At 40.5% G+C, this 114119-nt stretch overlaps 2 protein-coding genes, 1 long non-coding RNA gene and 1 other non-coding gene across 6 annotated transcripts; 1 reads left to right on the top strand and 3 right to left on the bottom strand.

Annotated features, from left to right (window-relative positions):
- Positions 1-18998: 18998 nt before the first annotated feature.
- LOC110955489 (SPRY domain-containing SOCS box protein 4) lies at positions 18999-71107 on the bottom strand. 3 transcript variants are annotated; one of them, XM_051958077.1, is made up of 5 exons: positions 70809-71107; positions 55634-55722; positions 48765-49047; positions 36179-37065; positions 18999-20461 (listed from the first exon to the last, which is right to left on the bottom strand). In XM_051958077.1, exons 4-5 carry the CDS (start codon positions 36885-36887, stop codon positions 20334-20336), a joined length of 837 nt encoding a protein of 278 aa, XP_051814037.1. In that variant the 5' UTR covers positions 36888-37065; positions 48765-49047; positions 55634-55722; positions 70809-71107; the 3' UTR covers positions 18999-20333. The 3 variants fall into 3 exon arrangements, with proteins under 3 accessions (XP_051814037.1, XP_022056196.1, XP_022056197.1); XM_022200504.2 differs by having other exon boundaries at positions 48765-49044; XM_022200505.2 differs by lacking the exon at positions 48765-49047.
- On the top strand, positions 71066-74676 carry LOC127536806 (uncharacterized). Its single transcript, XR_007945998.1, has 2 exons — positions 71066-71166; positions 73409-74676. It is a non-coding gene; the product is annotated as an uncharacterized LOC127536806 (long non-coding RNA).
- Positions 74677-81282: 6606 nt separating this feature from the next.
- On the bottom strand, positions 81283-97830 carry LOC110955487 (solute carrier family 25 member 36-A). The gene is made up of 7 exons (XM_022200503.2): positions 97375-97830; positions 94728-94892; positions 93221-93298; positions 90748-90848; positions 87810-87876; positions 86451-86740; positions 81283-84473 (listed from the first exon to the last, which is right to left on the bottom strand). Exons 1-7 carry the CDS (start codon positions 97413-97415, stop codon positions 84280-84282), a joined length of 936 nt encoding a protein of 311 aa, XP_022056195.2. The 5' UTR covers positions 97416-97830; the 3' UTR covers positions 81283-84279.
- A 340-nt stretch (positions 97831-98170) lies between these two features.
- Positions 98171-98243, bottom strand: trnak-uuu (transfer RNA lysine (anticodon UUU)). Its single transcript has one exon. It is a non-coding gene; the product is annotated as a tRNA-Lys (tRNA).
- Between the last annotated feature and the right edge of the window lie 15876 nt (positions 98244-114119).

Here is a 114119-nt window from a genome sequence, read left to right as displayed (position 1 = left end):
CTCACAAACAGAAACAGATTTTGCCAAAACTTTTCACTCTGTCAGACTCCTTCTGACACACATTCTGAAGCATGATATGAGTAATTATCACCTCTGTCATTTAAACTCTGTATTTAACTGAGGAACCTACAGACAGACAGCCAGAAGGGAGGTGGACAGATGTCACGCCTTTTCTTTTTGCTGCCGTCTGGATGATGACAGCCAGCGTCAAGGCCGCAATGTCATGACTTCTGTCAGTCACAGGAGCCTCCTGAAGTAGAAGTTGAGCTAGCAGTATATAAATAATGAAGTAAACTTGCCTCAAACAGAAATAGACTGCCGTTATCCCTGCATGTATTATTCATTATGTTTCTTTTCGCTCTAAGGCAGTGAGAAAGCACCAATGTTAAGGCTTTAATTGTGATCTCAAAACGCTACGAAGGAACAGTGATTAAACCATAACAAAGGCATCTAAAGGAGTGTGAGGAGCCACATTTTGGCACACAAAGAGCCAAACCTCTCTATAATTCATACGGAAAGGTGAGTACGAGATGGGAGCACGGGAGTGAAAACAAAGGCGGTGAACCAGAGATGGAAGCCGAGCTGCTTTCCCACAACAAGGCACTCGTGTGATATTTTAAAGTAATAGCAGGTGGTGGATGGTGTGCAAAGGATTTGAAAAGTTCAGCCACAGAGCCCGTTCGCTCTGGAGAATGTGAGGCCAATGCAGCATGGCTTTGTGTATGAGAACTGACAGAAATTGGTTTTCACTGCAAGCAGTGGCCTTTAAGCCTGCCAGCGTCCCGGAGCACAACACCAACACCGAGCAGAGACGGCTGCATTGGTTTAGAGCTGGTTATTAACATTTAACTAGAGAATAAAAACTTTGCAGTCTAGTAAAACAATGATCCATGTGTGCTTCACGCAGAACTATGAATAGGTTTTTATATTGCATTTTCCACGCAAAGACAGTTGACACCATCAGGCAAGAGATGGGCTGCGCCAGTATGGACTCAACAAAGAAGGAACGCTTCAGGCTTTTTAACAACTTAGAGCTCTCTGTACAAATACTGAAATGGATTTGTGGCATAAAAGGGCATTTTGTAGAGAAATTATTTGCATGCAGGGAATAATTTAGTTCATGCACAGACACAGTTTGTGCACAATAATACGTTCTCTGTCTTATTATTACTGATTTCCTAATCTGACAGTGTTCCAATTCAGCAGCAACCTTCGGGGCTGAAAAAATGAAGCCACACGTGGCCACACATGGATGCAGTTTATTGGCACAGAAATGTCAATAAACTGCAGTTCCTCAAATGGCCACTTGAGGCTTCATTTTAACCTCCATGTTAAAAAGCCCAACTTTACAGCCAGAGTAAACGTGCTTACAGCCTGGTAAAAGAAAACAGTTCTAGCCTCTGCAACCAATTTATTTGTTTGTGACAACTGTATGGGGAGGATTTTTATACAACTCAACCGTCTGACTGTTTTAAGACTTAAAGAAATACATAATCCCTGCCTTCCCGGGATCTTTCTGCATGGAGTCTTTCTTCGGGTTCTCCAGCTTCCTCCCACAGTCCGAAAACATGGTGAGGTTAAAAGGTTGTCTAACATCTTTGTGGTTTGAAAAGAGCTGAGAAAAATAATAGGTGTGAAATAGTAGTGGGAAACACAGTGGGGCGGTGGTTAGCACCGTTGCCTTGCAGTTAGAAGAACCCCGGGTCACATCCTGGCCTGGGATTTTCTGTGTGGAGTTTGCATGTTCTCCCTGTGGATGTGTGGGTTTTCTCCTGGTACTCCGGCTTCCTCCCACAGTCCAAAAACATGCTGAAGTTAACTGATGCCTCTAAATTGTCTGTAGGTGTGAATGTGAGTGTGATAGTTTGTCTGTATATGTAGCCCTGTGATAGACTGGTGGCCTAACCAGGGTGTCCTCTGCCTTCACCATAAGTCAGCTGGAATAGACTCCAACCCCCCTGCAACCCTGATGAGGATTAAGCAGTGTGGAGATGATGGATGGATGGATGGATGGATGTAGCTGCTTTGAATGACAGATGGGTGCGATCATATGACAGTCAATGCAAGCTAATCCAAACCTTTATTGTCCTCAGTCAGTTTCTAGATTGGTTATTGTCAATATAAAATGAAAATCAAAGCATTTTTTAAATTTTATTAGCAAGTTATGTTATACTGTGAATAACAAACTTGCAGACAATCATTATTCTTTATTCAGGAGGATTAGTGAACACTAATTTGCTTGATATTTCATATTGCAAAAAAGGACATTGTGATGCTGTGAAGAATAGTGCTGGAGATTAGCCCTTTAACTGATGTTCTCATATTTGTGAAATTTAAGTTGTGATGGAACTGTTTCCTTGTCGAGGAAAAAGAGATGATAGTGTTATTAGAAAGTGCAACACCTTTAATTTTATTTTTTTATTGTTTAAATTTAATATTTTTATTTCTTCTTTTATTTCATTTTTAAGGTTTGGATATCTTTGAATACTTATTTGAACAAAATGTAGATTCTGATATTGTTGTAAAGAATAATGTTGGAGATGTGCACTCATGTTGGAATAAATCCTCATTGTGAAGCAACCCTTACTTCCACTGAATTGGAAATGTTTTAGAAAAACACACTGAATTACAAGACATGGCTAGAATTACATGATTTTAATAGTAATAGGTGGTGATCTAAAGTGGGCCGGTCTGAGGCATGAAGGTCCAGGGCTGAAAAGGAGTCCCACTCCGGCCCTGAGTGGGAATGCAGGTAAACTAAAACTGATTAAGAGAGCCGTATACTTCATGAATAATTTCAAACAAGCAAATATATTTCCATTCAAAGACACGTTAAAAACTTCTCAAAAACTATAATTTATGTGCCAATAAAATAAAATCTTGTCCAGTTGGATGCTCAGAATAACAGCACAAGTACAATCCCGTACACATCCATCTCTGCAAGAGCAACGGATCAATGATCTGTGCCCTACTGCTCAGCTCCACAGCTGGACTTCATGTAGTCTTCAACGAGTCCCATCTGGACCTGAAGCCCGAGCAGAAACACCAGCTCGTCGGCACAACTCTTCTGCTTATACAGAAATCTGTGGGAGGCAGAACACTGGAAGGGAGCTTTGTGAAGCGGTGAACAGTCAACAATCAATACCTCACTCAGCAAATATGCTTCAAGTCCTGTCAGCTGTCCAGGAAAACGGGAGGGAAAAGAAAAGCGCTTTGGAAAAACAACATCAGATTTGGCCCGACGCAGATTCAAAACAGCACTTCACACAAAGAAACAGTTGAGGGCGGAAAAGATTTTTTCCGTGTAAATACCCCGCAGCTTAGTGTGATCCTCCCAAATATTACTGTTTACTGACAAAACCTTCCCAGCTCACCTACAGGGCATGTACTGCTGTCCTGCCTGTGAAGTATTTATAGCAAGAAAACCACTTCACCCTGATTTATCCTCATACTTCTTAATCTCAATAACAGGTCATTGGAGCTACATACATTGCATTCACACTGACTTGACTTTGCTACAAACCCCACAGCATTCATGTTACAGCGCATTTACACACTAAGTGGTTCAGAATGGAGCGAGGGCAGCTATTGGTTTGAAAGCAGGGTCTGGTATGATGGAGGTTAAAAGTGTGAACTATTGGCAGCTTGAAGGCTGACGCACAGCAACAATGGAAACAGTTTGCAGAGCTCAAAGGCTCGGCTCCGTTTCTTTGGATCATATAATGTTATGCTTTACTTGCACAGCTGCAGTCTGCCCCTTGATCTCCACTACTGCTATCTTTTAAGATCATCATTGCGTAGACATGGCACTTCTCTACAGAAGGGGAGCGAGAAGCTGTGGCAGGTTGAGCAGTTGACATATTAGATTCATTTTTCTCTAATTTGGCAGATAGAATGAATATAGCAGAAGTAGTCTGAGCTCACAGTTCACTGCTGTCCTCTAGGTCCTAAAAAGACATTTAGAATAAAGCCCATTTGAAGCTTTCTGTGTCCACAAGTCCACAAGGCCCCAGATGACGTGAATTTTGTCATCCACCCAAATCAGCAAGGGTCTGGACAGACATCTGCGTCACCCACACCTTTATAATTTGCCATTAGGTAGAACTGAAGGAGTGGCTGCTGCTGTTGTCACTCAGACTGCCTGCTAAAGGCCAGTGATGATCACGCAGCTTTGTCAAACATATAACCAAAAATCAATTCTGGATCAAAAGCTGGAATCCTCAAAAAGTTTTCAAGAAAGAGTCTTTAAACAGTCCTCAGAGTCTGATGTGAATGATGTTATTTAATACAGAGGCTGTAAGAACAAACATGAGCAAAATCTTGAGATTTTAACTGACTACACAAAGCGTTGCATCGTCTGATATACCTTCTTCTGAACACTTCTCTTCTGTTCTGGAAGCCACAAGCCATCGTCTTAAGATCCAATCAGGACGTACGTGATGAAATCATATCAAGAGTTTAATCCCCTTCTCTTTTTTATGTCTGCTAGGTTAGCATTATTTCTACTTGGTCACCTCACAAGTGTAGACGAAGAGGGCATGCACTTCCAGTCTTAATATCTTAAATGGGCTCCATGGGCTTCTGTTGGGTTGCGTCTTTCCACAGGATTATTTAGTGTATACATAAATTCAGTTACACCTTCAGTTTTCCAATTTTATCATTGCTTGTTCTAAAATCTGGTTTACTCATCCTATTCGTCTCGTTTGAACTTTTGTTTAGTCTTACAATTCCAAAACACTGGCTTTGGAGGTGCTCTGATTTGTATCAACACTGCCTACACCAGTGGAAAGTTCTACATTCTCCACAAACCCTGTGCTACAGTATATCCATCCACTGCTCTCTGCACACCTCAGGAACAATCACACTGACATGGTCCTACTAACTGCCATACCTTTTATATAGAGCAAAGCCACTGTCATTCTGCATCAGTCATGTAGAAACTATGAATTAGGCTGAATACCTGCCATTGACTACTTACTTACCATCCAGCAGATGACACTAACAATCATTTAGAGTTGCAGTTGTGTATCAGATGAACTTAAAGACCCTTTCCAGTCACTTGACTTATGCACTAAAATCTTAGTTCTGTTCAATAAAGTTGCATATTTTGACTTTTTACCTTAGAAAAAAATCCCCCATGCCTTAAATGGCTCAGATGTAACCCTATAATGTTGTTTCCTCTAGAACGTGCACATCTATGAACACCCTTCCTCTCTCCCCACTTACGCAGCTCACCTGTGACTCTGCTGAAACTCTAGTAAGTTGTAATATTGGAGTAATTCAGGCAAACATGTTAGAAATTGCCCACTTTTCTAAAGAAGGAAAATGATGTATAAAAGCCCCCATCCTAACAATTGACAGGATTGGCTCTTTAGAGTTGTTACCTATGAAACCTGGAAGTTTGAATCTGTGTTTTTGATGCATTTTGCTCATTCTGGCATATTAAAAATACCAGACAGACTTGTTAACAATGTGGAAAGACAGCATTTTCACTGAATGAGGTCTTTAAGTACAATATTCACTCATTTTACTTCTGTTTTGGTCTCCACCGCCTGTATTTACAGCATACTGAGGCTCTTTAGCTGCTAATTATGGACCAGCTTGTCGCTTTATTGTGTCTGCTGGGCATCAGAGAGGAATTGCAAGATTTTAAAGCAGAGGGGGGTGAACCAAAACAGTAGAGCTCTAATCATTTCAACCAAAACAGTGAGATGAAAGAGGCTAAAATGTAAAACGCTCTACTGGACTGAATGTGATCATTTTCTGTGGATTCATCACTAAGAGCGACTCCTTTCACTACACGCCCGTTCAGTGGATAAAGTAAATAGTCAGCATAAAAATAGAGTTCTATTAGCACAACCTGCAAGTTAACACTGAGGTGAGGCACTAAAGGTATTCACAATAAGGGAAAGAGAAAACATCCACATTTCCATGGCTACTAAGCAAACTCCATCTGCTGATGTTGACAGTGGTTTCTGCCTCCTCTGCATTAGGAAGCGGGGTACATTCACGTTTTATGAGCACACTAAACTCCTTCCCTAATCACCTTTTAAACAAACCCTCTTACAAACAATGGATTACTCGTCTGGTTTGTGCTGTGCAGTAATTACAGCTCCTCACACTCCAGCAGCCAGCAGCTCCACACCATTTCACAGTCAAGCACACGCTAATCCACTTTGCTCTAATTATGAGGCCACCATAAGAGCAGAGCCTGGAAAATGAGTTATGCCTCTCAGAAATGAAGCTAATCAACAGTCGAAAGTTTGTGCTGGCCAGTTCAGACAGAAATGAAAATAATGTTCTTTTTGTTGTTTGCTTGTTTTTTTACAGTGTACTTTCAGTTGACTCTCCCGTGGATTACTGCTCATCCTGTGAAATGGTTGTCTAACATCTTTGTGGTTTGAAAAGAGCTGAAAATAATACATGTGAAATAGCAGCAGGCTGCACAGTGGGGCTGTGGTTTGCACTGTTGCCTTGCAGTTAGAAGAACCCTGGTTTGTGTCCCAGCCTGGGATCTTTCTGCATTTAGTTTCCATGTTCTCCCTGTTGATGTATGGATTTTCTCCAGGTTTTCCGGCTTCGTTCCACAGTCCAAAAACATGCTGAGGTTAATTGGTGAATCTAAATTGCCCATAGCTGTGAATGTGAGTGTGATTGTTTGTCTCTATATGTAGTCCTGTGATAGACTGGTGACCTGTCCAGGGTGTCCCCTCCCTTCACTCTAAGTCAGCTGGGATAAACTCCAGCCTTCCAGCAGTTTTGTGTCATTGTAAACTGAATATCCTTCAGTCTGGGATTGGTCACTGAATATAAAAGCCATTAAAAATTTGGCTTCTGGGAACATCCATTATCTATACACCACTAAACTGTGATACTGGGAGGGAGTCGGGGTACACCCGAGACATAAAGAGGCAGACCAACTTCACACTCTTACCTACAGTGAATCTATTAACACCAATGAACCGTCCATGCATGTCTAAAACTGGAGAGAAGCCAGAGCACCCAGAGAAAACCCACAGAGGCACTGAGAAACATCCAAACTCCCCCCTGACATCAGCAGGTTCAAACCAGAATCTCAGTGCTGCTCCTAAAAGTCACCATTTAGCAGCCCTAAATTTTCCTATGAATATAAAAAAAACTATCTGTTGTGATACTACTAATATTATGACTGCTCAGTACTAAATTAGTGGAATACCCCTTTAAACATACCCCTTCTCTTCTTTTGACTCTTCTTATTTCTCTGTTTTGAGCTTCTTTGTCCTCCTGCCTGTGACCCGGAAATCCGTCTTTGCCGTCTTGAAGGATGTTGAAGAGTGAAGTGAAGTGTTCCTGGAAGAGCTGAGTGAGGATGCACAGGTGTATATTTTGCAGATAGCTTGTAGATGCAACTTCCAAAGAGGTGTGACACACAGTTGGAATATACAAAACAATATACAACCATGCAAGAATGACAAATGCCTCTATATCATAATAAATGTCACTCTTTCGATGTGTAGTGCTCTTGTGTGTGTCTCACTCTCATTTCTGTGGTATGTGTGTGTGTGTTAAAGAAATAGGAGTGTAGGACATCCACAATTTATATCACATTATGCAACATTGTGACCTGAAATATATACTTTAGGTTATCATGAACACATCTGGCAGAAATAATAAAGTACAGCAGGAGGATTGTAACATAAAGAATGGACAGATGATGCAGCTCAGGAGTCTTGTTTTGTTAAATGCCTGCTGCTTGTGTCTTTGTGGAGGCACTTGTATCTATAGAAGTTGAGAAAAGGCAGCAAGGACTCAGAAATGAGTTTTACTCTTTACCGACAGATATGTTGTAGTAGTGGCAGACAACCAAAAGGGGGCAGCAATAATGTAGCAAATACTAAACCCAGGTTCTAGTTTCAGTCTAAAGTCAAAACCTCATGATTTTCGCAACAGTTAATTTAGCACTTTATTCATTTTCACTGTTTCAAAAATGAAATCAGTTCTACTCACAGTTTAAAGTAATTTACACAACTTAAACAATCATGAGACCAAAGTGTGATGTGTCACCATCACCATCCATCGGGCCTCGGTGAACAGCAGTCTGTTGTGTGAGAAAGCAAACATCTGGGAGCGCTCAAGCTGAAAAAACGAATACAGACACGTTGTTCTTTTTATTGAAATGAAGCCATCAGAACTATAAGAGCAATAAAGGTCACAAACACAAATCCTCGCCTGTTATTGGCTGGCTGCTTATTTACATGAGTTGTAGTGGTCACAGGGCGACACAGCAGGCCAATGGGCTCAGATGACTTTGCACACTGACGTCACACCATGGTGGATATGGAGGATTTTCAAAACGGTGCTGTGTGCGCTCTGATGAAATGAGGAGGTCATCCTCTGAACAAAGGGGTTTGATGAAACTGCTAATGTGCGCACGCACACACACACACACACACACACACACACACACACACACACACACACACACACACACACACACACACACACAGAGAGAGATACACAAACAAACAATTTAACAAGAAAAGCACTCAGAAAATGTGGTACTCCGCCAAGGCTGTTCATTCCCCCCATATGGCATTGTCAGAAATGCAGCATTTTTTTCAGAAATGCAGCATTTGTTTATTAGTTACTGATGATCTGAAATTAGGGCAGCATAGAATGTGTCCATTTAATACAGATGTACCCACAAACAAAATGACTTTGAGCTGAAATACAGGTGTGTGTTATGCATGTGTGTGTTATGTACGGATACCAAATTCAGTGACCTAAACATGTTGCAGGAGTCGGGAATTGATGGGACTCAGGAACCCCCCCACAATTTAGTTTTATCAATTGTTCCTTGTATCATTTCTGATGGATAAGTCCCGATAAGTCGGCAGCCGTGGATTTGTAGTAGGATCACGATTATGTGATTGTCAGCTGACGTACTGTTCACTTGTTGTCATAGTTACAGCGACACCGTGCTGCTGTCTTGCAATGAATCTTTAAAAAATCCGTGGATCCACACTATAAATCGCATCACTGCCAAAATCTAATCACTTGGTCCTTTTGTCATTTATGACCTTCCTTGAAAAATCCATCCAAATCTGTTCATCTGTTTTTGAGTAATGTTACACACAGACACATGTCACATAACTCCACCGTGTTCCTTAGCAGAGTAAGTCTATAAATTTGACCCCGGGTTGTATGGCCTGTGTGCTGTGGGTGTGTGTAATTAACCCAGGTACATGCGTTCTCCCATGGATGTGTTATCACTAATTTTAGATGCACCCTCACAGTCAGGTGGTTTGTTTTTGCCTAATAGACAGCAGGTGACATTTGAAAAGGTTGCGACAGCAGGCGGGGTCTCGGAAAATATTAACAAGCACACACCATGGGAACTTTATACCGACATCTTTTACTTCTCTTTTACATTCTCCAGACAAAAAAATACATAAAAATGAAACTCCTCCAGTCAATTTCTCTCTTTTGTTCAACAGAAGAAACACACAGAAACAAAAGCCATGTAGAAAGGGAGATGCTGATGGCACAGAGACTATAGACAGGAATAAAGATGGCGGATAGATAAGAAAATGCACCATACCGTTATTATTGGGCCTCACACTGAGTCCTCCTGCTGCGAGTGTGTGCGACACTGAGATAAGAGCATGACTCATGCATACCTGCACATAAAGCTAAGATGCAAAAACTAGTACAGCTGGAGTTAGAATCCAGTGTTCGGACCATTTATATGCTCATTAAGCTGCTGTTTACAAAACATGAAAAGCCCTCAAGTTGAGCTTTTTGCCTCTGTGTGTTTCATTTTTGTACCTCTGAAGCTTTTCTCCATATATTCAGCAGTGAAAAGACTCTGTGCCATCATGTTATCCCCACTCAGATATTTTTGGAGGGAAAAATAGGAGCTAGAAATAGCCTTTCTTTCATTCTTCTTTTTCACCATCTTGCATTCTTCTCTCCACCTTTATTTTCCATTTTCGCTCTCTGCCACCTTACAGTCACCGTCCTCCTTCCAGCCAGCTCGCTCCCCCTCTCGTTCACTAATCCTCTCTCTCTCCTGCCTCCCTACTTTTTGTTCATTTTCTCTTTACTTTCCTCTGGTTATCAGCGCTGTGTTCCAGCTGGAGGAACAGACTGTTCAGGTAGCATTTGAAGAGAGTCTTGGGCTCCGGTCTGATAGCTGACTTTAGAGAAAGCTGTCACTGAGGCTGAGCTGCTTCTGCACATATGGAAGACGAATCAGGCACTGAATGAAATCTATTAAACAAATTAACATTTTAAACATCACTTCAAGCTATTTTTTTTATTGTTTTTCAGTGTTTCACTCATTTGATTGAGTTGCAAACTGTTGGTTTAAGAAAACAGGAATATGAAACCACCATCTTGGCCTCCGAGAAATTGCGAAAATGCAAATAAATTGTCATAATGAGTCCTGCATTATTCATTATATGGACTCCAGGTGCTTTATTTTACCATTGATTTTTTTTCAAGAATTGTCACTTTGTTCTTCAAGACTTAATATCATGGTTTACTGCTTCCGTTTGAGTTAGTGCTTTAAAAAAAGTACCCATCTATGAGGGTTCTGGGGGACCACAGTCAAAAGCAGCAAATTCAGTCTATTTATTGTAGTTTTAATGGATTTACTGGGTTCATGTTTGCTGATTTAAAGCTCTCCATCAGTCATTTTAAAGTAGACAGACACAGGTTTGTTTTGTTTTTATTCTATTTTTATTAATTAATTAATGCATTCATTTACTTGATAGGGACAGTGCACATTAATGAATGTGTATTTAGACAGCGATAGATGTAAATATGCCAGATTATAGCATCGATGCTAGTTCGCATCTGCAGTCCCTTGGCAGATTTAAAAAAAAAAAAAAAAAAAAAAACATAATAGTGAAACATAGGACAATAGGTCACTATAAAAGGACAATAGGTGGTTCAATATATAATTGTGGGACTTTTTAGTTGACAGGTCTCATAGTTTATATTTTTTGCTGTTTTTTAGGCGTAAAATCAACATGGCCGCCTGTAACCAAACACCACATGGCATTTGTACTGAAAGATTCTTCTAAAATATTATATATACATTTGAGTAAAACTGAAATTGAAAGTTATTTATAAAGATATTGTAGTAAGCCTGTTGACATGCCATAAATCCACACTTGACTCACACACTACTTTATATTAAATAACTCAGAAAGCCTTGGAGTCTGGCCAGTCTTTTCTTCAGGAGGAAATGACATCACGTGGAGCAGGTCATGTGATCTGGAATTAACACACTTCCCTGAGGTGTGTTTTTGTAATGGGTAACTTAGTTCTCAGTGATTTTTCAAACACAGATACAATGTGCTATTTTCCATATAAAATGTAATATTGAGCCAAAAAAGCAACATCTGTCATGATTATCTCAACTTGATATAAAGAACACAATCAAAACAACGATTGAAAAAGCTCATTTTATTATTGTTTAGCTAATTAGAAGGTGGTTGTTATGAAATTCAGACAGCTATTTATTTGACATTTTAGCGATATCCACTCAATTTTATTAATAAATGATTGTTTCCATTATAAATAATTATGGAATTTGTAAAGATATGATCATAATGAACAAAAATATCAGGGTGTTTTTTTATTTTTACTAAAAATGTATGCAAGACATATCCCCTGGACTTCACAAGTCCCTCAATTATATATTGACCCAGGTCACAATCGAAGCGCTTTACGAAAGCACACAAAGAAGTTAAGGGTCAATGGTTGCAAGACTGCTTCACTTTCAGCTACAGTTTAAGATGAGTTTTGAAGGTTGGTAACATGGGATACTCCCTTATGAAGAGCGGAAGACTGTTCCAGATCTTACTGGTCTTCATAGAGCAAAGCCTTTGTTTTTTGACAGTTGTGTTGTCTGTTCTTTCACTCAACTTCCAAAAAAGCTCCACACATGAATTCCTATGTGCCTCACTTTTCTGTTCATGTGTACAAATGGCAAATAAAAATCAGGAATCTTGAACAGGTTTCCTCATATACTCTGTCAATGAGCCTAAACACTGCGGTCTCTAAAAGGACGTCTCAAATACATCATTTCATATTAAAAAAAAAACAAAAACAAAATTATAACAGACAAATTAAAAGTTTATGTTCTGTTACACAGGATAAGACATAAGAAACAGGGTATTGTGCAGTCTGAGTAGGATCAGGATGTGATGTGAATGAAGGGAAAAAAATCACTGTGGCTGCTGAAGGAGGGACCGAGAAGGAGGAGTATTTGCTTTTCAGAGCACCACGATGTTTGCCTATAATAAATCAAGAATATATCTCTATCATAAAATTTTGGATGGCATCAGTGTTGGATTTTTAGGCAGCAGCAAGCAAATCAAGACTGGAAATTAAATATTCATAACAAAAGGATGCCAGAATCAACAGATGGTAAATACAGTTTTAGGAATTAATGGGAATGCTACTTTAGATAAAAACTACAATTTGCATTAAGAAATTTTTATTTTTTTACAGTATTTAAATTACCTGTAACTCTCCTAAAGTAGCAGAATTATTTTGGGTAAGACATCAATCACATATTATTAGCTTATTTAAAAACTAAATAAGCTAACATTTTGTTATGGTGGTTGTTTGACATGTGATGAGTTCCACGTAGAGGACAACGCATTACCTGGAAATTATAGTCCATATAATACATCACCATGACCGCCAAAGAACATGGTGGAATTATGTGACGATCGGGATAATTTGTCTGTCTGTCCGTCTGTCTGTCTGTTAGCAGCATTACTCAAAAACGGACCTACGGATTTGGATGAAATTTTCAGGGAAGGTCAGAAATGACACAAGGACCAAATGATTACATTTTGACAGTGATGCAGCTTAAAGTCTGGATCCACTGATCTGTTAAATATTTCTGTATCACAGCGAGATAGCTGCACAGTGTCACTGTAACCATGACAACAAGTGAACACTATGTCAACTGCCTGCTGTTTTGGTCTCCATCACCTAAATTTACAGTATGCTGAGGCTCTTTAGCTGCTAAATACCCACCAGCTTGTTGTTGACAATCACGTAGTTTCAATCCTTCTACAAATCCAGCGCTGCGAACTTATCAGGACTTATCTATCGGAAATCATACAAAGACTGAGCAGCCTTGGGGGAGTACTGCACTGTCTGAGTGCTTTTCTAGTTTAATAAAGCATCTTGGGAGCATTTACTGTATTAATATGCTGCAGACTAAATTGGGATGGTGGGAAAAGGTGATGCAGCAACATATAGGCTGAGAAATGTTTTTTTAAACATGAAATCACATTAACATATTCTCGTACATTCTATATTTCAAACTATAAACTTGCACATGCCCATCAGAGGGTCTCTTTGATTCCAGATGGGGACCCCTGATCACAGTTCCAACAATACATTTTGATGTCAAAAAATGCTGCCAAAGTTAATTTAACATTTCTTCATCAGCTGAAATGTCATAGAGTTCAGGGCTGCTAATAATAGAGAGAAGATGTATTCTGATGATACGGCTGAATAAAACAGTAAGGGGTCAATATGCTCTCAATGGAATGGATTGTATATGAGTACTTTTGAAGAAAATCATTCAACTATGTGCTTTGTTACCACGCAGAACATAATAGCAGTTTTATCTCATCACACAGCTGGACACCACTCCAGGGTCATTCCAGGTGAAATGACCAGATATTCCTTGGGGGTGTTGCCGCACCATTTTCAAATTGTAAGGGCAACCTAGCTCCCAATCTGAGGTAGGTTTTTGATTCCTTCTGCAGTGTCTTGCTGCGTGGTTCCCACTGTGAAGGATGGATACCATAATCAGCAGTCTACACCCAGCTGAGATGTCTGAGATGAGTTGGACTGCAGAGGGATGGAACAGCAGTCAACAAGTGCTCAACATATGAGGGAAATCCTTCAAGGCTGCTGGGAAATCTCCAGGTGACGACTATGTAGCTGGCTGGGAGAATAAGGAGTGTGCAAAGCTGTTATTAAAGTATGTAGCGATTACTCTAAGGATTGCAAAGTATTAAACATACACTACCGTCTGGGGTCACTTAGAAATCTTCTTATTTTTGAAATAAAAACCAGTTTTTTAAATGAAGATAACATCAAATGAATCAGAAATCCAGTCTAGACATTGTTAATGTGGTAAATGACTATCCTAGCTGGAAACGGCTGATTTTTAATGGAATATCTCCATAGGGGTACAGAGGAACATTTCCAGCAACCATCACTCCTGTCTTCTAATGCTAATTTGTGTTAGCTAATGGTGTTGAAAGGCTAACTGATGATGAGAAAACCCTTGCGCAGTTATGTTAGCACATGAATAAAAGTGTGAGCTTTCATGGAAAACATGAAATTGTCTGAGTGAGCCCAAACTTTTGAACAGTAATGTAAGTTTAAAAATAAATACATGTATGTGTACTACATAATTCCATATTGCACGACTTTAATGCTTTCAGGGAGGTTCTGCTGTGTGAAAAACAGTAAAACTAAACATAATGAGAAAATTTTTGCCTGGTACTGTCGATTCATTTTTAGTTAAGCCAGTATTTGGTGCAGTGACTGTCATTGAAGGACCTCAGTAGAAAGATGAAAGAGGAGATCAATCCCATAGCAATCTCTTGTAATGTGTAGACACCATTTGTAGTGTACATTAAAAGTTGACTTCACTGGGGTGTGTGTTGAATTCTGAGCTTCTCTGTTTTATGTTGTGCAGCCAGTCTGACTGAAGCCGCTGGACACAGACTGAAAGTGACCTCCCACAGTGTGTTGGAAAAGCAAAGGTGCAGTCCAGAGCTCCATCGAAACAATTCACTGTGGCACTGTTTCGATAAGCTTCTGCAATGTCACAGCATTTATTTCTATCCAGAGTTGCATTAATTTTCTATCAAGATCTTAATCTGATGATGGGAAAGTCGGACTGCTGCGCAAAGTCTTCTCCAGAACATCCCAAAGATTCTCAATAGGGCTGAGGTCTGGACTCTGTGGAGGTCGATCCATCTCATGCTCCCTGATCCACTCATTCTCAGTGTGAGCCTCATGAATCCTGGCATCGTCATTTTGGAACATGTCATCAGTGAAGGAAAACTCCACTGATGTAAAGACCTGGTCATTCAGTATATTCAGGTAGTCAGCTGACCTCATTCTTTGGGAACATAACATTGATGAACCTGACCAACCCCAGATCATAACCCTAACCCCCACAGGATGGTACTAGATATAAGTTCATCACTTCATCAGCCTCTTTTCTTACCCTGATGCCCCCATCACTTTGGAACAGGGTAAATCTGGACTCATCAGACCACGTGACCTTCTTTCATTGCTCCAGAGTCCAGTCTTTATGCTCCCTAGTAATTTTTCTGATAAGCATTGCTGATCAGTGGTTTTCTTAGAGCTACAGCTGTTTAATCCCAATCCCTTGAGTTTATTTTGCTTTGTTGGTGTGGAAATGTTCTTACTTTCACTATTAAACAAAGCTGTGAGTTCTACTCTCGATTTCCTGCAATCATCCAAGAATTTGTTCCAACCACATTTGTTCCTCGTCGACGATGGTTCTCCACTGTCCTTCAGGTTTTAATAATGTGTTGGACAGTTCTTAACCTGATTTCAGTAGTTTCAGAAATCTCCTAAGTTGTTTTCTTTGCTTGATGCAAGCCAATAGTTTGACCCTTCTGAGACAGACTTTCCATGACCAGAGGATATGTCTTCCAGCATGGTTGTTTTAGAAATGAGAAGCTCCTCGCTGCATCAGCTAGGGTTAAATAAGTTGTTGTAGCTGAAACATATTCATCACTGCAGTGATTATCCTATGGAAGAATCTTAACTATTCGCTTAGACTTTTTTTTTTTTTTTTTTTGGACAGGCAGTGTATTTCACAATGTTAATGTGGGCTGGAGAATGTTTTGTTAGGTTTCATGTGCACAACATCTCAGGTTGTGAATGAATAGAGGGTGTCGGCATGGCCAATGTGCACATTTGTTTAGGTCTGAGATGTTCGTGCTTCAGCAACGTCCAGTATTACTAAATGCTGCATGTTGAGGCTTTAAGAAAAGATGGAGCTAAACATAATAAATGCATTAACTAGTCTGCTGAGGTCCCTACAGAGGATTAAGCGTTTATAGATAATGGATGGAACAAACAATCTAATATCCTGTTAGCTGGACATAAGAGCTATTTAAATGTTTAAACTTGGGCTTTGGCAGCTAGTAGTGTCTATTGCTCTCGGGTATCTGACTATTTATCAGCCAAAAAAGTTACTGATTAACTGAAAAATAAATGAGCTGTCGAGTTTGTTTTTTACAGCATCTTTCTACTGACTGTGTTGTTGCTTGTGAAGACTGCGGCGGCCTACGTGTTGCCTTCACTTCATTAATTCCGTGTCCGTAGGATAGATTTGTGGGGGTGGAGAGGTTGGATAGCTGTCCATCTTTTTAAGACATCATTGTGAGACGTTCTGAAATCCTACTCTCAGTGGTTTAAAGTTCTATTAGATTTTACCCTTTAATAGCAACCATTTCTTGCAACAAGACACAGAAGAGTATAACCTCCATGTTCAGTCATTTTTGTAACTTTCAGATGAGTCGGAAACTACAAACCAGAACTCCAGAAAACTGGGACGGAAAACGCATCTTTGATGTTGGTGCTGAACATTGATTGGACATAAATGTGATACAGTCCAATCCTTCTTATCAGTGGCTGTAAAAACCAAAGTAGGTCAAAGAAACTTCATTTCTGCTTTGAGGAATTATGTCCTCTGAAGATATCTCCATATGTGGTCTAGCGGAGAGGAACAGCAGAAATAAGAAATGTTAGCTTTTACATGACTTACCAAGCAAAGAAGACACAGGATTTTTGCCTCCATAAATTATGGATCTCAGTAGCAGACAGCCGGCCTCCAACCATCCATCTCCTCCTCAGCTCGCTCTGTCACCCTCTAAATATGCATATGTATAACATGAATGCCCAGATATATGCAGCCTTTCCCTTCTGGCAAAAGGAAAGGGATGAGGAAGAGCGCTTTATCACAGACACTTCTCATGGCTAAAAATCATTTTAGTTACATTCAGTCAAAGCAGGTGAGGCAGAAGATAAAGCTCTGTGATGGAAACGGTGCTTTTGAGCAAAGAAAACAGCGATGGGAGGATTTAAATAGCCCGAGCAGCGCAGTGAGACAGAAGAGGAGATGGCAGAATGTGGTGGAGGCAGAGGAAAAGACAGCGAGATGAATTGAAGTGAAACCTCACTGTCAGGAAGCAGCTAAATATGGATCCAGCAAAGCCAAGTCACTTCTAACCAGATCAAACAAGTCATCAGCTTTAACTTTCAGGCTCTTGTTCGATAATCCTTTAAAGGGTCTGCCCCTGCATTATTGAACAGCACTTTATGCTGAGCCAGACACAAGCTACAGTTTGGAATCAATTGCAGACAGGAGCTTATGGCTGATCTCTGCCCCGACGTTCATTTCAACATTTTATCTTTGTGTTTTGATGGGAAAATGAACATGTTCTTGTGCTCTTTGTTCAGCCAGTTATCACTAAAGTCAAACCAGACAGTTCTGTCATTGCTAAACCATTAAATATCCACATCCATCAGTTGTCTTGCATTGGTGCTGGTCATCCCCCTCTCAGACGCAGCTAAAAGCAGAGGGAGTGATGCCTCTCAGTGTGATTATGATGTTATCAACACAGACTGCTCTCCGCTGTACAACATTAATGGATTTTCTGCTGCCAGTGCCAGGAAAAGCCACGCAGAGCTGAACTTTGATCACTCAACTGGCTTTGTTCTGCTGTTCAAAGCCTGTCCTGGGACAGGGAATCCTGTTTAGAGCCAGCTCATCTCAACTCTGCACCAAAACCAGCATCTGGGCCTTTGACAGCAGCAAAGACCTTTGTAGTAACTACACTTGTTCCAAAGCTTGATGGGGTGTAATTTGTATTACTGGCATTCTGAGTGCTGACAAATTACCATCTACTCTCTGAGGATAAATGAATAGAGAAAAAAGTGACCATTTGTTTGACCGTGTCCCCCCGAGTCCTGTCTGTAGAGCCTTCCGATTTAAATATTAACTTGCACACTTTTACCAATGACTGAAAATCACAGTGTTTAATGTCACACAGACGCAAACAAAGCAAGATTATGATTAAAGGGCTGAACATGGAAATTGATTATTAAAATACAACTGTGCAAGCTTGAGCAAAATAATGCTTAAAGTCTGAGAATCCAGTCAAATGATGGTAATACACACTACCATTTTAAACTTAAAGTTTTAGAATGCCTCAGTTTTTCCAGTTTTTTATTGAAATTCAAGTAGTTCAAGTCCAATGAACAGCTTGGAATGCTACAAAGTTAAGTGGTGAACTGCCAGACGTTGAAACAAAAGGTAAGGTTATCCAAAACTGAACAATAATGTACATTTCAGAATTACACAAAAAGGCCTTTTTCAGGGAACAAGAAATGGGTTAATAACTTAAAGCTGTTCTGCAGCAATGGAGGTTGATCAAGCCTTGAAAGTTGGTGCTACCAAATCCTACAGGTGTCCCAACTTTTCTTGATTACTTACAACCCCCTCTGTCAACACAAAAGTAGCGTTAGAACACACTACTACTACAGCATTACTTAAACAGTACTGTACTGCAGAAAGTGGTGTGTTCCTATAAAAATGGGGAGGATTTTTATCTTTCCGTATGTCCATCCTTCACATCCACTGAAAAGTACCAGTTCAACTCTTTCTTCTTTATATTTAACCCGTGGAGGCAAAAGAAATGATAGATAATGAGATTTCCTGTGTCCAGACTCCACAGTGTAGTTGCATCTAAGCCATTTTAAGGCATGAAGGAATACTTTTCAGGGAAAAATGTTCTAAATAAGTAACTTTGATAGAGATGAGTTTTTACAGGTTTAATGTATAGCGACTTAGAGTCAGCACAACTTTGAGTTAAAACAACTGTTCTGAACTTGACAGTCAAAGAGCAGACAGCGAGGCACGGTTAGTTTAGCTGAGTTTATTCTTATTCACATTTAAAAGATTTTCATGGCAGCACATTCTTCCACCTATACATGCGAGACATCCTGTCCCGCAGACAAATCTCAAAATCCATAAAAAAGAAAACATTAAAGGAAATCTCAACATAAGACCATCATTTTCAAAAGTAAATCGGGAATAAAAACCGACGGTAAGACGTTGGAAGAAAAAGACAGAAAAGCAGCATTTAAAACTTTGGGGGAGGAAAGAAGTGTCTTCTGCTATGACAGAAGTGTTGTGTGCTTTTTTCTTTTCCTGTGTGTGCTGTCGCAGAGCAGGCACATTAGCAGTCGAAGACACAGCTTCACCTTCGGATCAATCTCTATCAGCGTTACAGGAGCTGGAGAGCCGACGAACAGCGGCCGTGGTCCTTCCAGTTCACTAAGCCTGATGGGGGCTTAAATCAAACTGGAACGAGCGATCAAGAATCATTGAGATCGAGAGAGAGAGAGATCGAGAGAGAGAGAGAAAAGCCGGATGCAGAGAGGAGGAGGGTTTTAAAACTAGGCTGGAGATGCTGTGTTTCCAAGTCTGTATGTGCTAGCTCCCTGCTTCTCATTGAGTTGTCTTCTTGCTGCAGACAGCGCAGACTTTGTTTCTATACACTCATAACACAGGCATCCGCTGTGTTTATATATATATATATATATATGATCAATGTGTGCTGCAGTTTGTACACAACAACAAAAATAGAACTCCCTCTCTCTCATTGCCTACTCACTCGGTCTCTCTTTCTCCTGTGGCTAGCAGAGATTGTTGTCTCCACAGAGCCTGCTGTGCTGTTGGGAATATAAATATAAATACCAACATGTTTCCGAGAGGCTTCCACAGAGTCTGTGTGGAACAGATGTCTGGGTAAACTGTTGCCCAAAAAAAACAAAAAACAGCATTTAAGGCTTTCCTAACTCAGGACATGTGCTCTGACTCCGTCTATGTGATTAGCAGGAAACCGGATCGAAACATGCTCTTGTAAATCGCTCACTCTCTTCATTTCATTAAATAGCTCCTCGAGTCATCTGTCCAGGAGAAAGGCAGAAGTCAGCAATAAGAACAAAAGGAAAAAAAAAAAAACAGGAAAAAACAGAAAATAAAAACATCCTAAATGGAAAAAAAAACCCCGACTGGTGTAAACAAAACCCTTTGCAGCGTCATCTAAACCACCTGTTCGTAGTCCGTGTCATCGCCTGCATCCTCAGCGGATGTCTGGTGGTGGTGATGAAGTTGGGAGGCTGGTTATCATTACAGCAAATGGGCCTCAATTGAATTCTTTCTTTCTATGCGTGGGTGTGTGTGTGTGTGGTCACTGGTACTGGAGGTAGTTCTTGAGAGTCTGCGGCAGTGGGAGTGTGTCGATGTGATGGATGCGCTCTCTACCCAGAGCCAGTCGAGCTACTCGTCTGCACAGGTCCATGAGGGGGAGGGGCTCCGCTGCGAGGGATTAGAGAGAGGAGAGGCATGGTTAGAGTCCAAACCGAGTCCAAAACAAGTCCAAGCTGACCCTCTCAATCTTACCTCACCCCCTCTCAGACACGGAATACACATCGTTTCTGGCTTCAAGTATTTACACATACTTAATGTTCTTTACAGTTTCATTCAGAAATCACAGCATATTTAGAGGGAGCAATATCGTGCAACATTTGGCACCCACAGCGAGAGAAGGGTTAGTTTACTTTTTTAGCAGCATCACTGATGGATGTTAAAACTCAGTCTGCAGCTGAAGCCTTAATGACTATCATGAGCCTGAGGGAGTGAACCTCCTGATAGGTTTTCACATCAGTTTCATCATAAGCGGTGCTAAAGCAGTCAACAAGTTCATTTTTCAGCAGCGGATTTAATTCACGGCTACTTTAATTGCATTACCACATACACACGTGTGAGCGGAACGAGACGCCACACCTAACAATATTAAAATACTGAATGTGTACACGTGTCATCACTCTTGACAATGCGTGTAAGCAGAACCTGCCAACATTCCCTCCCACCGATTTTGAAAGGCAAGTGATGTCTGTGTATGTCAGACAGACAGACTCTTAACTGCTGCCCCTTTACGGATGTCAAGCTGCTCCACCTGGAAGCACCATCTGCTGGAGCAGAATTCCTGCTGCTCCGAGTCCACTTCCACACTGTGTGAAGGACACGAGGAGAGGCTTTCACACTTGCATACAAACATAATAATACGCACCCCAGATGACAGCATGAAGATTGAAAAGAAAGTTTCTCCTACTTCTGTGAACTAGCCTGACCTGCAGGGTAGTGTTGCACTGTATACCAATTAGGGTGTTGATGTGTAACTTAACTGAAGAAAAATATATCAAGTAATAAGGTAGAAAACGAGGGGAGCACATGAGTAATCACAGCCTACTAGGACAGTGTTCTTGCAGCCGAGTGGCTAATGTAACTGAGTCACTTCTGCAGCACATGCCTCATCACGGTGGTTAACATTAAGTCTACCGGCATGTGGAATAACGCCCACTGAACTTAATTCCTTCATCAATTGATCAATTATTTATTGACAGAGCCTTTGACTTTCTGTAAAGTAAAACGTTTAAAATCTGCGTCCCTAATGCCGATTCTAGAAAGGTATTGCCATATCCTACTGTTTAAAATGATACCATTTCTTATTGCTCCACCAAGGACTGAGGTGGAGTTTTGTGACGATCGGTGTACGTCGGTTCGTCTGTCTTTCTGTTAGCAACGCTGCTGAAAAACAGACTGGTGTATTTGGATGAAATTTTCAGTGAAGGTCAAAAATGACACAAGGACCAAGTGATTAGATTTTGGCAGTGATGTGGCTTATAGTCTGGATCCACAGATTTGTTAAAGATTTCTGTATCACTGCGAGATAGCAGCACAACGTCACTGTAACTATGACAATAAGTGAACACTACATCAGCTGCCTGCTGATTGTGATCCCACTTTAAATTCACCGCTGTGGACTTGTCGGGACTTATCTGTCAGAAATCATACAAGGAACAACTGATTAAATTATGGGGGTGTTTCTGAGTCCCATCAAGTCCCGCTGCCTGCTACATATTTAGGTCACATGATTGGGTATCCGTAGGTAATGTACACATGTATAACACATGTCTGCGCTCAGCACATTGTCATTTTTATGAAAGATTTCATCTATCCCAAATGATACGACTGAGCATCCCTGGTGGAGTACTGTGCCCTCTGAGTGCTTTTCTTTTTTATTAGTACTGATACACATAGAATGAAAGTGTTCTAATAGAACACGTATTTCTTGTGAGTGACCTCTATGTGAAACAGCAGGGCAGTCAGAGCTCTGCTGTCCCTCTCTAGAGGTATATAGCGGAAAATCAAAGTTTTTTCTTCTCAGAGCACTTCGCCCTTCATGGTGATAAAAAAAACCTGTCTTCAAATATATTATTTTGCCTACAGTGAGAGATATTCAGCACAAACCTCAACTGCAAAAGACGTTTTATGTGTACAGACTGAGGGAGCTAATATGTCCAATTTAGAAAAGCATGTTTCCATCAGGTAAGCTGATCTGTTCCGAGGATTCAATGAGCAAAGAAGATAACATTATTTACTTCTTTGATGGAGCACAGGTATACAGATCAACAACAGAAGTTATAAACAAACTGAAGCATTGTTGCGTGAATCTCTGCAAGCACATCTTTAACGAGCAGGAGTTTGGCATGTGAAGGTAGAGAGACGTAAATGTGAAAAATTCTAATCTTAACGATGTGTTCCTTTAGTTATGGGTATGAAAATGCAATATTTGTACAGAAATTCCTCCTTTTTATGGCTTCTATTTATATCTTCCACTGACTTGCAAGTTGTTTTAGTTAATTGACCAAAAATGTGGTAAGTGCTGCCATCTATCACAAATTATTTTGTTTGTTTTAGGTTTTTGCTGTGGTATTGTTTCGGAATATATATATATTTAGGCAGGTATCATGTCAAAGTCTGAATTTGGATATTGTGAAAACACCTTGGGAAGGTCTACATCAATGTTACAGATATTAACAACACAATTATCTCACACACTTATAAAAACGGACATAGCAGACGGTTTGTTACACAAAGGAGGCTGTCATTGGAACCAGTTTGAGGAAGGGCAGGCATTTCCAATAAATACTTTTTGACCATCTGTCTATCACCGTCTATCACAGACTAACTCACACCTAAAACGTGTCTGTAGCTAGTAGATTCTCATAGGATGCTGACTGGTCTACAAATACAACAAAATGACTTCCCTTGTGATCGTGATCTTGGGAATCCCAGAAGACTCCAGCTGCATCGAGTTGTATACACTTAGAGCTTTGGGTCTATAGTTCACTGACAGAGCGAACATGTTCACAATGAAGACGCATACTGGGCCCTGAAACTCTAGTATCAATAAATCATGGTATCATGTCTACAAATGTGTGACTCTGCATCTGTTCAGTTTGCTCTCAGCTGCTCTTCTACAGCGTTGTGTGGCCCCCCGACGTGCCTGAGTCTTCTTTGTAAACTTGTTTCAACACTTCAGTATCAGTGAAAATGCTGTTCCAGCCCATAATTTGAACAAACTATGTTTCTGACTGCAGGGGAAGGAGTTGTTTACAACCCAAGTCTCACACTTCTATATACACACAAATCCAAACAAGTCTCTTCTGTGACTGATAGAGCTGTTTCTATTAAAAGTCCACCGCAATACCACAAACTGTGACCCCCCACCAAACAAGTATGAAGTGAATTCATGTCATCTCATCTGAAGAGTGTTCACAGAACCAGAGGAGACCAACCCCGTCAACACACCTCAGGCATTCCTCCAGGCTTGAACTGCTGCATGACCACTGACTGATGAGCACAGCTAAAAGCAAACTGGAGCTTGTCTAGAGCGAGAATCAGACAAGAATCAGATAAACATTGACCAAGATTCTAATTAAAAGCTGATTGCCGCACTTAAATTGTCTGTAAGAATTAAAGAGGATGAACTTCCCAACAGTAAATCGGTCTTCATGCTTCCCTTTGTTATGTTATTTGCACGAAACTGAACTTTTGAAACAGCACTTAAGGGAAATGATGAAATCCAGCAGTGAACGTGGTGTACAGGAATGGAGCACAGCTATCTGGATCTTTTTGACTGTCACGGGCTTAATGAAAAGTCTTTGAAAGAGCGCCTTGGGGACATGTAGCAGAGTGTGGATTCATTTGCAGCCAAATAAACAAGCTCAAATCACAAAGACAAGTTGAATGAACTCTGAATATAGACAATGTGCAGTGGTGTGTACAATGAGACTGTACAGCTGATAATCCTTCACAGCAGCTAGAGAAATATTTGGCAGGACAATCACATCACATCCCTCCAGCATCTTTTTAACCTCCATCTGCAAACGCAGGCCCGTGCTTTAGCGTGCCAGCTTACGAGATTACAAACTAAGACTCGTATCACATCTCCATTCAGCCTGCACCTTGTGACCGACTGAACTCCGCTCTGGTAAACAAGGAACCGTAGGATCACACAGAGCATGTGGAGCCTCTGTGGTACCAACAATCAGAGGTGGATGCACAATCTATTTGGTCTAACACCACCCATCAATCAGTTTGCCATCACCAGCATAGGCCCAGCATATGGACAGTTTCCATAGTAACTAGCTCTTCACATTACCGATGTGTGGCACTGGGAGTGTATAGTCACAGATGCACATGTGTTACACGCACTGCATTGTGTTTTAGAAGTGCTGCCTGTATTGCTGCCAATTTAAGTGTTTAACAAAATCCCACTGTTTAGTATAAAATGGCACAAACTGCTCCGATGGAGAAAAAAAAACTGAAGATGTTGCATTTGCACTTGTTCTACGAGATAAGTAGCTTTATCACAGGAGATCCATAAAAGGAGGAGATAACGGCACATTTCTCTGTGTTACAGTCAAAATAACACTGCTTTAATTGCACTAGAAAGAATTACGCACAATGATGAGCATGTTTACCATATCTTATTTTAACGTACATCAATATTAGAATTATTTTCTCCAAGCGTGCCGTCACATATGTCTGAATTATTAACAAGAAACACGTAAATTACCACACTTGTGTTATGCCGCCACAGACAGCAGCATTACTGTCTGTCAGCGCTCTCCTCAGGGAGGTGGTGACGTGACGATTCTACAAACTTGCTGAAAACCAGCCAATCGCTGCTGGTACAAGTCGGTCTCCATGGTAAGGGTTGCCTGGGGCGACAAATGGTCCTGTCAGACACTGCTGATGAGCACCAACAGGAGGTACACACTGTCCGTCAAATGGTGCGGTTGACTTCATCACTGATAAATGTTCCGGGTTGTGGTGAAAAGGCAATTCCAGGCGAGTTCTGTTCGTACGTAAACATAGTAAGGAGAAGCAGTTAACTGAGACTTCAGTGCAATTCCACTGCATCCCCAAGCTCACACCTGATGTGCAGACATTGGTTATTAATTTGCCAACAAATTCATAATAAAATGTACACGTGTAAAGTTTATATAATTACAGTAGTAGTAAATTATCTAATTTGTTCATATTCCATAGGAGTATTTTTGTCTTTCCAAGATAACTCTACCAAGCTGACATACAAACAATTTAAACAATTATGGCTGTCCTCTCACCAATGTTTTCAGTCACCCAGTGGGAATTTTTAATATATATATTTAAAAAAACTCACTGCATGTATTGAATTATGATTTCATCAATGACTTCCAGAAGATGCTGTAATTATTCAACCACTATGATGAAATGCACACAAAATCCTCACTGCTGAAGACCTGCTGTGTAGACTTTGTGAACAAACTAACAAGTGGTCCAACAATTATTTACAAAGCTGTTTATCTCTTTCAAAGTGCCATCATTTCTGTTCCCCGTTGCTTGTGTTTCTACTATTTTCTCCCACTCCTTTTGTCTCTCACTTGTTCTCTTTAGTGTTTATGCATGTATGGCTGGGTCTGAGCATGGCCACGTGTTCTATGCAAGCAATCACCCGATACATCTGAGAATCGTACACTAATCACCAGGTGCAGGACTTAAACCCAAGCTCATCACTTCACTCCTTTCCAGATTGTTCTGCCTGCTTCCGTGGCAGTATCACTAGGCAGACTCTGCTTATTGAATGTGCTTCCTACTGTTGAGCTCCCAGTCTAATCTCCCTTGTGCCTCCCAATACCAAGCTCCAGCCTGCAACTCACTGCGTCAGACGCCACATTTACCAGCTCCATCTCTAGATGACCAGTCACCCACACACCATGCCACGCTCAGAGTCACCATCCATCAAGTGCCACACTATCCAACATTCTCACAGTGGCCACTCAACAGCAACAGTCTGCTCATGTCTTTATTCTGTCCTCGGTCTTCTTTCCACAACAAAACCTTTTCAACTGGGCGACCAACTCTGCGTTCCACATTTGGGTCCGGAAAAAAACCATTGGCCTTAACAATTTCATCATATTTAAATTAAATGTTACTTCAAGTCCATATTATGACCAAAGTTGAAAGTGAAGCTCGAGCCTATTTAGAGCAACCTGCATGTCATCCTTCATGTTGGAAACCCTGACTGACTCAGAATTAACAGACAGGTTTAATAATTAATCCATGCCAGTTACTCACAAACATTTCAGTTAGGTGAAGAATGAAGCTTCTTGCACATTCTTCATCTCTCCTCCTTCTTCCAATCTGTCATGTACCTGTCTATATATGCCCTTTTCTTTTTCCTCTCCAGCACTCATGTCTTTCTTGTAATGGCCAGAGACCAGCTCCTGACAGATTTATGGTGTACTAAAGAGGAGATGGAGTGTGGGAAAGTGTGGCTTAGGAAGACCAAGTGGCTGATGCACCGCTGGACTACAGAGGCCCTCCAGGCTGGCAGACGCGCACACCTACCTAACTCTTCACCAAGAACAAAGTGGATGAAGGGGAGGTAAGTTTTAGGATGACGGTGCGTCAGTTTGTCTGCCCTCACCGAGGTGACATGGCTTATAAGCAACTGGTGATAGCTCCTCCAGCCTCTTGCACCTTCATGCCTGCAGTCCAGTGTATCTCTGTGGTTATGAGTGCACTGTACAACCATCAGACCACTTTGCAAGACAACACGGCCCAGTTATGTCCTACTTTGGAATAAGGGGCAGGACTGGTCCATCTTTTTGGCACGTGTTCCAATTTACTGTGTCTTTACCTCCTCCTCGTCCTTCAGTATGAAAGATGTGCTGCAGTAACAGACGTGGGTGTAGACTTCCAGCAATACTTATCTCATAGTTTTGCATAAAACTATTGGGGTTGTCTGCCCTAGATTTGGGATGATGGGTCTATGTGTCTAAATGCATTACCCATAAGGTGTGGACACATCTCCAGACCCAAGATGTTGTTCACCGACAGGTCAAAGGTGAAAACATGGAGGAGAAGAATATATTTAGGAATGGACAGAATCAGATCAGTGGTGCAGGAGATGGGGAAAAAACTGGAGCAGAACAGGGAGGTGGGCAGGAGGGCGGGTACAACGGTGCAAACAGTCGCTCCATACCTAATTGGAAACGCAAGTGTTCAAATTGAATAATCCACTCAGAGCGGAAACCAATTGCTCGCTGAACTAGTCAGATACTGTCAGCCAAAGAATTCCCATCGGCTTCTGACTTCTTATTACCTCAAACAGACAGGCTAGTGAGCTCCAGACAGAAGCATGGACTGCCATCAATTTGATCTCCTCCTGGTGCCTCCTCACTCTGCTCTGGAAATGGCAGCTAAACTGACAAGGTCATTAAGAGGACCACGGAAATACTGGAATGAGTTTACAAACAGCCTACACACAGATTATACACAAAAGCATGCATATTCCATGTGACCATGTTTACATATAAATACTGGCGATGAGGAAATGATCGTTTTTTTGGCTGGAGTTCAACAAGTTTTTAAAAGAAACTAAGCGCTGAATTGACCAATTTCATGAAAAATGAATATTAATGATTTTCCTTTCAGTTTTACTCTTGCTTTCCCAGCTCAACTACTTCTTCGTGATTTATCTGCTCTTAACTGTCTTACTAAGTAAAACACACTCACTGCCGTTTAGTCACACTGGGCATGTTGTTCAAAGAAATTTCATGATTTTTGTTCACTTGTTAATTCTGGAACAAAATCAACCCTGAGTACTTCATTACAGTGTGACAAGCTGTACAAAATAAATCCAACAAGTCTTGAAAAATAAGCAGAAAAATGGTATAATCTTGCCAATGACAAACTAGACCTTCTTTCAATCACCGTTTTTCATGAGCTGCCTGGCACTGGCCTTTTATCACCAGTGTACCAAAACCAAGCCTGTCGATTGAGTACATCAAAACAGATTAAATTCTGACAGGAAATGGATGAATCATCAGCCCTTGTTCAGACAACAAACAGCTCTCATTGAATAGAAGCACAGCCAAATGAGCACAAATGAAGACTGGCTGCCCTGATAAATAACAGGTGGAACATCACATTTTTACCCAACAGTTTTTACTGGAAGTTAAAGGATTACACAAATGAAACTCTGGCTACTGTTCTTTGCAGGTGGATAGCCAAGTTAGCTGCTTTGAATTCGCGATTACATTGAATGTTTCAGTTTTTCCACAGATTACTTTAATTCACCTGGTTAATTTTGCTGTTAGAGCAGCAAATCAAATTCCTAACCATGCAAAAGTGAAGGTTTATTTGCAATTAGCTACATAGGGTGAACTTCTTAAAAGCCACTTAGCTGCACAAAATACCGATGTGTCATTACTGAATGTAGATATAATCAAATAAAGGTTTATAACCGGTTTGACATCAATACAGGCAGAAAAAAAAATCATTTTCACTCTAATACTATGATTAAAGATTTGCCATTCGAGCATTAAACTATATGAAATATACCTGCAGCATAAGACTGTTTAGACTGAGACAGTTACCAGAACAGGAAACACAATCATGTTCACTCCACAAGGGAATTTGGGAGCAATCTGTTAGCCCACTGATTACAGCACATGCCACATACCCACAATGTTCAATCCAGAAAGTGATGAATTTCGCATGTCAATATCATTTTGAATCCATTTTGGTATTATTCTATTTTCTAGCAAGAACATTTGTAAGGTAGGAACAACATGGGTGATGGGTTTACTGCAGATAATACTACAGTGGCTGCATGCATTCATATTGGGCTGAACCCATAGACTGTGCATAAAGATGGATGGCATGAAAGCTCCCCAGAGGTGAAGTCATAATATTGCAGTAATGGGCACTACTATCTTAAGATTTAGCATTCACGTGTGTACAGTGAGAAGCAGTGGTGAAATGTCATCCATCTTTATGTCGAAAGCCGATGAGGGGACCGGAGCAGTTCAGGCATCACATCACTCATGATCTAACTGCAGTCACTCAGTAACTATGCGTCTTTGACAACTGATGTGTGAAAACATTCTGCTGAATGTCGTAGTAAATAACACTCAATCGTAGTAATAAATAAAAAAGGAGAGGCCTAGTCTTTGAGTCTACTGTCAAAGCACAAGTTGAGAGACTTCCCCACAAATCCGTCTCTAGGGTTCATCGTACGATCAGCACTCAGGCTACAGCAGCACTAATACGCAGGGATGTCATCTTTAAAATTTAAAACTGGACTACTACTCAAACCAATGCTGCGTATTTACCCGGTTCTTTAACAGGACTATTAATGTTTATTCTGGGACATTTTTAAAGAGGAAACAAAACAGAATAAACAATGCTTTATATTTTCATTGCTAAATTATTGCTAAATCTTTTCTCTTCCATGCTTTACTTGTACTGCTTCGCTTGTTGAATGCCGGACCTTTAGCTTGACAGTATTTGGACTGTGTGCTATTAATCATTTGACTTTAGAAAAAAGTTTTAAGCACTTTATCTACCACGGCGAACATTCAGTTAGAGAACAGTGAAAATAAGGAAGGACAGGGTTTGCAGCCCCCGCATCATTAAATCTGTCCCTGTACTGAGTGCTCTGAAACTGAAATTCTGGACAACAGTTGAGAAAATGCTCTGACCATCAGAAATATTCTGCATCCACACTAACACACCTAAAAATGAATATCGCATGACCATTCACGTACACTGAAGCAGGCGGCTGATAGAATACTACAGACGAAGAACAGAAACTGATGAAAATAAGACCAGAGATTTCTCTAAATGCACAGCACGTGTTAGCAGAGACAACAAGGTCAGTATTGCCTGTAATTTGTTATGCATGTTGAATTAACCACTGCTAGTCAAGGCCAGTGTCTCTGTAATCATGGTCACATGATAGGAGCGTGATGAATCATGGAGGGACACGGAAAGACAGTTAAGACCAAACAGAAAACTAAAATGCATTATTGTTTCCAAAAGTCTTGCTTGGAATGGTCCTAAAGTGCAGTAGTACTACAGACATTCAACAAACACAGCAGAAGGTGTGCACTTTAAATTGAAAACACATTAGCGTGGACGTAGCCTCAGCTAAACATGAGTGCAGACCAAGGACTCCAGTCATGTTGTTTTTACTTCAAAAACAAGACGACATAGTCATCAATATCCCCCGCCACATGTGATGTCTATGAGTCTATATCCAAAATAGTGATCAAGGGCCATAACTCTGTTAAATATTATCGCACAGGTCTCATTTTCGAACTTGATCAAGGTGTCCATGGTGTGAAGCTACACACTAAATTTCATAATCCTAGCTGTAATAGTTTCCGAGAAAAGCTGTCCCCTTCATCTCGGACGGACGGAGGCCAAACCTATATCCCCCTTTTCCACTTCGTGGAGGCAGGGGATAATAATCCAGTCTCATCCAGCCAAGAGGGTTGGATGAGACTGAACAGGATCATTTTAACCTGTTATTTGATCATAATGGGCCATTTTAGTCACCAATACTGATAATAAAACGATCTACCAAAACATGACGTAATTTCTAACAACCATAACAACACTGACTAAGTGATTTTTCATCCAAACTAGAAATCTGTAAAGCAGTGGATCAGTTCAACCTTAATTAATGCAAGGTCTAAGATTAAGTCACAGCTTGCATCTGTGCTGTGAATATTGCTAACAGCTCTGAACTGCAGACAGGCAGGAGGAAGCTCTCTCATTTACATAGGGCAAGCCCTTGGCCAACAAACTAGTGAGCAAGCTTCCTAGTCAACAATTAACCACCCACCTAGCCACAAAAAAGTCAGCAAAACTGTTTCCACAGCAACCTGCCACCACAATTGGGTGTGTAAATACTGAAAGAAAGGATTAGTGCTGAAAAGGAAGAGAAGGAAAAGAAGAAAGATTGTAGGGAAAAAAAAGAAGAGCGGGAAGGAGGTGACGAAACACAATGAGAGTCGGAGTCAAATAGGGTTCATTTGCAAAAGGGGAGGGCAAGCATGTCAGTAGTGTGTGTGAAACATTTCCTCTTCTCTGGTGTAAATGAGGGTCGCTCAGCTTGTTGCCATTACACTGGTCGGGGCCACTGTGGCATCATAAGATCTGCTGCAGTAGAGAGAAAAAATATGGCTTTCCAAGAATAGAAGGACGAGGACAGTGGGATCCGGCAATCCCATCGTTTTGTACTTAAAGACGATAGCAAGTCAGAAGTATGAAAACTGATAAAGAACATGTCTCAGTCGGGTTGGCTTTGAAGTGTCACCGGTACTGAAGGCCAAAGGACTGAAGTGTTGAGCGGAAGACAGCATGGATGAGAAACCTGAATTAATGTGGGGTATTAAGGGACAATACAGACAGGAGAAGAACGTATGAGGACGCTTATCTCTTCTTGCTTCCTAGGGAGTAAGAGATGAAGAATAAAGGAGTCTAAGCAGGAGGAGGGAAAAAATAAAAGAACGTGAATGGACTAGAAGACAAGGGAAAGACTAAGAACCCAGGAAGTGAACAAAAAGTGAATCCTCTTCAAGACTGGGGAATAGGGGAGCACTGCCATCTCCAAGCATATATATTGATGCTGCCATTGTTCTGCACATCGCACAGAGATGTGTTTTATACCAGATATCATACACACCGATCTCTCATGTGCATTCTGTCAGAACACAAGTCCTTCTGAACATTTTTGACTTTCAAACTCAACTGATATCATATACATTGTGCAAGGCAGACAAAAATGCATGAGGAAAAAGAATATGAGAATAATCTTGATTATAAAGACAAAGCAAAAGGAAGTTGCATTCAAGCTCATGGATTAGCATCATAAGCCATTTCCATTAGGAAAACATTTTCCATCTCCAAGCTTCATTAGTCTTGTAAAAAACAGACTGATCATGCTACACGAATTACACGTTAGAAACGGAACAGTGCAAACTGTGTTTACATGCTGCACTGAAATAAACTATGAGGAAATGGTCCCAAACAAGAAAAGCAAACTGTCATTCGGTGTGTGGCATGAAGACAAGTAGGCTGTTACAGTATGACTTCCATTCTCCATGTTCTTGGAGGAATAGTTTAGCATTTCAATTTTATATGTAAATATGGCTACCTCTGCTGTTTCATAAATGTGAGCTGCTGTCTGATGCTGCAGGTATGTAATTAACTCAGAGCTAATAGTTCTAAACAGCTAGAAGCAACAAACTTTAGCTTTTAACAACATCTTACAGGAGTAAAAAAAACAACACTTGGATTACACTCATCATTGGCAAATAGTCTAATCTGTAAGGGCCTGCTTTCATGGCTGTTAAGTTTTATTGTTATGGACATTTCATTTAGTTGTAGCCTAAGAGACTGGAAACTACAGTGAGAAAAATGTGTTGTCATTTTGACACACAAAAAGTGATCTCTGATGCTTCTGGACAAATATTGTATCATGAACAAAAACAAGCCTGTTGTCATATATTGTGCAATTAAAGGCCATTATCAAACATTTTACGGGGAAAATAATGTCTTAACTACGGTATGTTATAGGTTGAGTTAGAATTTTCTATTTTTCTAAAAATATTAGAAAACATGAACCTGGTCACAAACTGAGCAACATTTCCTGCAATTCTCACCAGGATGCAGCCATCTACAGTTTCATAGGTCATATATCTGTAAAAGCAGCATTGACCTGTATGGTGGGGGCTGATTCCCAGTGTTAAAGAAGTACAAACTATCCAACCACTTAAAAGTGTTTACTTCAATGTCAGTATAAAAATATTGCTTGGTGCAAGTTTAAACTAAGTGAAATAATGCCACAGTCACTGCAGATGTCAATAAATATTAGTACCTTAATGTATTTCGTGTACTGGGTAAATCTTAGAATAACACAAATGCTTACTTTATACTTCTGCACTGAATCTATGCTACAGTCTGAAGGTGCATCCTCCCAAGAAATGTAATGACACGTTAGGTCAATGTAGACTGCAACTGTGTGGTCCACTCAGTAGCAAAGTGCAAAAGATATATAAAAGATCATTCCTTGGCAAAATGAAACGTACAACGCAGTTGTGTCCGGCCTGCTCATAATGCAATGGCCTGTACTCTGCTAATGTAGCAACATGCTATATTTAATTTTCATAGCTCTACCAATTCTTGTACACAATGAATCTGTTCCGACATCCTCTCTCTTATCAGAGTTTCATTATTTTCAAAAAAAGTAATTTTTGCATAACTTTCATTAGTTCCAGCTTGAACACGATCCGCTCCATTTCAGACACCATTGTTTGGAGTACACTGAAAACCTCAACACAGCATCACAGACTGCAGAGTGACACTGAAACACTAGTGTACAAGTATAAATACTCCCAATGATGGGGGTCTGTATAGAGTCAACATAAGGTGATAAATTAGGCTAAGATGGTGAGAAAATTACATAGAACACAAGGAACAATTATGAGCATCTGATCATTTGTATTGTATTATGCGTTTGTAGAAAATGACTACAACTGTTCTAGATCATGTCTACATAAGCTGCTTCAACACATATACTCACACACCCTAACCTGAAGTTTCCCACTATGCAAGGCCAGACGCTGAGCTCGGAGGCACACTGGGACATCTTCCAAAGCTCCCCCTTAACAGTCTGCTGTCCACAAGCACACACACACACGGCTTGCAGCCATGGACACGGTGTCCATGCCACACTGTCGGCAACGCCTCCTTTGTGCAACATGCAGGCTAGAGCTGGAGGGACAACTGAAGGCTATTACACAATCTGAGACAACTCCTTGAGCTGGAATGGTGACATTTAACAGAAAAGAGCGACAAGGCACTGAAAAAACATTGAGAAAGGCAAGCTAACACACACACACACGCTGATCTCTATGGTGACTTTGGGACAGTGCTGAAACTGATTATACTCTTTAAGCAGAATCGGGTGCAGTTTCCTTGTTTTATTCTGCATGGACAACTGAAGGCTTGAGAGAGGTCTACAAAGTGATAGAAGTGGAGTAGCAACAGTACATGTTAGTAGGGAGAGCATGTTAAAGCGGTTTCCTATTGGTAAACAAAGCAGCAGTGCCTCTCATTGTGGGCTTTTTATAGATCAGCACAGACAAATGTACACAGCGTTTCCATCCTCCATCCTCTGATGAACAGAAAAACATGTGAAATGACATATCTGCAAGGAAAGCCTTCTCAGTCTTGCATCAAACCTTACATCCTGACATTTATAGAGATTATACATATGTATAGCAAGAGATAAATATTTGGAAAATATTGACATCAATATTTCAGGATGCACTTGTTAAAATTGTAAAAGTCCTCCATATTTCACACATATTACACTCTAAAGACATCATTTCAGTCACACTAAGGATTGCATGACTGACTTCTCCAGACAGTTAACAGTTTGGTGAAGGCTGCCAAAATGACTCCATTGCCTGATACAGACTCCTCTGTCTATCTTCAAAACAAGTACACTTTGTGTACAACTAGTCACACATGACTCGTCACAGCTCATACCTAATGTCATACCACTGACTACGCTTCACTTTTCAAGGACCAACATTACCTCTCTCTTCCTCCTCTCCCCTGTGGTTCCACCACTGGACTCCAAAGCACAGCACAAAACATACCCCTGGGCCATTGCAGCCTTAAAAGAGCAGGTCTTAATTTAAGTCCATCTTGAACTTAAGCCATAAACAAAACAATTTCACACTGTGAAAAGCTACTTTCCACATCTCCACATGTATACAGTGACAGAAATGCAAATAGGAAGACTTAAATAGGCAACAGTATTCATATCAGAAAGGCGATTCAGTAAACAGAGAGCTATGAGTTATTGACTTTTCATGCTGTGCAAGTTAACAGTTATATATAAATTTGTGTGCGCATGTTTACTGCAAATCAAGTTCAAGTAGGTATCACCATAGAGCAGTACATGAACATACCCTAAAAAGCAGCATGACAGGTTCTAATAATGAGGGACTGCGCTAAACTTAAACAGGCATTAGCCTGAAAAGTTGTGGGACAAACACAGTTTTGGTGTCAAACAGGTGCAGGCAAGAAATTCTAAGCATAAAAACATCTGGTATCAGAAGACACTGTACCATCAGGAAGAAACACACTCACTTTGGAAACTGCTGCTCGAAATGTTGCCAATTAACGCGATTTGATAAATTATACAGTGCCAATCCTCCACACTATGTCAGCAAACAAACAGCAGAAGGGAATAGCAGGTGTTTGAGCTGACATGTAAAGCCAGTGAAGGGAATGCAAAGAAATGTGACAGAAGTTGTACTTTAAAAATCATACAACGTAATGGCACTAATCTTTTGTGCCTGTCAGCTAATAAACATAATTTAAGAGCATGAAAGGTAGTGAAAAACAAACAAAAAACACAACAGACTAATAGGCTGCACAGTGGCGTCTCACAGCTAGAAGATCCCCAGTTCACATCCCGGCCTGGGCCTGGGATCTTTCTGCATGGATTTTGTATGTTCTCCCTGTGCATGTGTGGGTTTTCTCTAGGTTCTCCAGCTTCCTCCCACAGTCTAAGAACATGCTGAAGTTAAATGGTAACTCTAAATTGTTAGCAGGTGTGAGTGTGATTGTTTGTCTCTATATGTAGTCCTGTGACAGACTGGTGATCTGTCCAAGGTGTCCCCTGCCTTCACTCTAAGTCAGCTGGGATAGACTCCAGCACCCAAAAGACTAACGAGGACTAAGCAGTGTATAGATAACTTTACAGTTGCTTTTTAAATATTTTACTTTAACTTTTGTTAGTATGTATGCGGTCAGTGTTGCACTCACGATCTAGTCCGTTGACGTAGCGAATGGACACTTCACAGTGGCCCCACACAGCACTGACGATGGGATAAAGTCTTTTGCCCTTTAGCCCCCTAAAAGCCACTCCCAGGTATTGTCCATCTACCATGAAGCTCAGTGTCCCTTCATCCATATCCAGAATTACTGTCAGACAGTCTGGAAGCACAAATGATTCATCTGGCTCCAGGAAACAGGGGTATGTAGGTGCAGATGATGAAACGGGACGATTCTTTCCATCGTGGTAGAGTCTGTTTCGACCCAGGTCCCAGCCCCAGGACTCAGAGTCTGAGCCCACTAGGGCTGTGTAGCCCACTGAGTGTAAAGGTGCTTCAGCAGTGGCCACTCCCACGACAGCATGGGTGCCTCTTTGTCTGGCCGGCCAATGAATCCTCCATACATGGAGCCCCCTGGTGTAGCCCACCTTGCCTCGGATACAGTCTGTGCTCTGTGCTACAGGATGTCGGTGAAATGTCAGCTTGTCGTCCTCTTTAACAAAGACATTGAGTGATCGGTCATCAGGGTTCCAGGCGTGGCGAAGTTGAGTCTCAGTGCTGGCTGGAGGCATGTCCAGCAGTAAGTCCAGCCTGGGGGGTCGACAGAAATCGGGGCCCCGTAGTTCACGGCGCACCGGCCGGTATGAGGGCTCCCCACGTACATCCACTGACTTGATGCTGCCAGAGATCTTTTGGCCCATGACTGGGTGGATCGAAGGGAGGAAGGGGCAGTGGGGAGGGAAAAGGATGGACCGAGGGTGGTAATGAGGGGCCGGTAGATCCTGACGTTACCTCATGGGCACAATGAAAATGCTGTGAGTCCTGGATGGAGAGATGCTGCTGGACACAAACTGTCTTCAACCAGGGGGAGCCACACTCCTGAAAGGCACAAAAAGACAACATTATGGCTCTCAAGTCTTGCGTTTCCAAACAACAACAGGATATTTTGTTCAATATGTCCAAATTTAACAACAAGGCAATATTAAATTAAGTATAGTATGATAGTCAGAAGTCCAAACTTTATAAACTCAGAAAAAATAAAATGCATATCACATCCTTAAGGCTGCTACATTTTGTCCACTGAATGACTAGTCAATTTCCAATATATTATGCATCTTGCATACATAATATATGCACGATGCAGCGCCGATGTCCGTCCGTGTTCCGTGCTCCGGTCAGAAGGTGATTTCTGTTGCATTGCGCGCTCACTTCCGCTTTTGAAGACGTATCGTGCTCAGACGCCTCGTCGACGCGTCGTTAGTTGCAGCCCTAATCATGATAAAAAAAACTTTGTGCAAAATTATAGGCATCTACTCCCAGTAGTTTGAGTTATGGCATTTTCAAATTTTAATAATTCAGGCCAAAATGCCCCCCTCTTATATCTCTGCTTCTGGGTATCAGAGACTTGAAATTTTTTCTCCAAGCTCCCTACATGTTGTGATGTCCTAGAAACAACACACACACTCAGGAGAAGTCTTTACAGAGCAGGGGGGGGCTTGCCCAAAATGTACAAATTATTTGTAAAAACCACTCGCGAGTAGGGTTAAGGGTGTTAAAAATACTAGAAATCTTACAGATTAATGTCTTGGCACCATTTAGTATTGCTCTAGACCAGACTGGCTTGTAACTTATACAGGGGGAGCCCTCTAAGCACATTGTTTAGAGAGCTATGGACTGCTGAACATTGCCCCCCATGAAAAGTGCCTAATTTTCAAGGACCCTGAAGTCAATGTAGCACAGATGGTAGAGATCTGCAAATTTGCACAGAAACTCATCTATCCTCTTACTATAGCCATGCAAAGTCCCAACTTCTAGCCATCACTGCATCATGCTCAATTTTACCCTCAAACTAGAATAAGCCACTTGTCTATACTGTGTGGGAACCCTGGAAAATTGTTAGCTGCAGTTCTTCTTGGCTTGACTTACAAAACTTGATAAGAAAAAGACTTGAGTTTTTTTTTTCTCCATCAGACAAACACGCTGCCAGAAACAGAAGCAGAAATATGGCATCAACAGTGCTGACTTCCAGTCAGAGGTTCAAAATGAAAGGGAAAATGACAAAGGAGTAGTAATAACTGAACTTCCCGATACTTCGAACATTCCTCTCAAAAACTTTTTCCAATCACTTGCGAATTTCACGTATGAACAAACATCTGGTTTTCTCCTTCTGGGAATAGCATCCATTTGACACTTCATACATTAACTGCTATTTGGAAACTAAACAAAGATTGCAGCAAATTAGACATGTAATTTTTCTCTCTTTAGGCTGAATGCTGATGGTCAACAGGCAGAGACGATGACACAGTCCAACAGCAGCCAGTCATTAAATCTACCTTACCAGCCCTTTTTGGTTAATGCAAAGATTACTCACTACCTCCTGAGAAAAGCGTGTAAATAGTACACTGTGCACTCAACAGCAGTTTCTGTTGTGTCTTTTTGATGAAAAGCATGATAAATCCTCCACTGACTAATATGACGACCTGCTCAGATTTACTGTTGACTTTCGGTAAAGTCATGCAGTAACTACTCGCTGTTAGTCAATCCCCTCTTCACCGAGCAAACAAATGTGATGCAATTCATATTTTATAAGTCTATAAGAAAATGCAACATGCTGAGCTTTCCCAGCAAGCAGACTGAAAGCCTCGAGCTACTTCCAAACACAGGAGCAGAGTTTCCCTGTATGACCGAGCTGTTCCGGATCTGCTGCACTAACATTACTCCTTGTCCTCTATCGCTCTTTCCTATATGCAATCTCTTTAATGTTTTTCACACTCTCCTATAGTTTCTTGCGAAACAACTCTCCATTTTTCCAGGGAAAGTACAGAACAATAACTAGTACTGACCCACCAGGAGAGGCAGATACAGATGATGTGTGTGTGCACGAGTTGAAACAAGTTAAAAGATTAAAGGATCAGAGGAGGATGACATAATTTGAGGCTACTTCATCTTGATAACCTTGTGCAGCCATACATAGAGCTCAACAAGTCTGCACAACAAGAGACAATGTTACCTGCCTATAAAGCAAAACTGCCAGATAGATGCTTCGTTATGTCAGAGATTAGGGATGTAATGGTACACTCAATCAACGATTCGCTGTGTGCACAAACTGCAGGGTTACAGTTCATTTTATGTACAGCAGGGATAATGAAAAAAGTGCACTGAAACATCTGTGTAAAAATGCTGAAAAATGACAGAATTCAACAGTTTCTAATTGGCCATAATTCTTACTGTCACTATTAAGGCACTGAAATGCCAGCATTCTGTCAGAAAGACAAAAATCTATCCTAAGACACCCACTGGTATAGCATCAAGTATAAAATATGGATAAAAATAACAAAATATGTGTGATATAGGTTTAGAAGTCAGGATTGTAATTTCACAACTAAACTTCACAACAAAATGAGGCCTTTCTCTCTTTTAACCAACACTGGAAACAGAACTATATTGGCCACATAAACTTTATTAAAATAGTCAGTGGGAAAACAACTATTTGACAAGGAATTTTGTGCTGAAGTTGAGAGTAGGCTTCACATTGTAGCTGGTCCACTGACCTGTACGGCATGAACAGAGAAGCTGCATACTGCTGGTGAACAATCTCACAAAATTAAAGAAAATGACACATCGTCTACCCCACTGGCATTCTGTAGCTGATAACTTATGCACTGCTAAAAGGTTATGAAAACCACAATCTAGAAGCTTCACAAGTGAGAGTACATGAATATCAAGACTACTGTGGCAGCTACTACTTGGATCTAAGGGCGTACTGAACCCAGGAAGTCTCTTATCAAGCGTAATGTACAATTACACCCCTATTAGGGACAGATTTACATTTCACACATTGAGCGCTCCCCACTTACAAAGCCATCAGCCACATTTTCCTAACTGACAAAAGGCAGACCTAAATTAGTTTGGCCTCTGATCATGATGCATGGCAGCTAAGCCTTTTTCACAGGTTATGGTTTTGCATTTCTTGTTTCCGTTTAAATGCCACAAAGCAAATACACAGCGAATTGTCGAGAGGTGAGAGTGGAAGCAAGAAAAAAATGTGTCAGACCACAACATGATGAATGGGCAACAGCTCTGACAACAACACACAAGACCGAATGCTCTCAACATGAAGCACTTACTGGCAGACAGTCATTTGCAGAACACTATCTCATGACTACAGCCCATGAAGACAGACAAGCTCTCCATTTCCATTTTAATTAATTTATACCTCCAAAGATGACGCATGGAGTCATTTGAGGACAGATGAGGGGTCTCGTTATCATACAGCATAATGCATTCACAGAAAGAGATTGTAGTCACAGAGGCTATCGATCATTTAGTTGACATTTATGAATCTCTAGCATACACGCAAAATAAAAGCCCCGAGTGCTCATGCACACACAGATTTCGCTGGAATATACTCAGGCATTCACAGTTGGTGTGGAAATACTGGAGAAACGTGATTTGTGAGGATCAGGAGAAGCAGAGGAGAAAAGTGTGATGAGAAAAAAATAGCTTTAGATTTAATTATGTTCTAGATAGCATTCCAGATTCACAGAGACCAATTAGTCTCTAACACATAGAATGACATAAACAGACGTCCCCAATTCAACCACAGCAGCCAAGTCTGGAATGCACACTCAGTTCTAAATTTGTAACCAGTCAATATTCCACTTTATGTAGAGTCCAAGTCTATTATTACACTATTACGTGTGGGTTTTAAAGCATGGCGCTGTGAAGAGGACATGTTTCAAGTCCCCTGTTGCTCACTTAGTTTGATAATGCAACAACATTTGACTAGAAATTAAAAGGCAATTAAAGGAAAATGTATTTGCAGCTCTTGTCTGCTATGCACAGCCAATAAAATGTTACAAAACTGCTAAACAAAAAATATCAAAATCTACATTGTGATAGATTCTGGCCACATCAACAATGCAGGAATCCATCCAGAGGGCTTTCTGGACAGAGAGGAAAGAGGTCCCATCAGCCTCTCTATAAAAACGGCATCCACACTGAGCTGCTGACATCAGAGCGGCACTTCCAGCTGGTGAATATGAAACTTCAAATTAACTTTACCCCCAGTGCTTGAATGGCAGCACTGCCTGTGCCTCCTGTGTAGAAAGCTGTTCCTCTTTCTCTTTCACACACACACAACTGATTAAGCTCTTTATCAATAACACATGCAGTAAAAAACACAAACATGGTAGCAGATAAACTAAGGCTGTCTTCACTCTGACATTGTGACATACTAGTTAGTAACTGGAAGATGAATTAACAGATCATTCCAACACTGTCATCTGCTACCATAAGGCCAACAACTCCTGACAGTACAGGAGGTATAGTTTCACATTTTCGAAATGCAGCCTATATCCCTAAGTATATTATTGTTTAAATACAGGCAGCCCTCAGCTAATCAACAGGAAACTTTAATTCCACAGCTGTGAAAGGGATACAGATAACAAACAGCAGTTTAAAAAAAAAAGGAAACGCTGTTGATTTTTTTTAATCTAAGAAATGTAAGAAAATAGTCAAAGATTTCAGTTACAATTTTCTAAAGCCAAAAGTGTAGGAGTGGGTAATCATATCATCTTTTGGGGTAGAATCACAAGCTCAATCCCAATTTTCCCCACATGATTACTTGCGCATATGTCTGCTTGAGTACAAAGCATGTCAATTTACCTCAAGGCGAATTTCACAAATCTCTGCATCCTGTTTCTCTCCGATTCGATTTCTGAATGTTCTTACTGGATTTGAGGAGTTGCATCAGCACTGCTAAACTTTCGCCCATTAGAACTAGCTGGATAATCAATATCGACAGCTACAGAGCGCACAGAATCACCAAGTAATGTGCAGCTTCTGCACTCAAAGGGATTTTAACATGAATCCAGATGCTACAGACTCATGGTAGTGGTAGTTTCAGAAGTTTAAAACTCAGATGTGGAACATGAGAGTTACCATAAAGTGCCAAACTCTGACAATGTACTGCAAGATGTTTTTTTAAGCTACTACTTCAAATGTGCAGCTCAGCTAACCCTATGCAGAACAACAATGACACCCCTAGCAGGAATACACTGGGAAAAAATGCCCCTTAAAAAAAAAAAAAAAAACTTATTTCAAGGAACTTTTACTTTGAAATAAGAACAAGTGGAAAATGGTTTGGTAAGATTCCTTGAAATAAGATATATTTAGAATATTGAGATCTTAAAATTAGCTGGGAAAACTTATTTTAAGTTATATTTTACCAGGATTGTCAAGGTGTCTTAAAATAAGCCAGGCATGCTAAAAAAAATTGCAGTTTTTAACTAAGTTTTTGCTTTCATGTAATCTCCAAATTTGAGATGCATTAAACTTTGAGTTTTCTTGTAAAATACAACTCAAAATAAGATGATTTTAAGATTGATTAGCTTAAGACATTTAAACAAGTCTAAAACAAGTCCCTCCATCTTGCTGAAATGCCACTTGTTAAGTGAATTAAACCAAGTGGGATGAAACATTTTGACTAAAAATAAGACAAATAGACTTGGTAAGACTTTGAGCTTTTGCAGTGTAATGTCATAAAACTCAACATATTGTAGGTGAAGCTACATTACTTACCAAATGTATTAATGCAGGAAGGAAAAGCAACTTAAACAATAAAATATAACCAGAAAATAGCTTAAATATGACAGAGAAACTTAAATTGCCTCAGACTTCTACATAGGCTGCAGTGGTGAAATGAATCAATTAAGGGATTAATAGAACGTCGATGAAGATTTGTGTAAACAGTAGTTCTCTATATTCACAGTCGGCACACTATCAGATAAGGATACCCAACAATGCTTCTTTCAGGCTGCTATTTTCTTAGTTTTTTTGGCTTCTGCCAAATAAGAACAAAGCAAGTTACACCTCCAAGATGCGTAGCGTGTCCTGGTCGTCCTAGTTGTGTCACAACCAATCACAACTTTGCCTAGTTCACATGCAGTAAGACCATTCGGACACTGCAGTTATTTATCCATGTAATGATGCGATCTGTACATATCCTCTAAAAAGCTGATCTAATGCCAAATTGGGATTGTTATAAGAAAACATAAGATCATCAGATCACCCTGCCCGACAAAAAGGGACTTCTCAAACATGTACCCAGCCTACCGTCCCAAATTTCAAAATATTCACTTTTCATTGATTTAAACCTAATTAAAACCAGAGGATATTCACATGGTAGAAGCTGAAAAAAGAAAGTGTTTGGTACTTTTTTGTGAAAAATGTCAAATGATTTCGTAACTGCCAGTTATTTTGTATCAATCAACAAAACAATCTAAGCGCTTCAGCTCTAAATTAAAGAAGCGTCTATACACCAGCAGCGACAACAACAAAAAAATGACCAAGAGTCATTAATTGTTGATGAGCACTCAGTGATATTTGGGGCATCAGGAGTCAAGGTCATGGTGTGGCAAAAAGAGCATATGACACTACTGTCACATATAAAATGCCAGAGTCATAAAATGGTAGTCTAATGTTAAAAGACTAAAGCAGTTTAAAACACAGTTTAACACACATTACCAAATATGAGCATGTGGAAATCTTTTCCAGAAAAAAACAGAATGTCACCAGCTCAAATATGACGATGTTTGAGCAGGAGAAGGAAAACGGCTTCTGCTTTTTAAAGTACATCACCTGGTGAATTAAAAAATACCAAAGCAGAAGCAATAAGTTTAACATTAACATGGCAGGAAGGATGAAAAGCAGCAAAACTAAGCAAAAAAAGGTCATGGTTGATGAAGAGTATCAGTGAAGAGATGAGAGCCAAGGACAAGTAAAGGAGGAACATGGAGGAGAGATGAGAGGACTTATGACAGAGGAGAGAAACACCAATAGGGCAAGCGAGTGATGGGTGATGGTGGGAAACCTGACGGGGAAAAAAGAAAGTCCAAGAACGAAGTGATAAGATGTGGCATCTAAGCCGACACCTCTTCAGATTAAGAGATCTGAATGTAGTGAAAGAACTTATCAAGTAGTAAATACAGCTGCTACAAACCAAGAACAATCTCTGCTTCGTCTCCCCCATGTTTGACTTCAGGTTCCATTTCCTCCATTTCTTTAAAAAGCAGATCTAGATATCAGCTCAGTTATTTTCCTCAGCTCTGAGATTGGTTGCAAGGAAGACCTGGCATCATTAAAGATGTGGCTGGACCAGAATCCATGGCACAAACTTGTTATCTCTCGCGAGGGAGGCAGTGACGTGAAGAAGGTGGTTGGTAGCATGACAGCTATTGTTAGCATATCAAACACAAGCAGCCAGTCTTAATGCAAGCAACCCCCACCCTAACTCACACCAGCAGATACATACACGTACATCTTAAAGGCACCCTAATGCAGACTACTAATGCAGGGACTGTGAAGCAGCACTAACTCAAACACACAACCAGTGTGCTATCTGCACTCTGGCATCAGAGAACCAACTGCTGGCAATGACTACATGGGTCTGAGCATTCACGTATGTGCACAAACAAATGATAACCTGAGATCTTAGTATCTGTTGCAGGAATGAATGAAATGGTGTGCTGCAGGCAGGCAATATGGATAAAAACTTGACTGCAAGTTTGGCCTTGTGCTGAGTGTGACCGCATTATCATTTGCACAGACTGACGATTACACTAAAATACACGATAATGACATAGATTTTTAATTATTTGTTATATTGATTCAGTGACAAAAGACTAGATAAGCCAAGGAAAAGACTGAAACAGAGGTTTAACTTGCTGTCTGCCAGTTGACAAGGATAACAAGGGTTTAGAGATATCTGTAAAGCAAACAGTGGTGTGAAATGATGACCAAAGCCAGCCACACTATAATCCAGAGCATAAGACAGTGGTTCAATCCTGACGTGAACATATTCACTGCATTCCAATGCAAGTTTCTCAGAGTTCTCCTTATTTTTTCCCCCCTTCTACAAGAAGAAAAGCTGACAACACCCATGCAAAGCAAAGCTAAACAGAAACAGCTCGAGTGTCAGTTGCAACTTTTTAAATTTCTATTTCTAATTCATATTTTGTGCACGTAACAAGATGGTTATGTCATTATGGATTCACAGTTTGGTGAAAGGGTTTGTTTTTCTGCAATGTTGAGTCTGCCTTTGAGTTACTACTAATTTAGACCATCAACCAGATTTAGAACTTGAGCAGAATGGACGTGGTAAACAGGCTGGAGCTTTTGAGTGCATTTTTTAACAGGAGGAGAGGTTCAATTCAGTTTTATTTATATAGTGTCAATTACAGGCCAAACTGTCTCAAGATGCTTTACAGAACCCATATGCCTGAACCCCCAGAGCAAGCCCTAGTGTGACAGTGGAAAAGACATTGCATTTTTCAGCCCTTGTCTGCTTTAGTTATTTTGGGGGTTTCAGATGGTTGAAAGCTTTGGGAATTCATGGGTCGTCCGTCAAGATCAGTGTTTTTTAATTACTTTTTATTAATTTAGATTGGCATTTAATTTTAGTCTACTAGTTAAACATGCAATATGCAACATTTTGTCCACAAATAAACCATTGATGTAGCAGCAAACAACTATCTGTATGTAAAGACAAAGGAGAGCAATGGCATTCCAGCAGCCTGAAGTCATACTCCTTCTGTATGTGCTGTGATCTGAGCTTCTCTGTTCTATGTTTGGGAAGCCAAATGCATGCATGCCAGTCCCTATATTTGAAACTGTGGGCTCTCCTGGCACTTATTAACAGGCTGACAGTGATCACCAACATCACATAAAAAGTGCAGACCAGCATTTAGCCAGTATCCCTCAAAATCAAAGAGGCATTTTATTTGTGTATCCAGTTTGCTCCGGCCGACAGGCTGTGGGAACAGACATACATGGACTGGGACAGACTCAAGTGGAGTGACAGAGAGAGGTAAAGATAACAATAATTGAGTTAACAACAGTGAAGAGAGAGGGAAGGTGTGGCCCGAAATGCCAATTCATTATGCTGATGCTCTGGTAATATCCAGTGGTTCTGAATGCTACACACAGGACCTTTAAGGTACTGCATTTATTCTCTTTTTCCATTTTACTGCGTTCCTTTTACAGACTTGAATAACAAAAAAAAGAGTTTGCAAAGTGAGATATAAATAAAGGTAGTTGTTATTTTGACAACTCCACAGAAGGCCAATTTACAGCTTGTGCTACCAAAGACAGACAAAACAGAAACTCAGGACCTGCTGCTTGATCCACATTTCCGACCCAGCCAAATAGTACCCCACTTGACGCAGAACCGACTGTTGAGCTAACACAATGCCACAGCGAGACATTTACCTCATTTTGCCAAATCAGCATTTCCTGTTGCCCTCTTTTGTTCCCTTCCTCCCCAGCCCAACATTCTTCACAATCTCCTCCTCTGTTGAGGATTTGTGGTGCATGAAAGTGACAGATCTGTGGCCACGGCTTGTTTACCGTTTGCTACATTTTCCAAACACGAGTGCAGGGCAGGTGAATGATGCAAGATGATGACGTCTGACTTTTTCCATATCAGTCAGAGTTAGATTACGTACCATCTCATCTCACACAGTGCGACATGCAGTGAAATTGGATGATTGCTTTTGATTGCAAAGAGCAGTTATCTTAGTACATCACGCCTGTGAGACGACATCAGGAAGAAAAGGCAAGGCGACAAGAGATTGTGTGAGGTCCTAATCAAACAGGCAGAGAGTGCTACAAGTGGACAAGTTACCGTATTATATAAGGCACACTTAAAAGCCTTTAATTTTCTCAAAAAGCGACGGTGCACCTTTTAACCCGGTGCGTCTTATGTGTGCACGAGTTCCAAATCTCACTGTCGGACCATTTCCTGCCAACATAGGGACGTAATACGTACACTACACATGCTGGCAGCAATAAACCTATTAGAGAATATTACATAAAGCTACGTACAGTACTGACTATTGTCCGAGCTTTCGCGAAAGCCGGCATCATTGCTGAACAGCCACCTGGCAACGAGACTGACTGACAATGACGAGAGTGAACCCGGCATGTTTGATGTCAAAATGCCCAGCTGTTCAATTCAGATACAGAAGATGAGGACTTTGATGGATTTGTGACAAAAGATTGATAAAAAAATAATGTGAGTGCATTTTTAGAATTTCCTCTGATTGAATCGTATTCCAACTGTTCCAGTGTTTTGATCATTTGGTTTCCTGACACTTAACAAGCATCAGTGAGCTACCACAAGCTTCTGAAAAACCGTAATTAACATTGTAAAGTACAGACTGATGATAATGTTTAGAAGAGAGTTTCATCTCATGGTTGAACTGCTTTGGAAACCCCTAAATGCCCATACCCCTCTGACACAGGAATTAGGGGGGTGTCTGTGGCCAATCTTTTCGTTTTTTTTTTTTCCAAAACCAATAATCCAACATTCTCACTTTGCCTTAAAATGAAGTGAGAAATAAGCAAGGCTCTAAGTTAGGTTATCTAATCAGCAGTTCTTTCAGAGCCAAAAACTTCAAATACAGAAGGAATTGTCAGATTTTGAACTATCCGGCTCCTTAAACTGATGAGATGTGAAGTGCAGGTCTCTACGGTGACATTTCTGTAACAATCACTTCGCACAGAATAAACATGATTTTTAATAAAAACAGCCCAATTCTATACGTGTCATTTAAAAAAATCTGTCAAACATAAACCACGTACACTAACTTAATTCTCTACAAAATTAAAAAGTCTGCACTTCTCAGCACAAACAAGAAGCTATTAGTGTCCCTGCTGCATTTCTTATTCAGCTGAACTGGGCTGAATGTATTGTAGCAACAAAATAAGACAGCAGTAGGCAAAAAATGTGGTGGGAGCAAAATCATCCAGAAACGGGTTGGGGTTTAATCAACACTGCAGCTCCATGCTACTTAAGAGGAGTGGATTTTCACTCAGCCTTTTGAGTACAGCTGCTCGGTACTGAGACTGTTTTAAACTTTGCTGGACACAAACATGCCGTATGGACCACGTCTTATCTAACATAACCTGATGCTTCAGCCTATTCGGCTCAGGTTAGGTACAGTGTAATTATGAGTCAGAACTAAACTGGTCTCATACGCCAGCAGTGTAAGACGATGCAGAAAATCCACTATCATGTGTCACTGTCCCGCCGTTCAGGGTCCAATGCAACACAAGGACAGGATGAACAAACACAGTCCTTGCTGTTTTACAGCCATAAACAAACATTTCTAGCCAACAATGAAACAAAACAGAAAAAGTGACTCGAGTTAAATATTATTCAAAGTTTTATCCATAGAAGTAGTTTAATTCACGAGTGATCTTAAAATAGAAACGAAAAACACGAACAGCTACATAACTTTTCAACACACAACTACAGGAATTAATGCCGTATTGAATTTCATTTGAGACATGCCACAAGTTTGACATTTTATTTCATTCAGAGACTTCCTCTGGGACAAGCAGACGCCCAAGAATGCTTTACCACACAGTCAAAAAGACTTCTGGAAACTGTCAGCATGAAATAAGCCCCGCAGCAGAGTTACTAAGAGAGACACGGGATACCCGAGAAAATATCACGGACACAACAAGAGGTCAAGAGACAAGAGTGGCCCGAGAGAAGAGAAGAGACATCTTACCATGAAAGCATTTCTACCAACAGTCAGGCGGCTCTCACACAGCAATGTGAAGGCGCAATCACAGCAGCCAAGCAGAAGAGTGGGAATACTTGCTCCTCAGTCTGTAGTCCAAAATGAGGTCAGTACACAGTCAACAGCCAGACGAGTGTGGGACAGGGCAGAGACAGACAAAAAGAGAGTGTGTGTTTGTGTATGTCGGTAAGTCGGTGAGTTCCTGCTTGTGACGCGAGGATGGGGAAAAACAGCTTGGCTCCAGTTCCCAGCTAAGGCAGGAAAACAGCTGCTGGAGGGAGGAGAGAAGGGAGAGAAAGATAGAGAGGTAGGAAGAAGGGGAGGGCTTAGCGTGGAGCACACTCAAAGTCTTTCCCAAGCAGTGCAAAACCACCCACTCTCTCACAGATGCACTGACTGTGCTCCTCTCGAAGAGGAGACTGTGGAAAGAAATGTGGGCGCACGCACACTTCTCCCATCTTTGCAGATTAACAGCTCATATTCACTTGGCTCTGCTCAACTGGACAATGGACACTAAGCCAGTCAAAGAGAAGTGTTGAAGAAAGTGCCAGACCCTAGATACGTGCTGTACTAAATCCATCAATTGCATCTCAGTCTAAAATCTAGCAAAGGAATCTGCTGACTGTCATAGCACTGCTTCAACAGTATCAGCAAGCTAACAGTTATTTCATTTAAGGGTTTTGCCTCACTTGTATTCGGATGATTAACAAGAAATGCAGTCAAATAAGGTAACGAAGATTCATTGCCTCTATTGTGTGCAGAGAAATCATGCTCACTCACCCCCTCAAGCTCCATTCTGAGACAGGAAAAACCCTGCTTCGTTTACCATCTGTCTTCACTGTAACTTCAAGGCAGAAGTCCATTCCAAAAGCAAGTTGCTTTCAGGGAGTTTATTTCTCATTTCTAACTCCAGAGTGCTTTGGCAGCTCCTGGACTCCCAACCAGCTGACAATATATGCATTAATTGTGACATCAAGCAGACTTCTTATTAAAGTTTAGACAGACTGAGGTCTAAATTTCCCATAAAGCCACATTCTACTTATTATCCCCTCGACATTGACCTTTTCTAATAACTTGTACAGATCTTCAGTTGTTTTTACTTACTATCAATTCACCATGTTTATTTTGGAGCTTGGGGTGTATGTAGCGCTTTCTATTAATCTTAAAGAGGACATTCGCATCTATGAATTTGCTTTAAACAATTCTGATTTATTTTACGTCACCGGAAAATGATTTTTTTTTTCCCCACCGTAAAATACAGAAAAATCAACAAGGAATGTAGGCTTACCACTGACGGGTAACGGTGGTTTTTGCCAGTTTATGCTGAGTGAGGTTAAACTTTCCTTTTAATAAAGTGGTCTCACTAAAACTAATAACCGGTATATGTATGATGCGTTCTGTTTTATTCTTTGCCATTGTGTGGGGCTTGTCACATTTTTTTGTGCCTCATAAAAGGCGTTTTCATTTAGGTTTCAAGAAGAATTCTATGTGGCATTCCAGTATGTAAGATGTATTTGTACTATAAGCTCAGTTATGACAAGGTACTCCACCCAGTCCTTTTTTCCTCTTCCTCTCTCCTTGGTTTTGACACCATCCCCCGCTCTCTACCTATGTATCCATGCTTCTCTCGCTCTCATCTTTCTCCCCTGGGAGACAAGAAAGGCCTCTTCTCACTTGTTACCCCCTCCCGCCTAAGCAAACGCACAACAGCATTCCTCTCTGCCTGCTTGCACTCTCCAGTCTTACCAGGGTTTATGCTGAGTTCTGCATACATTAACACACTGTGCAAGAAAAATCACACTGGAGCTTTCACTGTACAAAAAAAAAAAAAAGCCCACTCACTACATTCATAACAGATTCAACAACATCCACGCTGAAGGTTACCGCTGCTCACCGCAGGACTACCTAGTTTTGACGTGGCCTGGTGTATTGACAGTGCAGCAAGATGCTGAACGACCTCAAGCAGAGATCAGAAAGGTTGGTAAGAAATACACACAACAGACATCTGTGTTTTTGTGGGTCTGTATACTCATTTAGAGGCATATATGATTAGAAAAAGTGAAATGGACATTTCAGTTGTCTCATTAACTGCAACACCAAGAATCAAGAAAAGACAGACACGGGGAATGGTGAAAATATGCAAACGAAAAAGAAATAAGGTGGTGAACATCAGCCAAGTTAAAGTACTGTAAAACCAAGGTTGGAAAGAAAACAGAATAAAACTAACTGCATCATGATGGCACACATTAAAAACATTCTCCTTTCATCCATCACGAAGTAGATGGATGACTTTACAATGTGCAGATCAAAGAGTCTCGTCTGCCAAGGTAGTGAGTCAATAATAGGCCCATTTGTCAAAATGACTTCCTGTTCCTCAGACAAAGACACGCCCAACAGCAAAGGTTGAGTAGCAGTTTGCCGTCTCCATGTCTGCGTTTACCCAGGAGAAAAATCTGTTGGCAACCACGTGTTGGAAGCAGCAGCCAAAGTTAACTCTGTCTGAGAAAGCAGTTCTTTGTGTCCACACACACGCAATCACAATCTAAACAACACAGACATAAAAAGGTCAACCTGCTTCCATAGTTCATCCCCAGAGCACTGGAGAGTCATTTTATGGCTAAGATTCACCACAAGATAAGCAGAGCAGTTTTGACCTTTTTAACCTCAAAAGTTGAAAGAATTTTTTCTTCATTACCACAAAGAAATCATGCATACAAACTGTGCATAAGTCACTGCATAGCTATCTCTATCTCAATGTAAAGAGACAGGATACATTTAAAGTTTAGTATCTCAACACTGATTATTGGCTAGTGATTAGCCCTTTCATCAACACCACATCCGCACACAATCATTGTGTCTATATGGATGTTTTTAGACTACTTAGGTCTCCCCCCACAATATAACACCAAAATGAGCAGTAAACTCTGAATTCCTGATGAGCCCTTTACCTATGCGTTAGCCCTGTGATAGATTGGTAGTAAAATATTGGTGGTTTGTCTATCCCCGTCTTTAGTCCTGCATTCCCCAGTGGACCCTAAGTAGGAATGGGCAGACTGAGAGCATAAATGTTTTTGTGTTGTTCAAGATTGTATTTTGGACATTGTTCACGATTCATATGAATCATAATCTAGATCTATGTGTAGTCTACCAAGTCTCTGAGAACAGATTATTATTAATGTGACTATTATGCTCAGGTAGGAAGAGACATTCACTGCTCATTTCAGAGCATGAATGGAAAACAATTGGAGAATGAATTAAATAAAGACGATCAAAATTAGAGCTCAATTCAAATGTCGGGTTGATCATTCAACAGGCAAAACCAATCAGCTATTATTTCTACATAGAAAACCTACTGAACATCTGATAGTTCCTGCTTCACAAATATGACAAATTGTTGCTTTTCTTTCTGTACATCACAGAAAATTAAACATTTGGGGGTTATGAACTATTAATCAGACATAACATTACAACTCATGGGCTCTGGGAGAGTGTGGCAGACAATTTTACTGTATACGGATGATTTATGGACAATAGCCTTAACCTTCAGATCAAAAAATTACTGATTCTTTAATAACCAAAACAACCAGTTAATCTTTCAGTGTTATTCACCTGCTGACATCTGCAGTTGCAATTAAGGTATAGGGGGAAAACTTTTAGCCTGGTGAAGCTATAAAGGTTTTCTGTTTAAACATAGCTATGGAGTGAGGCTGAAAACCTGGCAGGATGAACCACTGGTTGCTTCAGCTATGACTTGCATCTTTGTCATGCTTTCATATAGCCTAGCTTAGCTAGACTTTGTATTCCCGTTATAAGGGATATACGGGAATATGGTCTAGCCCTCCTCCATTGACACATTTTGACAGGTTGTCAAGCTCCGAGCAGATCAGACCGAACCAATCAGAGCACCAGAGGCGGGAGTTAACGATGCGTCATCTTCAGGGCCGAGATTACCCATCTAACACCTGTGCACCTCCCGCATACAAACGAAATGGCGACCGCAACAGTGCGAGGTTTCTCTCGTGCGCTTTCCTCTGTTTTGCACGGGCTGAATTTGTCCTTAACCCATAAGAACCCAGACCCATTTTTCCTTAAAGGACTTAATGAATTAAGGTCAGACATGAAACTTTACAGGAAGAGACTGTGGCACTCAAAGTGCTTGTGACACTGGTGTCACCGTGGGTTCTTATGGGTTAAAACTGGTCGCCATAACTGTTTGGACTACTTCTTCTTCTTCTTTTAATTCCGGCAGGCTGTACGATAGAATGCGTAATGCTGCCCTCCACTGTTGAAAGGGAGAGCTTAGATTTTCCTCAGGACCCCTGTACGGCGAAGGAAGCTGTTAAAACTACAAAACATCATGGCGGAAAGGCAGTTGTTAGGTCGCTTAGTGATTGCGTCACACATGCGTTATGCTGATTGGCTCTCTCCAATTCAAGCTGTGATCGGAAGTCCCGCCTCTGGGCTAGATTTGGTTCAATGGAGCAGTTCCAGACTGACTTTATGTGTATTTGTAATACACAATATAAAGGCTGTCTGGTCCCCAGGCAAGCTTTCATAAGCTTGCACATGCACATACACACCCAGACCACAAACACAGCCCCTTCACAAGTTAATGTGATTAGAAAATAGGCTGCACACATGCTACAAGTGGAGCTGTATAAAGCCTGCTGTCATTGTCTGACAATCCACTTCCAACTATACTGGACAAAGTCTGGTGCCATTTTGGTTAGAATGGCAGCGGAGGGATCTATTGTGAGCACTCCAGTCAATTAATGGGGAAAATAGGGAGAATGACAGGGTAGTAGGGGTCACCGGGTTCACTTTAACTGACTTTATCCTGATGTGTGGGGAAATTTCAGTTGCATTGTTGCTCTATTCTCTGAAAGGACACAAAGACGAGACTTGCTGGTGCTGAATGTTAGTTCTGGGTGCTGAAACTTCAGAAGTTTTATGTCGCCAAACAAAATCGACACAGCAGTAACACCTGTCTGCCATAGTGTACCAATTGTTTATGTTATCTCTATTGAAAATGAGATATTTTTCTAGTTGTGTTGGAGTCAAAAACAAAAACAAAGTGGCTGTCTCTGATAAAGTGCTGGGTCAGAGTGCACCCTTCAGCTCCCTGTATGAACGCCTAAATGGGCTCAAGACCCCGACAAGCCCCGACAACAGCTGCCTCCAGAGAGCTGCTATGCCTCTAAGACAATATGTGATTAAAGCTAGTTAGCCGTGAGCCAGGGTACAGTGAAGATGCTTGGTAGGGTTCGGTCTCCCAGATAGTTGAGAAAAGATACACTAGCTTATCAGCGTTAACTTGAAAGCACGAGTTTGGACAAATTTGTTCAGACGTGTACTATCCATTTGTGAATTCCAAACTGATTCCATTCTGTGGGGAAAAGCAGACAACAATAGGTCCTCCTGCACGTGTTTGGATTGAGAGCGTGCATGGAGAGGAGCTGTTAGTCGACAAGTGTGTTGTGCTCTACGGTGAAATAGGATTTTAGCAATTTTAAGTAGTAAAAAAAAAAGTCAATATGTGGCGGTCAGTGTTGATATTGTGAGAGGCTGCCACAAATGAACAAATGTATGACTCTTCTTCAAATAGTGTTGAACACCTCCATCAAACATATCAGAAATCACTGCTTGTAAAAAAAAAAAGTCAGCCCTAGCAACAACACAAAATTTCTAAACATCATTTCCAAAGTTCAGGCAAAAACATGCGTTAAAATTATTCACATATTGGACTGCTTTACAGTGTATATGGAATTGGGTTTTTTCTCTCTTCAAACACATTTTTGTCATGGGGTGGTTTTGGTAAACTGATCTGGAGCATGCGACACAAAGACCGGTCTCACACCTTCAACACAACGCTATTCAGTCGGCATTCAGCACAAACAAGATGTCACTTGGTTACACGTCACACTTAATATTTTGAAGCAATTCTGTATTTTTAGTCTAGTTTTTAAAGGCTTTTCTGGTAAAGTTTCTGGCAATTTCTTTTCTACATGGTATTACATATTGTCATGGCAACCTCAGCCTTGTAGATTTGTTGTTCTGCAGTGCTTTGACATCTTTCTGTAATATTCATAAAGCGGTGTGTTTTTCTTATTTGCCTGATACACTTCCATTACTAATGTTAAGATGTCCCTCTCCAAAGCCTGATATACTTCTTTTGAATCATAAAAAAATGACATTTGATGTTGGCAAGAGAAAGATCAGAACAATGTTATTTTTTTCCAGAGTAATACGATCCTTTCGTTAACTTCATACGCTGCACCTGTGCCATGTTGTATCACAATTCTGAAGCATGCTTTAACAATTAGATTAGTGATGTCGGCTTCTGCAGGTTGAAACCCGAGCCAAAACTCTCCAAGTCTGCAGTGCCTATCAGCTGCTTTTGGGTTCAGACCTGTTGAAAAATTTAGCAGGCGGCTTGGCTCAGTTTCCCTGCGCCTACAGGTAAGTCCAGACCCGTGTGATCGGGTTTCCACAGCTGGGTTATGGAATGTGAGGAAGATCATTGAAATCAGTCAGTCTGTCTTCGCATCACTAACAGCCACCTCCCATCAACAGTCGGATACTTTGTCATTATCAAACAAAGGCATATCGCTTGCTGGAGTCAGCATGTATTCAGGCTTTGCTGAATGGAAAGAAAGTCATCTTTCCATCAGCACTAATATCACCTAGCACAATGAAAGGCTTTGAAATTTGAATATAGATTAAAAAAAACAACATAGTAGATAGATTAAACCTATCTACTGTACCTATGCTGTTTTTTATCTAGATAAAAAAACAACAGACAGTGCTACAGTGTGTAATGAAGGTAGGTGAGCAGAGTTGTAGGACTGGAAACAAACCTCTTAATCCATCTGAGTGCAGGGGTCTTGAGAGAAGTGCATCTTTCCCACGTCAACAGAGGCCACACAGTCAAAGCCTGGGTTGTTTCCTGTTGAGAAAAGACACAATGGTTTGATTAAGGCGCCACAATGAGCTTCATAACACACATTTGTCCTGTGGGTCACCACATGCCACTCCATTTACAGCGGCGGAGGAGACGATGCTATTAATCTGGCAAACGATACTTGGCAGAACATGTTAATGAGCTCAAACACCGAACACTCGACAGAACAATTAGAGGCAACGGTCTGACACAATGTTTTGCATTATACATTCAAGAGCCACTGAAGTGCTGCTAGGTGTTCTCCTGAGAAAACCAGTGTTTGTTTGTGTCCTGCTAAAATTCAGGCCAAGATGAAGCAATTTGAAATAATAGGATGGTGACAAAGAGGGGAATGAAAAGAAGGAATAAAAAAATAGAGGGGGGGGGCTCTGTTGTTCTGATTATTCATGAGCCTGTGCAATCTTAATGTTCATCAAATTTTTAAGGCAACTCCTCTTCAAACATTAAAAAGAAAGGGGGTGTTGTTTAAAAGCATCCTGTGGATACAATAGACCTCCAATGGCAATATAGAGCCCTTTATATATGAGTACATCTACTTTATTTGGCATACACGGGGATGTGCACACATTCCTGCCAATGGTTTTACACTAGTCCAGTGATCAACAGGCAGCAGGAATAGACTAAGACATGCAGCAATACGCCAGCATAGGCAGGAAAGAGGAGTGATGACAGCTAGTAGACACTGATGTAGATAATGCAGTTGCTAAATGCTCAAAATAGCTTTAGAGATCGTATCTGAGGAAGGAAATACGTTTGTCACTCGAGAAGACATGGAGGTAAGTAGCACTGATGGTGGTTAACATAAATTTAATTCAACTGCACCTACTGTATGGGTCAACTCCGTATCAACCTGGCCAATTATCAATATTCATTGTTTTTTTTACTGCAAATATACATCGATTCCAAATATTGATTATCAGTCTCGTTGAATCTAACATATCAGTCAACCCCTGGCTGCAGCTACTAATTATTAATTTGATGCTCTATAAAATATTAAAAGAAAAACATAAGCTACAACTTTGCAGAGCCAAAGTTGAGATCCTGAAGCATCTGGGTTTATTTGACCAAAAGTTCAACAGGGTTTCTGCAGAAATCGGTCAAATTTAATGCTTTTTCATGCCATTTTAATGCTATACTGTAAAACTTTTAATGCCACGGCCATTATCTTGACAAATTACACAGGTTTGGGTTTTTTGTAAAAGATGATTTTTATATGAAAACTGTCCCCACATTTCACCATTTCGGAATCCAGAAACCACCCCTGACGACCTACGGGCTGTACTCATTCTCTGAATTCCACATTTTCTAGCCATTTTTGCAGGAATTTGCATTTCCCCATTTCCCAGTTCTCCTCCACCTGATTTAGCCTGCTAGCCACTTTAAAAACATGCAGTTTTTGGCAATTGTACCCAGAACAATTATCTCAATGCATCGGCCTGTTTATGCAGATATATCTGATGAATCACAGTCTATAATTACATTTTATTATTGTCAATTATTTTTCTTGAAAAAAATAATTTTTATGCTACTGAGAATCAAATTTAATGATTTTTAATGCTATTTAAGGCCTTCATTTTTGCAAAACAAACTTAATGACTATTAATGCCCTGCAGAAACCCTGTTCAAATACTTAAAAATACAGTTTACAATGAAAAGCTGTAATTTCTAAAGGTGGAAGCAAACAATATTTAGCTTTGTAACAACATTTTGGTTGAAACAATTACTGACAAAATGAACCGATTTTCACAACAGAGGTAGGTGTAGGGGTGGCTATCGAACTGCTAGATGTGCAGTTTGTATGAGATAAATCTGCATTTTTATAATGCGCTAAATGTTATGAATGTGGGTTTCTTTAATGAGTCAGTGCAGCCCAGAGAGTGGTGACAGGCAGAGGGGTGCACTGCGGCAGCTCCAACATCAACTTTACTCCCTGTGGTCAAGCACTGCTGCTTTACTCCACTCAAATTCCATCTGTTAAATAAAGCACTTAAAGTGCTGGCTGCTCTTCCTTAACGAGTGTTGCGACACTGGAGTAGTAATTCTGTCTGCTGAGTGTTCAAGTGCTGTCTGGCAAAACTTGGGACACTTGTACAGATTAGCAGCAATCAGTGCATCTATAGGTACTTAAACCAAAAGTATTTTTAGTCTTTGACAGAGGCACAATTTCTCAAAGATGTAAATGAGAATAAATTTCATCCATCAGGGTAAGTGATCAAAAGAATAACAGATTTTTATTTCCATTATCCTATGCTCATGTAAATGCATCCAAAAAGACACCTCCACTGATTAATATGGACAGCCAGTCTAGAATCCTGATTCACGCCTTTCATGCAAACACACTTTGGCAAAGGGTGTTATCTTGACAATTATGCATTCAAATGAGAGACCGCAGAATGTCTGGCAATCAAAGTAGTGCTGGATTGGTGCAGGGTGTGTTTGGAAACCACCAAACTTGTAAAATTAATCCATCAGTGGAGCCTTGTGGCTTCTCGCACGGATAAAAATGATTAAATGAACTACAGTGCATCAAAGCACAGTATCAACATTTGTCTGTGATCCTGTTAGAACCCATAGCAACAGTAATACGACAGCAATCTGCATTTCAGCGTCTTTTTAAGCTACATTACAGATATAACCACTTCAAAAATGTATTGTCGCAGGAAGGTGCATTTCTACCAAATTTCTCGATGCAATAGAGAAAAGTCAAGGTGATCTGAACGATTGGTACAGAAATATTCATCAGCAAAGAAACATAACCCTTGATGAAGCTCTGTGAAGCTTTCCTAACATTAAACACATTTATACTTTCAATTCAATATGATAAATGGCAATATAAGGCACAGATGGGGCTTCTGTAAGATGAAACACCTCCAATTCAAGTCTTAACTCAATGGATTTATGCTTAAAAGTCAAGGTGGCAGCATCTCCATCAGCCGTGCTTGCCAACTGATTGAATAGTTTTTGAAACATCGCTCCTTTACCATACTGATCTATGGCGTGCGTACAGCTACTTCAATAACATTGCGGAACATAAGACGTTCACATCGACCTCATTCAGTCACCGGGGAGCTTTGTGGAGGTGAGAAATCAGGCAGGGTTTGAACTTCCCTCTATTAATGCGTCTCCCACTGTTTTTATATATTTAACCCTTTGAACCCAAAGCAGCTTCTGGATATTTGTTGCCACCATTAAATCACTCACCATATGCTCATTTTTCACTATAATAGTCCTGGAGCTCTAAAGAAACGGCACAATCATGACCAGCAGCACAGCAAATACTAAAATGTCTTCTGTGTGGTATGACACAGTTACATCAACACCAACTAATTTAAATTGAAAGTCACATTTATTTCAAAAATTGTAAACACCTGGAATTAAAATGTACAATTATCCAAGTGTCCCCAGTGGCAGGTCTACTATATTATAGATATTTTACTACTAAATTATTTTTTTACAATCGCTACAAAATAATTAACCTTGCCAGCAAGTTGATTTCTCGCGATATTTGTGAGTTCACAAATCTCTCAAGAAACCATCTTGCTCCGCTCCCGCCTTCACTTTTCGTACAGCACCAAGTTGGTTCGGGCCAATCACGCAGCAGTATTCGTGTGTGGGGCGGGATAATGGGCGGGATATCTGGGTGTGAAGACGACACCAAGCGCCAGTAGATCAAAACAAACATGGCAACGGAGGACGACGATCGTGTAGATGCTGCTATTAAGTCAGTTTTAGCTGAATCTCCTATCGCTTCTTTGAAGGAAGAACAACGAGAGGCGCTTTGCGCATTTCTGGATGGTAAAGATGTTTGTGCTTTTTTACCTACGGGTTTTGGTAAGAGTTTAATCTACCAATTGGCTCCGCTCGTCGTGAAGATCCCGCGATTGGCTAAAAACAAACCTGTCAGAGGCGGGACATACTGTTGCATTGTCCAATCCGTGCCTCTTTCCTCCGAACGGATTTACATGGAGCAGTCCCAGATTGATATTGTGGAGTACTATCAAGTACTACACAATTATTAATCTGGCTATTGCCAGGTTACAAAATAGTTAATTTTCACACCACTCTGCACATCAGTTCTACCAAGATATATCCACCGTGCTGAATGTATCCTCCAACAATGTGCTCTTCTGTATAGTGTCTCAGCTATGTTGCATTTAACTTATTTCTGCTGAAGTATGTTTTATTTTGGTGTCAGTCTTTCTAATTTATGTCCCTATTCATCTCCTATCTGCTCTGAGTAAACACAGCCTGCAGTTCAACTGAAGAGTCCATTTTTTTTTGGCTCATGCGAGTTTTTGTACGAGATATTTAGAATAAAGTAGCTGATGAAAGTTTTATTTAGCTTATTTTTCACAACAAAGCAGCATGGTAAATGTGATTAGTTCAATGACCACTGGAGAACTGAAAATCTGCCCTCCCTGCGCTCTGTGACTGACAGCCTTTTACACTTCCTTCAACTGTGGTCATTCTGAACAGCAGTGAACACCTCTACCTTCCACCACAGTAAAGACATGTCAAACAGGCGAGCTATTTTTGAGCATAACCTGACTCCAATGCCCTCGTTTCAAGAACACACTGCCCTTGATCAATGCCCCAAACCACAAAAGGCATCTTTTTAACTAGTGCACAGGTGTTTATGAGCGTCTGCTTTACCGTTAGTACAGCTCTGCCTCGTCGTTGCCATTTTATCATCAACTGATAATTAACGGGACAATCAGTTTGCAGCAATCGAGGTACAATTCCAATTTAGCTCACAAACACTTGGGAATGCAATTTAACACGCTCCACGAGAGAAAAGAAGAGGCCAGGAGATGTCTCCCATCGGGAAAGAGGGTGGCGACGATGGAGAACTGCAGCTTTTAATGACTTGACATTTTTAATGATGGCTGCAGGGAAGAGGGGGTGAACTATTTATCAGTAAAATGCCTCTGGGAGACCACGGCCCGCGATTGTTCCCAACTCTGTGCGCTTCAGTTCAAAACATTCTCAGTCACAATCACTTCTATTGTCCGAGTCAGAGTTGTGCATGGGCTTAGGCTGAAATGGCACCTTTCACAGCAGCCATTAAATACCACAATAAAAGTGCGTGCAGGAGGTGTGAATGTAGTGTGAAGATGAGTAACCTTGTTAGGAGCCCTGAGGTGCTTCCCCACCCCCCATCCTTGTCATGCTGAATGTAACTGACTGCTGAGCTACCATAAATAAATCCCCACACACCCAACATCAAGTAGAACTCCACCTCAGCCTGAACATTGCTTAAATTATGAACCCAAAAACTCCCAGAACATTATTTTCACTCCTTTGTGCAACTGGCAGCTAATAAAAAAGGCTGCACTAAGAATGAAAATAGCACAATTAACTGCTGAAATAAAAAGCAAGGAAGGAGAAACTGAAATCGACAACCATCGTGATTGGTAGCATGAGGTTGTTGTTGAGCTTTTTCCCCCGTTCTGTGCTACTACCAACCGGGATTACCACAACTGAAGATGTCAATAAAGTGAATGACCACCATGTGAAATTTCAGAAAGGCTGTGTAATTTATTCAGTATTTGTTTAACTGCTGTCAGCCATCAGAAGCAACATGCAATCAGCACATCCACATGAGTTGTAAATGTACTGCTTTTCTTGCTGTGAAAAGCAGACTTTGCTGCTGTGTTGCTGTGGCTAAAGAGCGTCCACTTTTTCCAGTGGAAAAAAAAAACAATTACTTTGTTCTTTGGGACGAAAAAACAGAAATAGCAAGAGAATGTACAGACAGATACCGTTCAGCTCCAACAGTACATGAACCAAAAGGTGAAGGGAGTAACATTGATCGTATCGTTACAAAGCAACGCTGTTTGGAAGCCTTTCGTCCAGGCATTCATGTGGACATTACTTTGACACGTAACGCCCACGTAGGTTTGGGTGATAAAATAATACAGATATCAGGGAACAGACACCTCATCAATAGCAATTAAAAAAAAAAAACTTCAATAGAACATTTAGCCGTTTGACCTGAATGCATTGGATGCAAACCACCATGAAAACAACAGAAACACTGAGTTCAGGTTTCTTGAGCAAACTCCAAGCGTGCTCCCTCCTTAGCTCACAAACAGCCTATAATATCCCTTGACGATGGAGTGTGCTACTGTGTCGGTCTCCCCGTGGCTTTCATAAAGTCTCCTGAGTCACACAAGTCTGCCGCCACTGCCTGGGCCTCTAGTCACCCCTGTATGCACCCGCAGGGGTCGTACCCAAGTGAGAGGATTCCTTAAGCCTTCTTTATTTTTTTACTGTGTGTTGTTCAGCGCTGTGTTACCATTTAACTTACCTGTGTGACTTTGTAAAGTGATCAAATTCAGTAAGGTAGGTAAATTCCAAACAGCTTTTTCTACTCCTCTGTATTAAAAAATAATAATTATCTAGACTCACTGATATTAAGCATTATATGTTGGCAACTTCCAGCTACACTACTCAGCCCTATAACCATCTAAGCACTGGCCACGTTTACATGAAGTTTTTTTAATTCAAAATTATTAATTTGGAATTAAAATGTTGTGCTTCGCATTTACATGGAAATATTAATTCCGAATTAAGGTTTACATGGACCACACATTTATTCCCCTTCCTTCATTCCGCTTTAACGCGTTGGAAAGGATTCTGATTGGACAGGGAGTGGACATGACATATCCCTGTTTACCGGAAGAAAACAGACTCCATTTGCCACGGTATTTCTTTTCCCCAACAACATGGAGGAACAACTAATAAGCACGCTTTTCCCTTTGCTTTTTATTGTCATGTTGAAACAGCAACTCAACAATGGCATACTACTTCTGTAGCGCCAGTAAGGTCGCAGAACGTGTACGTCGCTACATCGCTAGGTGAGGAGCCAAGCATGCAGAGTGAGCGGAATTAACTAAAGCGGAAATAACTATATACATGAATAGAATCTACACAGGAATTAAATTTTTAATTAGGAATTAAGTGTTTACAAGGAGATTTTAAAGCAGGATTAATTCTAAAGCAAAACTAAAGGTCTCATGTAAACGTGGCAACTGTCCCAGACCAAACACACCCCTGTATGGAAACAGTACTTAGCGGCCTCCCTCAGCAGGACAATGCACCCTGCCACACCTCAAGCTCTTCTCAGGAGCAGCTCAAGGAACATGACTAAGAGCCCAAGGCGTTCACCTGACCACCAAACTCCCCAGATCCCAATCCAACCATGCGTAACAGGGATGTGCCGGAACAAGCCCAAGCAGAATGAATGATCTGATGACGACTTCTGGGTCCCAGATGCCACAGGACACTCCCAGAGGTCCTATGCCCATGCCCTAGCATTTCAGAGCTTTTTTTGGCAACACAAAGGGGTCTTACGCAATATTAATCAGGTGCTTTTAATATTCTAACTGATAATGTTCTATATATACACACACACATCTGTACCTATTTTGCTGTTATCAGTGATGACAACTATGCTCATTCCTCATTGTAACAAACACGCACCAGGTCTCTCACGCCTTCCTGGTAGGTGCATGCTATAAAGGTACAACAAAAGGACAAATTTGCAAGAAGCACCAGCACACGCAAATACAAATTTGTGTCACCCGTCTCAAGAATGGGCCCAAAAATGAAAACTAAAAGTTGACAGTGTAAAGACCTGTATTAGCTTCCTGCAGAGCGAGCAGGACAGAAAGTGCCTGACTCCTTGACACATTTCTCCCACTAAAACAGCCGGTGATGAGCATATTTTAACTGCATAACTGGCCATGCTTAAAAATGTCTTGACACGCGCTGCATGTAGGCCACGGGATGGTTCTGCTGACATGGAGCTTAACTAGGAGGCATGTTAGCAGATCAAAAGTGCCATGTCATTTTAGCTGCTAAATTGCCTCAATCTGCCATAGTTGGGCTTGTGGCTTCATCTGCCCCTGAGAAAATAAGTCATTAGCTACAGTCAAACATTGTGTGGCTTTACTTGGTTAATTAATGGCGTGCTGTGCTCAAGGACTTGACTGAGTTCTAATTAAAAATGTACAACAAAATTTGGAAAACGGGGAGGGGGGGGCAGTGGTGTGATAAGTGTCTGATCCGTTTTTGTGTCGCTTTGATCTAACCTATTTCTTTCCCAGAGCTCCAGAAACATGCAGCCTCAAAGACATTCACTTGTCCTAAACTCAAGAGAACTCAGCAACGAAGCAATGCGCCGAGTTATTTTGTCCAAACAGCAAAGCAATTAGTCATGAAATAAGTCTACAAGTCAACATTTCTAAATAACTCCTTTAAAACAGTTGCTATCGTTTGTAGTACATTTTGCTTTACACACACACTCTCTGAACAGAATACATGACCCACATAACCTTTACCCACTCATGCAAAAGCACATTATAAAGGTTCTTTAGATGGAACCTACTGCTGTGAACAAAGATGCTGGTTTCTTGCAAGGAACGCAGCAGGCAACAAAGATGCTGAACGTCAGTAAAGCCACAGGAGCCCTGCGGTTTACATTTATGAGCACACAAGACAACTCAATTATTCATGTCATTGCAGTATGGCTAAACAATTGCTGGGCTCATGGGGCGGTTGAAACCAGAGGTATGTTTGTTCAAGTCACATCAAAACAACAGGAGGAACCACTCAGTTTGAAAAATGGATACCGAAAACAAATGTCAAGAGCTGTTTTTACGATGTGTTAAAAGTTCTTAAGCACACTGTGCAAAGCTGGTACGGGGTCAGAGTGTATCCCAGCATGCACTGAGTAAGGGCTAAAGGCATAGTCTGGACAGGGTTGATCACCAGTTCATTTTACGTCAGAAGAAAATCCAAATCTTTACATGCCAAGAAAAGCAGCACTGCAACAATAAAAGCAGAAAGGAAGACTGCAAAGTGATAAACATACATGTAAACAATGGAGAATTTCAAAAACCATAAAGTAATGCTTAATTTATGTGGAAGGAAATGCCTCGAACACATTTGTTAGAACTCCGTGTTACAATGTGTCCCAGTGCACAACTCTGAACGTAAACATGACAAGCATGTATTTATAGATCGCTGGTTAAAAACTAATATCCAGCGATAATTCAATGCTTGTTTTTATTTGTTAAAAAGTTGACATTGCCTTACCACTAGATTTACAACGCTAACACAGTTTCACCTGAAAAAAAAACAACAATGTTTACTGTATTATAATATAAAGCATTTCGTTCTTGGTTTACTAACACACTCACATAAGTCTACATTTTAGCGTGCTGACATACACGATTCTCCCGTTATCTCCCATTTCGGTTGAATGACCGGATTTTTCCACAAACATATACACACACTGCTGCATAATCTGAGGTTACCTGAGGTGATTCACTGCAGTTGTGTGTATGTGGACTCTGCCCTCACACTGACCCAGTGGCTTAAGAACACTGTTTTGCATGGCTGATTGCTGTGGCAGGAAAACAGATGAGGACAAAGGAGAGGCAGCATACAGAGAGTAGGCAGTCAATTTTTTTTTTTTCCTACACGGGCTGTATGTTGCCAAAGACATGCCATGGGCTACGTTAGAGAAAATCTCAATGGCAGATCTGTGTCATTGCTATTAAGGTTGGAAATTATAATATCATGCAAGGCCACACTGAGTGGCAGTAGTGCATTTAGTGAATACATGGAGGACAAAACCTCTGTCAAGAGTAATTTTCATTCATAGGAGTTTGTCGCTCAATGCAGCACATAACGCAGAGCTTCAGTGTTCCATTATAGAAACATGTGGGTGGAAGCTTCTTCCAGGAGGAGCGCTTTACACCACATCCTTCTCAGATGTGAAAGATAAACAGCCCCAGTAACTTGTCTCTCTGTACCGCTGGGAGGAACATCCGTCATCTGCCTGAAGAGCTGGGTGACAATCCGATTCTCAGCAGCAACGGGCAACAATGGCTGACAAGGGCAGCAACCTACTCTGTTCTAATCAAGCACACATTGCCTGAAGGAGGGAAACTATGAGAGGTACTGGCTTCAAATGGGTGAGCATTTTAAAGAAACCCTTTTGCTGGAGAAAGGGTCTCATGTCCTATCTTATAAATACTGACAGTCAGAAGCCAGTGGCACGGTGTTACCATCGGTGACTTGCCAATGACGGGGTGGGAAGTTAGAGCTTAGCCTTTCCCATGATCCCTTCCAGCAGACAAAGCCCACAAAGTGACCCATCTGCTGGCCACTGGCACTCACGACTGAACCTGGGGGGGAAATGTTGATGCATTGCATACAATCCCTGCTGTTAAACAGACCTGATCAGGATAGGGCAATGAAAACGGCCGGTGGATATTCTTTTTGCACACACAAACACACAACAGTAGCAAAAGCGTTTGGGCAAAACCATTAAGCCCTGTACCTCTTAAAACAATTATTCTCCATCATTAACACTTGCAGAAAATCATCTAAATTGCATTTAAGAGCAACTAAACATGAGTGGCAGCAATTTAAAAGAGCAGCTCAATTGAGTGTGAGCCACTCAAGTGATTAGACTCCATTACACGGTGCAAACACAAGGCCACTGCTGGCCTTTTAAAATGACCTGCTGTCCCGTAAAGGCCAAGCCTGGCCCTGCTCAGCACCGGATTGCTCTTAATGGGATTTCACAACACTAACATTCTACTGAGTCAGCATCAGACACACTGGCTACAGTCCCCTTCTGCTGAAACAGCCTGGACTCCGAGTCTCTACTACTGCTGGTGTGTGTGTGTGTGTGTGTGTGTGTGTGTGTACAACCACAAGCATCCACGTTAGAGTGAGTGTGGGATACAGAGTGTGGAAGGGGTGGAAATTTATGAGACGTGAGCTGATGACAGCAGAATGCCTCCATTAGTTAACTATAATATGTAGATCCTCTGATGGACGCAGCATGAAATAAAAACGTCTCCTGACGTGATGCAGCTGACTGAAATTGTAAGTATCATGACTCTTGCTGCTGTATTTCTATCTGAGCACGGTGCTCTTTGTGCAAACATTTCCGTTTGATGTACATGGTGAACTGAAAGACATTGGTATGGGGATTCTATGGACTAAATTCTACTATAATTGTTACATCAGTGGCCAAATTTAACAAATTATCATTTAAAAATCTCCATAATGGGGGTGTAAATTTTAAATTATTTACTGAACCTCTAGCCATGTTAACAATAATCAATTAACTTTCACTTCAATGACAGAAAAACGGCAGCTGCTTCTCCATATACTGACAAAACCACTGACATTTGCAGAAAAGTCTGCTTACTTACAACACCCTCCATAATTATTGGCACCCCTGGTTAAGATGTGTTCTTTAGCTTCTAATAAATTATTTTTCTTCTAAATAATACAGGACCACAATGAAAAAAAGAGCAAAACCCAACCTTTCATTATTCAGTGTGTGTGTGTGTGTGTGTGTGTGGGGGGGGGGGGGGGGGGGGGGAAATCACACATTGAGAAATAATTCTTTTACATCAAATCCTGTGTGTCACAATTATTAGCACCCCTGATGTTAATACTTTCTACAACCACCTTTTGCCAACAAAACAGAACCTAATCTTTTCCTATAATACATTTTTCTACAATTTTCAGTGTGACAGTATGCTTCTGCAATAAAAATTGAATTTATTTTAAGGCTTTCAACACACCTTAACCAGGGGTGCCAGTAATTATGGAGGGTGTTGTATATCAGAAAGTTAAGAAACCTGGAAACACCATGTTACAGAAATTATAGAACAAATAGCAAAAATGTCATTTAAATTTCCTATACCATGATTAGCCCTGCAAAATCCAAAGTATTAAACAGAAAAAGAGCCACATCTTCCGCTGTAAACAACAAGTAGTTACTGATCTGTACACATTTGATATCAGAAAAAAATCCCTACAGTAGATTTACATGATAAAGTGACTTGAACACTGCAGTTAACAGGAAACAGCTGCTTAGCTGAGATCCAGAAATAACGTCGTAGCAGCTTTATAACTCCAGGAAATCTGTCATTATTTACTGCCACTTCCAAAATCTATAGATACTCACAGCAGAGTGTCGCCAATACACACAATCAATCTAGCTGAACGTTAGCAGCGTCTGTGTGAAAACACTCAGCTCCCAGGCAGTCAGTGTTTAAAAATCCCAGCTTTGCGCTAGCGTCTATACCAGTGAGCTGCCAAAAACCTTTTTCACACCTTGTTGCTTCAGTTCTTCTACACAACTGCCACATTTAGCAGTTAGACAGCAGAGAGATTTCTTCTTTTATGCAGCAAACACACCTCTGACTTCATCTCACTAAACAGCAAGAGGCTCCTACAGCAAACCTACAAGAAATCTGACAGAAATTATGTGTCCCTTTTTTTCTGCTTTATTGTTTAATATATTTGAGCCAGGTAAATTATGAATAGCAATAATCAATTAAGAAGTGATCATTAATATCCTCTATTCTGCCCTTACTGGACAATTATGTCAGTCTCAAATATTGAGCATCATTCAGTCTATGGCACAGATAAGTCAAAAACATCATAGGTCCATGCCAATGCTTAAGGGTTTCTGCTCTGGGTAGCTACTGATGAGAGAATGTGGAGAGGACATGTATCCAGCCTGGGTCTGCTATATCATTTCAGCATACGATTCCTCTCAGGCAGGGGTCCCATTCGATGTCAGTAAGTGAATGATAGTAGTCATCTAAGGACAGAAAATGGAGGCTAAAGTGTAGAAGGTTAAGCTGCTGCTGGTGCTAATCTAGTTATCAGGATTAATGTTTTCTATGCGACCACCTAGGGCTGGGCGATATGGCCAAAAAATAAAATCTAGATTTTTTTAGTCATCTTGGACGATTACGATTTTAATCGATTTTTGCTGTTTCTTTGCGGTCTATTTGCTATGGCTAGTGCTAGCCAAGCCGCACTCCCGTAGCTGTGAGCCCTCTTCCTATTCTTTAGGATGCCTCTGCCGGAGGTGCTGAAAGAGGTTGGTTGTGCTGCTAGTCTTCGTTTTCACAGTACTTTTGATAACCTTGCACATGACTGTAGTTTGCTCTGTGTCAGTCTTGTCAAAGCCGAACCACTTCCATGTAATCGATGTGACATGAGGCCCTTTTCTCGCGACCAACTCTTCGTCTGATGTTCTGTCCGCCATGACGGCAATATGAGTGTTTTGGCGGAAGGAGATGAGAGGCGGAAGCAAACGCCAGTGCACAAGTCGTGAAAGGCAGAAGAAGAATCTGTATTGTTATATATTGAAGCTCGCCTCGATTTTACGATTTGGCAAATTTTCAAATCGTCAGGTTTTAAAAAAAGGCGAATTAATTCAATTTATCGCCCAGCCATACGACCACCTTCCAAAACATTACTAAAACTAGTGAGGTCTGGAGCTGAAACTATTTGTTGTGGCTATTTATATCATATTCAAGTACCTCACAACACAACCAGTGAGATTCCTAAAGGGCAATTTGAATCCAAGATCACATTCATCTGAAAATCGATCGGCGTCAGACCCACACCCAACACTAGTCATTAAGGAGGATCGACTGACACAGGTTTGATTCAGTCTGAATGGGGTTTCCATGTGTTACCACACACACTCACAAGAGATGCATGCACAAAAAACATCAGCCACTCAGCTGGAATCTTGCCTAAATTGCACAAGCTTGGGAAAATCCAGCTGTCAGGAGCGACCTGCATCTGATTATTTTTTGCTTCTTACTACTTTGTGGGTGAAATAAACATGATAACGGACGCCACTGTTGGCCTCTGAATGCCATGGGCCAGGTCACATTCATGCCACCCACCCACACACATGGTAGCAGGGGGGTCAACTAATGTCACAACGGCCACAGGGTCAAATCCCAGATGGTTGGAAGAGAAGTGTAGGGGTCAGTAGTCTCTCTGATGACAAGATATGAGCTGGCTTCCACAGCATTAGCAGGCCAATTAACAGTCAGACCGACGATGATAGAGTCATCATCGAGAAACTACTTCCATGTTGAAAGATTCCGGTTTTTGTTTACTGCGCTAGCCACAGCTGAAAATGAGACCAACAACCACAACAGTTAGCCTAGCTACCACATCAACCAGCCATGTTCTCCATCTCACCATCTGCTGCGGTCCACCCACACAAATCTCTCATAACACTTGATCTGGACAGTAGCCTGCAAATTGCCCAGGAGGGCAAAGCAGATGGTGTGGTTACAGGCAAAGCGTTTAGCCTTGAATAGCAGGAAGACTTCAGATCTAATGGGCACTGAATGAAGTCAAACAGCCCTATTCCTAATGCATCTAGAGGGATAAGGCTACCTTGTTTGCTCACCTGCAATCATGTCAGCCTTTATTTATTCAAAGCAAAAAAGGGGGGGAACGCGTCTCTGCTGGTGCCCTGATTAGTTGAAAACTTTGCAAAACACAAGCAACAGAGCCATGCACTTTCCCAGAACACAATAACAGAGATGGATTCCAAGGAAAACTATCACTTGATTTATGATTGAGATAAAGAAATCATTGAAGGCAGCCAACTGCTTTGTAACAACACGCACCTCTCTTCAATGGAGAAAAACAGTGAGACAAAAATCTCTATTCATAGTTTAATGTTGACATTATCTACACACGTTGCATCGTTAAGACACAGCGTGAGCCAATTAATTCAGCACTAATGCCTTTTTAATGTCTCTGCTAACGAACGACTCCAGTAAACAAAGGCAGTTCTAATTGACTCACACCTATTGCTGCAACACCAGTCCTAGCTGTTCAACAAGTTAGACCGTTTTAAACAAATATCACAACCGACTCCATGCAATAATGCCGTGCCGAACTTTTGAGGGAATACCAAACACTCGAAAAATACACTCAGTTTAGTTACTTTCAGTGTATTTGTCTATCACGGAGCACTGAAGCACTAAATCGGCACAGTACCGAGTGGAGTTTAGGTCTCCTGGCTCTACGTGAAAGGAATGTTTTGCTGTTGTCGTTGCTTCAGAAAACACAGGAGAAAAAAAGTTTGAGAGCTCTTCTGTTTCCCTGCAGTGAAAAGCGACAAGTGACCACAGTTTGGCTGCTCTTGCGGTTGTTTTCGACACTATAACTACAGTTTACCCGGGGAGGAAAAACAAACTTACCTCACGCTACGTTCCAGAAGAGCGCATCCGAGGCAGGAAGGTACCGAGAAAGACCCGACGAAAGCTCTCACGACGCCAAGTTTCCCTGTTCCTCAACGAAAGCAGCCATAAGAACTTAACCCGAAGGGTGACATTTAGCAGTTACGGGGAAGTCTTTCTCCCATTGAGGACAAATACCCAGAAGAAGTGGGTATTTGTCGGTGTTGACGAAGTGGAAGGGCGCTGGAGAAGCAGCGGGCGGCTTTCTTTGTTCCTCCGGGCTGCAGGCTGCTCCGTGAATGTTATCGCCGTTCATGTGTCCCTGACAGCCGCTGATTGGATGCAGGGCTGGGATCAAGGAAAGGTGACTCCCGTCAAGGTAGACACAATAACACCGCGTTTTCCCACCACGACGTCCACAAAGAAACGCACTCCTAAAAACACTGTTGTGCCATCCATCCATCCATCCATTCTCTATACACCGCTTTATCCTCACTAGGGTTGCGGGCTGTTGTGCATTAGATGAATTCGCATCTCATCTGCGTTTATTTAATTATATTTCGACTTAATTAGTCGTGTTATAGAGTTTTGTTGTTTGTTTTTTGTCACTGAAATCTAATTTTGGTTCACTGTGGTTGAATCCTATGCTTTTATTTTGTATGTATCATTGCTAGATTTTCCGGTAATTTCTGTATCTTGACAGTGAGGCAGGGTGGAGGCCACTTCATGCCTTACATAGTTTTATACTGAGCGTAATCAAGATCTGTCTGCTGCTGTTGCGCTTTATTTACTTGCACTTGAAGTATACGCACACACGCACACACACACACACACACACACACACACACACACACACACACACACACACACACACACACACACACACACACACACACACACACACAGGAAATCTATATAATTTTAAACATATCCTGGATAATATATGTAATAGTTTTTTTGCCTTTGATTAATGTGCATATTACATATTTTGGTATTTCCTTCTTAAATCTATAACACTGATCTTTCATGAGAGTTTATAGGAAGCTCTACAATACACAACAGAATTGTGTAAATAGCCGTGCAAAGTCATTTACAGATCGAATTATTTCAAAATGCGTAACCTCTCAAAAATTCTATTGTTTCTAATTTGACAAGTTTTGCTTTTTTCTCATGAATGATCAAATACAGATACTTTAGATAAACTATATTGAATATACAGGCCCCAAAGTAGGAACTCAATACAACAGAAGGAAATACACCTGTGATTACGCTACAAAAAAAACTGTAATCAATGAAATAAACTGATTATAATAATAATTTCCATTAAGTCCCTTTGTCTAACACCAGAGCTTTCTCAGTTTTTTTTTCCTGTGGACTGTGTCTGTCTGCATGTCTACGTCATGCCTTTACATGGAAAAGAATCACTGGAAGAACTGAATTTTATTAGAGGACTGACCAAAGACGGAGAGGGATGTTAGGCTATCCTCCTGACATGACATCACAGTAGAGCAACACAACTCCTCCAGGAAAGAGCAGCTGAAGCAATAGCCTCTGTGGAAGGGCAGAACATTTCTTCAGAAATTTGTAGTTCTCCATTCCAAGAAGGACTGAGGTGGTCATCAGAAATAAAGTTGAAAAAAAATATTAGGTATCGACAAAATAAAAGCATTGATTTGATAACGGTACAGTGCCTTCTATATTTGAGATCTAGTAGATCTAAACTACTAGTTTTCAATTTTACAAACACACACACACACACAATTTTTATTTTATTTAATTAAAAAAATAAACAACCCAACTAATGGATTGACAAGCTAGTTTTCCATCATCTAATGCTGCTCACCACAAAAAAATTGCATTTGTTTGGCCTGTGTGTTCAGAACTGTGACCCCACCTACAGTACAATGTGAACAGTTGTACAGTTGAACACTCAGAAAAAAGTATGGCACTCTAACGAGCAGCATGTTTCAATATTTAATCACCCTTCAACAACCCAGTCCAATTACGTGTATCTCACCTATACCAGTATCAACAGCAGATCTGAACAAGAGCGTGCAGGCTCAGTCACTAATAAAGGCCTGGATGAAATTAGGCTCATTGTGAAAAGTAGACCAGTGGCTCCCTGAGCAGCTGGCCTCAAATCAATTCTAAAGAGAGCCAGAGAATTGAAGTTGATGGGTTTAACACAGCCGAGATCACTTGCTGTCAGTCTGAGGAACACACTTGATTTTCCTCGCTTCTTTTCAGTTCGTCAGTGCAGGAATAGTTCAAGATTGTTTTGCTAAATAGACTTCAGTGTCTTACTGAAAGTTAGATGAAGAGATCAATAAAAACTCTCTTGTCTTTCCAATAAATATGAAGCCAGGAGATGGTTAACTTAGCATATCCATCTATTTATATTCTGTCACCCCAGACAGTGAAATGTCTGCTAGTCAGAAAGTTAGAAAGCTGATCTCAGTGAGACAGCTTCAACTGAACATGACTCAGAGCTCCCATGCTGTGTGTGTGCATGCAGTGAATTTCTGCTGTTGTGTAAGAGCCAGCCTCGTGCACACCTATTGTCTGTGAATGAAGCTGTGAGAGTCACCAGTTATGTGTGTGTGCGTCTGCTTCCTTTTCAGAGCTGACTTCAGAGAAAGCTGCCATGGCTGTTCTCAGCAGCCTGCGCTCAATCCTCCCCAAGTCCTCCGACAGACACTTTGCATCAGATGTTTTCACTCTCTGCCTTTCATCATGTCGTCTCTCCCGCCACCCCCTGCATCTACCCCCTTCCTTTTCTTTGTCCCACCATTCCCCCAGTTGTCGGTCTCCATCCAGTCCTAAAGTGTCACGTCTTCGTCCTGTGGTTCTTTCTCTCTGTGGACTGGTTGTGCAGCCCGTCATAATTGGATGGTGTGCTGACAGTCAAGCAGTGTCACTGAATCACCGCAAGGAGTTCTGCTTGTTAGAAAATAAAGCAGAGTACGCTGTTTAGACTTGGCAGAACTCCCCTTCACTTTCCATTCACATATGGAGCGATGTGTGTGTTTCAGGCTGAGATGTTTCTGAATTCACCCAATTCTATCAGCTTTTTTAGTCCCCAGGCTGATGTACAGGTTATATTTGGTCTGTTAGTGGGAAATCAATGGTGCGCCGTGTATTTCCAGCAGCGCCACTGGCAATGTCAGCCCACCACTTTGGTGCAGACCGAAGTAGTAAGTAATAACTATTTGGAAATGAAACTGTACTGCCCAGAGGATGGATCCTATATTGATTTTGATGATCCACTGACCTTTTCACCACGAGCAAGCCAAAGATTTTGCTTCACTCTAAAATATGTCAACATCTGCTATGTTGGGCTGGCACAAAATTGCAGTTCCCAGACAGTAACTCATTATTTTTCCTCTCTCACCACCTTCGGGCAGATATTTGGATTCTTAAGCAAAAAATTGCAGTAATTATTTGGACATTTTCTGCTCCTACGTAGCGAGGGTTTACTCCCTAGTCTGACATTGCTGGGTGGAATCTGGAGGGTCTTGGGATGGCAGGAATGGAAAGGTTGTCATAATTTGGACAGAAATTCCATCTAATTAGCAATTAATTTTGTGAGGAGGCACAGTGTAGAGCCGGACACTGTTTTTCAATATAAGTAAAACTTTCTGAATGAAGCAATACTGGAAACACTGCAGAAAAAAAAGCAGTGAACTCACCACTGTAAACCATGGGTGCAGGTTTATGGTAGAAATGCCATTATGTTGAGAAAAAGTCCAGACACAATGAGTAAAGCATTATAGTGCTATTTCAAAATAAAAGTCTTTTGTTTTAAATGGGTCAGGGACCTACCCATGCAACAATGTATACAGTATGTTGGTCAAGCTGCCAGTTTATGAAATAAACCGTACTAACTGAATACCTTTTTTTTTTTAATTCATTTATTTCAGGCGATAACAATGCAAAAACAAACATTCCAGTATGGTAAAATATGCATAGAATGCCTGAAAAAGGGAGTAGGAGGAAGAAAACTTATTTAATCCTACCCCCAGCTCATCTACGGAAACACTATGAGCTGTGACTCATCATAACAATGTTATGTTACAGTGACAAATACAATATAATACACAATAGACAATAAACAATTAGACAAATACCAGCAAATTGTAATGGACAAAATACCGGAATGGACAAATACCAGCAATGGTAATGGACTAATAGCAGAAATGGACAGATACTAGAAATGGACAAAATACCGGAAATTGACAATATACCAGCGATGGTAATGGACAAACACCACAATAGGGACAAAATTCCAGCAAAGGTAAAGGACAGAATACAAATGAAGGTAATGGAAACACTGATATTAGACCTTCAGGACTAATGAAACTTTGATTGGTCTCATCGGTGCTTTGACTTTTAGGAAATTAGCATGCTAAATTTAGATGCATTAACTGTACGACCACTGGTTGACGGATTACCATTTCAAAGACTCTAGTTTGGTATTTGTCCTTCACCATCACTGTTTTATGAAGCCATATGCAGCAACTGGGAGTGGATCTGATTGAGAATTTGAGAACGTTACACATACCTCTATGGTAGCAATTTGGCAGTTACAACGAAACCACACCATAAAACATAGCCTACTTTATTATCTTTTGTTTTTCTAAATGGTGCCACACAAATGAACACCATGCTATGTTGAAGAAGATTTGAAACCAGTGTTTGACACCATAAACACATTAGGAAAATGTCAGATAAAGTGAGAATTAAAGCCATATTTCAGGGACTTCTATATATTCAGACTTCTTCTAGAACCAGAGTAGTCGCCTCCTGCTGGCTGTTAGTAACAACGCAAGTTACCTTTACTTGTTTAGACTCAGAGGCTACATCCATTTTTTACTTACAGTGTATAGTAACATCACCATATTAGCACTGTCATTATAATCATAGTTGACAGTAACTTCAGTGTTGATGTGAAAATCACCTTACCTTGACTTAAATAAGCATTCAACACTGTGACTGAGCTTTTCTACACTGGAACTGCAGTGTGGTGTTTACAGTGTCAAAATATAGATTCAGGCTTTCAGGTTTCCATTCGTAAAAAAAAAGAACCAATCCTGTCATTCTACAGGATGAGACTTTCTTTATCATTAGTCTGCTTTAGAATCAGTTTCTGGTTAGAACATGTGTAGTGAAATTACTCCAAGATTACAAAATGCCACTGCATAGCGTAGAGTAGTTTTACAGTCGTAGGTGAGCTGGTGTGCTCGAACTGCAGTCAGTGGCAAGTAATGAGTGAGAGGAGGGATTATTTTCGTGGAAAAGCCTCTATGAAAATGGAGTTACGATATGATATGGGCAGGATTGAAAGGAAAAAGAAAAACCACCTGTTATTGTGGCTTGTGAGTGTTCATGGTTAGCCCAAATGCTAGCTGCACACTCACAGCAGACAAAGAGCTTAAATACCCTTCATATGCGTTCTTTTACTGTTACAAGCTCCCTTTGAATTAGCTGGATCAACTGTGTTAGGATTAATATTGGTTTATATTTAAATTGTGTTTCTTTGTGGTCCTTTGACACATTACACAGTAGAAAACTCAGATACCCCCCATTTGGAATAGCAGTTTGGAAGTTCACATGAATGTTTTTTTCCCACTCATACAGCTCATAATTCTGAGCTGTATGCACATTCTATAACATGAATGTAGCATATGTACAGCCTAACAGCTTAGAGCTTCGTTGGAGCTTTCCTACCCCATGCAGGTGATTATAGTAAAAATAAATTAGGGAATGAAAGCAAGAGGAGATTAAGCTTTGGGTCCTACATCACAAATCAAGAAAATGACAACTAAGATGGAGAAAAAGCTACATATTAGTTTGGAGGGCTTTGCTGTGTCCCTTAGATCTCAGAACAAATAAGAATGAAGTGCTCAGAGACGAACAAGAGCTCAAAGAGAGGCAGATTGAATGCATTCTCTTTTTAATCCATGCACACAATGCAGTGTGTATAATGCCCCGTGCATGTCAGCCGTATGCTGCAGTTGAGGTTTCTGCTTCGACAGTGTGGGCTGCAGCAGATATCTGAAGCAGAGAGGGTGAGGATTGTTTGTCTGAATGTGGAGCCATGCTGCTCATGAATCCGAGCTACTGACCACTTCACCCTCGGCTACAGCTGCAGAAGACAGACAGCTGTGTGCTGCTGCACTGTTCTGGCCTGAGCTGAACTTCATGGGGAAATCGTCTGTTGAACCGCAGAGAGCCTCCACTTACTGGACTCTCAGGGTTACACTGGGGCAATGCAAGAGAGAACAGGGACAGAGAAAGAGATTTTATAAAGAAAATATGCAGTTCTACTGCAGTCTAGATCAAACTACGATTGAAAGATCCTGCTGTAAGACATTAAAGATACTTTAACAGTCAAAAGTTTGGATGCACCTTCTTATTCAGTGGTGTTACTTTATTTTCACAAATATTTACATTGTAGATTCTCACTGAAGACATCAAAACTATGAATGAACACATACAGAGTTATGTAGTAAACAAAAAATTGTAAAATAAGTCAGAACATGTTTTATATTTTTGATTCTTCAAAGTAGCCACCCTTTGCTTTGATTACTGCTTTACATACTCTTCTCTCATTGAGCTTCATGAGGTAGTCATCTGAAACTGTTTTCACTTCTCAGATGTGCCTTGTCAAGGTTAATCTGTGGAATTTCTTGCCTTCTTAATGGAGTTGGGACCATCAGTTGTGCTGTGCAGAAGTCAGGTTGGTCCACAGTTGACAGCCCTGTTTGACCAATCAGCAAGTAAAGAGAAACGACAGTCCATCATTACTTTAACAACTGAAGGTCAGTTAGTCTGGAAAACTGCAAAAACTTTGAATGTATCTTCAAGTGCAGTGGCAAAAACGATCAAGTGATTAAGTAACTTTTATTAGTATGTATGTCGGTCTTCCTCTTCATCTATGTTGTCGTCTCCTTTTTGCTCTGTGCAGTTTAATCAAAAAGTCTCAGAGATTTTGTTCTGGTTGCAGCTCAGTCAGTCACAGTTTCTCAGTTGTGCTGAGAAAGTTCTTTGTTTTTTACAGGATCTGATGCAAACAGTGAATCTAACAAATGTTGGTTATTTTTCCTGACAGAACCATGATAAGTTTAGGCTACCACTGGAAAGTTAAGACGATGTTCCAGTCAACTTTTTTGTGCTTGATCCAATCTGAGTCATTTAGCATATAGCGTCAAAGGTGTTTGCTCTAAATCACATTTAAATTAATGCAGAAGTCATTGAGCTGGACATCAAGAATGTCTCAGGTTTTACAGAAAAAAGGATGGATTTCAATAGAACATTAAACAAAAATTGTATTTCTAAATATTCCCGCATATATTAGGGAGTAAATCAACAAGTAAGTCAAGAACATGGATTATAATGTGGATTTAAAGGCATTATGGAGGATGTTTTTTTTGTTTAATTTGTCTGATTCACATAAAATGAATATACTGACCTTTAGTGGACTTGTATGTATGGTCTCTAAAAGAATAAAATATATATATATATATATATATAACTGTGGACATGGCAGGACCTGAAAAACATCAGCCAATCAATGTGCTCGGACCGAGGCGTTTGGTTTGCTCCCTTTCCTGTCAATCAAAAATCTTCCGGCTCAGGCCTAGTTACGTAGATTACGTACGCCTTGGACTTACGTGTTTTCTGTATGTGTTGCTTTGGTATAGCTTCGTAGTTAGCTGGCGACTTGTTTTGCTCATCTTTTTTTTACATAATGGCAGATAAAGATCCAGGGGGACCCAGCCGTAAAAGACAACTTCACGAGTCCTACGCAAGTTTCTGGAGGGGGGCGTTTCTTCATAAATGTTAAGAGGGGGGAGGTTAGAGGGGGGTGAGGGAGAGGTTGTATGTGCGCATTCAAAGTCGTAGGAAATTAAATCTCCTCTAATTCCTTTAAAGGCTCCATATGCTGACCATCCATTTATTGTTGTGTTTAGTGGTTGCTATGAACTCAGAGGTGTAAAATAAAAAGCCCTCTAAAGTATTGACAGGCTAATTCATCATGGTGGTGTTAATGAATGCTTCGCACTCACACTAATGGTTTGAGTGATGTGTTTATTGCAAAGCTTCACAATACATGAATACTGAAATTAAATTACACTGAAGCCGAGTCTCAGGTGCATATTGTTGCTGTTCTACATATCACATATAGAGGATGTATGATTCAGTGGAATGGCTTTCAATGGGAAAGCCTTGAATAAAAATATGGGCATGTTCCTGCCTAATAATAAAAAGGGAAACATATAAATTAGGCAAAATGCCATGTAAATGTGTAGTGATTTACTGCTTTAATTCTGGAAATGGACTGTCATTCCTGCGCCCATAACACACACACACAAGGGTATCTGTAACCTTTCTATGATAGGTCTATGCTATAATGTCTAATATATAATACATATAAAATCCTGGTGTTGAGTCGTTGTTTCAAATGTGACTTTAAATGTCAAACTTTAGAACAGAAAGCCTCCATTTTAATTTCAGTTCATCAAACTGTCCAAACAGCTAACAGCCGAGTTAATTCATATCTGACACTTCTAAACTGTGAGCGTATGTGACAGCTGCACTTGTCTAAACTGAACAGGAGCACACGGTGTGACTTTCCATCAGCTTTCCACTGACCACGTGAATAAATGTGCATCACTCTCTCATTTTGGAGACGTTCATCTAGATCCTGCTGCTGTCTGACACTGCAAGTATTTAATAGACTCAGAGGAAAGACTTCAAACAGCTGGAAGCAACAAACTGAACTTCAACTCTCGTTAATGCTTTGTCATGAAGTTTGAATGTTCTCTCTGTGCATGTGTGGGTTTTCTCCAGCTTCCTCCCACAGCCCAAAAACATACTGAGGTTAATTGGTGATTCTAAATTGTCCGTAGGTGTGAATGTGAGTGTCATTGTTTGTCTCTATATGAGGCCCTGTGACAGACTGGTGACCTGTCCAGGGTGTCTCCAGCCTTCACCATAAGTCAGCTGGGATAGACTCCAGTGACCCTATTAAGTAAGTGGTGTTTAGGCAACAGATGGATATGTCTTTCAATGCTTTTAGATGAGTATTGGTGCTGAAATGTGGACACACTCTTCCCCAAATTGCTTCACGTTGCCTGAGCATGACTGCCTGTATTTTGGACTTGTGAAAATGGTGCTCATTCACACATGAAGCCGACACAGCCACATGCTGTCAGATCAGCAGAAAAGAGCCCATGTCTGGAGTTAGAAAAGGGGTTTTGGTTGCACTGTGGGCAATGAAGCGTCCTGTGTTTTGGAGTCAGGATATCTCGACCTCTGCTGCATCAGAGCTGACTCCTCTGTTTTTAATCTCTCACTTGCAAATCTGCGTGAAAACTTAAATCGCTGGGGTGGCCCTTTAAGGTCAGACGCATGCTTCCTCTCTCAGCAGGACCTCAGAGATGAGGAATCACTTCAGCGGAAGAGAAAATTGGAATGCGTGTGCCAGGCCAATGGGCTCCAAAAAGAGGTCAGAGCGAGAAGATGAAAAGCTTGATACATACGTGAAGACTGAAAAAGGACTTTCATCTTTACACGAATCCCAAATACAGATTGGTACCCGGATTCCCTCTTCTTTTTTGTTAGGATTAAGTCAGACAACAGAACGGAGCCCAAGGCCTCTCAGAGATGCTGGAAATGGGAAAACAACATTTGCCTGACTATTTCTCTGCTCTGCTTTTCCTTCCACTCCAGTTCAGAGGTAAACAAGGTTCCAGTCATAACACTCTTCTGGCTCCATCAGGTCTTTTTTTTTTTTTTTTTGCTGCTGTTCCACGGTGTGTCCCCAATGCTCAATTTACAAGTGAGGCACAACCAACACCCCCAAGGCGCTTTGTACTATTCCAAGAACACTGGCGTTGCTGGCAGATTGTGGTGCGTGTTTTGGGAAGGCGCTCCTCCCTTTCAGTCTGACACAAAATAAATACATGTGGTGTGTGAGTCAGGCTGGTCCTGGCTGCTAGAGCTAATGTGATGATGTGCTGCTGTTGTTCAGGCCAGGAAATGAGCTGTGAATTAGGTAAGTGTGTTTTTCAGCGAGAAGCTATGCAATCATGCCGCTGGCATCTTTCTTGTCATTCATCGCGCATTTTAATCCCTTTATGCTCTGATTTAACTGGCAAAATTCACATGTTGCTTTCATCGGAAGTGTTAAGTGAGGTGCTGCAGTTAAAAGTGTGCTGTTTTGTTTCCCTCTCTCATGTGTTGGATTGAAGAATGAGGCAGCAGCAGGCTGTCATCTCTCAGTGTCTGCTCCATTGAGCTGATGGTGTGCTGGAAGAGGCAGCAGAAGGGAGCTGAGCAGGACAACACTGCCACCTGCTGGATGGAAATACACCTACACCCATCTGCCCAAAATCTACAGAACCGGAAGTACCAGTTCGCCAATCTATGTAAATTAGGATTAAATTGTATTTCAAGCACACAGTAAGAAAGGATTTCTGACAGCAGCAAAGACTTGCACTCCTTCCAATTTATTGACATTTTGTTTTACAAAAACAGGTATGAGAGAATGCATAGAGCGAGCCACACTTCGTCGGCTCATCGATGAGAACACAGAGGATGTCAGGAAAAGGCAACAATCCGTCTTAAAAAAAAAAAAAAAAGAACACTGTTTGCAGGTATTCAACTGAGTGCATACATACTCCGATGGTGTCTTACATGTAAGACACAACAGAATGGCATACAAGTCTCATTTAAGCAAGCACACACAAAACACACACATACACTCACTGGCACACAACGCAGACGTGTGGGTGCAACGGGATAACAAAGATGCGGGAGAGAATGTATCATCCGACAAAAAAACTGATACAAGTGGAGAGATGCATAGAAATGTACAGTTCCATTTTCCTCGCTCACCTTTGCTATTTTTATCTCCATGTTTTGAGTGATCTGCTGCCACCTCGACACCGAGTTTGCACAGCGGTGAAGGCAGGAATCTGACAGATTGTCCTCAAAACCTGGGAAATAAAACCAAAACTCTCTGCATGACACCACTAAAAGTAAGAGAAGATTTTTTGTTTTTTTCCATTTTTATTACATGGGTGAAATAACCCTTTAATCACACTGGGTACAGCCAACTTGCAGTACCTGTCCTCCTTTACAAGCCACGGGAGTGAAGCCAGCACCATGATAGAGAACCGCCCAATCACAACTAGCAGCAACAGGCTCCCCCACAGACTCACTACATCAATAGTGTGTGTTGATGGTGCTGTATGGAGGTATCACTACATCTCTAACACCATTAGACTGAACTGTCCTTGATGTGTCCTGGAAAACCGAACGAAAAATGTGCATTAACATAGATGACTGCCTCGAGCATCTGTTTATGAAGCAGTTTCTGCCATTAAGAGAACAACGGCACTGAGAAAGTGAGCCTATTATGGCAAAAACGCCCTGACTGCTGCACTCAGCATCTGATCTGCTAAGCAGTTAAGTGTTTGGATAAGTTATCAACGCAAGTTAAAACACAATGGAGGACAACCGCAACAGCTCAAGGTGAGAATTTGTGTTAGCATCGTGTGCTAAGTCCTTCTAAAGTTTCCCATTTATGACGAAAATGCACACGTTATGAACAGGCTAGGTTGAAGTGGCATCGTGATGTCAGGATGAGAGTTACTTCTGTGGTAACTAGGATAAGGAAGGTTGCAGTAAAACACAGTTTTTGTCATTTGAAGCATGACCAAAAATGCTAAAAACAAATGCAGAGAGCAAGCACCTTTCCATTCCATGGCAAAGACATCCACATACATAAAACACTGACCGGAGAAAAAGCTTCATTTTTTCCACACGTTGAAATGCAATGATTTTGTTTTCTGTCACAAAAACAACTCAACAAGGGGCAGGAAATGTCAAAACGATTTTTTTTTTTCTGACTGGTCTGTTTTAATGAATGTGCGCTTATGATGAACATGTTCCTGGCCACTTCCTCCACACGCTGGCTAAACCCTACAAGTTTTCCAGTGTAAACTCAAGAGGATTGTCCTCGCTCGCAAAAACAAGCCTGGATTCTCCAAGTGAGAAAAAAAATATCAATGAGATGAGCATTCTAGAGAAAGAAAAGTGCTAGAAGAACAACACCGTGTATTTCTGAGATAAAGGTAACAGGAAAATCCCCTCTCCTCTTTAGAAAATGCACTGAATGTCAGCATTTGGCCAAAACTGGGCTGACAAATGCAACACAATCACGTTAGGTTGGTATTTCATATATATATCAATATCACAATTAGTTAAAATTTGTTAATTCTATTTATTTTTACTTCACAGCATGGGTAAGTGTGTAACTTCCTTGCCTTCAGTAAAGTTACCCTCTTGTGTATTTACATTCCAGTAGTTAGAATGGTGGATTATATTCAGATTTAGTTTGGGGACTTTGAACCTCCTGTCTAACCTTAGCGACTACACTCGACCACACACGGTAAACACAAACACGTACAGGTTCAGAGGTCCGTATCATTCAGTAGACCTCACTTAAAATAAGCAGTTTTCAATCATGAAGGTATTTAGTGTAAAGAGCTGCAAAGAAGGATGTCACAGCCAACACTGGGGACGTTGAAAACCTTTGGGTGATTGTGTCCGTGATCCTGATATGTCAAACTTTCACTAAGGCCACCTGAACTCACACGATAACCAGTGTACGACTTTCCGTGTCTACATTTTGTTGTGACGGCGCAGCCAGAGCTGTGCGTCCACCTACAGCTCCTGTGCATCTCAGTCGGCTTCACATCTTCACATAAGGCATGTCTTCCATTTGCCTCCCTCCCCTCCTTCTACCCTTTGCTCCTCTGTTTATCCCACCTCTACAAGCCTCAAGCACCGGTTCCTCCTTGTTCTCGCTGACTTCAGAACCTTTGTCATATACTGACTGAGATGATGCACGGCAGCTGGTGTCTTTATATCTGGGCCTCCTGTGGTACTCTGAGGGATGCAGGAAATACTGCGTGCTACAAGTATTGTATTTAAAAAACTGCTCATCAGTATTAGAACAAAGCCTAGTGCTGAAGAGGGTCCTATATGCACTAGGTATTAAGGATCGCTGTACTTCTCTTCATTATTAGTAATGTTAGAGGCAGAATATACTCTAACTCAGGTTCTGTCTTCAGTGCTCTGAATCGGAGTTTGCACAAGCAACGTATATATCCGAAGGGAAAAGGGGATGGAGTAAAAATGAAAATAGGGCAACCGTTTCTTTGCCACCGCTAAACCAAGACCCCCCAAATCAATGCAGGGATCCTTCTGGCTCTCCTCCTCCTTGTGCCATACCCTTTGGTTATAAAACAAAACTTCCAACTTTATTTTTTAACAACCACTTGTGCCACTGAGACAAAGGTCGAGGTGCCGTCTCCGCCCAAGCAGGTTGTTAGCCGTGCTAGCTGATGTGCAGGTGCTCTCTCTTCTTCATCTCCGAACAGGGGCAGGGTTACAGAAACTGTCTGAGAGGGGGAAGACTTTAACCATTCAGGAGGTAGACCACTAACTCGTAGGTGCACATCATGATGGCGGTGTTGGGGATCTGGCGTACCAGGTGGGTGGTGAGGCCGCGGTACAGGGCGCGGTAACCCTCCTCTTTGGGCACTGTTGTTAGAGTCTGGAAAAAGGAGCGGTACTTGGTGCCCTCTTCACGTAGCCGCGTGCGGATCACTTCTGCAAAGTCAAGAGAAGAGGAAGGGGTTAAAGGAAAATCAAACACAGGGCAGCTTCATTTGTATAGCACATTTCATACATGAGGGCAACTCAATGTGCTTTACATGAAAGCATTAAGAGCATTGAGACCATTCAGACAAGCATCAAAGAGCACAATTACAATGATAAATATAATAAAACACAGAAAAGAAAAGGAAAATTAGAAATATATTAAGAACTAAAATTACAATTTGCATTTAAAACAAGTTAAAATAAGCTAGAATAGGAAAGCAGTGGCAAACAGAAAAGTCTTGAGCTTTGATTTACAAGAAGTGGGAGTTGAAGAGGACCTCTAGCTTTCATATGAGACGGGTTCTGATCAAGGTTTCTTCCCATTAAAAGGGAGTTTTATCTTGCCACTGTCACCTTAGGGCTGCTCTGGGGGTTCAGGCATATGGGCTCTGTAAATGGTCTTGAGACAATCTGAACTGTAATTGGCGCTATATTTAAAAAAAAAGGAATTAAATTGAATAGTTCCAGATATGTGTAGCATCATGAGTAAACGCTACTTCATCATGTTTAGTTCTAACTCTAGGGACTGAAAGCAGACCAGCACCCGATGACCTCAGAGGTGAAGATGGTTCATAAAGTGACAGCAGATCAGCTGCAGTTGTCCTCAAAATTATTCATACCCCATGAAAAATAACATTCTTTATCAGATTCTGCATTTGCAATAGGTATTATATTTGTATTTCCTCACTATCTTTTTTCTTCTTGTTGCTATGTGCAAATTCACACATGAGCGTCTAAACTTCACTCACATATAGGAATAGATATGGCCAAAAGTTAGCTCTCACTGATGTTCAGAATTATTCAGACCTCTGGCAACGTTTCAGAAAAATATATTTTTTTGGTTTAAATTCCTAATAATTTACTAATTTTTGGCCTAAATTTATTTCAACAAAAGTAAGACAAAAAACCCCCAAAACAAGACAAGAATACTGTGAAAATGAGACACAAAACGTCAAAAAATTAGACAAACACCACAAAATAAATCAAAAATAGAGACAAAAAAATCAGACGAGCAAGTTACAAAGCAACAAAAAAGGATAAACGACAAAAATGAGGCAAAAAAGAACACAAGATGACATGAAAAACAACAAAAAAGCAAAACACAAAATGACGAAAATAAGACAAACGCAAAACAAGACGAAAAGGAAACACAAAACAACAAAAACATGAGACGAACGACAAGTCAGACAAAAAACAACAAAAACAAGACAAAATATTACAAAAACAAGACACAAAAGTGACAAAAACAAGACACCAAACAACAAGGAAATTGACAAACAACACAACACAAAACAAAAAGAGGCAAAAAAATTCAACAAAAAGTTACATAGCAACAAAAAAATGGACAAACGACAAAAACGACAAAAAACAAAATGACAAAAACTACACACAAATCAACGAATAAAACAAAGCACAAAATGACAAAAATAGGACAAAAACCACAAGCGAGACTAAGAGGAAACACAAAACGACAAAAAGTAGAAACAAAATGACAAAAACATGAGACGAAAATCAGACAAAAAAAAGACAAAAACCAACAAAAACAAGACAAAATATTACAAAAATGAGACACAAAATGACAAAAGAACAATGAACAGTCTATCATTTTACTTTAGGATCAAAACAAATTGTCATAGTCTAGAATTTATTTTACATTTTTAGTTTTACAAAAATTACAATCTGCACTTAGTGTCTTCTCTGGAATTTTTACACTTTGAGGGCCAGATTGGACCCTCTGGAGGGCTGCTTTTGGCCTGCGGGCCGCATGTTTGACACCCTGGCCTAAACCATTCAGTGCTTTATCAATCATCAGCAGGATTTTAAAATCTATTCTCTGGCAGACAGGAAGCCAGCGTAGAGATCTAAGAACCGGAGTGCTGTGACTCGAGCAGCAGCTTTCTGGAGCTGCAGTCGTCTGCCTCTTACCATGAGGATAAGCAATAGATGTGGCACAAGTCTTGGAGGTGGCAGCAGCAAGCATCATTCCAACAAAGTCTGAAGCATCTTTCGACGTGTCCTCTTCCTCATCCATGTTCTGCGGTGCCTTGGCCTCCAAGAGGCGCCGCTTAATGTTTTCATAGATCACAAAGTGGATCACAGTCTCTGAGATACCGGCGTAAGACGCTGACATTCCCCTGTAGAAGCCTCGCAAGCCGTCTGCCTGATACACCCGCCGCACACACTCAAACGCACTCATCCGTCGCTCACCTCGATTCCTGAGAAAAGACAAAAAAAAGATAGGTTACAATCTGTACAGCAAACAGAATTCACTGACAATTCGGATAAGAAAAACTTTCCAAAAAATTTTAAGGTGGAAAGAAATGGAAGAAACTTTAAGAAGAGCAACGAAGGAGGCATCCTGTTTCTAGAATGTAACAGAAGCTGTGTGTACAGAACGACATATTAAATTCACAGGATGAACATATATGACATACAGAAACATGTAATACAAGTACGATGCATGACCTGAGCCACAGACCTGACCTACATGAACTCCTTACAAATGAAAGTTCACCTTTATCTATCTGACACTGAATGATAACAACACGGCTCATGCACAAACTCCTCAACAACTAATCGACTATTTTAAAAAAGTATCCAAGGATTAAACGATAACGAACATAAGTATTGGTCGCAGACCGATTTAGCAATGCAAATAACAAACAGTCAGTGTTTTTAGTTTGTGTTTGGTGGTGGTGTTGTTTTGGACTTGCTGCATAAGTTTTAGAGTTCAATGACCCCCAAGTGACAATATTACCAAAGACAGGAAAAACTAAGTGTAGAGCAAAAAAAAAAGAACAACCTCTGCAAAAATGACTTTTGTTAATGTTTGCTTGAAGCTTTGTATTGTTCCCAAGTCAGATTTGCAGGTGGAACAGAGTCTTATGCATGTCTGTCTGCCACTAGGAGTCTGCAGAGCCGCAAAATTTCAAATCCTACAAACAGGACCTTCATAAAGATGCTGGGCATATATAATAAGGTCATATAAACTTCTTAGTTGTATAAACCACACTATGGTAGTAAATGGGTTTAACATACAGGTGTGACAATGTCTCTCAGCTCCAAACAAAAGCAGCAATGTTTCTGGTTTTAACTGTAAATGGAGACACTACAATAAAATGGAGGGGTGTCTCTTTACAGTGGTATAAAGCTTTGACTGCACGAAAATTGTTAGTATGGTAGGATGGCAACTATCTGTATTAAAGCTAAAACAACACATCAAATGTTAGTGCCTCTACTTGACAGATGGGATTTATACAGCTCATAGCACAGTGCCATGTTTACCTTGCATCGAGCTGTAGTCGAGTCTTTATGAGCCATATTGGATTGGTTGCTGTGATGGCTGTAAAACCTGAGGAGGGAAAAAACAACGGATTACACTTCCAGAGAGTAAAACCACATGCTAACATCCAGCTAATGTGTAAATGATTTTTAAGCTGTATTCATGTTGGTAATGGAACAAACAAAAACAGTGTTAACATGTTCTTTTGATAAAATAAAAGGCACAAAAGCAGCTTAGAAGGGAAAATGAGTTCTTTACAGACTACTGTGTGTGCAACTGCATGTCCAAAAAAAATGTATGTTGTGATAACAGCAGTAAAAGAAAAAAAAGGCTCCATCTTATCCAGTGACTTACATGATAAGGGAGTAGAGGATGGAAATACGGAGAGAGGAAGAGAAGAACCAGATATAAAAGGAAGCACAGATCTGTGGTGAGTACTCACGCAGACCAAAGTAACTCCTCACAGATGCAGCTAGAGACCCCTGGTGGTGTGGGGGTCTCATGCCCTTGCGAGAGGAGAGCTACGGTAGAGTAAAAGCCTAAAACAGACACAGGCTTGTGTGTAGCAAAATGACCGGCATGCAACCATTTAACTTCCCATTCCCACCATTATCCCACAGGATTTAACCCACCATTATCCAAAACCTCTCCCACACACCCTGACCCAGCAGAACGGACATGGTGGTAGAGTACAGATGAGTCCGTGTTCATCAAAACAAATGCCTTGACTTAAAAACAGCGACGATTAAAATCACCAATGAAAGCCCTATACAGGAGTTTAAAGGTCAGTCTCTACACTAGTGGATGTAATTGAGTGCATTTTAGTAACTAAGCACAGAATTATTTTGAGGCACTTGTACTTCCATTTTATGCTACTTCACACTTTAAGTTTACTACAATACATTTTGTTTAACCCTTGTTTTTTTTTTATTAGGTGGTTATGGACTTAAAGATTTCTTACCCTGTGTTCAGATTGTCCACCAAGTCACTTGCCAGCTACATAGTGTTTGCTATACAGAAGAACACTGCTACAAAATTTTGCTCCAGATATTCGTATTCATTTCTGTTGCATAAATAATCATCTGCACCACATTTGAAGCCATGATTTCACAACGTTGCTATTTTTAGATGGGTACACTTTGTAATTTCGTAACACTCTCTATCCCCAAGGTTCCCACTGTCTTTGGCCGGAATTCCTTTCGCTTTACTGCAGCAATCGATTGGAATTCCCTCCAAAAATCTCTGAAACTGTCATCACTTCCATCACCTTAAATCTTTAAGCAGAAGCTGCAGCAGACCCTAGCTGACCACTGCACATGCTGTCTGTTTTCATTGAATTGCTGGCATTAATTTATGGTGCTTTTAATCTCTGTTTAAACACTTGTGTGTCCCTTTTTGTATATGTATTGTTTATTTGTTATCTTTCTTCCTGCTGGGGCCTCTTGCCAGGTCATCATTGTCCATACACCCATTCTCTAAACACCGCTTTATCCTCATTAGGGTCGCGGGGGGTGCTGGAGTCTATCCCAGCTGACTCGGGCGAAGGCAGGGGACACCCTGGACAGGAGGTCATCATTGTAAATGAGAAATTGTTCTCAACTGATCTTACCTGGTAAAATAAAGAATATCTCTCTATAACATTGAAATTAAACTCTATGACACAAATCTGTCCACGCTAACTGGAATAAATCATACACATATGGAGAAACTTCACAGATTTTCTTCTCTCTAATCTTAGTCCTGCACATGCTACAAGACTTGAAAATAATGGTGTATCACACACTATAAGCTATGATTTAGTCAGGGAGCAGTGACTCCTCAAGTGATCATTTGGGGAAGCAAAATGGAGACTGTGGTGCAACTATCTAACTATCGTGGGCAAGTGGCTAATCCGAACACAGGCTGAGTTTGTTTCTAACCTTGTTCTTGTGACCACTTGAGGTTCACGTATCATACCTGATAATCTACCGTCAATAACGTTTGTTGTACCACTGGATACCTATAATTACATGTGGGTTAACAAAAAGGGTCTCATTTGGTACAGATCGAGCACGATTAGTAACGCACAGGCTATGCAAATAAAACTAGTGAGAAAATATATGAGTAAGGCTCTAAAATTAACATCCGCACTCAGCTGTATGCGTCATGTGTTGGCAAATTAATCGTCAGACTGTCGAAACCTCATCAAATGTCAGCTCGGCTCAAGCAGCTCTGGCACTAAAGAGCATGGGGTTTGCCACTGGAGGGAGACGCACTGACAAATGTTGACCTTGACTGGCTTGTTGAAAGGTCTAAGTCATGGTGAGCTAAAAGTGGCACTTCCGTGGACCCGTCAGAGTCACCCATATGCACACAGAAGCTCACAGTAGCCGTCTGACTGACTGACTGACTGACTGACCTACATCGTACTGGTTCACCATTCCCAACTGGAACAGAGCACAGAGGATCAGATAACCTACCCTTGACATGCAAAGCATCAGAGGAGAATAGTAAGGTATTTAAATCTGACCTCAACACATTTTTAATTAAGCTGTTGTAAGGCAGCAAAGCTGGCAGCACATTTGGGGAAAAGGTTAAAAAGAAAAACAGGATAAGCTTGGTTTTAAATAAACAGAGTCCTTGAGAGAATGTGGACTGTCAAACTTTGTTTTACATAAATCCTATGAATCTAACACAACACAAACTAGTTCTGCCACCTTTTGTTCTCTACAGAGGGACCAATGTAAAAGCACAGGCTGTCAGCAGCACCTACACTACTCAAGCCTGATCTTAAATCTAACGCCGCTATTTGTCAAAGCTTACCAGCACTGAACCAGACACGGCCCATTTGCTCAGAACTCCTGACAAGAACACTGGAAACATTCCCCAGGTTACAGCATTTGAAACAAAATACAATGCATGGTGGTGCATGGCAGTCTGCTACCTCAGATATATCATTACCTGCCATTCCAGCCGACACCATGTGCACCTGCGTGGAGTCAGGTTCCATCACGCTGTTCAGTTTCTCTTTGGCAGTGGAGTAAGCAGCAAAGTAGATTGCTCTGTCGGAAACAAAGGACAAAAAGGGTCAGCTTTTGTGACAGTAGGACGAGGCAGGACAAGTAATAAATGCCATGTTTTTGTGTTTCAGCGTGGACCTAATTAGTCTCTGACACTGCCTCCAGTAGCAACGCAGCTTATCAATTAGACTTCATTAGCAAGTAAAACTGTCCCCACGTCAGGCTCGGTTTAACGAGCTTTAAAGATTCATGAGGTGTAAAGCCAAGAGCAGAGCTAATATTCTGAGCATATCAGCAGAGTGGGACCTATGAGCTATTCAGTGGAAAAAGTGCCAGCTTTCAATTACTCTTAAATAACCTTTACTTGATTTGACCAATTAAAAGAGTCATGATTATGTTAATGCTTGTGTCTAAATATAAGTGCTGCTTTTTTCCCTAGTAATAGCACTGTGCAGCGTGCAGTCTGGTTCATTTGTTAAACCGTGTGTCAAATTTACTTAGTCAGACTGCTAATGATGCTTGAAACTCATCCGTCACTGAGACAGTGTTTGCGCACTCATTTTGAAATCAGCTGAGGAGATCCTCCCTGCTGCTGCATCAGCATTCAGTCATGTGAGATGTTAACAAAACACTCCAGATGTTCGTAGCACTGGCACCTGTTTGCTGCCATTAGCCACCACTTTACTCCGCTCATTATCACTCAGAGCAGTCAATGACAATGACACGTAACCGCAGTCAGGTACAATGTTTCCTAGACATAAACCCAACGCTGTTTTCAAAATGCTGCTGCTGTTGTTGTTGCCAGGTTTCTAAAGAAACCTATCACTATGCAGCAAGCGGTGCAGAAACAGTTGAGAAAGCCATGAAGACGAATGGCACCTTAACGACCACGGACCCCTGATGTCTCTCTGTCACCAAGTAACCTCAAGGAATCCTGTCATGGTTGCATAATACCACTGTTTGTCACAGCCACACATACAGTACAAGTAAGCACGCTCAACATGGAAACTGGACTTTTTCTGAAATCCTCTTGGAAATGGTGCCTTTTAATAAGGGTGATAAACTTATAGAAATGAAAGTCTGAAACTGGTGAAACTGACATTTTGTAGTCATTCTCATAATTTAAATAAAACGGACACTTTCAAATCCATCCACTTCAACTCAGGAGTTCCAGACAAAGTGTCAGTGATGAGAGTATCTTTGGAAAGTATTAGCTGGAACCAAATTTATTCAAGTTTCAAATGGTCTATAAATAAGTATACAACATTTTTCTGGACAACGTTTACCCTTATTGTTACATTACCCCGAATCTTGACTGCTGATTTCTCAGTCCCTTCTTAATTTTAGACTAGTCGACTTTCCATTTAATCAATGGGAAATTAGTTGTTCAGAATAACCCTAGCACAGAGCAGTACTTTTGGACTAATGCACTCTGGACACACGAATTTAAGAGAAAGTTGTTTAGCCACAATAACAGTAGACGTGTGTGGCAGCTTTTCAGGACTAGAACTTCATACCAAATGCATAGCATTGTGGTGGAAATGTTATGGTTTGGGGTTGTGTCACTGCCTCAGGGACCGGGCTGCTTTCAGTCATTGATTCAACTGTGAAAGAGTGCTTAAAGACAATGCAAGGCAGTGTAACAGGATAACGATCCAAAGTATAGTGCAAATCTACCAAGGAATGGCTCCCCTCGCCAAAAAAAGATCAGGCTTGTGGAATGCCTTAGTCAAGGAAAAAAGCCCACTGAAATGTTGTAGGGAATTTAGGGTCAAAAATTTTAGAAAGTTAATGTCAGAGACTGATGGATGATTATACATAACATGTACAAGGAGTTATTTCTGCTACAGAGGGAAAAATAACCTACTGATCCCAATGATGTACTTCATTTTTTCATGGAACAATATTACTTCTATGATATTTTATTGAATAAATTAAGGGGAAAGAAAGGTTTTTCCTTGTGTTTTTACGCATACTATCTCTATTTGCAGGGATTGCTCTTCAGAAGTTCAAAAGTCTTCCTATCTAAATATGATAAAAACACAATAATTTTTACTCATCCTCACCTATTCACTTATTTCATTATATATATATACGACTCTACCCACGTCTCTGAATCCATGAACTACCACTGAACAATAACAGTTCATTTTAAAGAAGTCTTCAGCCCAGATTAGACATTTAGTATTCAGTTACATTCCAGTGTTGAAAATAATCAAATAATCGCAGCTGGATGTTCGGTTGTTTGCTTGAAAACTGACAAATAAATACTGACATTTACAGTTTAAATAAATGTCCAACCCGTCAAACCTAGCAGGTACTCGACAAACTTTCTTTTGTCGAGTACTAAATGTTCATTTCATACTCAAAGGGGGTGCACATTACTAAGAATATGACAGTTGTATTAGGCTTACCTGGAAGGTGCCACACCCACTAAGTTTGGCCCCAAACCCCTGAAGAGAGAGCGAGGTCCTTCTTTTTCCAATATCAATCTGAATAAACACACAGAAAAACATGATTGTTCCGCTACATGCACAATAAAGGGTTCTGCTTCTTGTCGATGGATGTACAGGTTTCTATGAATGTTGTCCAGTCTACGGTAATGCCGTGTAGAGGTGTTGTATAAATAAAAAAATTATGAACTTATCTGACACCAGTTTAAGTTTTTTTTCCCCCCAAACTCACGAGGGTGTTGATGACAGTCCAAAACAACAGCAAAATATAAAGCTAGAGGCCCAATTGTTTGTAGGTTTTGTATCAATATTGAGCACCATCGTGTTTAAAACTCTCTACAAGTGTCAGGAGAACCTTTAGCCTACATTCAAAGCCTTAAAACCAGCAGAGGATCTAAGAATAGAAAAACTGTCCTGCAACGCTCTGGGATTGTTAAGTGTAATGAAAACGCTGCAGGTTCCAGGGACACATAAGAACACTTACATAAAGATGTATCAGTTAGTTTTTTCATCATAAGCTGCTTTCCAAACAAGCAGTGTAATTTAACTTACGACCTAAAATGCATTCTCTTACTTCTTAGTGTCTGTGAACAGCTCACTAAAACCTAATGAGTTTCAGTCTTCTTAGTCATGTGTCATAAATACTGGTGTAGCAGGATCGACTTAATTCGCTGCAAAGTGCAAGAACTGGCCAGAAAACCTTGCTGAAATTTTTATAAAGTCTCACCCACCACACCCTATTACCCACTGCTGGTATCACATAATTCATACCTGCATTCAACAGCAGCTGAAGAACATGCCAAAATATAATTAGTTAGGGATACACTGCTTGCCTACAGGGCAAGGTTGCAACTGCTGTGGTGACTGGCAGTGCATGATTTAACCCCGTGAATCTCAAAGGTGGCATGTTGCCATCAAACATTTTTCCGGAGGTTCAGAGCTCTTCTCTTCAGAAAAAAAAAACACAGCCATTCTCCTCATTGTGGACTGGATCTAATTTCCCAAAACATCATAACTGGCAATCTACCCCGGTCTAAAGTGGTACTTCAGTAATTGGACATAAAATAGAAAAAGACCTGCAATAACAGACACGTTGAGTCATGATAGAAGACACGTTTATGAAGATCCTGCTAAATAAACACGTAATAAAAGAGGGATTTGTGATGAAATTTCCTGTTTGGCTAAAGATGTGTGCTCCTGCGTGTAATTTTCCAAAGGGTGAGGTTGTGGAGCTGTGTTCCAGGGAGAGGTTAGTCTTGCCAGGGGGGCATCGGCCAGATTGCACAACAGCAACAGCGAGCTGCCTGTTGAGGAAAGAGCCATGACTCTGCAGCCAGACCTCTCTGGGAGAGCACAGACCATAGCTCTACTTGTTGTAGTTACAGCTCAAACAATGACTATGCAGTCATGTAATCACAATATATATTCTGTATGTGTGACAAAATGGCAAAAGCTGTTGAGTACCCACTTGAGACAGTGAAGGGGGCCTGGTGGGGACATGCGGGCCACGCTGGCCCCGTTGACAGTGCTGAGCTGAACCTCAGACACATAGAGGGTGATGGAGGATGACTGCAGACGGGTCTTCACTACTTCCAGTGGACAAGTCAATATGGCTCCCACCGTGCCCCCACATCTGGCACGAGGACAGAGATGGAAAAAATGTCAGTGAGATAGCGAACAATGTCCACGTCCAGCTGACAAAACAAGACAAACTGACAATTCCTTATTTTCATTTGCAAAAGGTGTGCAAAGGGTTGCATAACTGAATTAACCAATGACGCTGTTTATGGAATCCTGAATATTCCTGGCATGCAGACAAGAAAAAGTGCAGTGTGGGAACAGAGAGCCAGTCAGGAATGTTTTGTGTTTCTTGTGGACAGAAAGCTTCTGTCCAGTGCCACACTATTTCCACACTCACCGATTTATACGTTTTCATATAGCAGAGAACCATAAACAGTCAAATAAAAGGGAAATATTTTGGTTTTTAAGCAGGCTTGAGGGTTGGGCCTACCTCGGGCCACTATACCTTTAATACAACCAGACCATAAAGGCAATCAATAATTTCTCTAAAACTCCAGAAGACTGTCTAAAAATTCTTAGCAGCACTTTTGCTGTCCTTAAAGATTCTCTTAGCCAACTAGCTCAAACATTATCCCATCTCATGTTGGGAAAACTAGTTCATGACATGATTCCCGAGTGATCAATCAGTTCCTAAAGCAAAACAAACATGGCAGCCTGCCAGCTACCTGGACAGGAAACAAAGCTGCATATTGGAGAAGTGAATTGATTTTTAAATCAAACCTTAGCATTTCCAATCAGCATGAGAGAGGCACACAAAATGTCAAGAATGTCACAATATAAACAGAGCTACCTTTCTTCTACATGTTCAGTAAGAATGTACCAAGGTACTGCCTTTTCACAAAGACATACTAAAAACTTTGAAGACTGGTTTAAACAAGCGCTAGCACATTCCCCAAAACTGTGCCACCAGAGTTTGCAGAAGCAGAGCTTTGGCTGGAAGTAATGACCGTTACTGTAGGAGTTTATATGATAACTGAACTAGTTTTGCACAACAGAGGGCAGGAAGTGGTTTAAACTCTTGACAGACACAATTTTTCTTAATTCAAAGAAGCCAAATCTGCCACAGTTTTTTTTTTGTTGTTTACCCTGGGAATAAAGCTACTACAAGAGGGAAGGGATGCTAGTTGACTGAATATGCTATGTCTGTTGGGATTTAGGAACAGAGTAATAACTTTAAAAATAAAACCTTTTTACTACTATTATAGATAGAATATTTTATTTGGATGATTAGTGGCTTAAATGTATTCAAACAACCTGGTCTTTTCAAACATTATCAGTAAATTATCTTTTAGAGAAACTGATGGACACCAGAATATTCAAAAAGGGTATTATTATACAACCAACTCTGACAAATTCCGTGGCACCTGCTCAGGTACCAAATGTAGGAAAGACTGTTAAAGCGACAGCACAAAAACATTATCTACAAGGGCTGTATAAAAAACATTTAACCAAACAGGGCTGTGCTGAGCAGGGCCGGGTCGGGCAAGTGCACATAAAAAGCAAGACTGACAGAAGTTATCTATAGTTAGGGTTAATTTTCAATCAGGACCAAAGCAAAGGCAGAGAGAAAAAGTCCTGTCAACACAGTTTCAGCAGAGGTAAGCTAATGTGTGACAGGCAGCTACTATACAGAGAGAAAACACGAAACTAGAGTAGTTATAGCAAGCATGAGAGTCATATTCAATCTTACATAGGCCCGACCTTGATGAAGAAATGTAATATCCCTAAAAGGTACAAAACACATTTACGCAACGCTATCGGCATTCTTAATTTTAATACGCTGTTTGTAATCTCTCTGCCAATGTAGTCACATGCTCATCTCCACAAAAGGAAATAAGTACTTATGATGCTTCATGTCTCAGCTCATTACCTGGAAACTGCCTGTGGAAAGATGGCATGATTATGAAGAATTTACTTTTGTAATGCACACAGGCTCATGCTGATTCACCCATTTTCTAAGGCTGTGTGCACTGTATTAAAAGAATTTGGAAGGTGAAATTAGCTTTATTGGTACATCAAAACAGCATAGATTGCCCTAGAGTTTCGACGTTTCGATATTTCTCTCTGGATTATTAACACTATTCTCTGGGTGACCTTTAATGGCTCCCTGCCCACGTTTGTTTTGATACACATATGACACCGATACTTGAAACCAGCACTATCCTATATATAGCCAATGTTAGGGTCTATTTAGAAAGATATAATAAACCATTTCTGCTACTACGACTTATAGAGAACACGCGTTCACAAACCAGCCATTTCATTCATACAATGAAATGTCATTGAAATGTCAACTCCTACGGGTGCACATGCATGGACAAGATTGGCCAACTTACATACGACTCGCTGATGCCAAACACAAATCTCCAGGTTAACATTGTGACATTAACTAAACCCCAACTGCACGAAAACACATAACAAAAATATCATAGTATGGTCAGCTATACCCGGCTAGCAACGGCGGTTAGCCCTGAGCGTGTAGCTAGCTAGCTCGGCTCTGGCGTGTATGTGACATAAGGGAAGAAAATACTCACCCTCCAGCAAACAGATGAACTAAAGTGTCTCTTTGACTCATTCTGTATCATATTCGGGAACCGTCCACGGGGCAGCACACGGGGGACAACGGGAGAGGGCGTGAGGAGCCTGGGGAGTAACGACCCCGACGTTGAGAGCGATGGATACTCAGTGCGTCTGTGTTGTGGTGGAGGTCAGCTGCGTGTAGAAAACGACGGTATGCGAGAGCTAACTCGGCTACCTCGCGTTAGCTGTCAAAGCTAACGGCTTTGCGGCGGTAAAGGTAGATGTCAGAGCGGCAGGCTGTCGTCTCCTCCTTTTGGAACGGGATAATGCTTCACCATAGTGTGCGCGTGTTTAATGTTGGCGAGTAATTCCAGTCTTGTAATAATAAGAGTGACTCGACACGGCCTCCCTCACTTTGACGTGCTCTACCCCTCTGAAGGCTCTGCGGGTCAATGTTTATCGTCGAATGGGAAGCCGCAAAACAGAGACGCCGATTGGCCGAGGAGCCCCCGAGCCCGCCCCGTCACTACTGCTTCATGTGATATGATTTTTATTTGATATTTTCACGGAGGAATAATCAGTTAAACAACTGATGCAACTCCGAAAAGACACGTCACCGACTCGTTTACTTTCGCTTGTGTTGGTTCCACAAGAAAATGAGTAATCACACATAATACTGCCGCCAACGGCTACAGGTACATATGAGCTAATATTGGAAGAATTGCTCTCTAGCTGTAGACATGAATGGTCATTTTCAAATCAAGCAAGTTTTGTCCAACGAGACGAATTCTCTACTTTTAAAAGCACTATCGCCCGAACAGGGACTTGAACCCTGGACCCTCAGATTAAAAGTCTGATGCTCTACCGACTGAGCTATCCGGGCCCTGAAGTTACCGTAATGACCATAATATTTTAAGAAATCTTCATTTCGTATTGTGAAACATGTCATGTTTGAAAAAAACGTGAAAAACGTCTAAAAATCCCAATTGATAGATAATTAATATCACAAAAGTAGATTTTTTTTGGTAGCAGAAGGTGCTGGGTCTGTAAAAATGTTGACAGGACACCTCCACCTGCAAAATAAGTCTGCTTTTGTATTGAATTTTCTCCTTTTGAAAATTCAAGTGAGACTTTTATAGGTTAAAGTGTGTTTTTTGGGTCGCAGGAATTTTTTTTGCCAAGTTTTGCCAAGACTTACCACTGAGGGGGGAAAGGTAGTTCGTTAGCTTATAGTGAGGCCTCAAGACTTTATATACAGTCTATATGGGGCCTCCACAATATAGCCATTTCTGAATCCCTGAAAAGAGGATATATCACTACAGTACAAAAGAAGATTAGAGCCACTGCAAATTTGTAAGTGGGATCTGACTTTATTTGTTTGATTGTTTTATATTTCAGAATTCTGAGCTCAAAGCCTAAAGCATTGTGAGAAGCAGCAATACATTTTTTGACATTTCTCTCTTTTGTTTCTGTCAAAACTTAAAATTCAAAGTATGAAGTGTGAGTCCATCAGAAACCTCGAAATTCAGAAAAGTCAGAATTCTAACATTAAAGTCAGAATGTTGAAAAGTCTGAACTTGGAAGAACTACAATTCTGAAAGGAAAAACTTTTTCAAAAGGTCTGAACTGACTGAATTCTGAAGGGTAAAAATTCTAAAAAGCCTAAATTCTAAGTATAAAGTCTGAAATTTGAGTCTGAAGTCCAATTTTTTGGGGGGAAATGTGGAAATATACCAGCAAAGAGGAGAGAAATGTGAGAAGGAGTCCAGGGGGAGTGTCACCACAAGATACTGACTATAATATCTGTGTTTGTAATATGTACAGTTCACAAATATATGGCATTGGCATGTAAAACACAATTCAGAAAGTTTGCCATTAGGTGGAAATCAATTGTTAAACTTGTAAAGTAAAAACATCTTTTACTTCTGCCATTTCTTGTCCAAATAGAGGAACAGTTCTAACAAAAAAAAAAAAATTATTTTTTTTTTTGCTTTGTCAATCACAGAGGCAGAGAGAGTCTTCTTCCTGAAGGGAAGGGATGTTACTCTACCAATGTATTTCCTGCAGTGCCATTGAATCACTGCTGAATCACACATTCTTTATGTCATTACAGTATTAGAAGAAAAAAATCCAAATTGTCACCTTAAACTTAGAATTTTTGAAGAACTCAAGTGTTTTACAGTGGCCCCATCCTCCTCTGTACTATACTTTCTTCATTTCATTGCATTTAAATCACAGTGTAAGTTTACATAAACCTGTAAAGACCCCTTTAAGATTTCCCTATGTCAGACCAGATGCTTTTTATAGTATCATACGAAAGGACTGTCTCCTGACCTGTGTGAATAGGAAGAAGTCGATACAACATGCAAATCGGCATTCCAGCTGTTTCATTTCTGTCTCATCATCATGCCTGCCGCTACAGGAAATACTAGTTTGTGTATGTCACATGATCTGCTTGTAGTATTGTCTGGTATACTGGAGCTCAGTAGTGTAGGCAGTACAAATACAACAACTGTAGTAGCTATAATTATGTTATGTAACTGCACTGGAATTAATCCTAAAGTTTTCATAAGAAAGGGCCAGTTGTGTGCAGCTAATGTATGACATGCATGTTATGATGAATTTAGACACGAGGGAAAATGTTGCTAACCATCCTGCACGCTGGTCTGACCTCAACTCATTTTAGTAAATGTGGCCCAGATATTTCAGACAGAGGTTCTTTCTATTTACTATGGGTAGCTACACGCGTGTGAAGGGAAAAGAAAGAGTCAATCTGAGACTGCAGACTCGTGTGTACACAGAGAATGAGGTTTTCCAATTTGGGCAGCAGAATAAAATCCATGCGCCACTTCATTTCATAATTACAGATGCAGCTGAAAAGGCCACATCATGTGCTGCAATTTGTCATGTGATCATGTCACTGTCTGACTGTACCAAAGGCAAAAAGGACCCGCAGAGTCTCCTGTTTGGTTTGTCAAGACATTTTCTGGATTCAGTCTGAGTCCTTGTTCAGAATAAGTTCCAGTAGTACTTTAATAGCATCTTTGTGAGCCATCTTGTTTAAAGTGGGTGAGTAGGAAAACCATTAACAATGACAGGAGCTGCTGATCCCCAAACAGACTTTATATTCTTCGACACAGCAGAGCATTTATAGCAGCTTTCTTGACAAAAAATCTAAACCCAAATATTACAGTAACCCTTGAAAGAAAAACTGCAGCTGACTGTCTTTGAATCCATTTACCTGTAGAAGTATTATATTCTGTTGTGTTCTGCATGTTTTTACTGTGTAAGGAATGGCATATTTATTTTAGATCTAGGCTGTAAGGACCTAGGCTATGTTTCCAGATACCTGTAAAGCAAATTTAAAGCAAACTTTGTAAATGCTTAAAAAATGATGATAAAAATATATATGAAAAAGTGTTTATTTTTTTATTTATTTATTTTTTAAATGGGACAGTTCCTATTAATGTACATTTCCACGTAAATATGAGAGATTGTAGCTAAACGGCTGATTTAAATCTCGAGTCCCAATGGCAGATCAAAGATAAAGAAATTACAAATAACAGAAAACCAAAACTGAGCAAAGACATACAAAAAAGAAAAGCAAACAACAAGCGACAACACGTAGTGCACATAACAGACAAAAACTCAGGGACCAAGGCAAGCTACCAAGCAGTAATTAATTAACATTTACACATGATTATATTGCAAATATCTTTGTTATTATTGCACATATCCCTCTATCAATATTGCACGTTGCTATACTACACTTATCCCTCTGTCACTATAGCATAATATTCCACTACATATATACCTCTGGCACTGTTACATAATTGTATTGCGCATTTCCCATTGTCACTATTGCACATTTTTCTAAATCACTATTGCACATATCCCTTTGTACAGTACATATAATTACCCTAGCCATGTCCCTTCTAACACTATTGCACATATCCCATTATCACTATCGCTCATGATCCTTAAACACGATCACACATCCCAGATAGCAAAAGATGTTAAATCAATGTTGAATTAGGGTTAAAAAGGTTGAATTGTGGTTACGGTTGAAGACTGATGGTCGGATCAACGTTGATTCAACAACATTTTGTCAACATTGAAGTTTGTGTTTAAAAGATACCATTGAATCTACATTGTATTTTGGTTTAATTAAAATGTTTGACAGGTCAATGTTTAATTAATGTTGAATCTATGTTTGCAAACGTAATCTATGTAAGCAAACGTTGACTCAACATTTTATTAACCTTGCGCTTTCTGTATAATTTCGACGTTAGGTCTCAACATAGATTCAACATTGATTCACCCATAGTTTGCTATCTGGGATGACTATATTGCATGAAGCCCGCGTCTACACATTTCAAACAAATTACACAGAGTCCTCAAGAACAAGCCCCGTCAACGGGCAAACTAATTTACACAGCATTATGATCACAGATCTGATTTTCCAGTAGCCGTGCTTTGAGATGTTTAATAATTCAGTTAAGATGTGGTTGTTCACGAATATGGAGGTGCAAATTAGGCTTCGTCCATAAGCGAATAAAGTAAGCTGCATAGTGTTGTCAGAAAGTGACAGGATGGGCTATAATATGCGTAGCTTAATATAGGTCAAACTTCTTTGCAAGGTCAAGGAAGTTCAGGAAGCACTGGTAACCCATCTGCTTGTCTGTGGAGAACATGATGATGCTGAAGTGGAAGCAGCACGTTCTGACAGCAGAACTGGTGTTGAGTCGGGCCAGCGGTTTCCCTACGTCAATTTATAGGTTCATCGCACTTTGAAGTTATTCAACTCTAATGTTATTGAGAACGGCATATTCGTGTTGTGTAAACTTTGGTGGGGATTAGTTGTATTTGCAGTTATGATATTCACACTTAGAAGATAACATAAGATTTAAAAATAAAGTCATTGACCTGTGTATGAACTTCATTTACAGCTAAAAACATTTTTTTATTCTATTACAAATGTATAAAGTGTAAGATAAGATGTCTGTAATAAACAGAGGAGAAGAAGAAACAAGCAAAGAATTGGCCATCTACGATGAAAAAAATAGTAATAGAAGTTTTTAATCAGGAAATCAGAGGCGAAGACAGTCAAAGAAGCAGAAACAGCTTAGTCATGTGGGTTAAATGTTCACTATGTCAGAACTTGTTAAAAAAAGTTGTTTGTATTATTGCCATTAACAATTTTTTTCAAAAGTCAAAACATCTAGCAAACCTTTTACCAATTCCACTATCTTTTTGCAATGTGATATCTCAATAATACACCAGGCAGACATGATGTAAGTATGCAGCTACAGCCATGCTAGTGGCTTTTGTGAAATTTGAGCAACATGCTAACATGCAAACAATAATGATGTTTGCATGAGAACTTGCAATGATACAGAAATCTTTAACAAATTTGTGGATCCAGATTACAAGCCACATCACTGCCCAAATCTAATATTTGGTTCTTGTGTCATTTCTGACCTTCCCTGAAAATTTCATCCAAATCTGTTTGTCCATTTTTGAACAATGTTGCTAACAGACAGACAGACAGACAGACAGACAAACAGACGCCAATCGTCGCATAACTCCGCCGTTCCTTGGCGGAGTATCTATACCGATCTCATGGGTGTAATATACAGCTCTGTCACTAACTTTGCTGCAACTTGTTCCCACAGACCACCATTTTTGACAGCCTGCTTCCATCTGTGAACAAGAGTTTTCCAGGTTTTTACTCCATTTACTTCCATAGCATCTAGAAAAGTGAGTTTCAATTTCCCTTTAGCTGGAGCCACACAACATAAGAGCGAACACAGAAGCTATAACACTTTTTAAATCTTGTGCCAGATGAGCAATTTGTATTCAAGTGCGTAGGCGCCATGTTTCCATCATCCACAGCTACTCCATAGGTGGAAATACGGGCCTGTTACTGTAGCTGGAGGTAAAATCAAGGTTGGTAGAATTGACCCTTTTTGAGCCATGAGTGACTGTAGAAAAAAATCCTTTGCGATTCATGGCAAATTTTTCAGATATTTCAGTGCGGATTAAGGAGTGATCTGACCTACGCTGCTCTCCATGGAGGCATCCAGATCCAGTGGCTAGAAGCCTCCTTCTTGTTAGCTATAATCTCCCTGACCTCATGCTCCCCAGATAGCGTGCAAACCAGTGGTGAGCCAGTAAACCCAATATCCTCTGCACACTTCCTCAACCATCCAGTGTACAGTTCCTCCTCTTATCATGCTAATATTACACATCAAGATAGTTAAACTGTGATTCTCCCCGTGTGGGTGCTTATTACTCCCCTTATGTAATCTGTGCTGCTCTCAGACGCTGGTTCTTTATCGGGAGGTCTGAAAAATTGCCTGGAGCCCTGGAAATAAGAGAAAGGTTTATTTAGGATTGCTTCCAGAAAAGCGTTGACTGTTTCACTCTTGTTGTGGGCTGATAAAATGCCTCTGACATTCTTAAATATAGGTAGCACGATTCACAACAAGAAAGATTTATTTGAAGCACTGGACATTTACCAAGTGTGTTATATTTAGCAAAGCAGTTGGGATTTGGTATGTTGTTCTACCGTGATCTTTCACCTGGTACAGAATCCAGGTTTCCAAAACTCTGTTTATGTACCTGTTACTTTTCACTCTGCAAATCTGTGCTTATCAAGCCCCTGAAAGTGGACAGTTTAAACCCCAGCAAGCCAAGTATAGAATTTGCAACACTGAGAGCTCCTTTAAATGACAACATGAATACTGGGTGCAGGAGCTGTGAGTGTCAGCTTGTGAGGAAAATGCATTTCGATGTGTTTATTTTGGCTGTCGGTGCAGAGGCCAACATCTTGGCCATGCAAAGTCTGTCTAGAATGTGAACTTTAAGAGCAAACAGTCTTTCTGGCTGTTGGTTGGTCTCTGAGAACAAACACGATCACAGCTCAAATCAAAGCATGTTTTGTGCACAGAAAATAATGTGCAGCACGTGTAAAGTTAACTGGAGGCCAGATAGTTACTATATGCTCTGACTGAGCATGTAAACATACTGCACGTTTTTGGATGTTTATTTTTTGTCATTTTGGGTAAAGAACAGGACCGAGCAGTTTTTTGCACATACCATGTATTTGGGAGTCAAAAATTCTCAGAATGATACATCAGCTGATATTCTTAATGCATATACAGTATTAGAGTTATACTGGAAAGAGAAAATGATAGTCATTGTTTACCAACTTGACTCCGCACCACTGACTGCTCAATTGCGATGTATACTCTGCTGCATGCACTGCACACTGCGAGTTAGTTAAAACCCTACTGTGTTTGCCATGTGGAGCTAGAAATTGTAACAAACACGCATTATGTTGCTGTATATCATGTGCAGAATACATCCTGTAAAGATCATTCAAAGCTTACAATGTACAACGGGTACTGGAGTTACAAAAATTTCCATTTTCATGGCTAGACATTAAAATTTTCCATGCCACGAGGTAACAGTGTTAAAAAAAAATTGAAATTTTGATAAACTTACAAGTTTGTAATTGATTTTTTAAAATACAAGGGCTGCAAATGACAAAAACTGTTTGCAAAATGGCACATTAAATTCAAAATGAGTGACTAACTGTTAGGGTTTAGAGGATTGCTTTTTCATATGTCTGATCATGAGACACATGCCTACTAAATTTGGTGCATGTAGGCGAAACCTAAGGTGTCAGCTCCATATGTCTTATAGTTTCCTGATTTTTAAAGCACCTTTAGCAACTCAAAAAATGCAGTATATTTGGAATAATACCAATAATCCTTACAGATACAAAAGGACCTTTGCACCATTTGGTACTCTGGCCTCAATAACACAATATTCCTTGAGATAAAAGGCACCATTGCACTACAGACTGTCTTGAACTGGAACTGGTTTGTTAGGTTGGCTAATGTCATCAAACGTAAGCTAACTATTCTCTTATAATGAATATTACTGGTTCTGTTTACACTCTGCATGACTCTGCGCTACTTATGGCACAGTAGGTTTAAACATTTACCATAATGTAGCCACAGTGGATCTCTATAGTGTGCCTTTAAACTTATTTGCTGTGCGTCATTGTCAGCGGTGTAGAACACGCCATCATCTTGTTTAATTACTTGTGGGTTTACACTGTTAAGGACATGGATTTATAGATCTGATGTCAGTCAGTTTAAAATAAATTCATCAAAGAAGTGTCCACCTCACGTTTCAGACATCGTGGATTTGTTACAACAGCTAAAAGGGTGAGTGGCCCTTTGAGTCAGACAGAGGTTTCTGTCCTCTATATTAGGGAGAAACGGTGAATGTGTCGCTGTGTGGAAACCATATTAGGGTGCTACCTTATAAAGGACACTGATTGGGGGAATCCCTCTGTGGAGTAACCCCTTGCAACGTCTTGCCACCATATCAGGAGGTTACTTTATATACCCTGTATTCAAGAAGGCTATTAGGAAATGCATATGTCTGCCAATAATATACAAACATTACACTTATTCTGCCATCATGACTAAGGAGCCTCAGTGAATGAAACTGAACAGATATAAGCATTTTTCAGTGTTGACTTACGGACCTGAAAATCATATTAACGAAGAAATATCCAATATTTTCACTAGACAAAAAATTTTACTCTTATGTTTAACTTCTAATTATTGATTGTGCATGTGGCCTGTTTGGTTAGAAATGCTGAGAAAAGAAAAAGAACACATCTTCCACACCAATACTTTTCTGAAAACATTTGTGGAACATCTGTAGTCGGTCAACAACGTATCAATGATCAACCACTGTTTGACCATCTGGGCTACTGAACTTTTATTTTGTGAACGAAAGCTAATTCCCCAACTAAGCTCTTATTTCTTATGCAGGTTACACATTTCCAGCCAAGCAAATCAAAGGCGTTATATGGCCTTCAGATGATTAGCGTTTTGTTTTAGAGAGATAAGACACAAGCTCTCTTTTATCTGCATAAGTGAAGTCTATTAGGGAGATACCAGTTAAAGTTTAACTATTTTCCGGGCACCAAGTTTATGCGAGTAACACATGTGACAATGTAGCAGTCAGTCATTACAGAGGTACCCATGCTGTGTCACATGCTCTCCGGCATCCTGAACATATTCCAGAACGTCTGTGGACTTGGATGCCCTTCCATACATATTACTAATTGATATATCTGAAAACACCCTCCACACATGAAAGAAAATCTGACCTCCTGACAGGAAAAACTTTTTCGCTGTGTTGTGTTTGACTGAACAACATGTAAAAGTTAATAAAAAGAAAAACAAATACTCAACATGAGCAGTTTACTCCTCTGTTACAGGCATTTGTTTGGCTGCATGTCCAGACAGACTTATGTGGGCGTAAGAAGAACATGATGTCAAGTAGACCCTTGAAAACACTGATTGTATGCAAGAAAACTAAACAAATTGTGCTACAGGATTGTGAGATCACCATTGAGATACATGCTTTTCGAGTTTTTATTCGAACATGCACCAGGTCACTGCCAAGTTCAAGCTCAGGCTTCAGACTCCCTAGCAGGAGCTGCACCGAGACAAAGTTTGCGAGGATCTCTGCCAACAGTCCTGGGATGAACCAACCGTTATGCCAGCTCTTGTTGCCAGTGATGAGACTTGGATCTATGGCTACGATCCAAAGACCAAACAGCAGTGTTCCCATTAGAGGAGCCTGGAGTCTCTAAGACCAAAAAAGTCGCATCAGGTCAGGAGGACACTAAGAGCATGCTTGTCAGTTTCTTTGACATTTACAGGACTCGGCGCCATGAATTTATCCTCGGGGATCGAACTGTCAACGCTGGGTTCTACTGTAGCATCCTGAGGCGTCTGCAAATGACCTGAACTGTGGCTCCTATAATGAACTCACACAGAAATTACACAGTAACATTAACAAATCATATAAAGACAAAGTAAACAGTGGCTCTGTGGTTAACACTGTTGCCTTGCAACTGGAAGATCCCCCATTCCTGGGATCTTTCTGCATGGAGTTGCATGTTTCCCTGTGCGTGGATTTTGACATACTGTTAAGTTGTGAATGTGCATCTTGCTCTCTAGAGGGCACAGATTAACCCTGTGACACCTTCGGTATTGCTTTTCATTCAAACTTTCAACAGCAGCACAAAGTCACTAACAACAGAAACAATCTTGAACAGACACTGCATAACCAAGCCTGGAAAACTATTTTTGTCATAAAAAATATGGCAATTAATTATTCTGTACTGCTTTTTGGTAAGACCAGACCTTAAGTTATGCACTGTATGTATCTGTACTTACATCTTTCCCTGCTGCCTAAACGTTAAAGTTCCTCTCCAGTTACTCACCTGTGTATCAAAGTTATATATTTTGAAGTTTTTCCTTGGAAACAAACCTTTCCTGCCTTCAAATGGGTTAGCTGACTGCACCATTGATTCCTCTAGAATGTGAGGATCTATGGAGTCTCCACTTCTTCCCCCAACCATCTGCCTCCAGTTTTACTTTAGGAGTAAGTAAAAAAATATCTGTTTGAGCCATGGCTGCACAGTGGAGTAGTGGTTAACACTGTAGCCTTTGCATCCCAGCCTGGGCCTGGGATCTTTCTGCATGGAGTTTCTATGTTCTCCCTGTGCATGGATAGGTTTTCTCCAGGTTCCCCAGCTTCCTCCAACAGTCCAAAAACACACTGATGTTAATTGGTAATTCTAAACCGTTCGTAGGTGTGAATGTGAGTGTGATTGTTTGCAGTGGCGGCTGGTGAATTTTTCTCTTGAGGGGGGCACACTTAATAATATTTACAATGAAAATAAAGAAAAACAGTAATTCCTCAGATTTCAGAACATATGAAAATCAACAGGCTTTCAGTCTAAAGTGCCACTTGTGTCAACTAACACTTCTATTTACATTATTAAATGATAAAAAAGTAAATCCTCACATTTTAGAGATTAAAGCCAGCACCTCTACATCTGTGTTATTTTTTGTATGCAAGTTTTGCTCTTCTGTCTTTGAGACATGCCAATTTCTCAATGACTCTATGGTTAAAATCTGGGGTCTCCCTGACAAGTTTCTTTTCCATAGAGAGCATGGCCAGTGCATTAAGACGATCCTGCGGCATTGTTTTCCTGAGGAAGGTCTTGATTCTTTTTAGTGTTGAGAAGCACCTCTCAGATTCAGCTGTCGTCATTGGAGTCGTGATGAGGATCTTCAGGAGACACACAGTCTCTGAGAAGGTGTCCTGAAGATTGTTGCTCATGAAGAGCTGGTACAGAGCCACAGCACCATTGCAACTCCTGAACTCTGTGTTGCTGAAGATGAGCGACAGTTCAGCGCAGGCTGATCCGCAGGGCGCGGCAACGTCGAACGTTTCTAATCTGACTTTTTATTACAAATTATACATTTTAGTAACTTTCTACAGGCTCTATTATCCATTTTGCTTGTTAGAAACATAGGATATACATGTAAATGTAATTTTAAAATCGTTTTATTAAAGGAAGGGCGTTGACTCTACATGATGTGAGACAGAGGGGGCGGTGCCCTAGCGCCCTCTATTGTCCAGCCGCCCCTGATTGTTTGTCTCTATATGTAGTCCTGTGATAGACTGGAGACCTGTCCAGGATGTCCCCTATCTTCATCCTAAATCAGCTGGGATAGATTCTAACCCCATGACCCTATTGAGGATTAAGCAGTGTATAGATAATGAATGGAGTAGTGCTTATCTGAGCCAATTATTGATTCCCATTGTACTCCATTTCCTGATTAATCTCCTTCTACTACCCAAAAACCCTTCCATTAGAAGAAAAAGGACCGTCATTGTTTATTTTTGTCATATTTTCTTGACTATTATGCTAGCAACTTTCATTATTCTTGACTAATTACAACACACCCTAATTATCTTTTACAATATGAAAGTATTCTGCACAGTCCAGTCTGGCGCTGCTGTTGGTACTGGATAAAATGCCAGGGAGCCCTCAGGATAAGGAGGCTTCATATTGTACTTACTGTGATATTTGTTTAATTGACACTACCATTTCTACAGCTAGATTATGTGCATGGGTAGCTGTAGAAATGGTAAATATGGTCTCTCCATAGGGGTGTATAGACGATAGCAAAGACATTTCTGTCTTACACATTTTTTTTTGGGTGAGCTTTTTGCCTTTACTCGTGAGGCCGGTCTGCAGAGACAACAGATGTAGGAGAGAGAGAAGGGGAGTGGCATGAACCAAATGATCTGGCAAGATGAGAATTTAAACAAGGATCTGCCGCTCACGAATGTGCTGATATGATGTGGGCCCTAACCACTCAACTGTCAGGTCACCCCAAGTTGTTTCTCCTCTAATGTCAAGCTATAGTTTTGCTTTGTAGAACTAAAAGTAAACACCTGACATAGGATGTTCTTCTTGTGTAGCTGAATAAAGAAAGAAGATTCTTAGAATGGAAGAATGCCTCCACATAGTTTATGATACTGTATAAGTACCTCCATTTGTGTACTGAGGGAAGAAATTTAGGATTATCTGAAAAAGAATCAAGACTTACTTACTAGAGTCTGATAGAATTGAAGTCAACCAGTATCTCATGATGTTCACACACTCATGCATCTAGCTGCCAAACCTGATTTGGACTGCCTTCAAAATTATACCAGCACAGCTCTAGCATTAGACTGCACTTATGACTTACTCTATAAACGACATACTCGTGCACTTGGCTTCTTAAAAGATGTCACATGGCAACACAAATACACACCAACATGCCCAGACATTTCATTCCCAATCACCCACATCATCACTGTCCCATGACTTCCATTGGTGCAGAGTGGAGTGGGAAGGAAACAGGTCAAGTTAAGTGGTTGCACGTTCAGCAGCTCTGCTCATATGACTGTCATACCTTTAGACATTACTGAAGGAGAAGAGGGAGGATGCTGTAGACAATGATTTACCTGGGAGCTTTCTCTGGGATGCCTGATTCAATCATTGATAATCACTCAGACGCAGCCTTAGCTGGTTCTAGAGCTCTTCTGCAGGTACAAGAGTCACAATGGACACCATGTCATTTCTTCAAAGAAACATTTGCACCACAAAATGTATGGAAATTCTTACACTTGTATGATAATTTTGGTGACTTGGTAACTGTATTCACAAATATGCATTGAACTGAACTGTTTCATACATTACCGTTCAAAAGCTTTACAGTCACTTACCTAGAATTTCAACACCATTAACCAACACAATGTAGCATTAGAACACAGGAGTGATGGTTGCTGGAAATGTTTCTCTGTACCCTTATGTAGATATTCCATAAAAATCAGCTGTTTCCAGCTAGAATAGTTTGAGCCTATCTCAGCTGACTCGGGCGAAGGCAGGGGACACCCTGGACAGGTCACCAGTCTGTCGCAGGGCTACATATACAGACAAACCATCACACTCACAGTCACACCTACGGGCAATTTAGAGTAATCAATTAACCTCAGCATGTTTTTGGACTGTGGGAGGAAGCCGGAGTACCCAGAGAAAACCCACGCATGCACAGGGAGAACATGCAAACTCCATGCAGAAAGATCCCAGGCTGGGATTTGAACCGGGGATCTTCCTGCAAGTCAAAAGTGCTAACCAGTACACCACTGTGCAGCCCTAGTGTAAAAACAAGCTGAGGTCAATTGACAATTCTACATTGCCCATAGGTGTGAATGTGAGTGCATTGTACCACATTTAGTCAGGTAGCAGTTAACTGCTCCTGAAATAGACACAAACACATATACCAAAATCTCCTTTTATATACCACAGTCACACGTGTTACCTACGTAACCAGCTAACCGGCTTGGGAGGATTACAAGTTTGGTTTGTTTGTTAAGCTGCTTGCCATCAAAGACGAAGAGCTAATTGAATGCAAATTTACACACGACATGGTGCAATCAAAAACGAAACAGAAGTGATGTCCCTGACATGCATGCTAATTCCTGTTACCAATCCAACAATACACACATCTCATTCTCTAGATCCCAAAAGATAAAGGGATATTTGGGGAAAAAAGGTGTTTTCAAATAAAATGATCTTTCGAACTCGGCTCTTCCCATCATTGTGAAGCAGAAGTTACCAGCATTGGATTGTTCATCCACTAACAGGGAACGTGAGCTGGGTTTAGACCACCATGAGACAGGTTAGTTTTACCCTACTTATTTATTAATTTTAATGCTTTGCATTTGCTGTATCAAGTTAACCAGGTACTTGGTGTTGCTTTATATTTTACAGACAGATGTGAGAATGATATCAATCTTCTTATTTAACTCTTGACTGAAAAATCAAGTGTGTATCACTTAGTTGCTAAAGAATTAGATATTTCCCTTGGGGTTTGGTAGAGACCAAAAATACAACAAAAAGTAGCTTGATGAAATATTACTTTGAGTGTCATTTGTAATTCTACTTTTCATTTTACATGCATATTATCTGATGCCAGTAGTGAGCAGACTTGTTTTTCTCTGTGTTGGAGTCACATCTCAGCGCTTCGACCGAGGCTGAATGTGAGAAAAGTCAGTGTCCCTTTGCAGAATTTGTGAACCACATGAGCAGACAGTGGTGTGCCGAAGACAGGATGACACTGATTAGTGACAACCAGACTGCAGCACTGCAGGACACTGTCAGCTGTCATAAAGAGAGAACCAGGCTGGTAGGTCTGAACCGCCCAGCTCATTTTTCAATATTTTTTTACAGTGACATTAAGACAGCACATTAGCAAATCCAACTGGAACCCAGATGCATTTCTAAATTAACTCAACTTCCATCAAACCAAGAGACATACGCGTAAATTATAGATCATAATGCAAAGATTTCATTCCAGTCTTGTTGTTGTTTTTGTTGTTGGGATTATTTCCAGTCTTCCCGAAAGAAAATTTAAAGCATTTTATATAGCTGGAAGAAAGACACTGTGGTGCAAGTCACAATGACAATTAAAGACTAAAAATAGCCTATTTTAAAGAGTATTTATGGTTTTAATAGACAGCAACAGTACTGAAAGTGGTCCTTTCACCATCACACATCACTCCATGCAAGCTTAAATTTTTAAATGTATATGTTTGGCTCCAGTTAAAAAAAAAATTCAATTTTGAGTTTATGTCAGTTAGAGTGCATTTCATAACGGTTCATTTTCAGTGGCTGCAACTGTTTTACAAAAACTTCTCTGCCTTGTTCTGCAGACTAATCCACTTCTGAGCTCCACATGGTAGCTCTCAGTGTGTGCCAAGCCTTGATTGTATAAAGATGAGCTTTATTAAATCTCAGCAGAACTAAAGCCAAAGTATTTGATTGCCCCCTGGTGGTGGGCTGAAGTACAGAGCGCAGAAAAAAAATCACCTCATACAAAATTTTCCCAAATGTATATTTCCTTTTCTATTATATTCTGTACTTTAAAAAAAATAGCATTTGTGTTTGTTCAAGTGTTCCATTTTCAGACAAGTTTGTTTTTATGGCTGGAGTGCAGAATTTCCCTCCCCCAAAAAATAAAGCAAAAATATCAACATTTGTAACATTCAAGCCAAACATTAAATCTGCTGTCTCTGGTGACATTCCAGACATGGTGTACTGGTTGTGATAATTTTTACATTAAATACAAATACAGTCTATAAAAGAAAGCAATCAATGACAATGACAATGAAGCAGGAAATAAAAGTTCATTAGAGAAAAAACAGGGAGAAAGTCCCAAAGTCTGCAGTACCTCAAATGGCCACTAAAGGCTGGCTCTGAAAGTGAATCAATCACCATAGACTCCCATGTTAAAATATCAAACTTTACAGCAGAAATAAACATGTTTATAGAATGGTACCAAAAACAGATTTGGCCTGTATAGCTAAATTCCCCTTTCATGACAATTTTACAAGGAGTAATTTTTTATATAACACATCTGTTTATGTTGTATTATGGATTATAGTTATGCATAATTAATTGGCACAGAACAGTCCATGACTCTGACATGTTTGCATGGCTTGCTTCAGCTCAATTCATGCTACCCCTCTGGTCTTTTCTGGACTAATTAAGAGCTACAGGAAGGCAGTTGTTGCCAAGATTCACCACACAAAACTTCAGTCTACAACTCAAGAACCCTATGGCTGATGTCTATCTTTCTATACAGTCTGTGTACATTTATTGTTGTGATACATATCTATAATAATCATGGAGACATGTGGTGAACTTTAATAACCAATAATATGAAGAATCTGAGGAACCTTATGTGAACTTTATCGTGAAGCTATTGCGAATGGTATTGGTGCCAAGAGAAGAGATCAGCCAGGCTATGGGACAAATAAATGGTGTATGCAACTGTCAAATAATAATCGTTTTTATGAGGAAAATGATGTCACAGAGGGCAATCAGTAGTCTAAGACAATCCAATACGGTGTGAAATTCAAGTAGTGTATGCTCATACTGCAATGCATTGGTAGATAGAAACTCAGAATTTCTGATCACCAGTCAGCAAAAATCAAAGTAAATGCCAAGAGAAGTCAGATTTCCTACTCAGGAACTTCTTTAAGATTTCTCAACCCCAACTTCCAAATTTTGCATCATTCTCCAAAACAGCAAATTACACAGAAAATGGTCCATAAATGAGATTAGCTATGGTCTCTTTGAAAATGTAGTAATACTACTATTGACCAGTAATTGATTTTATGTGTATCATGTGTTCAGCTTTTACCTGTGACAGCTATCGATGAATTTGAATAAACTACCATAATTCACACAAGCCTAATATTAAATAATTCATATTCTAGCTGACCAAAGAAGTAGCATCAAAGAAAGCAA

Source organism: Acanthochromis polyacanthus, chromosome 13, assembly GCF_021347895.1.
Source record: "Acanthochromis polyacanthus isolate Apoly-LR-REF ecotype Palm Island chromosome 13, KAUST_Apoly_ChrSc, whole genome shotgun sequence".
Lineage (NCBI taxonomy): Eukaryota > Metazoa > Chordata > Actinopteri > Pomacentridae > Acanthochromis > Acanthochromis polyacanthus.
Note: the sequence above shows the minus strand (reverse complement) of the source record. Positions and strands in the feature narration are given on the sequence as shown.

Coding starts and splice junctions, on each gene's coding strand:
- LOC110955489 (XM_051958077.1), bottom strand. CDS start 36,887: ATGGGCCAAAAGATCTCTGGCAGCATCAAGTCAGTGGATGTACGTGGG. Junction 20,462..36,178: donor CTACGTCAACGGACTAGATC/GTGAGTGCAACA, acceptor AATCCCTCGCAG/CGGAGCCCCTCCCCCTCATG.
- LOC110955487 (XM_022200503.2), bottom strand. CDS start 97,415: ATGAGTCAAAGAGACACTTTAGTTCATCTGTTTGCTGGAGG. Junction 94,893..97,374: donor GTTCATCTGTTTGCTGGAGG/GTGAGTATTTTC, acceptor TCCTCGTGCCAG/ATGTGGGGGCACGGTGGGAG. Junction 90,849..93,220: donor GTGGGTGTGGCACCTTCCAG/GTAAGCCTAATA, acceptor TGTTTCCGACAG/AGCAATCTACTTTGCTGCTT.